The sequence below is a fragment of the Elaeis guineensis genome, chromosome 2 (assembly GCF_000442705.2).
Source record: "Elaeis guineensis isolate ETL-2024a chromosome 2, EG11, whole genome shotgun sequence".
Classification (NCBI taxonomy): Eukaryota; Viridiplantae; Streptophyta; class Magnoliopsida; order Arecales; family Arecaceae; genus Elaeis; species Elaeis guineensis.
The window spans coordinates 102,555,623-102,699,272 of NC_025994.2; the positions used below are offsets into that span (position 1 = coordinate 102,555,623).

Sequence of the window (143,650 nt, forward strand, 5' to 3'; positions counted from 1 at the left end):
AATCCCTAGTGACTTAAACTTAAGCTCTGATACCATTCTGTCATGCTCCGAACCCAACAGTCGGTTCGGATACGTAATGGCCGTACACTCCTTAGAGCAAGCCCTAAAGAATATGCAAGGCAAAAAATAATTTCTTACAACCTCAACATCCATAATATCTAATTTCAATAATAACTAGTAAAACTTGCATAATTATAATTAAAATTCTTTCAATCCTCTGATCAGATATCATAATATTCTATTTATTTATTTCTCACCCGCAATCCAAACTATAGTCAATTATGAGCGTCCTGTAACTCTGAGAAGAAAAAGAAAGATAGAGGGATGTGAGCTTTACAGTCCAGTAAGAATTCTCATATCACATCGATATAATAATATAATCTAAAAATAAGAATAAGTAATAAAATATAAAATCTCATATTCAATATCTGAAATAATTCAAACATCTATAAATTATCTGTCTTGTCAAAAGAGATGCATCATCATATATTAATGGGTGAAATACTTTTGTTCAACAATTATTTCATGTATTATCTTTCATTTCTCTTTTGATTATCATATGATCTTTAACATTTTTCTTTTTGACTCTGGACTAACCAAGTCTATACCTCAGTCATCATCCGAATCAATTTTCACTTAAAAGCCTTTCAAGACTATTCCAAGATGAGCTCCTGACCGGCTGTCCCACATACGAAAGTCCGTAAGAGGCTGTCCCAAGCATAAGTTCCTGACGGACTATCCCAGGCATGAGCTCCTGACCGGCTGATCCATCTATAAGACAGTAGGGACTATCCCAAGTATAAGCTCCTGATGGGCTATCCCAGATATAAGCTCCTAACGGACTGTTCCATATGACAAAGCTAGTCCATACCATATCTTTCTTTTTCATTTAATCATTATGTATTGATTTCATCAAATCAATTCTGACTTACATTATGATCAATTTAGATATGTCATATCCATATAATTATGCCATCAATATCTGATACATATATATTGACATAACATACATATGCTCAAAATTATATAAGCAAATAATGGTGTCTCAGATATAGCAAATTCATCGATCTCAAATTCAACGATGCAAAATCAATGATGCAAGATCAACGATAAAATAGCATATATAATAGTGATCATGTACAAAGATTCTTATCTTTAACGGTGACTGATCCAAACATAGAAATCAATGTTCTTCTTTGATTTATAAATTTTGAAAATAAAATATTCTACTCGACATCTTATGCAAACAATTATATCTCTTCATGATCCTGATCAAATATAAAAATTATATGTGAAAAAATTATTGATAATCGATCCTCATAATACAAATCCAGGACTTCTCCTAGGACTATTCAAAATCGAGATTTGTCTGAGTATCTAGACCCTCCATTGGTCCATAAGACTTCTAGAGAAAGAAAATCTATGAAGAGAGAGAAAATTCTAGAGAAAAAAATTTTAGAAAGAGAAAATAAAGAGAATCTTCATATCCTTCAAATGAGAAAATTATGATTGAGATCATCAGAGGTTATATCAGGATGACTCAATATGAATTAACCATGATCGATAGTATAAATTTCGAATAAAGATCGGATCGGGATCCAATCTACTGCATAAATTTTGAAGCAATCTCAGGTCATCTTATTTTCATCTCAAGTTTATCCTAGGGTCTGTGATGCAATCAGAGAGGGAGAGAAAGACCCTAGAGAGACAAAATTCATAAAGAGAGAGAAAAGGTCTAGAGTGAGAAAATAGAGAGAGAATCTATAGAGAGAAAGTAGAGAGAAGATAGAGAGAGGAGAGAAGAAAGAGAGAAAACTCTCTCTCATTTTCTTTCTTTTTTTTTCTTTCTGTCATACCCCCAACCCAACAGCCAATTCGGAACGTGATGGCCGCACACTCCTTAGAGCAAGCCCTAAAGAATATGCAAGGCCAAAAATAATTCTTTATAATCTCAACATCCATAATATCTAATTTCAATAATAACTAGTAAAACTTGCATAATTACAATTGAAATTTTTTCAATCTTCTGATCAGATATCATAACATTCTATTTATTCATCTGCTCACCCGCAATCCAAACTATAGCCAATCATGAGCATCCTGTAACTCTGAGAAGAAAAAGAAAGATGAAGGGTGTGAGCTTTACAGTGCAGTAAGAATTTTTATATCACACCAATATAATAATATAATCTGAAAATAAGAATAAGCAATAAAATATAAAATTTCATGTTCAATATTCAGAATAATTCAAACATCTATAAATTATCTATCTTGTCAAAAGAGATGCATCATCATATATTAATGGATGAAATATTTTATTCAATAATTGTTTCATATTTTATCTTTCATTTCTCTTTTGATTATCATATGATCTTTAATCTTTTTCTTTTTAGCTCTGGACTAACCAAGTCTATACCTCAGTCATCATCCGAATCAATTTTTACTTAAAAGCCTTTCAAGGCTGTCCCAGGATGAGCTCCTGACCGGTTGTCCCACATACGAAAGCCCGTGAGAGGCTGTCCCAGACATAAGCTCCTTGCGGGCTGTCCCAAGCATGAGCTCCTGACCGACTGATCTACCTATAAGCCAGTGGGGGCTGTCCCAGACATAAGCTCCTAACAGGCTGTTTCATATGACAATGCTAGTCCATACCATATATCTCTTTTTTATTTAATTATTATGTGTTGATTTCATCAAATCAATTCCGACTTATATTATGATCAATTTAGATATGTCATATCCATATAATCATGCTATCAATCTCTGATACATATATATTGACATAACATACTCATGCTCAAAATCATATAAGCAAATAATGGTGTCTCGGATATAGTAAATTCATCAATCTCAAATCCAACGATGCAAAACCAATGATGCAAGATCAACGGTAAAATAGCATGTATAATAGTGATCATATACAGAGATTCTTATCTTTATCGGTGACTGATCCAAGCATAGAAATCAATGTTCTTCTTTGATTTATGAATTTTGAAAATAAGATATTTCACTCGACATCTTATACAAATAATCGTATCTCTTCATGATCCTGATCAAATATAAAAATCATATATGAAAAAATTATCGATAAACGATCCTAATAACACAAATCTAGGACTTCTCCTAGGATTATCCAAAATCAGAATTTGTCTGAGTATCTAGACCCTCCATTGGTCCATAAGACTTTTAGAGAGAGAAAATCCATGAAGAGAGATAAAATTTTAAAGAGAAAAAATTTTAGAAAAAAAAAATAGAGAGAGAATCTTTGTATCCTTCAAATGAGAAAATTATGATTGAGATTATCAGAGGTTATATCAGGATGACTCAATATGAATTAACCATGATCGATATTATAAATTTCGAATAAAGATCGGATCGGAATCCAATCTACTACACGAATGTCGAAGCAATCTCAGATCATCTTATTTTCATCTCAAGTTTATCCTAGGATCTGTGATGCAATCAAAGAGGGAGAGAAAGATCCTAGAAAGACAAAATCCATAAAGAGAGAGAAAAGGTTTAGAGTGAGAAAATAGAGAGAGAATCTATAGAGAAAAAATAGAGAGAAGGTAGGGAGAGGAGAGAGAAAAGAGAGAAAACTCTCTCTCATTTTTTTTCTTTTTTTTTCTTTTCTTGTCTTTTTCGTTTCTTTTTCGTTTCTTTTCTTTTTTTTTTTCTTTTTCTTCTCTTCTTCTTTTCTTCTTTCTTTTCTCTTCTCTCTCTCTTTTTCTGATCGAACAAAGGAGGGACACAAGGGGGAAAGGGGGGTGGCTTGTGCTCCGACGAGGTGCGGCGGCAGCACGACTGGAGGTCCAGCAACAACGATCGACGACAGTGGAGCTGGAGATGGCCGATGGTGAGGTTCGATCGGTGGAAAAATTGGAAAAAATCAAAAAAATAGTAGACCGCCCCCTTTCTTAGAATTTTTTCGATCATTGGCCGATCACCGATGGCCATGACCTCGAAGAAGGGGGCTAGGGAGGTGGGGATCCAAACCTAAGGGTGAGATACCGTAAACGACGATGCCGGTGGCCGAAAAAGAGGAGGAAAGGGCCCGACCGAAACAGAGCAAAATAGAAGTTTAGCTTTTTCATGAATTTTCTGACGATCTCGATAGTCGGTGAGGGTCTAAAGCCATGGGGAGAAAGGAAAGAGGGAGAGGGAGAAAAGTTGGAGCCTTACCTGAGCTCCGGTGGCATCTCCAATCTCCGATTTCCGACGAACACAATAATGGGAGTCCATGGCTTCCATGGAGAAAAGAGGAGAAATCAAGCTTGAAGATCGCCGATGGAGGTTCTTGAGGGAGGAAAAAGACTTATTTATAGAGAGCCCTAAGGCTCCGGTGGTCCTAGGACTCCCATTCCATCCGGGATTCATTGGAAAAGAAGACTCCTATTGGGAGTCTTCTTCCTGTTCTCTCTTTTTTTATTTTTTTTATGGGATTTGGACTTCTAGATTTTGGGCCTAGTCCAAGGCCCAAATGGGCCAGGTGTTACACCACCGCCGCTCTTCTGGCCCACCGTCGGCCACCGACGGTCCTCTATCGCTTTGAACTTCGTGCTGATTTCTCTCGCGCATATCTTCTCCTTCCGAACTCCGTTTGAGATGATCTTAGGCTCGTTGGACTCCATTTTTCATCGCAGACCTCACTGCAGGTTCAATGTGGATTGAATCTTGAGGCATCAAATCTTAACAATCTCCATCTCGATTTGATATTCGACCTCCTCGTAACTTCGAGAGCTTCGGGATCTCCTCACCTCCATGTCCTAGGATAATCGCCTACTGATCATGGATGGACAAACATGAGAGTCGAGCTAGGTCGCTCGATCCCATCTCCATCATATACTGTGCTCTTCCTGATCTGAGACCTGCTCGGGGTATCATCTTGCGGTAATAGAAATCTCACCTTACGATATCGCCTTTCATCCTTCTGAGTCTCTTGTCTCATGCCTGATCCACCTCTACCTGGAGCTTCACCTCGCTCTGAGCTCCTCTTGGCTCCTGAAGCTCCACCTCACATTGGGCTCTCCGTAGGTAATAATGTCCTCTCCTCCTCTTCTTCCCCTCTAGAACAATCCTATCGCCGCGTAGCACCTTTAGGATTCCTCCACCAGCTACCATTCTGTAGCCTCTTGAATCTAGTCTACTCAATGAGATAAGATTCCATCTAAAATTGGATATATATCGGACCTCTCCCAATCTCCTCACTGTACCATCATGTGTCCTCCAGCTGACTATCCTAATACCTCTGATCTCACAGCTTGATCCATCCGACAGATAAACAGTATCCTCGCTGCTCTTCAGAGAGTCAAACTGCTCCTCTCTACAACATATATGATAGGTACATGCAGAATCTAAAATTCACTGCTGGAAAAAAGTAGATACCTCGTCAGATATCTCCAAGATATCTTCCTTTGAATCGCTACTAGCCGTCATTACAGTAGCCATCGTCCGATCCCTGAGTTGAGGGTAATCTCTGGCTAAATACCCCAACTCGTCACACTGGTAACACCTGGTCTTACTTAAGTCCCTCCTAGACTTGGACCAGCCTCGTCGCGATCTCTTATTGCTCTGTTTACCGCCTCCTACTTCTTCAAAAACCACCAAAGCTGAGCTACCGCCACTTGAGCTCGAAGTCAGATTCTCCCTCTTGAGAACCTCATTCTGGAGTATCACTGCGGTGACCTCATCTATCTTGATGGTGCTCTTTTCCACTAGAAGAGCAGTCACCAAGGACTCATACGAAGGGAGAAGCGATGCTAGCAAAATCAGTGCCCTGATCTTCCCTCAACGTTCTCACCAATACTGAGGAGGTCAGTGAGGATCTTCTGGAAGTGGCTGAGATACTCCTGCATACTCTGTCTCTCAGTCATCCGCAGCTGATAGAACTACCTCCAGAGGAAAAGAGTATTGGTGAGAAATTTTGCCATGTACAACTCCTCGAGCTTCGACCACAGCACCATCGGAAAAGTCTCGCTAAGCACAAAGATCACCACCTCATCCGCTAGATACATACGGATAGTACTCACCGTCTGCATTTGGAGCCGCCTCCAATCCTGCACTTTTATAGTGGTCGTCTTCTCTTTGCATATGAGAGCATCGATCCACCCTGGCTGGATGAGCACGTCCTTCACCCTTGCCTGCCACAAGAAAAAATTGCTCTTTCCATCAAACTTGTTGATCTCCATCTTGATTGATCATGTCTTCTCCATCTTCAATCTTGCTCACCACCGCTGCAATCTGCATCTTTGTACCACCTCACTCTGATATCACTTGTTGATGAATGTCTGGTCAGGACACCGCCTCTCAGGATCTTTTCGATATCGTGCAATGTAGTAGGAAAAAAAAAATAAAACAGAAAATAATCAAATACGTAGATCAGCCAAAAAAGGGCTCGCCTCCACGGGGCATGCAAACTTCACTATGAGAAAAAAAATTATTACAAAAGGAGATCTCACCCTCAACCCTCGTATACTCAATTTCTCCCTCACAGGAAGTTCTCCCTCATAAAAGCTCTCTCTCTAGGAAGGCCCCCCTAAACCCCTAAAGCGACTGCTGTTCGCTGTGGTCAGGAGTCTTGCTCCTGCTCCTCTCAGTACAGCATCTGCTCTCTCTCACTGGTTCGGATTTCTTGGGTCTTTGGCCTGACGAAACTGCGTCCGACCACGTCCCACCCCTTTCTGTCCATGATCAGGGCCTTTTTAAAGGCTTAAAACCTAAAAACATCATGAAAAGGAGTCTCACAGCACCCCAAAATCATCCTAGAACCGTCAGATCTCGACCGGCAGCTCCCAGAGCCGTCAGATCACAATCGATCCACAAAACAGTCCCATAGACCACGAAAATCACACGAAAAATACCTCGCGGTCCATGGTGGACCGCAAGAAATCGAGGGGAAATGCCCCCTCGGTCCACGGATCGGGCCATGCACCGCCCGATCCACGGTGGATCGAGCTATGGGCTCCCAAGCGCGGGCTCGCATGGGCTTGGGCCGAGTGCGCGCTCGGGCTTGGGGCGCGCCCGCCGCTGGGCCATGCCCTGCATGCTGTCGTGCCTGGGCAGCGCACTGCTGCACACGGCCACATCGCCGCCGCTTCGCCGGCCAGCCGCTGATCGCCGACGGTCCTCCATCGCTCCGGACTTCGTGCCAACTTCTCACGTGCGTATCTTCTCCGTTCGAACTCCGTTTGAGGTGATCTTGGACTCGTTGGACTCTATTTTTCATCGCGGACCTCGCTATAGGCTCAATATAGATCGAATCTCGAGACATCAAATCTTAACATGCCATGTCGGATGGTCGGGGGACTGAGAAGGAGAGAGGGAGAAGGTGGAAGTGGTAGGAAAGAAACTAAGGAGGGGAACAGGGGACAAGAGATCAGAATAGGAGTGGGCCAAGCTGCTCCCTTGGTTTGTTCTTGGGTCGGAAAGCGGTCTATGAGACCGGACTTGATCGGGCGGTCTTAGCCCTCAATTGGAGTGGTTGATTTGCGTGATTGCATCTAGCAACCAAACCAACCAAATAGCAAAATCCATTCCACCGCTAATTTTTTTGGATCGATTTGAGCCGAATTTTTTCAAATTCAGTCTGATTTTGGTTTAAAAATTTTTGAAATCAAAAAAATATGATTCTATTTTAATTTAAATTTTCAAAAAAATGCATCCTACTAACATGTTGCAGAAAGGCAAGGAAAATATCTTGCCAACTTATTCAACAGAATGGGGGTAAAGCCCACCGTACGTGCCAAAGGAATTTCTCCGGAGATCCTTGTGCATACTGGCACCTAGGAAGCATGGCATTGTGGGGCGCTACGAGGTAACAAGGCATTGGTTGTTCCAAGCCAGAGAAAGCTAATAAATGTTTTGATAATAGAATTTCCTTACATGTACAAATGGTGGACAAGCACGTACCTTCTTTTGTCAAATGTTTTTAATTGACTCAAGCAATGTATCCAGACATCCTGAAGGCGAACAATGTATGTGAACGTGGAATTTAAATAATGTATGTTCTACTGCATTGATCCGACCAACTGAAACCTATGCATATGTTCCTGAAACTACTGATGAATTATTATGTCATTCCCCTTGAAGCAAGTAGCTACCAAGTGAAGGTTTAGGTTAAGATCAGAATCCTGCCCGGGCAAGACCCGGCATGGTTTGTTTTATATAACACCAACTCAATTATAGCACCGTGTGTGCTTAGGTAGCCAAAACTGCAACTCAAACTCATTCCTACATCAACAACTCCAACTTTTTTTTTTTAAAAAAAAGACATATTTAAATCATAGCATTTTTTTTTTTGAAAAAGAATATTTGTTGACATGCATGTTAATCTTGTTATTTTATGCAGAATTTTTTGCTCGAAAATGTAATGGCTAGGACAGATTTATTGAAAATCAGTATGCCGATTTTATCATGAACAAAGTGTCCATATTGCTTTGTGAGATATTGTTTAGATTAGTTGTTTCAGAAAATAAAGATTTTGTGCAGGATTCAAACCCAACAGAAGTTCTTTCTGGTAAGCTTCTCAGGAGCTAGTTCTCTACCATGCATCCATGCAGCCCCTAGAAGATAGAATTTGTTTTCTAAAACCTTCTTTTTCTTTTTCTATCAAAAAAAAAAAAAACCTTCTTTTTCTTCCACTTTACAGGACGCAAAGGACCTTTTAAAAGCTGGTTTTATTAGCTGGCGAACAGGTTCTATGCGGCAACGAACTGGCCACCAATCCCGTAGTTGGCGGGGACAACTCCAGGATTCGTTAACTTCATGTCTTGGATTCACTGAACTGGAAGCTACGTGGCGCAATTCTACTCACGGAAGCACGTTGTCATGCATACTGACAGCTCGGTGTTTCTTCATGTTTACTGATTGTTGCTACCTTTTTAGCTTTGCCATTTGATATTTTCCATCTGCAAACTATACTATCATTTTTTAGGCCATTGAAGAGGTCGTTTCTCATAGAAATGATGCCCATTGCTCATCTCGCCAGATTTGACATTAATTAAACCACCGAGAAGATCTCTCTCCGTCGTTAATTTAAGAGTATCATGATCCAATTCCAAACAGGTGTCCCAGTCATACGTTCTTTCTGCATTCGTACTGAACTAAATTGTTGTCCTTTGTGATTGTATTTGGTAGTTCTGATGATGACTCTTGAGCAAGATTTTGGCCCAGTAAGAATTGGAAAAGCTTTTTTTCTTTTCAAAAAAAAAAAAAATGAAGGCTTCTTTAAATTTTAATCCATGGGAATTAAAGTTCTTAAGATAATTTTGGCATTGTAGAAATCTCAGTTCCATGTATCGGTCTATATGACCCAGTTTCGATTTTTGCTGACTCGACAATATCTATAGTGCTTAGTGCTTATTCCTCCTTTTTTTTTGACGGATGTTAATAAACGCAAAAGCAGGACAGCAGACTGATAATGTTGTGGGGAGATGCAACATTCATGAGAGTTGTTAACATCAAGAAAAGTTGTGGGACGGAAACTCTAGGACCGCAGTATCTTAGTCGGCGCTTTCTATATCAGTGGATGCCAGCTTGGCTTGCAGAGAAATGGGGGCCGGATATCCCATGGGTAGAAGTCGGGATCCCCAATGGTACGTACATATTTTGCTTTGCAAAGAAGGGTATATGCTTGGATGGATGATATATAGCTCATCTTGGAAATGGATCGCTGTTGCTCGTTTATCAACTTGCTACATTTGGCACATCAGATATGTAGATGATAGATGGGCAATGTATCCCCCATTCATACATATACTGATCATAGAAACAAAACATGCATCATGAAACATCCAAACTCTAGCTAATGGCATATGATAAAGACTAGCATCAATTGGGACGCTAGGTAACCCTGTCAAAAGAGTTCGGATTATATTTTTTATGCGAAAGAATAATTGATCTTCTTTGCGGTGCCAATCATTGAATTGTATCCTGCATGGATCTTGAAGCATTCTAAATTCTTCATTTATCTATTTATGCAAATTTTGAAATGATTAATATATGACTTAAAAGTAAATTCATACAAAAAGAAGATGAATCTTTTTTCTCTCGTGAAAGATACATTCCTGTCAAAATTTTATGAAATTCTAATTGCATACGGAGCAAAGTTGGTAAAAATTTGCTGATTTATATGAAGTAGACGGGGGTCTTAAGAAATTTAGGAAACCATGTATCTATATACAGTTTTCCCACAACATATTGTACGTACCAATTATACCAGGGAATTTCTGGATTTGATACTTTAACTGCGGAGTACCACGCACGAAGGTTAGGTTGGCATGCATGCCCTCGCCTTTTGCTTTCATGCAAAAGGAAAATATGCGGGTTGGTGGCCCAATCTCCCAAATAATGTGACCGAGCGAAAAAGCGAAAAGCCGGTTGAATCCAGCAGGGAGGATTTTAGGGAACGGGCTGTTCACTATTGGGTGCTGCGCCCTTTTTTTCTCCCCATTGGACTCGGGCCTTTCTTAAGCTCTTTCCTTTCTCACCCCTCCCAACCGAACGTAGACAAGAAATCTTATGATAACCTTTTCCCCTCTAATCTTTTAACATTTTCTCTTCTTTTCTCACTTCTTAAGATCTGTATACTTGTTCTTCTATGTGGCGTGATCAGCCCTAGAGCTGCAGTTGCTTCTCTATTTTTATTCCTTCGTTTCCTTCTCTACCGAACGTAGAATGAGATGACATTCCTGACAAAAATCAAAACTTCAAAATAATAGGAAGGAAAGACAAGGATGGCGACCATGAAGCTGGGCTCCAAGGCTGAAATCTTCCGTCTGGAAGGACAAACGTGGTACGTTTTTCCATATCCATTCTCCTCTGCTTACTACTAATAATAAAAGTTCACACTCTTTGAATACGGTATTTTTCTTTTGGTGAAAAAAGAGCCAGAGGTAAGCCTAAAAAACCAAATTTTTTATACAGTACTTCAGATGTGCATTTCTTTTACGATGAGATACCTTCAATTTTAATTTTTTTTTGGTTTTTTTTTCTAAAATTATGGTCACATCTCAGTATGAATGCATGCTACATTGTGAGGTTAGAAGGGCGTCCTCCTAGCGGCATTTTTGCCACAGGGAAGATTTGGGGTGTTTTTGAACCAATGTTTCACGTCATCCGACAGAAGCCTGGAGAATTAAGGGAATGGAGAGTCCTCTGAAGATTTCCAAGGAGGATTAGAGGATAAACAGAAATCGAACCAATGTTCTGACCAGTTTCGACAAACATTGAATTGACTCTCTCGAGTTCATGAACAAAACGTTACCAAAATAGCATCTCAAGCATACACGGGAATTGTGACATTTGAAATGCGAGGCTCATAGTTGTGTGGTTCATATGCTTGTCCAGTCAAAGTGGACAAAGCTATGAAATCGAACTAGTGTTGATGTTATACAACATATTATCTTTCCTTCCATACTTCCGAAACATGTTGCCATCTGGTCTTCGCAGCGTGATGTGCCTCGTAATTAAAAGTGCTTGTGGTATTACCTTGGTATAAGTCATCAAGGTGCTCTCTGAAATAGTCTAGAGGATATCAATAATTCTCCAGACAAAGATATCCAGAGGTTTGTCCCAAGAAAGAAGTGAATTGGTTTGGATTAAACCAAAGGCTGAGAAGAAATATTATGTGCATGTCTAATAGTGTGCATAGTGCACACTGCATGCTCCCCAGTCCACATGTTTAATTGTGCAAGTAGTGGTTATCATGAGATTTGAGAGATGATCACATATAAACAATTTTCCAACACCAGAAGGATCCTGTTGGATGATCAATATGTTTGGATGTTGTCAATGTTCTGCCCTGTGGAGGGAACCTCTGATTCAAGGACTGGATTGATGCAAAGCTATTTATCGAACATGAAGAAACATGATGTCCTAAACTATCCTGATAAGTAACCAAGTTAATTGTTATCATATTCTTAGCTTCAATCAGCATGAAAGAAATCAGATTTCTTAGTTTCATGGTTTATGGTTATGGTCCTTGTGAATTCATCCTCACATTGGAGTACTGTTTGTCCTTGCAGGAAATGTACAAATGAGCTTGTAAGTGATGTTGTCGTCGAAGTAGGAGAAATGTCCTTTCATCTCCACAAGGTTTGCTTCTTTGCTTTTCAAACTGCCTTCATATAATGCTTAGCCGTTTCCATTTTCCTACCTATGCAAGTATCGCTGATAGCAGTACAATTACCAAAAGGGGCATGATTTCAAGGAAACTTTGAGTATGGAAAGATCTAGTTTTTACATGTAAGATGGATATGACGAGCTAGTTATTAGCTATCATATCATAATCATCTAGCCTTTTCCCAACTGTTTGGGGCTCACTTTCTGAATCCTTATTTGCCAAGTATTCCTATCAATGATCACCTCTATTACTATTCTGTTTCTCTAAATCCTTTCTCACAACCTCCATTCATATTAATTTAGGTCTTTCTCTTCTTTTCTTATAGGTGCCTCCTCATATCTTTGCTGTACATATCCAAATCATTTGACTCGATTTTCTGTAACTTTATCCTTAATTTATGCGACTCTTGCAGCTCCTCTGATATATTCATTTCTTAGTCTATCCTTTCTAGTTTTGCCATACATCCAACTCAACATTCTCATTTTTCGCTAGTTAATCGCTATAGTGGAAAAATTCTTATCAGTAACTTAGACTGAATACCAGCAAAGGACATACTATTTCAATGAAGACCATAACCAAAAATCTTCCAAATTTTCGTGTATTATCAACATATGTCATTACATATCCATAAATTTGTAATAGCTTTTCTAGCTTTTTGCGGTCTAAAATCATTTTTAGAGTCCATCTTGCAGAACATCATAAACTCTCATGCATATTTAAAAGAATTGATCTGTTCTTTCAGAATTTTATAAAAGATTTTGATGCAATGACATTTCAACTGAGAGGTATCGATTTCTATATAACAGATGGAGATTGCAAATACATAAGCTACACAGATCCAACTTTTGTATCTCATAAAGTTCCTCTATTTTATTAATTCTCTATTTTTTGTATGTGGGGAGGTGGTGCAAGTTCTGCTTTGTTAGAAAGTGCAACTATTTCTTCTTAAGGAAAAATGATCGAAAGCAATCTCATTATAGCTATCATATGCTCAATCTGCATTATATGGAGTCTTTTCATCCTCAAATGAGAACTAGTTATCTCCTTTAAAATTCTTTGGCAGTATATTCATACCTTGTCATGATGTCTATTATTCAACCAGACTATTGCACTTAGAAATGGCCCTTCGTAAAACATTACATGATGTTGTTGTGATTTATCAGCATGCAGATGCTTGTAGGTTTTAAGTGGTAATATATTATGATTTGATTAGCTTGTCAAATTGGAAAAAGAAAATTGCTGCAGGAGGCTTCATTTAGTTCATTATATATGCGTGACCATAAATGTGCCATGGCACATATCAGTGTGTAAAGAACCTGACTTGATAAAGTCTAAAGTAAAGATATACAATTTGTTTTTAATACACTCATCATTTTTGCAAAAAGCGATATAAACTAACAATCTGTTTGCTATCTTTTCTCGATGAATTGTTTGTGTCTATAACAAGCATAATATTTTTCATGAATTCTTGCAGTTCCCATTGATTAATAGGAGTGGGCTACTGCAAAAAATGATTAGTGAATTTCATGGTGAGGATGGAAAAGCCTGTGTTCTGCAGCTTCATGACATTCCTGGTGGTGCCAAGGCTTTTGAGCTTGTAGCAAAATTTTGCTATGATGTAAAGATAGAGCTGCATGCTCTCAATGTGGTCTGTCTGCGCTGCGCTGCTGAGTACCTACTCATGACCGAAGATTATGTAGGTGGAAATCTTATTCTACAGACAGAGCACTTCCTTGATGAAGTCTTTAATGGTTGGAAAGATACAATCAAAGCTCTGGAATCATGCGAGAGTGTTCTTTCCCATGCAGAAGAGCTTCACATCGTCTCAAGATGCCTCAACTCACTGGCATCTAAAGCTTGTGCTGATCCAAATCATTTTGGTTGGTCTGTGGTTGGATGCACTTCCATGAAGAGCCCAGGAAGCAGTTCTTTGTGGAATGGAATAGTTGCTGAAGAGACCCCAAGATCCACTGGTACCAATTGGTGGTATGAGGATGCTTCTTTCCTGAGTCTTCCGCTATTCAAGAGGCTTATCTTGGCTGTGGAAGCTAAAGGCATGAAACCAGATAATGTTGCCAGAGCGCTCATGTTTTATGCAAGGAGGTTCCTTCCATGCCTGAGAAGGAACTCAAGCTTCCGTGATGGCACAACCCGTATAACTCCAGTTGCATCAGTTTCATCACCATCAGAAAGCGATCAGAGGGTCTTCCTTGAAGAGATCATTGGATTGCTGCCCATGAAAAAGGGTGTTACTTCAACAAAGTTTCTGCTCAGCATGCTTCGTACTGCAATGATCTTACATGCAAGTCCTTTGTGCAGGGAAAATCTGGAGAAAAGAATAGGAGCCCAGTTGGATGAAGCTGCATTGGAAGACCTTTTAATACCAAATGTGGGCTACTCAGTTGAAACTATCTATGACATTGATTGTGTCCAGCGAATCCTTGATCACTTCATGTTGATGGACCAATCAATGCTTGCAACTTCTCCTAGCATTTTGAATGAGGGACAATTGATGGCCTCATCCCCTTCATTGACACCAATGACCATTGTAGCAAAACTTGTTGATGGTTATCTTGCCGAAGTTGCACCAGATGTTAATTTGAAGCTGCCCAAGTTCCAGTCACTGGCAGCTGCCATTCCTGATTATGCCAGACCTTTAGATGATGGGATATATCGTGCTATTGATACATATCTTAAGGTGATAATTCTTTATAACCAATTTAAACTTTTACATTCTTCTACTGGAGACTTTATCATTTTTCAGTTCACATGCACTCTTGCACGCCACACACACTTGCATGTATGTTCGTGTGGTTGCATATATACACATACAGACTTCGTAGGAAGAACATGAACATTGTGTTCTTTGACCTCCCAGTAAATTGTCATCCGTTTTCTCTAATGCACATCCATCTTCCTGGCAAACCAGATCATGACCATCAGGGGTGTCAATTAGTGCGGTTGGTAAAAGTCTTTGGAGGTTGGCACCAAAGAATTGGGTTCATTTCCAGGCCTCACCTTGATTTGGCCAGGATTTCTCACATCCTAGTTCTCAAAAAAATAAAAACGTGTCACGGCTATTGAAAACTTGATTACTCTCCTATTTGATTCTTGGAATTTGTTTGTAGCTGGAAAAGACATGCTATTTTTATAGTTAGTATATTGGTTAGAAAATGAAAGTCCTTTGGCATTGTTTAAGGTGCAAATGAAGATTAACAGATGATATATGTCCTAGTTTTCTTCAATTGAAAGGAAGTCTTTTTTATCTGTTAATGTAAGTTTAAAATCATGCCGGAAATCTGGTTTCTGAACTGTGCGAGACTAGCTTTTATGATGAAGTTGAGCTTTGATGTGGCCCGATGGACCCAGCCAAGCCCTTTGATAAATCCCCTGAACTAGCAATCAATCTCATTGAACAAGCATACCTTTTCTTTGTTTTTTTTTTTACCCTTACAATTGATAAGAGTCACTCTGCATGGTATATGATTACCATCTTTTTTGGTTTTGTATGCATGTAGTCCCACCCAGGGCTCACAGAGTCCGAACGCGAGCAGCTCTGCCAGCTCATGAACTGCCAGAAGCTCTCCTTGGAGGCCTGCACCCATGCAGCCCAGAATGAAAGACTACCCCTTCGGGTGGTCGTTCAAGTTCTCTTCTTCGAGCAGCTTCGTCTACGAACCTCGGTTGCCGGCTGGTTCTTCGTCTCCGACAACATGGAGAACTCCCACGCCCCTCATGGGAATACCATGCTCCCAGAGAACAATGATGGAACAATGCAGGCCGAAATCATGCAGGACCAAAAGGAGAATGACCATAAAGTGGGTGTTGAGGATATGAGGCTGCGAGTTTCAGAGCTTGAGAAGGAGTGTCTAAGCATGAAGCAGGAAATTGAGAAGCTTGGGAAGCCAAAAAGTGGATGGAACATTTTCTCCAAGAAGTTTGGATTTGGATTGAAGTCACAACCCACATTGCATGCCAAATAAGTCCCTATGATTACAGCTGGTCATAGAGATAAAAAATTGATGTGTTCTCTTTCTAGGGACTTCTTATATATCTTTGTTGATTTTACTCTAGCTAGATAGCTAGCGATTGTCGATAACGTTCATTGTAACTAAGGCTAGGAAGACAGGTTGTAATTTATTGTGTTGTTGATCAAGTTTTGTGGTCTGGATTTTAATAAGATGTTAGAGAGGATCATGGCATCCCAATGCGTTTAGATTCTATTGTTACATCCCCAGCTTCCCATGCATCAAACAAGAAGATGCTCCTTGCATTGCAGTAGAAGATATGAAGAACTTTGGATAAGATAAAGAATTCCGATATTGGAAAGGGGAGGCTCGATCTCTTTATGCATATATATATATATATGTATCATTTTCTTTTACATCTAACAGCGACTGAATTAACTAACAAAATTTCGCAAAACTAGAAACCGAAATAAATAGCTGGATCTTTCTTAAGGAACCGAGCAAAAAGTATTCTTGTCTCTTTGCAAGCTAGGAAGAGCCACTTGGAGTGACAGGATGAGCGGTTCCCCCTCCCCATCTTTCCAGCGAGAGATTGGCGTTAGGAAGAGGCCCGGGTGAGTCGGGGGACGGGAGCCCGGGCGAACAAAGCGGCGACGGAGTGGGCCAGCCCCACCGCGATGGCCACCTTCACCTGCCCCCGCTTCGGAATCGGACGGCTCGATAGAGTCCGACTCCTCCTCCCGATCACACCCCGCCTCCCCGCTGCTGGTCCCGCCATCTCTTTCTCTCTCTCTCTCTCTCTCTCTCCCCCCGAATGCTGGATGAGTCGTGTGAGTTAGAGACGAGCGAGGGGCAAGCTATATAAAGTGATGGAGTTACCAAAATGCTCGCCATTCGTCTAAAAACTACGACTATGCCATCCATATCAATTTTTTGTGAGCTTGTCTGTGTTCCTATTGAATATTTTCTTTCTTTCCTCTTTTTTTTTTTTTTTCCTTTTCCGAACGTACAACTATTCAGTAGTACAGCAAGAGGAAGCTCAGAGCCGTTGCACTCATGGTGCATTGCCGTTGCGTCTTCCATGCCGCACTTATCTTATAAAACATTTAACATAATAATCATTATATCTGCGTTTCGGTTGCAGGAAGGACATTCTTTTTTTTTTTTTTTCTTAAAAGTAATTTGCAGCTATTACTAGTTGCTTAAACGGAAGTATTTACTGTTTAGGAAAAAGAAGAAGAAGAAGAAGAAGAAGCAAATTACATTGTATATAAATATTTTATAATAAAAAATTATAAATTTATCGTTACATGAGATATTATTTTCCAGGATGGAAGTAGGTTCAGTGCTTAAACGGACTAGCAATGATGGGAGGTTAGAGACGGGGAGCAGATGATAAGCCATGGCCATATCTCATGCATCTCCTACGCCTTAGGACTTAGGAGTGAGACATGCTACCAACACCGATGACAATCAAATATAAACAACCAGAATTTTTCCTATAATATGTGGGGAAAAAGCAGCATAAAAGAGTCAATGAAACCTTGATTTTTGAATTAGTTGCCTGTAATTAATCCCAGGTGCACGAAATGGAACATAGCGTATGAGGGCTTCGGATGCCAAGCTTCCGGGGACGCACAGCGCCTGCCACCCTCTCACGGACAAGGTCCTACGGGATAAGGCAAACCATGTGGTGCGAGTGAGTACGACAATAACACAGACGAGCCTTACAGTGAGGGAATCTCAAAGCGTAGAGGAGGCACAGGGATCCAAGGGTCCGTATAAGACCGCCGCAAGTGGCGATTCGATCTGGCCCGTTTTTATCGTTCATATTCGTGGCAAACCGAAAAAAATGTGCGGCGTTGGATGCGCGCATCGCTTCCGTGGATACAACCGCTTAAGGGCATTTTAGTCGGCAGGATCGAGGGTTCTTAACTGTCATAACACGCATGGAGAGCTTGACAGACACGTGTCGTGTTACCAAATTCGCGCGGTACCCTCTCCACTTTACAGCGCCTGATTGGTGTGTGACCGAGATAGCGAGAGGCCTCAGCATCGACCAGGTAGCGTACCATCACAGCAGACAGCCGAAGTGCAGGCCCGTTTCTGTGGTATCGCGCATATCCAGAAGCATACACACGCAAAAGAAAAGAAACATAAATAAAGAAAATGACGTAATGGCCGTCGGAGAAACTGAAAGGCTATTTTTCCAACAACATTCCCGGCTAACGAACTATTTATTCAGATTGAGCATTAGAGAATGAGTGAACTGTTTTAATGGTAACGATTTGAGAGTTGATGCAATCTGCTGATGATCATTGAAAATGTTGGTCATGCAAGCAGAAGACTTTGATGGTGGGTTTTCAAAGTTGTGAGTTTATCACCTTATTATTATTGCCATTGTACTCTGAGGTCATGCTAAGATTGATAAGATCAAGATGAGATCGATCTTATCCCAACATGCGGCATGGACTCAAAGATGTAGCGGTTATAATTCTTTAATTAGCAAATGGACCTGCAACAAAGTTCTTTTATTGAAATTTTTCAGCAGAGAGCCCCCCAGCACTCGAGTAATTCAGGATTCGAAGAATAGCAGAAAAGGGAAAGAAGGAGAGAATGAGAGCTAAGAAGCCCCTACCGATCCGATAAGAGTAAGATGCTGTTACTGAGGACATACATCAACCATACAACAAGAATTCTCATCATGCCTAAATGCACAATAATAGCTACTCATGTTGACTCATTGTTATTATCGTTTTAAAGGTATGATTATGACCGAGAACACATAACCATCAATGATATTCTTAGAACAAGATCATCTTTTCAGTTTATCCATACGCGAGATAATACGATCAGATATACTGAAATTGCTCAATTGATTACCACTGAGATCAAACAAAAATATCCCCCATATCAATAATCATGATACAAAAAGAAGTCTATGGTACGAACAAAACATTTCTCCACGTCGTCTCTCAGCAGTGCTCGGTAAACATGGTAGCTTCGAAACCAAGCAACTAAAGTCCCCAACAGAGAAAGCAGCAATGGTTAAATGCCCCATCAAAAAGTACCATAAACTCACCATCAAAAAGTACCAAAAAGGGTGCCAGTCTCCGTTCTCTTGAAAAGGATCAGGCCATGAAATACCACACCATGAAATCAATGCAGGCATTGCCATATTGAAGACAACTTATCATTGAGGGTTTATCAATATTATTGACTGATATTACCAACACTGTTTCTGATAGCACAATCGCACAAAAACGAATATAGCTGGGTAAAACACGAGCAGTAAGTAATCCTTCAAAGAAGCTGTACATCTCCCCTGTAAAATACAAAAATGGCAACCAGCGTATGCTGGTGTATATTGGAGGTCAGACACCTAATAAATTCTCAAACCTAATTTCTGAGAAGAAATGAAGCAACAGATCGATCAGTCTGCATCTGCCTTTTTCAATGGTATATCTCATCTTCCACTTAACAGAAGCCCTGGAACCTAGGATCTCAAGTATGTGCATCATATTGCTGCCCTCATAGCACCCCGAGCTGCCTCACGTTTCATTTCTGCAGCTTTTCCACTCCCTCGGAAGTACATGTATACTTGCTGCGAGTTGAATGAGAGAGAAAAAACATAATGAGACGGATAAAAATCCCTTTTCCAATTCAAATATGACATTCTGATGAAAGATTACACCATTTCAGAATACAATATTTAAAAAGTAATATCTCCCCAGTATAATCATTTTATCATAATCTCAATAATAAACAAGGGCAGCAATCAGCATGAAACTAATTGATTTTGAAAAATATTTCAAATACTGGTGAATTCTGCATATATGAGCATGAAAAGAGACCTGAATGACCCAAACGCTGAGAAGTGATTCAACGCAGAACAACCCGAATCCAATAAAGTAGAAGATCTACAGGTAAAATAGTACAAAGTCAGATGAGGCTTTAATAGGATCAGGAGAACTGAAATTAAAAGTGTAACAGGAATCATCACTTTACAAAAATTGCCAACTACACAGGCGATGCTTAGAAGCCCGTCATGCAATATGGAGTAGCATGCTGGGGCATCAGACCCATGGGCAGAAATTAACTGTTTGTGCTAGGTGGAACCTGCAAATACTGTCTGCCCATGCAGCTGATGGTGGAAACCCCCACAATTCACATTAACACAGTGGAAATTTGGCAAGAACCAGACTGTGAAGCTAAGATAGTCAGCAATATCACGTAGCATTCTTTTAGGAGAACAAAAAAACCATTTAGAGTCTAATCCAATAAACACGTTCTTCTAGAATACAATATATTATTGATTCTATGCATATTTCATATAAAACCTCACTTACCCCAACCAAAACATGGTCGCTGATAAGGTCTATCGCTGGTAAAATACCTCTGTAACAGAGAAAAACAAAAACAATAATGAGTTAGCAACCAATAAAAATTGATGGGGAAATTCTGCAACGAGTTTTCTACAGGTGTTGGTGACAGATAGACTTCCCTTTTGAAGGTTGTAAATTAGAAATAGTCATAATCTTCCACATTTAATGAAATATTAACATAAATCAGACTGGTTCAAAATTTATTAACTTTCTTTTTTGTGTCCAAAACAATGAGATGTCAAAGTAAGCCACGCCTTTGCACAAATAACTTTCACTTTCTCTGGAGTATTGTTCCCTTGAGTTTCTGGTCAAGTGAAGGCTGCAAACTCGTGCCTGGATACTTGGAAAACCAATATATAAAGGTCCAAATATGGCAGAAACGCTACTATCAAAACTCGAGCCTGCCCAGCACAAAGCATCTGAACCCCATTGATTTAAGAGTTGGCAACAGTCCTGATCACCCCTCCAACCCATGTTATGAGAACCTTAAAAGACAAGCGAAAAGTTTTGTTTCTGAAAAATCGAAAGATCCATCACACTGAAGAAAATAAGTTTTCTTCCAACCAAATCTCTTACCAAACAGCAGAAACAGATTCCACAGCTCTTTACCTACTGAATCGAGCTTTCAAATGCCTATTGACATAAATTTGCTATTAACTTCCTCCAAAGACTGTTAGACTTTCATCAGCAGATCTCTACAAGCCATCCGAAATGTGCAGTTGAATATTTGAAACTAAGAAACCTTGAACTTACATAAAGACCCATCAATTCAGAATAATACAATAATCTCCATTACCATGTGAAGTCTGACACTTCACATATTGCTATTGTAAGAAGTTAGATTTCTTTACACTTAAACACTCATTTACCTTCATCATTTAATTATTGAACTTCATTCCCATCGTCCACAGAAAGGTTGATCTCTTCCAAGTCTCATTAAAAATAGCCAGTACCACTAAGAAGATCCTCTTTGTGCCAAGCAATGTCACCAGCAAAGCCATTTCATTTATTAAATTGCAAGCACTAAGCAACTTCAGTGCATGCAAACAGCACCATAAATGGTTGTGATTGTACATCTACTGACAGAGTCCACCCTCTCTATTTTGGTTGGAATCTATGTTAACTTTATAGGAAGCCAAAGAGTCCAACTTTTATCAGCATTCCAGCAAGGTCCCAGTTAGTAGCAGTAATCTTGCTCTAAAAGCTCCTTAGCCCTTTCATGTGAGATCAATTTATGCTCATGTAAAATTCACATATTTACACAGGAGATCCGAATATATATTATCAAAACAAATTGGTTTTCTTTGTCATGTGGGACCATGAGGCAGTGCACCGAACATCTGATGGCCAGTCACGCGAATTTGCTTAACACAGCATAATAGATTAATAAAACTCTTCAAACACAAATTTAACAATCATATTCCATGTTTTATCCCTTCTATAATCATATTCCATTTGCCTCATTGATTGCTGTCAAGCCATATACTCTTTCATTTCAAAGTTGCAGCACAGTAGGGGCATAATCTGAAGCAAAAGTCTGTACAGTGTGCCTTGCACAGTGTTTGAGCGAATATAGCAGACATACTTTGCCCAGTTACCTAAACATATGGTAACTATTACGTATTAACAAAAGAATTGAAGTAGCAACTAGACTTTGAGTTAACTATGGTTACAATTCAAGACATTCATTTTTTTCTCGTAGTATTAGGCATCAGAGGAGGAACTTACGTCAAAGATTTCCCCTTGAATATTATTGGAGGAGCCACAGCTGAATAGATGCAGAAACCTATGTGAAGCTGTTGCAAATTAAAGGAACAAGAAGTAAGGCAACTCAGTAATCTTTATCAATGAACATATGATAAATCAGGAAACCCTCTTTATATTGCAATCAAGCATAGAAAACATTTATTACCAGGTAAAACAGGAAAAACCTTCCAAACTTTAGAGCACTCTCGGTCCTACAAGATATGCAAATGCCATGAAAGCATAAAAGTCCACAATCTATAATATCAAAGAAGTTTTGATACATCAAATAAAAGGTTGAAAACTTCTTAAACTGATCTTAAAAAAGGATAATACCTCATGGCACGATACAGAGGCCGATACCATAAAACATATGCTCCTGGGACACCGGAAATAAAGTAGATGATGGCCAGGAACCATATTTTTACACCTAGAAATTACACAAGCTAAATCAGCTTCTTTTGATACGATAACATCCATGGCAAAAGTAATTTAGTCGAGCACATACTGGCCATGGCCAGTCTCATCAAACATACCTTCCCCCTTAATCCAGGCCACTGTAACTGCTACAAAATTCCAAAGAAGACATGCAGTCAATCCTGCACAAGATACAAGTAGAAAGTATTCTCATTTAAATAATCATCATATTCATTTTATGCATATCATGTATGATTCACACCAGTTGGCACTTCCTCATTAGCTCTCCCTTCCTCTCTATCTCTCTGCATTACCCCTCAAAACCACCCCAATCACATTCCCCACCAGCCGCCTTGCACGCTTTGCAAATAACAGAAGATCCAAACCTGCCCAATTCGGTCTAAACGTAAAACTAGACATGGATGAGGATTATCTATCAACAGATCGAGTTACTGAACAACAGCTATGGCCAAGAAGGATGTAAAAGACAATAATTGATGTTTCTAAAAGATCTTTTACAGTAGCTTTGGCAGTGTTGGAAGTTCAATATGTAATTTAGCATACAAAGTTGGCCTTCAGAGTTTCTATTATTTAAGATCACAATGGCACAAAAAAATAATTTCACACCAGTATGATTAACTAGAAGGTCCTCCCTCCCAGTTCTAAGTTTCGGAGCAATGATGAAATACCGAGAGAAAGATGCAATGTCCAACAGTCTTTCGGAAGTAAAGCAAACAGGTGGTCTCAAAGTCCCCCACCCCCTCCCACCAAAAAAACAAAAAAGAAAAAGGGTAAAAATATAAAAATGAGAAAGGATATTATCCATGAAAGAAGAGGAAATGTTACCTAACAACGATGCAAATGCAAAGTACTGCAACCTCTGCAGGTGGATGGGTATCTCATTTGCAATATCATGATGAATAATGGGAAAAAAAGGTGGCCAATTTTTCTCCTCGATAACAATACCAGCTGCAAAAACAGTTAGGCTATAATGACACTCCCTTTACTTTAGCTTCTTAATGATCAAAAGAACTCAACTGCTCAAGTAAAAAGAAGAGGGACTTGCTGAATAAGATACAACAAAGATATCCTCAAATCAGTCTATTTCATAATTAACAACACAATGAAATATTACCTCTGGATGCAGCCTCTTCCAGCCGTTTTAGTTCCTATATACCACAAATAAGATAAAAGAGTAAGCAAAAAAATTCTGGCGCATTGACAGAAAACAATCTGGACAACATGCAGACCAGCAGTTCCGAAAAAATAAAACAAAGAGACAATTCTTCTTCTGAATCTTCTTTCATATATATGCACAACTCAGCCTGCATAATATGCTAGTTCTACAGATAACTTAGCATGACAAGGCAAATAAAAAAAAAAGCACAATGCCTAGATTATCTATGCAAACCTCTATGACTGCATAAAAGAAAGTTGGAAAAAGAGATACGTGGTCCTATCATGCAACAAAAAAAAATATAACTACAATCTCCTCTTTACTATTTAAGAGAAATCACATAAGTATATAATTCAATAATATCCTGACTGTACATGTGCAGGAAGGTTCATCATACAGACACACACATAAACCTATGAAAATAATTTAAATAGACAAAAACATCACCATGTTGCCAGAAATTCAATGTTTGGATTGACATAAGTCAGTTTCATAAATTTCCTGTATCAAACTTTACAAAAATTCAGTGGCAGCTATGTTTTGGATTGAGATAATTCAGTTTTCTACTTTCCCATACAAAGCAGTTCAAGGATTCAAAACAAATCAGTATAGTTATATAGTTCTGTCAATGTAATATCCATCAACAATCCTCACTTGGTTTTCTACTTTTCATACATCAAAGCTTCCAGGGCGGTGGAAAAGCTTAAAAGTTTGAGATGTTTCTCTCACAAAAATAATGTAACCTTCACATGAACAAATTAAAAAAAAGGCATGGGAATTCTGGTAGACTGTGTATAAAGAGATGACAATTAAAATCAAGAATGCCATGGCAGCGAGTGGATTAATTTCATAAAAATTTGCTGAGACTTTGTCAAGGTTTTTATAGCTTAATTACTTCATCGCACTCTGTTATACAGACACATACTAACTAATATCATTTGCTTCAAGAAGTATACAGTTAATTATCACCAAGCATGGAATCGTGTTATAACATATATACACTTAATTATCACCAAGCATGGAACGGTGTTAATGTCACTATATTTCAAACTTTTTCTATTGAAAATTTCTATTTTGCCTTCTTTAGCTTCATATTGTCAATTTAGCTGTTTGACTCTAAGTCAATGCCAAAACATATGGAAGTTTCAAAATAGTATTCATCTAGGAATGCATTTTTACTTCCTCTAGAGTTGCATGAACTGTATATATAAGTCATTAAGAGCAACATATTAAACATGCAGAACTGTTTATAGATCTACAGCAAATGCCTTGTCTTTTGTTTGCAATATAAAAGAAACAATTAAGAGGCGCAAGAGAACCACATACAGGACAGAGCATGACAACAGTTTCAAAACCATGCACAACATTTTTATTTGTCGTAATTCAAGTTGGAATTTACCTTTTCCCTCTTATTTAATTCTGCCTCCTTGGCTTGAAGTTCCCTTTCCTTTTTCTTAAGATCCTACATGAAAAGAAGGAAACATATGATAAACTCAACTCCTTATGTCTGCTAGCATGGAAAATACATACATTCATAAGTATAAATAAAGGTTATTGATGTTTAAGATTTAGAACCAGAATACCAGATGCTATACAAAAGCATGGCTAATAGGTGCCTAGCCACCCTTGTCCACTGTTTGTTTTATTTTTTTTTTTCTTTTCTTTTCTTTTGGATAGAAACCCTTGTCCACTGTTAAGGTACTATTCTTGGCATCATCAATCTGACATGTATCTGTAAATACATATACCACTTACCTTAGCTGTATCAAGAGGAATGTCAACTGTTGCACTGCGATCATTGTAGAAATCAGCAGGTTCTGGAGGAAGTGGCGAAAGCCTGGAATTTAAAGCAGGAGGAACACTTCCTGGGCGCTGGAACATTGACAAATTCATGCATATTGAGTCAGGTTCTGCATTTCCTCATCCAATCAGATAGGTAATACAGGATGAATGATTATGATAAACTTACTGTTGTGTAGAATGGACCACCACCATAACTGGATTGTCCAGCTGCTTTTCCACGACCTGCTGGGTCCTGCAACAGGTAACATCACAAAAAATGAATGCATGTCCAGTATATTTCAACATATTAAATGTTCATACTATATTGCAAGGTTAAAGAGACCAGAACTCTAGATATGATAAAACCAAGTTGAGAATTACATTTCATATTCTACAATTTCCCATTGTTGTTCCTTCAAGACACACTTAACATCTTCATAACTAACAAGCAACTACTTGAAAGCTTCAAGTTTGGTCCGTGTACCAATGCAGCCAAAATGAGCATAAAACCCAACTAACATTGCCTACATGGGTAAAAAAGCCCAACATAATACTAAGATCTATTACCTGGCAATTGCATCCAACTCCAAAAAAATGTATTAGGTATGGTATCCAACTTGAATACATGTTAGACACTTTGACATTTACAGTTTTCTCAAAGTTGCAGGTTTTAAAAATAGGTGGAGAATGGTACTCTTTCAGCAATGATTATGACCTTCCACTTTGACATTATAAAAGAGTGTTTGTTGTTTTCCAAAACTTGGTCAAGATGCAGATGTTGAAAGTAGCTTTGCAAAAAATATTATCTTATATCCTTTAAGTTAATTAAGAAGTTTGGATGATAAACATGCATACTAAAAGACCTTAATAAACAATGTTCTATTTAATGTTTAAATAAATGATGTTTAAATGTATAAATATAAATTTAGAAAAAATTATATGTTGTCCTACATACCTCTGTATTTTTTTTCTTGTCAAGTCAAAAGCATGGATACATGTTTGAGTCTAGATCATTGTATTCGTATCCATGCAACACTTTGAAAAACATCAACTTAATTCTTATAAATAATTACTAATTACTATCTGCCTGATGAAGCTAGAAAAAAAGACTATAACCACAAATGAATGGATATTACACCATGTAAGTCATCAAGTCTTCCCTAGATAAATGAAGTAGGGTAATCAGTTAGTTATTCATGTCATTGCATTTCCTTTCAAGACTTTGAAAGGTACTTTCCTTCTAATGCAACTGCCATACTGTAAAACCTCGTGATCACCAAATTCTATTTTGTCATTATCAAATGGCAAGCTGTGCCAGCACCAAATTACATATTATATCAAATCTCTTCAAAAAAAAAAAAAAAGGAGACCCGAAACTTTCACCTTCTCTTGTGCCCAAGTGACTCTCCACTGCATGGACAACTTGCAAGAAGGCTCCATTTTTCTCACCAGTACATAACAAAATGCTAACATGTTTTACTTCCACATATCTCAAGCGATTTTGTTGCAACTGAAGATTATAATGAAAACTACAAGCTAATGAAAGTTTTGACTTTTGATCACTGTTTAAAAAAAAGCAATGTCTATGTACATGTGGCCTCCTGGCTGCCCTGCAGTCTAGAGCACTCCCATCTGTGGATTAGCTGCAACATAGGTTCCCAAGTGGCCTGCATAAGCCTAAGACCAAGATATGCAGCCCTCCACTTCTCCTCCACTACCGCCCTTGCTATAAGTTTTTTCCTTATTTATCTATTTTTCTTTACTAATAGAAGGACAGTCCCATTGCACGAGGCTCCTACTATTGCAGGGTTTGAAGAGGGTCAAATGTATGCAGTCTTATCCCTGCTTGCGAAAAGACAGTTTCCATATTTCAAACCCATGACCTCCCAGTCATGATAGAACAACCTTGCCCTTGTGCTAATGCTCGCCCTCTATTTTTCTTTACTAAGTTATTTATATTTTAAATATTTCAAATACAAACTACCTAGGCATCTTCTTTAGGTACTATAGTACAAGTTGACCGCTGCAGATTGCAGTTTTGCTTTATCAAGCAAATTAGTGTTCCAATTTCCAAATCAGTTTTTATGGTCCAGAAAAGAACCAATCAACAGTCTTGGAGAGGCAAGGCACCAATAGCACGTATTGTCACACAATCGATATTGAACATACATCATAGATATTCCGTAATGAGAGCACATAAACACAATACAACCAAGAAGGCTAAAATGTGACCACCAATTATCATCTCTATAAACATTGTTGACATCAGTGCATCAAGTGCCCAGAATGGATAAATCATACCTGCAGAATTTTGGGTACCATGAGCTAATACAAGCTTCAAGCCTATGAACCAGCATTTTGAAATGCACATTGTGGGAGGCATTTAGGAAAACACTAATGCACATGTCCTATCAGCTTTCTTTGGGTAATCTCCCTCCTCAGCTTCCAGTTTTCACTAATTTGGTCCTCCGAACACATGGAAGGGGAAGGGGGAAAATCTATATACCGAGGTGCTGAACTTATAAGGCCATGATGATCTTACAGTCTTCTGCATTTACTGTTGCTATTATACTTTTGGCCTCAGGGCTTGTTGCCGCCGCCATCTGCTATCTATTTTACAGTCTTCTGCATGCCTTTGTTATCTACAACTTCAGCCTATGGGATTGATGCTGCTGTCAGTTATCTATATCATAGTTCCCAGGTCGCTTTACTCTCTTTGTATTGATTTCGCTCTGTACATCTCAGGTTCTTTGTATTTTTCTTATGGGTTTATCCTGCATTCTATGCAGGTTTCATGTTGCTTATATAAGGTGTCTCTATCTCTTCTGTGTACTGAGTGGGAGTCTTAAGTTCGGTGTTGGGTGCTAGGGTGTTGACACATGTATTTCTAGTTCTGGGCTGGGTCTGTTCTGCTCATCTGTAACAGGTTTCTTTTATGCAACATATGCCCTGTTTCACCAAAAAAAAAAAGGTCATGATTCATGATGATCTTATAATGTAAACCAAGTGGCTCTTAACAGTTGCCAGGATTTTCCCTCTTTGAGCCAGTAAACTACTAAATACTTCATCGCTTTTACTCAAAACCATGACTTGGAACACTCATAGTAACTTCATGGGGAAAATCATATTTAAACAACTTTATGAAAGAGCAACCAAAATTCCAATGTTATTTTCCAGCATACATGAAAGACCTCAAATGAATCAATAAGGAAATCATAACAAAGTCAAGAAGAATGCCTTCAGAAGTAAATTATGATTAGGATATTTATGATCCAATGTATTAGTTGACAGTAGATAATGCTTTGTCAGATCATAAACAGACTGATGACAACAAGTTAGCAAATGCTCATAGTGCGTTCCGCATGTCAGGCTCCAAACTTTTTGTTTGTACATGTCTTAAGACACCGCCTACAGAAAGAAATTGCCACTGCTTGGCATACACAAGTGCCCTTGTATCCATGGACCCCAATTTAGAACCCAAACACAATAGCCAGACAGTCATCCTCATTGTATTCTCCTAGACATTCATGGTGTTACTTCTTGACTTTTTTCCACCAGGCAACCAATGTTTATTGATCAAATCTTTAAAAGCACTGCAGTTGCTATGCTATCTGCTCGGTTGCTAAAATTAAAAAGGACAAACTATGCTGTCGAAAAATCCCAAGGCCTAACCACAGGAAATCTTATCAAACAAAAATAATACCTGAAAGGAGGAAAAGAAGAAGATATCAATCTTAGTCCCCGCCCATCATACTGCAGATAATCGATTCCGTAGAACCCGATCTAACACAATCTACGTAGAAATTACACCTAGGGTTCCATGAAACCCCGACGTCTAGATCCTCGAAAATCCTACAATCTCTGGAGTAATTTCTTTCCCAGATCCGGTCGGCGAAGCCCTAACTTAGTCGATTCTTCTCTGATCTACAACTCGAAACCGAAACCGAAAGGACAAAGCAAGAAGAGTCCATACGAGACACGAGAGATACAGATCAACGCAACTGGAGTCGAGAATAGAGAAGGGACTCACCGCGAAGGGATTCACCTCCTCCTCGTCGAAAGGGTTGCTGTCGTAACGACCCGCCATGAGATCGTAACCCTCCTACGACCGAAGGGATCGATCTCTCCGGAGACGAAGAAGAAAAAGGAAAAAGATCTAGAGATCCCGCCGGAGAAGGAGAACCGAGATAGAATAAATAAAAGAGAGGGAGGGAAGGAACGAAGAAAGGACGCGAGGGTGGGGGGGGGGGGGGGGGCGGAAGGGTTTAGGTGGGAATTTTCGAAGGCGACTATACCGATTAGTTTTGGTTTGGTAAATAAGTCGAAACTTTTTGAGGGTTGGGGGCGGGGCTTTTCCCCTTTCAGCGGAAACAACCGTCCACGGATGGGAGTTGGCCCTTGGCTTTGCAGCTTGCAAACGGGGGGTTTAATGCAATATTGGGCCTTGCGGCGTTTAGTTACGGCGGTTTGGTAACGGGGATAGAGAAAAAACACTTGACACAGGGACGGACCCGCGCTTGGCGGCAAATATGCGTAGGATATTGGAGAAATATTTTAGATATTGCCCTTTTTTTCTGGTCAATTAAAAAATAACATATAATATTATTTTATTTTAAGAACTTATATAATTGTTGATTCTCATGGTATGCGTAAATGCTAATTCTTGTCGGACGTTGTTTTCTGCTTAAACTGAAAAAATTGAAAGTAAATATCATATTAATATGCTGCAGAATTACTGACATGTTATAGCAATCAAAGTACATCTACAATGAAAAAAAAATATTTTGAAAAAAATTATATTACCATGGCTGCTCCTCAGCTGCCGTTTGCCTCAGAAAAAATAATAATAATAATAAAACCCAATTTTTCCGTTAGATGTATTACCAACAATTCCCTGTAGACTTATTTTTCCTTTTGCAACAGTAATAGGTAGAGAATTAAATTTTTTTTTTAGCAAAAATATAGTACCGAATTTTGTCAAGTTATACTTTTCCTCATTGCATTCTCCTTGACATCATAAATTCAGAAGACTCCACTACCAAGCTGACATTTTGAATTTTTTTCCCCTTTTTTCTCTAGAAATTAATAGACGTCTCAGAATTCTGTAACCTAACGGAATTTTGGTGCCTAATCCAATTCTAGAAATACGAAAGCATGTTATAAGTAGACAACCAGATGCTTATTCAGAATTTTTCTCCTAGTTGTTTCCCATTGGTCGCAACTAGGACTATTCACCTGAAGACCCAAGACCAACGGGCGCTAATTTATTTTATTGCCGTCGAGAACGATATTTTTGACCGAACGTCGGCTGTTAGCATGGACAACCGTATAAATTACAGTTTTCGTCCAAAATTCCGACCATATACACACACACGTAAATAGTACTGATAAAAAATTCAAAGTTCTCCCTGGTGGTCTCAAATTCCAACATTTAATATGGTTGGCATACGAAAACTTGTACACTTTCAAACAGATTTAATTGGTTTTACTTTTTCAAAGGCAAAAAGGTCAATTTACTCCCCAAATTTGGCACCACGAGAATGCATATTTGAGGATCCTACCGTAAGTCAAAGTATTTAAATAATAAAACAGACATCTTGGTAAACAGAAGTAGGCATAAAGCAGGAAATAAGATCCCCCCACTTGTTACACATGGATGCCAAACCAATCTTTTGATGAAACGTTAGGAAAAGCACACATCCTAAGGGGAGATGATTATATCAGCCACTGTGTTCTTTTTTCTTTTTCATTTTTTCTTTTGAGTGCCGATATCAGCAAACTTTTTCACCAACTTTCAAAGAGAGATTGAGAAGCATTCTAGGATAAACAAGATACCATAGCTACTAAATACAGAATGATCATCGTAGCCATTGGTCATGACTCAGCACGCTAACGAGAATGGGCCAAAAACCCAGAGTCCTCCACGTCTTTAACCTTGAGATTTGCACACCTAAACAACACTAAAAACAACATTATCCTAAGCTTCTTCCATACACTGGATAATTGAACACAATTACACCACCAGTCAAACCTGCGGCACTATCAGATCAGATGCAAGCACTTGAGAATCAGCTCATCATCCTGTAACTACATCAGTGAAAGATCGTCTGAAAAATTTTAGTATACGCATCCAATGAGTACATAGATAGATAGCTGCTCTTATGACCTGCAATTTTCTCGATAATCTGAGTGCAAAGCATGTGTATAAGAAAGTTCAACAAATGGGTTGATCCCAGCAAGACAGCTGAGCCCCTCCCACGTTTTATAAACTCAGACTCTCCAATTTTGTGGAAGATGCCTCAGAATATGAGATTGTTCCCTTCTATGCCTGGCTGACTGTCCATTTCAATAGCATACTCTCCAATAACAACTTAAAATAAATATCAAACAAAAATACTGACGAGAAACAATGAAGCGCAAGGAGACAAACCAAGGAAATATTTGACCACGGGGAAATACTTCAAAGTACATCGAGTATATCTTGCATTCATAGTGAGCTGTCCCGAAAAGTTTCTGACCAGCATCCAGCTTCAGTTTTAATTTTGCAGCAACCCATGCAACAGACGTCCATGGTAAACATACAAGTGCCCCATTTCATCTCTCCGACGGTGTCTAAAGGTTCCTGCTCAAGGATGGGGATGGTGACTTCAAAGAACTTGTAGAGAAGATGCATTAACGATAAACAGATCAACTATGGCAAAAGGGCAGTAAGCTGCTTGCTGAAGAGATCTCCCAGAGCTCCACGAACATCCATCTGAAATAAAACGGACAAATCAATTTTATAACTCTCAACCATTACAGTTGAACTGTACATGTTATGTAAGCCAACTTGACTTGCCATTTTATATAAACAACCAAAATTTTGTTTAGATGATATAAACCTATGGCATGAAAGGCAATGAGGGAACGTGTAACCGTATTGGGCAGGCAGCTTTATTCCAGCATACCTCCCAGAAGTTATCATGACTTGCAGTTCATTGCATGCAAGTCCTTTTCAATTGAGAGCTTAGGAGTAGAATATAAGCTAGAGCAAAATATAATTCTATCGCACAAGTAGCTGGTCAGAAATAGCTATTGAGTTTTCCTTTATTTAACAAAGAAAATCTGATTGGAGCTTCTACTAGCTTAAGCAAAAAATATGCCAATGTTTACCTGATCACAGCAAACAAGTCTGGTAATTAATGGATAAAATTCTCTTAGATGTTTCCTGAATATCTGGTTATCCATACGACACATTCCTTTGAGCACCTGAAAGACCAAGGAAAAGTATTTCCTTTGAGAATGCTTGTATACGCAAATACCTTGCAGCTGAGACTAATGTATTATTGTAATTTTATGATTTAATACACAAATGATTTAAGCATTCTGACATGCCAATAAGAGTGACAGAACCACTGCAAAAACTACAAAAGGGGCTAATCAATTACTCACCAGTGTATGATAGCCATAAATACAGGAACTAAAGGCAACCATATGCAGGATTGTGCTTCAAATTAGAGGTGTTTAATCCAGGATGAAACATCACAACATCAGTTTAGACGTAATAAATAATTGCCCCTTCTTTGGCAACGAACATAGTGACAAAAAATAAAGAAATAGAATACAACAATGTCTGGATTAGGCTTGTTGGTTTTTTTTTCTTTTTCCTTCAGGAAAAAAAAAGAATGGCAAAAGAGGCTTGTTGGTTAAAGCATATCTTTAATATATGAAAAACAGATCAGTTTGCACTCCACAAGAAAAAAACCTTCAAAACTTAATTTAGGATTTATCTGTCCCATAAGATGAGCAGAAACATACAAGAACATCACCTAGAAGGAAACACATGATTTCATCAGTGCTGGTTACGGCAATCTATGTACAATCTTAAACCCAAATAATGGAACTAAATGTTCTCTCTCAACAAAGATATTTACAACCCTGCCCTTTCTTGAAGCATTTATAACCACATCAAGTGGCATATATTTACTGAAAAATCAAAACCACTTAAGAATGCAGTAGCAGGTAGCAAGTACTACAAATACACCAACTAGACACCACATAGCAACAAGCACTAACAGGTTTCAAAGAACATTATTACCTTAACAATAACTGGAGCTCTTAAATCAAGTACACGATGTACATCTGCACTAGCAGCCTCCCCTGTACTAGGCTGGAGATCGGAAGCCTCTTTTAGAACCTGTCCACAAAAAGAAACTAATTTCTCTTCTGCAAAGCACCTGAGCTTCTCTTCTGCATTTGCATCTTCACCATGGTTTGCATCATTTGTTGATGTTCTTTCAGTGGGAACACCATTAGAATTTACATATTCGCTGCTTTTGCTATCGGATACTGTGGTTGACTTATGTAAGATTTCTAAATAAATAGAAGTTCCTGCAATTTCCTGGCGAAGAAGATTTAAAGGTGGCCTGTGCAGAATAAAGTGTCAAATGTAAGATCCCGCCATTACATGACCAAAGTTTCAGCGAAGTCTACTAGCTACCTTTCCGGGGGTATATGGTGCATTCGCATTCTAAGGTTTGATGATGAATTATATGAAGCAGCAAACTCCAAAAGAGACAACAAGATGTCCATTATTGCAATCTTCTGAGGGGCTTTTAACTTGCTCCAGTATCTTACCTGACAAGTTCCATGCATACCATCAATAATCAGAAGCTTAGTCAATCTTGCAGGAAATTTGCTAATCTTGCAGGGTTCCCAGTGATTCAGCCAAAATAGAAATAGACCTAATAATTTAAGCATATGTGGAGCGTATTTTTACCTGTATACTATCAATGGCACCTAATAGTAGTAGTTGAGTGACACATTTTCCCCTGACCGTCTCCATCATTGGGTTCTCTTCACCATCATCATTATCAGGAACAGGCTCATCAGCATCAGGGATCTATATGGACACCCAACAAAAAAATCAAGCAGATGTTATCCATAGGTGAACGAAAAATTATGCCGATAGGTCATTTCACATTAAACATAAATGATGAGTACACTATTTCACACTTTGTAATGTGATAGTGGAACTGTGAACAGAAAAGATGTTACCCTCTCTGAGTTATCAGATTGAAATTATAAAACTTGATGGTGATATGTACAGACACATACATAGAAAGAGCACCTATGTAAACTTCTCCCATCCTGAGAGTTGAAAGAGGACTAAACTCAAAATGAAAGGTTCGCATCAATAAGGACAAGCAAGCAAAATTTCCGCATAAGGTTGACTCCTTTCCTTGTAGAGTTGTTTTGCAGACCCTATGCATCACCAATTCAATGAGAGAAAGCAAAAAACATACAGCTAACCACTTTTGCTAGTGATTTGCTGCTTTATGAACTCCACATCAACAGCAGCAGTTCAACTTCACTAAAATACCAGCCTCTGAACCATGTCTTACATGACATACACCATAATCTCTCTCTCTCTCTCTCTCTCTCTCACAGAGCAAACAACACAGGCATGCATGAGAGCTCCACTACCCTCAGTGACCACAAGACAAATACCTGCCCAGACAACTTCATCAAAAAGGTAGAACCAATACAGCAACAAAAAGAAACTTCTTCCATCCGTGACTGGTCAAGATGAAATGATAGAAGGACAGTAGAACTTCATCACACATTACTTGGAACTTAATTGCTCACTGATGTCATACAATCTTCTCCTATAATGTATTGATGCCACTCAGTGTTCACTCAAAATAATCTATGGATCGATACAAGTTTCAATTAACTAAAATTTAGTTGAAAAGATGATTAGCACTAATACTGAGCGTTTACCATTAACAACAGTAACAACCATTTTTATGTCACAAACTAGTAGAAATGTACCTTCAAAGGTGAAGGTGGCAGAGGAACATCTGTACGACTCTTTGATTTGGAAGTGAAACTTCTTATCAAAGGATTGTCCATCATATTCCCCATTATCCTTCGGCCAAATGTTTGACTCCGATGGAAGCTAGCAGCTTCAGCAGGATTTTGCACCCTTCCTGATGGTGATGGAAGACCTACAAAATACAGAATGCATTTTATTTGAGTTTATATCATGAGAAGGACACTCTTGGCCTCATTGCTTCCGATTAGGATGCACTGAAAGGCATCAAGTAGCGGCACTAGTTTACATGCCAGACAGGAGTTCCTAAAGGGAGATCTAATTCCAGAACTTCTCTCTCCAGAAGAAATTCCAACCCATTTAATGCTAGCATACCTTCGGATTCCTCCAAGTTAGCTTGGATATCTGTTTCTTGATAATTGTCCTGCAATTTTGTTGGATAGTTATTCTTTCCAGAAGTCTCACTGTCAGAACTTAAAGATGCTTGATCCAAGGCTTTTCCTCCTCCATTGCTATCATGATGGATGCCCTTAAAAGAGGGACTGCTGCTGCCTCTGTTGTCATCCGAATCTTTTGAAAGTCCTGTTTGGTTCTTTGAGTTCTCAAATCCTAACGAATTGAGAAGCTCAAGGGGTTGAGTCGTGTACGATGCATCTCTGATTAAAAAATCAAATGAGAAAGAATTAAATATATGAATTACAATAGTCTGAAACTTATGAGAAGTTCACAACTGTACCTAACGCTCTTTAGTAAAGTATCCCAATCACTGTCACTGAACTGATGGCCCCCAACTTCTATGAGGTGCACTAAAGCTCCAAGAGAAATTGAAACAACAGTTTGATCTGTCTTCTTGGCACAATCCAGCAGTAAACCCAGCAAAGGTGGAAGCATGAAAGAGACCTCCTACAAAAAAGAAAACGAAAAAAACAAAGATACGAGAGTGAGGAGTATCAGACATGAATATAGATTTGGTGTAGCCTACAATATGGCATGATGATATATGATCTTGCAATATACCACCAAAAACCATAAGATTTTAACCAAAAAAAAAAAAGGTGATGATATTTCCTAACAGAAGAATCTTGCTCCAATTTACAGGAAATGATTTCATTGTGGCTAGAAGAAAAGACAAATAATTGCTACCTTATAGAACGTATTAAACAGGTTGCAGAGCAACTGAAGTGAATGGATGCTAGTTTCACGAAGCCATTCATCTCCGGAAGAAACAAAACCATCCCTTCCAGCATGCCGCACATGATCAAATATAGGAAAAAGTACACGATGAAAAATGCTCTCCCAGAAAGCTGAAGAAAATTTGTGACCTCTCTCATTCAGCAAATCAAATAGCACCTCAAGCGCACAGTTTCGAACTTCTGATCTAGGATCTAGTGTTAAATCAGATAAGCCAGCCAACATTGGAAACCAGTAATGTTCAGTCACATCAAAATTTGTCTCTAGACCAGCATCAACTGGTTTAAGGGCTCCACCAGGAATAAATCCCTGAAAAAACAAGAGCTAGAAGAAGCATTAAAGGTCTAGAACAGATACAAACATCAGCTGTTGTTAGAGTCGACAGTTAAAAAGAAAAGTCCAAGATATTCTTGTATTTACAAAAGCAAAACTATATCTGACCCATCATGACTGTAAAAGCCTTCCAAACAAATCAAAAAATATTATATTTAGAGTGTATATATGTGAAAGGGACTAAGCTTTATAACAAGTTGGCAACCCCTATGACATAACTACCTATTAAAGGCTGGGGTTCTATTTCATTTCTCCTTGTCATTAAATGATTCACGAACGAATAGCTCAATGAATTCTCAAGGGAATGATAAGTTATTAACACGATACGTCAGGCCAGCATTTTCAACACCAACCCATACTGGATGGCACAAGGCATATTGTACCAATCCAATACAGAACTAGTATGGTATCTTCAGATATGGTTTTGTGCCGACTCCAACAACATACCATGTGTAAGTATGGGGGCATATACTGCACTTTATCGGTAAGGCACTTGCATGGGGCTTCATACCAACACTTTGAACATTGCATTAGGTCTTGTTTGAGTGCAAGTTATCATGAAACGAAGAGTGGTAATCCAGATCGTTCCTGGTTATTCTACTAAATGACCTTTTGCAACCTACAATCTCCCAGAGGCAGAAGGGACATCATGAAAATCACAGGTGCATTTTTTCCACCAAACCTGGATAACTATGATAAAGCTACTACTCCCAGCTGGAATAAGTTTACTCTGGATTTTTTTTTAGATTAAGAGTTGCTTATTCTGTGCTAACCTGCTTTATCAATGTTCGTTATTGCAAGCCTCACCTAATCATTGGAGGGTATTGCAAACAACAGATCTTTTTGAAGTTCCATTAGTAATTCTTAAGGTAATGATTAATGTTGATAGAAGTTTCAAAGTTACAAATGAACAAGTTTTTTCTTTTCTTTTATTTTTCTTTTTTTTTTTAAACTGCTAACAGCAAGGAGTGGCCTCCTAAAACTACAGTCTAAAATTAGAAACTCCCAAAGCAACAGCACTAATCAAATTACAAATCAAAGGAAGGAAATCCAGTGTTCATAACTTGGTGGACTGAACAAGCTTGTTCACCAAAATGTTGTAATCAAATTTTAAGATTAAAGATGGCTGGCCATCAAATGCTTCTGCAAACGGAAAAGAAAAGAGCTCAAAATCAGCCAAATCATGAATACAGGGATAGTCTGGATTTGGAAATAAAAATGAATTGTTGCTATTGGAAAAAGAACAGTGAGGATTGCTTCTAATCAAGTGGACTGCAGCCTATGCTAACTGGCATTTGGCAGAACTTAGATATCACTTAATGCTGCAGAAATGAATTAACTTTCATGAAAGTAAAGCAAGACTTCTTAAACATCTGTCACCAAAAAGTGACTTTGATGGGTACAAGGTTTGAGTCAAGATAATCCTACTCCTTACTCTAGTCTAATATAGGCATAATTAATACATTTCTCTTCAGCTAGACTAGAAGAATAAATTACAAGGACGTATACTAAGCTGATTACAACCTTGAAACGATCATGGGTATATTCATGTTTTTTCTGTTAAGTTGCTGATGACTCGAGGATACATTAGAGACAACCCTGAAGTTACAGAGTCGTTTCCAGTCTGTTCCAGTCTAAGGATCCGCGTGCTAAGCAACATTTATGTCAGGAAATTCTTCCAAGGTTTTCAAGATTGGCCAATACATATGTTCAGTTTACGAGCAAAAGAAAACATTTAACTTGGTGATACTATATAGCAGGTTTCCTTAATAAATATACGAAGGGATTCACGATGCGTCAAACTTTAAACTCCATGAAACTTCATGATAACAACGAATGATATGAAGATGCCACCATGTCAAGTTACTTGCCTTAAAGATTGTCATGCCATATTCTTCTATGAATGTGGAATGACAATACTTTGATCCCTAATGTGATCTTAAAGGATAATGTTAGTATGATTTGAAGAACATGGTTTAATGCAATTATACCATAATGATCAATCGGACATACTGACAAGCCCGAGACAATGCATCTTTGAGGGAGACAATTTAATGCATATTGACCTAGTAAAGGTCAGCTCTGCATAATTTACATCACATAACTTTTGTAAATTAAAACCTAATGTTATAAACAGAATAGTAACTGTCAAGACTCAAGAATCAGAATTAAACATCTTAATGTTCATTTTCTTGTCTTGTCCTCATAACTGTTATTTTAACATTAGTTTGTAATTTGGAATTCTAAAATGGTTTCTTATGTGTTGCTTCAATGATGTTTACCAATTAGATACAGTTATACTAAAGAGGATTTGTTCACATATTTATGTATTCAAAACTTTCTAAACTTGATCATAAACTATAAGAGTAGTCTGTTAAAAACAATTCAATTTTCAGCATTCTCACAAAGACTAGGAGAACCATCCATCAGCGCACATGACACTATGGCACAATTACTATTATATTGAAATATATTGGCATGATATAAGACTCCATGAAGCAAAACAGCATTTCAGATACACAAGGGCAATTGAGTGCAAGATGATTGCATGTTAAAGAGCACAGGGAACAAAAATTCTTGGGCAGCAATAGCTTCATGACAATAATCACTAGTTCTGGCATCATCTATATTATATTTTGCTTTCAAGAAACAACCTACAGCAAATAAGTAGATGATGTCTAAATAGAGGAAACATCTTGCAGCATGCTAATCATGACCAACAAAACATATCCTTTAAATCTGAACCTTAAAAAGGTATTTGGTTAAAATTGATTGACACTTCAAGGATCGCACATAAAGTGGTAGGATTAACTGACTGATACATAAGCAAACATGCAAACATGGTAATTAGCAAGAACTTTTCAGACAGAAGAAAATCATCTGGATTAGGAAGAGAAATATGATAAGAAATCAGCAAAGTTAATCTAGATGTGCTGCTGATGGTTTGACCCAGGATTTGAAATCTCAACCATAGTATACCATCTCGACCCCATACAATGCACCCTCTCCACGCATACCAACATGGGAGTTTTGTCTGATTTGGCAAACCATGATAGAGAAAGGGGGTATACCACATCTTGTACCATACTGATATGTGAACAATTTGGGGCTGATACATGAGATTCCAAACCTTGGTTGAACAAAAAGTCAGACATGTATAATAATCATAACATCATCATTTTCTCGAGATGTGTTGCTGATGATCTAACAAAAGTCAAACATGTATAAAGTCATTATGCCAACCTCTGCAAGGCGATCTTCACAAATACGGAGAAGAGCAATAGCCTTCAAGCTTATCCGGGGAGAGCTTTTGTTATTGGCGAAACCAATGAGACAATTGACACAATCCATAAAGCAGTCGCCAACAACCTGATCAAAGTGTTCCAAGATAACTGCAAAACTCCCTGCATTAGCTTCACTGGAAAGTCGTATAAAACTTTAAAATGACAGTAGATATGATAAACAAGACTTGAATTATGTAAATAATCCAATTGCATTAACTAAAATCTTGGAGCATGGGAAATTTCAGGCACCCACCCTGTTCAACATTTTCGAATGCACTTTCAACAATTAATTCAAGATCATCATCAGCAGCTGCAGTGAAGATCATGAAAACACTTCGCCAACCTGATTTTATACTACCTACCTTTGATTTGATCATCTGAAAGTTCATTGACAGCAGTTAATGTTTTAAATGTTGGGGTATCAAATAAGAGTTAAAAAGAAAAAGATTGTGCAACCAACTAGGAAGCAGTTAGGGTGAACTTCACGCAAGTCAGAATTACCTGAACAATGCAATCAACAATCAGGCTGCGAATTTTCTCGTTGCGACTATTACGCATAAGAATAACAAATGGTTTCAGAATATCATTCTGGAAGGTGAAGTTGGTGAGTTCAGCTCGCTCCAAATACTTCATACCAAGCTGCCTCAATGAATCAATAGCATACATAGCAATCTTTTCCTCGTGGTGACTCCCAGCTGCAATGAAATGCTGAGCCAAAACAGACCATATTCTGGCCCACACCTAAAAAGGTGCAGCCAGACATATTAAAATACGAAATCAAACATAGTTTGAGATTTGTGTGGATGGAACAATACAATTCAAATCACATAACGATGAAAAAGGTGTCGAGTTTCTGAAAACATTTACTACTGTTGTATAGTAAAAATAACACCATCAATATGCAATGCACTAATTTTTGCTATTTCACATGGAAGCACCAACATGTATTAGCAGAATGTTAGCACTCAAGAATAAGGATTAATGGTTCTCAAAAAAGGAAAACATGTTTTTATGCAAGTGTGACATTTCGTAACAAAATGGACTCACCAACATTAAAAAAAATGCTTTATTTTTTTCAGAATATAATAGAAACCTTTGCATTATAACATCTGTTATAACTTCCCATTTCACAGCTACGATTAGGCTGTGCAATTTACTATAACATAGACATGAGCACCTGGGCTCTTAGGTTTACAAACCTTAAAATATGAATGCAGGTATATAAAAAGGAAGCTGGGTGAACAGCATACAAATATACAATAAAGAATAGAGCATACCAGGCGTATGCGAGCCATATTGTAGTAGCTTATCTCAACAAGCTTCTGTAAGCTAAAGACACGGGCAGGTGTTTGTTTCAATTCTTCAGCAGACACACCACAGAGAGCAGTGAAGAACTCTACAATGGAATCACTAGGCAACTTCACGCTATTTACAAACACTTGCTCAGCAGGTTTTCCAGTTAACTCTCTGAGAGATTGAAGAACTGAATCCCTTGATATTTGATTCGAACCCTGCATCACTGTTGCAGCAATTGCTGGGGTTGAAGTGATAAATTCTAGCCTTGAAACACATTCCAAGACAGCATTCCAAGTATCCTGTAAGGCATCAGTTTCCATGTCACATAGAACAAGCAGGGTTCGTAATGCTTCCACATTTTTACTACGCATTTCCTTCGGAGCATGTAAAAATGTAAATCTGCACAGAGATATCAGGACTTGATTAAAAAAAAATTCATCACAAACATGGTATTCCAACATTTTGCTAATTAATGCTTATTAAAATGGAAAAAGAAATCAGATGCTCGTGGACGAAGATAACTGAATCTAAGAACACAAATGCATAGAAGAATCTGACAGAAAAGAAACATACCGAACTAGGGATGTCAAAAAAGCATAACGCATGGTATCCATCCCAAGAACACGTGTGATATGTATACCAGCTCTGAATCCTTCCATGCAAAGAAGAATCCTTGGCTTATTGTCACCTTCCTCCATGGTGACCGAAAATGTTGCTAGCAAAGGCCATCCTACAGCCTCCACCATTGGCCTGACAAGTTCAACCTGCTGAGCTGTGTGGAAAACACCCCTTTTTGCCCCTTGATTTTTGAAAAGGGCCTGTGTTTGCTTGATAATTTTTTCACTCTCTGTCTTTGTATCAGTCACTGACTTTCTTCTAGGAAGAGCTAAATTAAGAATATTAACAAGACGGCCTCTTTCTTCTGTTTCTGGCCTCTGCCTGCTTTTGGCTGCATTAGATATATCATCTTTCATTTTTATCTCTTCCTTGACAATAGAATCATATATCTCCTCTAGCAGCTCCTTCGGGGCACACTCTTCCGCATCACTTACAGTATTCATACGTATGAAATCGGATTTCGACATTTTAGGCCACACCATTGGATTGTGTGCATCAGTATTCAACATTATAACCGCATATGCAAGAACATATGCAGTATCTGCATTCTTAAAAAGCCCTGGATTATCAGCACAATAACTGCAAAAACCATATTATTCCAGCACAATCATCAGAATTATTGAAGATAAATCGAAAACAGAATTCAGTATCCCAATGAACGTACCGCTCAGCAAACTTCTCCATAATGCGATCAATCTTCTGTGCTTCTCCAGGAAGCCTGAACCCTTTAAGAAATTCGCGAATTGCAGTATCAAACTTCAAACCCGAAAACTTCATGGAATCTACAAAAGCATGCATGACAGCAAGAGGGAATTCCTCATGCTGACCCAAATATTCACCAATCATGGCCTGCAAAATTTGAGAATTAGACAGGTCCTTTTTGTTAAAAACAGAGTACCACTCCATAAGACACCACCTTATCCAAGCTAGGAGTATTCTTCAGGAATTGGGCTACTGAAGAAGGCGTATTTTCGACCAACTTATTTGACAACAAATATTCTATCCCCTTGGCTGGTTTACGATTGAACTGGATGAACAGTAAAACAGGTTATTCTATTGACAGTTAGAAGATATTTTTGTTTTTTATTTTTTTAAAAAAAAAAGCTTCTACAAACAAGAAAAAACTGTCTTTTTCTTAAAAAAAAAAAAAAAATTGCTTGATACAAGCAATTCCCTCCTTACCTCTGAAATTGCAGCTTCCAAAGTCGATTTATGAGCTTTTGCTTTCTCAAACTGATTGAGTCCATCTTCCCGGCTCTTTGACTCATCAGCAGTAAGGCGATCCCTACTCAAAACCTCTTCCTCAAGTGACTGGATAATGCTTCCATGCTTTTGAGATTGCTTTCGTAGTTTCTCCCAATCAACCAATGACTTCAGCACACTCACCAGGCACTGGACAAAAAATAGAGCATTAATTTTAAAATTTAAAAAAAAAAAAAACATGTCTGAAGAATCAGGGACAGAATTTAAAATAAAAAGAAAAAGAAAAAGAAAACCTGAAGAGATGAGCCTTTAGTAGAAGCAGTTTGAGATGCGGTAACTGAGTTGGGATCTGTACTCAGAGTTCCCTGAGCTATTCTTGACAGGGCATTGACCTGTTTGGGCCAGTAGTCAGAAGTAGATTTGTCAGCAAAATGTCACAATCAGATGAGAAACTGCAGTGCATAACCTTCACATGTTGGTTGTATTTACCATGCGCTCAAAAAGGTTTGGGGCCTCAAGGTCACAATCATAGTTAACAAATAAGTCTGCAAGCATTTGTGGATCCTTACACACTTTCTCAAGCATCCTGCAAGATAATCCAATTGAAAGTTGAGAGGGAAGGAATGCCGGGGCAGTAAGAGTTAAAAAACTAGTATAAGGCCAAAACCAAACTTAGTTATCTTCCACGATGCCAAATATTAGTAAATGGAAGCTGAGAACGATGCCATAAAAAGGAAAAAGAAAGTTTTACCGGAGAACACTTGTTCTTTGACTGATAGGACCATCAGAGCTATCCAAGGACCTCAGGATTATCAAGGGAAAGAAGACACCAATTTCTCCCTACAAATAAATTTAAGAACAACTTAATTTCAGGCAAGATAGAAAGAGAAAAAGGATTACCTGCTTACTAGTGACATGTACCTTAAGACTTTCTCTGAAACGCAGCAAAAGCACTGAGAAGATTCCAGTTGCATACTGCACAACAAAGAACAAATTAAAAAACTGAAATATATGTAACATCATCGATTAGCTAAAAGCCTTTGTTGCAAATTCAATAAGGCCAATTAAGCAGTATCAACAATGATGTCGCAAAAGCAATCTGAACCATGGGCAAAGAGGAACAATAGATAGGAATAAGTCAATTACCTGAAATACAACTGCAGAAGAAGAAACAGCAGCCCTCAATAAAGCATAAGAAAGATATGCTTTGACTGAGTCGATAAAGTGGAAGTTTTTGGTAAAAGATTGGCTCACTCCTTCCAGTAAACCCTGCAAATAAGAGAATCATGAAACAAATTCTGAAAGTAACATGGAGCACCGCTTCAATACTCAGGAGAAAAGCAGATTATATTCCTACTGTAACTCATTGGAACATAATGGGAAAGGTAGGTCTTTTGATTTCCTTCAGTTCTACCCTTTTTAACTTAGCAAACGTGTTACTAAGCCCAGAACATGTATACACTTAGAAGATGAAGAATTAACCTGCAAAAGCTCAAGAGATAAAAGTCTAGTCTTCGTCGTAACCTCATCACTCTCTTCCTTCATGCCCATCTGCAGATATGGACTTTCACAAATTATTAAGATGAAGCATTGTGGTAAATTATAGAATGAAACACTGTTGTAAAATGTCAGACCTTGCAGAGGGTTCGAAACAACAAAAGGGCATCACGTTGTCCGACATTCATGCTCTCAAGATCAATACCACTGAAAGGAGAATAAAAACTAGTTATAGCTTGCCGTATGCAACCAAGACAACCTAAAAAGGGAGCGGTGACCTAGTTTGCAACTCATAAATTTAAGCAACCTTCCCATACCGTGATATTTTTTTCCCTTCCTCCATTTGGACCGCCTTGTCAAGTACAGCCTCTAGTCCCTGTAAAAAAAATTATCATGCTGCTAGAGATAACTTATAAGAAAATGTCTACCACAGGTAATTCCAGAATGGTATGAATAAATAATCAACAACCCTTGTATAAGACATGGTTTTATTAAATGGAACACCTTGATATCAGCACCACCAGCCAGGTTTTGTAGCTCATCAAAAGATGCAGGAGATGCCTCATTTGTGCGGGTCATGGATAACGCATCTCCTAGAGTGATTTTTTTCTCATCTTGGTCATCTGGAGAAATTTCTCCATGATCTGAGTTTGCACAGCTAGCTGAAGCAACATTGGTATGCACAACACTACTGGATGACATGGAGACCTGAGTACCCAATAAAAAATTACTGAAATTTATAAAGGCATGAATCATAGGAAATCCTTTACTCTCTCTTTCATATCCTGCTAAGAACAATCATTTGCAAATGTTTATGCTTACTGGATCAGATTCCATTCTCCTAAATATAATGCTGATCATTTGGGTCAACATAGCCTTCGAGGTTGCCTGATTTATAGGACTCTTGCTGCAACATTCAAATAAAAATAAAGAAGAATTAATTGGGAGCATAACAGTGTATGTTGAAGAATGCCAATGTAAACTACCTGTTGAGGGCAATGTTATAGCAAACTCTGATCACCCCCAGCAGCGGTTCTCCATGCACTGTGTTTAAGACAAACAGAGTTCTCCTAGTTAGAAAATGACAAGCAGCAGGCCACCTAAATGTAGCATTACATTTCAACATATAAAATGTACAATCAGCTAACACACTCATCTGTATTCTCAAAGCAGCACAATGGATAAGCTTAACTTCTCTGTGAAAAGTCACTTTTCACAGATTGCAAGCTGGAGGAGACGAAGAATTGACACCGTTAAGAAAAAAAATATGGTCATAATGGCTAAAAAAAATGGAGAGAGAGATTGCCATGCCAGTTAGTACATCCATATTAGCATGCCAGACCCACAGTACATCCAGCTTTAGACTCTCTTGTTCCTTATCTGTTGTAGACTATGCATGGATAATTGTCATGTCATTTCGCAGGAAATATCAAAACACTGTTCTGCAATATGATGTCGAGAGACTCTTCTAGAACATCCACGAGATGCAATCCAAACAACTCAGAGGGATCATCCACCTAATCAGACAGAATGATTGCCTTCCACTTCAAAATTTCTAGTTTCCAGCTCCCACACAACATTCAAAATTTACTTCCTCTCAATTGTGTCCTTTAAGATTAAACTGGCCTGAAATTCACTTTCAAAATATTACTAACTGAACCACAAATAGAGGATAGTATTTCGAGTTTCTCCCTCTAGCTCACAATTAGAGCCTTTGACTCCACGTATCATACATTGCCTTGTTCCCTCTTCATCTACAAGATCAAAGCCATGGATGTCTGGTTCTTCATTAGAAAAGCTTAAACATCATTCTGAAATTTTAATGAACCTCCATTAATTATAATCTCCCTTGCAATATATCACATACATCCGAACTGCTCAAAATCCTACTAGAACCACTTGGAAATCTTATCCAACTCTCATACAACTCATCGAAATCGTAATCCTAGATTCCATCCTCACTAGCACCGAACAAGTCAAGTTTGCATGCTTTGTATACAAGCAAGGAAGTACCATGGATATTGGGCCTAAGCCTGTCAAGTTGGCCCATAATCTGGTTGAGAATGGTCCAACCGAACTCAGAACTTACTTCAAGCTAGGTTTGGATGCCAAGGCCAAATATACTTTTAGGGCTATTGTGGGGCCATAGGTACCCCTAGGCTGAGTTAGAGCATGGATCACTATAATACAAGCATAAAACCAAACTCCTGAACACCATCACAGGATACTCTTCAAAAACAGGGGGGAAAAGCCTCTAAGCCCCGAAATCAAACATTACCAAGAGCAAACCCAAAAATAATCATCCAAGTAAATTTAGATAGATCACTCTATGACTTGTTCATGTAAGAAAGGCCCAAATTATCCTTTGATGATCATAACAATATACTGCATCAGACAACAAAATACTATAAACAAGGACAAAGTACAGACATCCTAATGAACCCCAGCCTCCAAGTTATGGATCAGAGGACCACCATACTCAATAGTTCATTTGACCTACAGAGACACAACTTACATGTGATTGACCAGTTGCGTCAAAATCAAAAAGTTGGAGGACATGGCTTGCGCTGGAGAAATTCTTGTAAAAACTCTAAAACAATTGCAAAAATATCAATTAAAAAATTAATGCAATTCCAGTCTTATTTCCTGGCAAATAATTTTCTTTACGTCTTTAACAGAAGACTCAAACGACTGTCAAAGAAGGAATTTCAAAAGAGATCTTTAGGCCTCACTCAAGAACTGAGGAGAAATGGCAAGGAGATGGAACACACCTCTGAATCTTGTTGATGACACGGCAGTAAGAAGCACTTTTAAGACTTGGAGAATAGTACTGCAAAACCAATATGCATTAATAACAATCATAAGCATGATTAGTCAAACTACAACAGCGAAAAGGCATACCTGTCTGATGAAGAATTATCAACAGAACCACAGACCATGTTAAGAATATCGGTAAACAGTGGGGCATTTTTACCACCTTCTAGACCAGGATCACCTTCTAAATGATCATAAGCAATGAGTTTCTGGAAATACAGCAACCAAATCAGAAAAAAATCACCAGAATATAATTAGTTAATACACCAGAAGATCCAGTCTCCTGTAAACCTTACAGGATGGAGAAATCATATAGTAGTAAGACAAAGAAAAAGAAAACAGGAAAGCAAAATCCAACAGTTCCAACATCTTATGTTATGAATGAGGACTGGAAACAAACAGTTTTATCCAACAAGAGTCCGCATGCATAAAAAATTGAATAAGAAGCCTACATTCTTAATAGAGAATATGGATTGAAAGACATGGTAGCACAACCAACGAGAAAGAATTGAAAAAGGTAGGAATTCATTTAGTGCAGAATTTTAAGAGCAACCAATACAGTTTTCAGCAGTCCAAACCAATTCCTGGTCCAGCAATATCACACATTTACATATTTAAAAACCAGAAATGGAAGGCCTAGGCCCTTGCAATATCAGAACATATATTATTTTTTTTTCTTGAACAAGAGCAGGATAACAAGGAAAAAAATGAAATAGCAAGCCAGATTATTGTAAGCTTGGGCATTGAAGGAAATGAAAGGATCCAATCAGATACCTCCATTCTTTATAATTACATTAGACTGTCAACATACCTTAGCATGCAAGATCATGTTGATTTATATTTATGAGCCATTTGAGCAAAGAACCTTAAATTTATAACATAAGAAAGCGCTTAGTTTTAACCATACCACAGTCAACTCAGCAGTCTATAAGTCAAGATAGTCTTTGTTTAGAACCATATACTTCTTAAAAACAGCAAAAGTCATATAACTTCAGACGGCACTGCACTTTTATAAAACAGGAAATCAAATAGTTTCCTCTCATCTTAGATACATGCAACAAAAAGCACTAGGAAGACAAAAAACTTGTACATTATAGTTTGTTACCCACAAGTACATATAAAAAAGGCAACATTTAGTTCCATACATTAGTTATAAGTTAATTTACCTTTCAGAATAAAAACTTTGAGAAAAGAAAATATAATAGAGATACCAGAGCAACAAGAGCAACATACATGAAGACAATCAAGTGCAGGCTCCACGAGTTTGATGTTCTTTGTCTCAAATGCAAGCCTAAGTGGTTGTAAGACAAGTTCAGCTTGCCTCCCTTCTAAAACATGCCCAGCACATGCTAAAGCTGTTGTAAGAGATTCACTATTCTCCATGGGCTTGATAGTGGCCTCTTCAATAGCTGAATCTGATGGTGGACCTCCCATAGCATTTTCCTCATGCATGATTTCATCCCCATCAGCCCTGGTACCACAGGACAGTAGTTTAGTCAGTCAAAATTCACAAAATGTTCTCCAGCATGAGGGGCAAGGAGATATAGTTAAATGTCTAAGGTACAGCATATGATAGCTGTATAATCATAGTTACGAGAAGGATCTTGACTGGAGTCAACTACCTAACATCTAAGAAGAAAATCAAAAAACAGCAGCTCAAAACCTGGTATATAAAAGCTTAAAAAATGATGATTTTACAAAAGGTGAGATGCATATGAGATAGTCAAAAGAAAAGGAGGAGGGGGGGGGGGGAGAGAGAGAGAATAATAAGTTGGAGAACAACCTCTCATCCCCTGCTGAAGTCACTGCATGATTTTTTTCATCCGGAGCAGGCTCCCGATTTATCTCCTTCATATTATCTGTAAGAAATTAATGGAAAAGCAGTTTGTGAAAATACACGAAATCTCACCTTTATGTCTAATTTTTTTGTTATTAAAGACATACCACAGGTCAACAGTTTATTCCTGTCTGCATATATATCCACTCAGGGAATTTCAAGAATTTAGGACAACAAAATCTAGGGAATGTTATACTCATATGCAAAGCATCACCAATGGGCTTATACTGCCTTGTGATGTAACCCAAAAAAAAGGTACCATAATTTGTGTCATTATGAATATGACAAATGAATAGAAGAATGCACTGATCATTAGAAAGATATTAGAAAAGTTTAATAAGCTAGCTAAGCTTTTGTAAATACAATAGTTCTTGATAAAGAGAGTTTGTGCATATAGGATAAGCATGGCAAGGACAAAATTGAGCCTGACGTGGAGCACAAAAGCCAACAAGTCCCCATGGAAAAATAGAGTTGATTTTCACGACAAGTTATCAACACCACAATAACCTTCTAAATTTGGTGCCATATTCGGGCCAAGGCAACTTAGGATATAGAGATGCAACATGCAACCTAAGACTCCATTTGGTAAATATGGAAATTTACCTTACTGGTGGTAATATGTCCTTATGCAACCAAGGCACAGCCTCAGAACTCTCCCTAAACTTGGAAGTGTCTAGGTGAATAGGGAAGGTGAAAAGGCTTGATCTTGGGAATTTGTCCATCTCTAGGACAAAAATTATAAACCAAAAGTTGAGAATGAAACATAATCCCATCCAACCTAGGAAGTTAGGAGTTTACCTCCAAAATGTTGGCATGTCTAAGAAGGATCACTGTGATCACATTGATAAGTACAATAGAGAAAACTAAAGAGTTGCATCACTAAAGAATAAAATGAATAGATGATCAGTATTGGTTATAAGAACAAAAACCAAAGAAGGATGACATAATGACGGCAATGTGATTCAGAGTTAAAGAATTCATTCATATAGGAGATGGGAAGAAAGGTTGCAAAATGATAACAAAGAAGGAAAGAAATAATAAAAGAAAGAATAGAAGCCAAATTATGATGGGTTTTCTTTCCACTGCTTGATTGTCTCATGAAGAAACAAGTGAAAGTGAACTACCAAATTTTTGACTTTTTCTTTTAAATGATAGCCAGATTCCTTTCAAAGAGTAGATTTCAAACAAAGAAGGGAGGTGACCCGCCTCCAAATCTCAACCTCTCTCTACCTCCATCAACCTTGCTTCCTTCATTCATCACACACAAACCACTGGCCCACCATCATTGCCCATGAATAAAACCACTTTCATCCCCTTAAACAAACAGTAGAAATTCCCATCTTGCTATCGTTTTCCTTTCCTTTTCTCTTGTAAAATAGCATTACTCCCACATTTTCCGCACCTAAATTATCAAGCAGAATACAAATAAAATCAAATAGGTCCATGATAAGCTAATAATGTATCAGGGTTGCACTTTCAGAAAAGCAAAATGCACTCTAAGGAAAAAAGGAATACTGATCATTTTGCACTTTTTTTTTTTTGACACCTCCATCTCCGGTATTTAGGAGGAAGAGGAAAAGAAATGAGAAGATACAAGGAAGGAAGAAAGGGAAGAAAGAGAGAAGCAAAGATTATTAATTTCAAAACAAAACTACATGATAACTGCCAGTTGAATAATTAATTTTGCCAATTCTACCTATCAGAAATTATTTAAAAACTTGCAGTTGTAAGTGAGACTTCTTTCAACTCAAATAACCATGATCCACAATAGGTAAGTTAACACCCTTTAATAGTTTTACCGTACCAGCCACCTTTAAGAGGTTTAGTATACCAGCCACAATTCTCTAAAGGCCATCCAGTTTTTCCCTCAAAAGGTTCCATAATGCAAACAGTATAAGCTAAAATTATATATTTACATTAAGACTGATAAAGCCTTCATTATAATCCTCAACATGGACAGGACATCGCCCTTAAGGTAAACATGCTTCAACTCATGGGTGTATCAGGTACATATTCTAGCTATTATGCTACTCATGAATACAAGCTGCAGTTATTAGTATTTGTCTTTAAGACTGAACTGCAGTATCACACTGGAAAGTTGAATGGATTTTATTAACTTTGGAAAGCCCTATAAATCCATGTCAACTAACTTAAAGGCCATAACTGCAAGCTAAAATAAACTAGATACAATTTTTGTCTCCTGGATGATCCCACATACAAAAGGTAAGGATGTAAATATAGATGCATAAACTTTAAGACTACCTCAGTGCTCATTGTTTTGATGAAGATGGATGAAACCTGTTCTTAAGTCAAAAGTGCTTCAACCCATTGGTAATCCTTGTACAAGTCATGTGACTATACTATTCAGCACTGCAAGCAGTCCTTATAACCATAGAATATTTGCAACCAAACTGCACTAAAAAAAATTTTACACCAACAAAAAAAAAAAAAATCTCACTAAATGATCATAAACTTGCTTCAGCAAAATATCTAAATCTTCAAAATTAAGTGTGATAAAATCTTGGAAACTGTGTTTTCTGCATTAAGCGTATCAAAGCATTTAACCCTATTGCACTAGCTGTAACCAACAAGATCCACATCCTAATCCAATGATGGATGCATTAGCAACACACTCCCTAGCAGCCAGAATAAAGCCTTGCACAGTAAAAGGACAGGCCAGAACTGGCCTCATAACCACTATATACTTCATGGTTTATAATTCGATAGCATTGTGCAGAGAGTATCACCAATGACCAATCTACTCATCATCCTCAAGTGAAGAAATTTGTTATCCCACTTGAATATGTTACATTGATAATGGTTGAGCCTCATCCTTTCCCCTATAACTGGACCAAGTTTATCCTCCATTCATTGCTGGATCCTCCAACGAGTGGTCGAATACAATCTTCCAAGAACATGCAGGAAAAACCACATGGACTGAACATAATTATAAGAGATCCATAGGTCATCCACACGAGCTCTTTTAAGAGCTCCCTAACCAAGAACCAGTGGTCTCACGTTCACATGTGTTTAAAGTTAATTCCACTAAAGAAAGAAAACTGTAGTAGGTCTGAAGTGTGACAATTGTAAATGCCTAATCTATTCGCACATGAAATTCAAAGAATGCGTTAAGTTTAGATTGAACCAGATATCATGCATTCCATGGCAAGCAAATCAGGACAAGAGATCTTCTGGTCAATGCGTAACCTAAAGAACGCTACGCATAAAACAAGAAACTGAGAAGATCTTCTGTGTAAGGTATACCGACCAAGATAAGTCTGAATGGCCGTCTGAAGCGTCGCATACTTCTTCCCGGAGCACTCCTTGAGCATGGACTCGAAGGACCGGGTGACGAAACCACCGGCCGCGCCGGCCATGGTGAGATCTTCACGAGATCCGCCGCCTCCTCTCCTTCACGATGCTTCTTGAAGTCGATCACCACAAGAAGAACACAATTAGTAAAGATCTTGGGCACGAACAACCCAAGAAAGACAAGATCTTGCAACCAAAAGAAAATCTCATCAGATTGGAAGTATGGGGGCAGCGAGAAGGGCCGCCGGAAGGGTTTCCGGCGGCTTATCTGGGAGCGTGGCGGGCGATCCGCGACGATCGGAGGAGAGGAGATGGGGGCGAAGGAAGACGGAAGGGAATGGAGAAAAGAGGGATCGCGTACCTCGGTCACGGAGACGGACAAGAGGGAGAAATCTTGGACGGACGGGGAGTTGGAAGGCGGAGGAGCGAAGGAGGGGAGAGAGCAGAAGGAGATCTGAGCGGCTTCCGCCTTCTAGAACGAGAAGACGGTCCGGAGCATCCTGTGCGGTGGCTACAATGACACCTAATTCCGATTAGAGATCGATTCATCCAATTTCCCAGCCGCAATTGATCTTGAGGTGCGCCCACGGTCCAGGCGGCCGGGCCGATCCATTTCCCTATTATAGACTCATCTCATCTTGGGCTGGGGCTGAAACATTCTAATAGCAACCAGAGACTATACTCCAGATATTTAAAACTTCAGTTTGTTTAAAAAAAAATAATTATGTGTGGGACACTCCAGTAGTTTATGATATTGTTTGCCCATTCATACCATCAATTTATGCTGCCACGATCATTATAGGTCGACATTTAACACTTTCATGTAAAAATTTTGTTTCTAACACGACGATGAGCGACCATTTTATCAAACTTTTAGATATAAAGTATATATATTTTATTTATTATTCAATATGTGCATATATTAATACTTATTCAGATACATGTTTATAAGATGCAGACATATTTCCGTAACTAATTTTTAGATCCTTGTGTATTGTTACAGATACTTGGATACTTAATCCTGTACTTGACACAAATGTATATTGATGGTGCATCCCAAAATAGTTGAGTTTCGATAAGAAAGAAAAGAGGTGAAGGTGACCATCGTTGCTAGAATATACCGGTGTGCAAGGTACTTGTACCACACGAGTCCGCACATAAACTTCTATCCCCTAACGTTACCTAATATTAGTTTGACATGTGGTGCTGTCCTTGCAAAAATCTCCAATTTGAGCTCTTTCTTATTCTTCCTTTTTTTTTTTTCTTTTTTTTTCTTTTCTTTTTACATTCTTCCCTCCCCTTGCATTATAATGAAACTTTTTTTCCTTCCCTTTTTTTTTTTTCATTTTCCTTTTTAACTCTCTTCCCTGACCTCAGATTATGATTGAACTAAAATCAGCTGTACGTACAATACCATGTACAGAACTTCCACATGCAAGACTCCATATTAAGGGAATGTCTCGATCATTTAGAGCCTATTTGTATATTTCTATAGAATTAGACAAAAATTTTGTAGAAACAGAATTTATTAGCCGATTTATCTTGTATTTTCTAAAGACATGTCCAAATCCAAGCTAGATCTTATTATCCTTTGGACTGCAAAAATATGAAGACCCATGATGGTTTTTCTTTCAACAAGATTTAAGCTGAATAATATTTAATCATTACAAGCCCTTGTTTAAATGAATGGCCCAATCTACGAATCTATAAGATTTTCAGCTCAATCCATTAAAAATATACAAACAAGCCCTTAAGGGCCCAAATTATTAGAAGATGCACAAGACATCCTAAGGTGTTCTCTCATATATTAACAAGAAAAAGAATGTTAAACGCATCATGCCTATCGAGCAACCGTTCCATCAAAAATCTATCGCATGACATTCCCATCCTGATCCTCCCAAGGTATACCCGAAGCACGTACAAGATAGCACGTCAAGCCGGAAACCATGGTGCAGTCCTTGGAAGCAATGTCAATGTGAGAGTGGACAAGGAACCAACCAGCCCATGGTCACGTACTTGATCAAGTTTACGTGGAGATACCAATGGTCTGGTTGGAAATACACTGTCAAGTGTCTGTCAGTTCTTGGGCAGATAAGCTTCACAAATCACATGGGACATTTTGCATTTGTCCTCCATTGAATTCATATTTTAAAAAAAAATTCTAACAATGGAAAATTCTTCGATACACTGATCTGAAACTTCACTACACCGATCTGAAAGGATTCAAAAAAAAAAAAAAAAAAAAAGACTCGCTAAAAAATGAACAAATATTTTTATACATCTAAAGAACTTTAGAATGTATGATCTAATTAAAACACGGAGAAAAAAATGTCCTAACGGCCGTGGTTCAGGGATCTTCTAATGAGTCCGAAAGGGATCGACCCAATCCTTGTCTTCTTTTGCAGCCTGATCCCAGCGTTCCTGGAAATTTTGGAGCTCTGATTTTGCCTGTCTCCTAATCTGATAAACAAAAAGAGCCAGCAGAAATGATCAAGGCGATTCAGAATCAGAAATGGTAGTAAACACATATGAAAGAATGAATGATTGCTCTGAAGCAATATGTCATCGAGATGACTGCACCATGAGGTATCAAGGAGGTTGTGCCGTAGGCAAAATAATTTCAAGGGAAAAAGGGCAGTTTTGATGCCTTTGAACAGTCTCATCAAACAGCCATATTTTTGATTGCTGCTAGGTAATGTTGGGTCATGATAAAGCTGACCTCTGCTTTCTATGTGGGTAGGGGAAGGGGGTGCATAGTTTGAGCAAAGAGGAATAAGTAGTATATACATTAAACAGAGAATTCACTGCACTTACCTCAATCCGAGCATCAAATGGGGTCCTTCCCCGCATCTGCAGAGTACAAAGAAATTCTGAAAATGACTTGCAAACCAGAGGAACAGATATAAGAGAGATTTACAGCTACTGCCAATGCTATACCTGCAAAGTAGCCTTAGGAAGCAACCGTTTAGATCGGCCAGAAGTCCGGCGAACAGCTTTCTGACATTGAGAAGCAAACATATGCTAAGATGTTGAAATATGGACAAAGGATAAAGTGTAAAGACGAGCAGAGAGAGAGAGAGAGAGAGACCAAGGCACAAGTATCGACAAATTAATCAGTCACTGGATAATGATTTATTTGAAGAGAATGCAAGATAGACATAATTAGAATTGCAGAAGTTTAGTCAGTAAACAAAGTAATGTTGCTGGACTGGAACATACATAGCCAGTGATCTGAGAAGCTCAACAACCATTTACAGAAGGGGAAAGATTCAATTTTACTCATATCCAGAACTAAGTTACATAATATACGAATCTGAACCAGGATGACATAAAGCCCCTTGATAAGAATCTTCTCCAGATATATGTTGATTGTGACGATACATTTAGCCAATAGGGAGATCATATGTTGCATCAAAATGACTTATAATCTTCTAGACTACAATCATAAAGAAATCTTGATACGGACATCTAAGATGTATCATTTGGTTTCACGCTGCATTTCATTCTCACAATAAGCATGCTTCCAATTTTTATGGCATGTTGGCAAAGTAATGAACCTTTCAGTTGAAAACCTCCATCAATCAGTCCAACTTAAGACCTACATATTCATTCTTTACCATACACCCTGTAAATCTCCATGCCATCAAAAATCTAAATTCACGCCTAATCATAATAATTTGAGTTAGCTTCTCCCACAGCCTTAAAAAGTGGAATCATGCCATTTTGTAGCCTAAGGATTTTCACACTTATGGTTTTACAAAAACTGTTTAAAGCCAAACATTTGTAGCTAAGCATCATATTCATATGCTCTAGTAATATAATTTCATGATTATGCCCATGCAATGAATGTAAACTTACACTATAGCAGTCAAAAAAAGAGCTTTAGTATTAGAGCTATATTCTAATCAGGATATGATTTGATTGAACCAAATATGAACGTTATAATTTTACATTGTAACAGTCTTTAGAAGCTTGACTATTACAGCTATATTCTGACCAGAACATGATTTGATTGAATCAAATGTAGCCATCCCCCCCCCCCTCCCTCTCTCTCTCTCTCTCTCTCTCTCTCTCTCTCTCTGTCTACTCAAGTTGTCAAGCCAAAGATGGAATATATTATAAAACATTGATTTCAATGAAAAAATGAAGCAGATATCCACTGACCTTTTCATTTGAGGACCCTCCCAATGTCTCTACACCTTGATGGACAATATATTCACTATCTATCACTCCCACCTTCTTAGTTCGGTCACCCTACAAAAACATAGAAGAATTTTAAATTCAAATATAGACAAGATGATGATGCATTTGTATAAGTATTGAAACATAACTTGTAGCAATTCCAAAAAAGTTTTTCTAAACACAAAGAAATGCCTTTAGTTGATCATTTGCAGAAAACGGAATATAAAAATGTTGATCTTTTTTTTTTGGATCTATTGAAATAGTGTATAAAGTACTTGCATGGTGGATTTAAACTTGAACTAAATTGTCCTGGAGTCACAAAAGTGTTGTCAAGAAATGAAGACAAGACAATGAGGAAAGACTGGATATTCTGTACTCCCTGGGTATATGAGATACAACATATTAACTCAGAAGAAAGCTAGGCCTAGGCTATCCCAGACAAGGATATCATAGTCAGCCTGATATCTTAGAACAGTATATAATTTGATAGAAAGTCATATCGCATATTATTGGACAATTTTCAGTAATTACTACATAAAACTCTCAAACAAATTTTAAATCTTGTAATATGAGAAAATAAACTTTAAGAAATAGCTGGCACTACCGCATGCAAATCTGCACTTCCTGGAGGTCAGTCTTTCTATTATACCCTTATTAAGCATGTGAGTAAGAAATCATCATTCACCACAAAGCAGAAGCAAACATGGCCACTAACTCATCAAAAAAAGTTTAGAACTCTAACCTGAGCACAATACCCGAGTTTCATATCCATGCCCCATCCATGAATCAGATCATTCTGTCCAATAAAAAGTACCAATATCAGTTACCACCCTAATAAAATCAAAATTAATTGGTAGCATAATCGATTATTTCTGCTTTTAATATTTCCCAATTAATGTAATGCCTCCCCAAAGGCATCCAAATTTTCATTTCACACTGTTAACTAACCACCAGACTTAAAAGCTTAAGCTGTTAGGTAAGGGGGCAACAGCATACATCATGCCTTAACACTCCCACCTCACAGGCAGCCCAGATGATGCATGTGAAGGTATGAAAGAGTCAAGAATGACTCAACCAGGAATGAGTCAAGAGAAAAAAGGACTCAAGAAAATAAACAGGTAAAATTGGCCTATACAGGGATTTGAACCCATGATCTTTAGCTCTGATATCATGTTAACTTACCATTAGATCTCAAAAGCATAAACTATTAGGGAAAGGGTCAACAATGTATGTCATGCCTATGCATCAAGTAAGCCTAAACATGGAAGGCAAGGATAATGCTGCTATATGAATATCTATACTAACACAAAATCTGAAAATCTACTTTGATCATGATCTATGTATCTTAAAAGATGCGTGAATCAGAATTCAATAGGTTTAGATGATTCTTAACCATGTACATTAACAGAATATGTAACATATCATTAAAAGTCAAATTGCATTCAAACAATTCACAAATAGGATGCTGAAAACACATTTTTTTGCTATTAAGGTTTTAAGGCCTGTAGATCAAGCTCATCAAGATGAATCTTCAATCTGAATGGCCTGTTATTGATTTTATGCCTGTTAACTTCAATGCTAAATATTTAAGAAGTAGTTAGCAAAATACCTGAAGCTCCATTTCAAAAAAAACCACGAGCACAAATCATTTGTGCAAAATGGAAGAAAATATCGAATGACCAATAATGACTACAAAGTAATTTTCTTGCAAGCCTTGAGGCAGACCAAGAACATTAAACCTTACCTGGATGAGATACCATGCACAACGCCAGGCAGCTCTTGAAAATACTGGTGCCATGCCCTCTACCCATCTGAAAAACATGTTAGAAATCATGAAAAGAGGTAGTCTTTTGATGAAAACATTAAATTTCACTTCAACTCCTTCCAAATATACAGATATTGGGAGATTTATCCATGTTGCAGAAGCATGTACCAAAAAGCTTATAGGTTGATCTTCCTACCCGCCAATAGGCATTTAAGGTTTTACAGCAGGCTCTGTCTTGTCCTCAATGCCAAATCTAGGATTTTGATATTGATTAATTATCTCAAACTTTTATGGATCATACATCATCTATATAGTTGACCACATTTATATAAGGCTTATTATGAAGGGTTCACAATTTCCTTCTAGAACAGTAACTATAGCAACCCTAGCCTATGAGTGGTGCTTCTAAATAACTTGTCATTCATGACAATGGACCGCTCAGCAAAGACAGATAATAGACTGAACAAGATATTACTTAAGTACATTACTAAAACAAGCATACCCAGTACATGGGGGGCCCTCACTAGCATTTGAACAATATCCACTGCCTCGAGTACCATGAACTCTCCTACAAAAACATAACAATTAATTTCAGTGCTAGAAATGATTATATTGACCATCACACACCAAAAGCCTTACAGCCCTTTACCTGTGGACCTTCCCTTTCTTTCGACGAATGGTTATTCGGTGATGTATTTCAGACAGCTTGGGGTCTAATGCTGGTTGTGAGATCTCCAGTCCTTCTGATTTCATAATTTGTAGGTACCTAGAAGGGAAACCATCTTAAGAAACAACAATATTTAATAAAGCAAAAAAAATCAGATTCGCACAAGCACACATATTATGTGCAGACATGGAGCTTTTTCTTGCTTCCTATACTGACATAATCATTTGGTTAGGATTAGGTCTTGGGCATCCAAATGGCACAACATTATGAGTCTCTCACATGTAAGCCAACTCCCAACCATGGCTGCAATCATGATCACCTCAAACTGTTGACGACTCATGCTAGCACCCATGACCTAACCCTCATTCTTGTTCCTTGACACAACATCCATGCAAAATAGATTAGAAGACAGACAAAACAGGAACACCAAGATTCAGTACTTTTGTCACTTGAATCCTTCCACTTTCCTCACAGATTTTAATATAATTAGAACAGAAAGGAGGGGGAGGGGGGGTGCTCTTTGAATATATCATGTTCCCGCTGGATCAGAAAATCTAAATTTTTATGTTCATGCAATAAAACATACCTTCCAGGGTGGAAATTTTCTACACCAAGATCTTCATCCCAAAGAAATATATAATCATATATGGAGACAACATCTGGGTGCAAGAAGCGTTTTGCGAACCACCTGAAATGCAGCTGAAAAGTTGCGTTAAATCACAGTAGTATTGATGTTGAGCAAAAAAATTCTGGCACAGATAAACTAAAAAGTTGTATTCAAACTTATGATATATAAATTTTTTCGCATTTTGTAATGAATAGAATCCTAGCACCTTGAAACCTCACCATTTTGTTTGGTTAGGAGCAGCTATATGGATAAGGCTATTACTCCAATGGAGATCATGCCATCCATCAACATTCCCATCATAGTGGAACAGTATAACTGTAAAATTCTCTGGAAGAAACTGCATGCCCTGAAATTAGAAGATGAATTGAACATGCAAAAACACACACAACAAAAGTGTGATAATACCTTCGAGACAATGGCATCCACGTTTTTCTTCTGCTTTATGCCAACAGGAATTCCAAGTAAGTTCTGATGACTCTGATCAGGCTCCTGCAAACATTACCCCAAGGATCATAAAAATTATGACTTACCAAACCAATAGCACTATGGAAGAAAACTGTTCTCATATAAATACCGCCTAAGGATCATAAAAATTATAACTTACCAAACCAATTGTGCTATTGAAGAAAAATGTTCTTACATAAATACTGCCATTGTGAAGGATATGTGAAATCTTGTACTTAATTAGTCTGTATCAAAGAGAGCTAGAATTTCACACTTATAGGAGGTTAATCTAATAAAACACTACCAAGGTCATGGCACCAATTTAGAAATTGAGTGTGCTGCGAATTGAAAAACTTGGTATAAGATGATGAAAAAAGAAGTATCACCTAGAGTTTAAGGATGTCCTTTAATTGGAGGTCTAAAAGTAATAAAGATATCTCAAAATGCTCCATATGATGGAGAGAATCCCCATGCATAGGAGCAAAGCAGTTTTTATGGCCAACAGCAGATAGCTGGGTAGGAGTAATTTATTTTCTTTATTGTTTCGCTGCCTTAAAGTAACAACTTTATACCAGAGGATAGATAATGATTTGTAAACCGGAAAGGCAATAAACTAAATCATCCTTAAGACTAAAGAAAGAACAAATGGAATTAGGAACAGGCAGAAAGGTGGACAGAATCAAGTAGCAATGAATCATTGCAGCCAGTACTAACCTTGCTCTCTGAATTTTTTGTGACCCACAGGGGCTTTAATTCCATGTCAGAATTTGAGTGCACTATACCACGGGGTAAGTAGCCAATCCTTGAGGTGGTCATGTAGGATTCCTGAATTAGAGAAATATAGAATACTTAGTAACAAAGTGTTTGGTTTGCAAGACAATTAAATTTTCAAAAGAATGCAGCTTTATGATACACAACATATATTTGTATATGCCTGTAAGTGTCAATTCGGATAGCTTAAGTGAGCATTAATTTGCATTTATTGGCATGCTTAGATATTTAAGAATGAAAAAACACGAGTTAACAGAGACCATGACCAAAGGGTCATTGCCTGCTCTTGCCCATAAAGACAGCAGTGAATTTAAAATGGCAAGGAACTGTTGATACCGTCATTAAATCAGAATCAAAAGGGCGTGATCTTGCTTCAAACTGCACATTTAACAAAATATGTTCAGCAACCATATAAAAATATACAAAAAGGAGCAAAAAAATGTTCACAAAAAAGTACCTCGGTCTGTTGATATTGAAAGTTTGTCGTCGTATAGAAGATGCATAACATAACTACACACAGAACCGACAGGTATAGTTTCTGTTTCATCTTCCTCTGGCATTTCCTGAATTTAGCATACTGTAAAAATTAAATCTTCGATACCCCATACTAAACTTATGCCTGATGGTTATGCTTTCACATTGACATCATTTAGAAACTAACCTTATCCCATAAGATTCTTATAAATCGACCATATACCGCAACCTTCAAAAGGCAAAACCATGCCGGCTAAAAAATCAATAGTTGATATTAGTTCTCAAGAAAATAGTATGATGCAGACATAACAGACATTTATAAGAGAACATGGGGTGAAAATAAATAATTAGTTCCATTTGAGTAGTTTATGCCATCCTTACAAGAAGAACCATCCACTAGAAATCAAATCCAAATGCAATGAGCATGAAACGTGCCTTACATGGAAGTTGAAATAGGTGCAATCCCCTCAAACTGGCAAATATATATTGCCAAAAATTTTAATATAACTAAAGATTACCATTATGAGTCTATGACACTTAATAACGACACAAGAAACATGGTAACTGAACTCGTATAACAAAAAGAATTGATGGCCCATGCTTGGAATTGTGAAAAGTGTCCATCAGGAAAACATATGAGAAAGAAAAGGGAAAAGAAGCGAAAAGGTCATTTTCAACATAGGCGCCCAGAGAAGACACCAAGTGACTCATAGAGAAATAAAATCCAAAGTACTTCAGGTTTACTAAGGATCTACGGGGAAAAGCCAACTGTTGAATAGAACCACCGGCCTCCACTGACAAAAGGACCACTTTTTATAAACACATCGCCACTTGTTTCGTTTCCAGATTTACCGGCAATTTCAGTATCCACTTGAAGCAACGAATCTGCTAACAAATCTGTACTTCTCTCCACAGAAACAAACCAAAACGGGAATTAAAGAAACGGAATTTAACAACGTCTCCAAACCCATTAATCCGAATACATCAATCATGAAAGCGAACTTATGAAGCAAATAAAAAGATCCCAATTTTTTCTAACCAAAGAGAAAAAACGGATCCACATATATAAGGTAGTAAAAGAAACATACATTAAATTAAAAAAAAAAAAAAAAAAAAAAACAACTCTTCTTTGAAAAGGGAAACCTGACAATGTCGTGGTGGTAGAATCCCAAAGCATATATTTTGCTGCCACTATGCAGATAAAATCCAAAAAAGCAAAGTTCCAACTGCGTGCTTTCGCTAACACGAAACCAGACCGATGAAATGGAGCCCAATGGACGTCCGTGCAAAAAAACGAAAATAGATTTTGTCACCCAAAACCGAATCTTTCCAACGGTTCCGTGTCCTTTCCAGGCCAAGAAATCCCCACAATCTCGACTCCGGTCGAAATAACAAAAAAGGGGGCATTGCTCAGTTTGGCAGCGTAAATATTAATCCAACCATGACCGTCATTCTCGAATAGCAACCCGAATCAGAAAGACCAAACGACACGATCCCCGTGAAACTAAAAACAACCTAAATCCACTTAAAAGGGCTCAAACTTAACTGAAATAGATCCCAAAAAGTCCGGAAATTACCTAAAATTTAAAAAAAAAAAAAGAGGAGAAATAGTTGAAACTTGAGCTCCCGACAAGAGATTCGAAAAGCTACGGCGGAAATCCGGCGGCCCGCGTCATCCTCCGGCGTACGAGCTGCTCTCCCTAGCCAACGGCTCCCGATCTCCGACGGATCCGGGCGGTCGGGCGACAACTTGAAACGCAAAAGAGAAAGGAAGGAAGGAGGGTTTTTTTTTTTTTTTTTTGGTTTCTCGATTTCCCTGTTCCTTTGTTTTTTTCTTGGTTTGCTGCTCTTGGTTTTAGCGTTGTCTGCCGAGGGCGTTTTGCGAGAGCTCGCGCTGCGGACGGGTGGCGCTCTGCCGATTATTTTAAAGTCCTCTTGTTCATTTAGGCACCGTGGGCCCCGCATCGAGATCTCGGTCGCCTAAGCATTCGGGCTGATAGATCCTGAAATATCGGCCGCCCGATACACTCGATTGGACATGTTTCCTTTTCTTAATAAATGTTTCAAATATCCCTCCCTTGGTTTCAAATTGATGCATTAAAAAATAAGTAGGCAACCGATCGCTACCACCCCAGTCGGGAAGCCAGTTGGCATTTTGCTTCAAAGAAAGAGAAAAAAATTTGAAACTGTTCAGCGGCCGACACGATAACAGGGACAAGTGGAACCACTTTGGATCTTGCAGCGGTGGAGGGAAAAGGGTCCTGCCGTTGGTGTCACGTATGGTGGAAATATTAACTTTATGTCCAGACGTGATTTGAGGTCAAACCAAGAGATTAACTCAACAGGACATTGGGAATCCCACCAAGGCAAATTGAATCTTAGTATATCAAAATATTTATGGACCTGTCTGGAGCACAATTTCATATATTTGCAACAAGCTAATGCTGCTTATCGGCGATATAGATTTTGTAGGGGGTTATAATAACTTATTATAGATCCAAATGCAAATAGATAAATCTAAATTTGCTTATAAGATTAATTAATCTGATGTAAAAGATGGTAAGAAGTAATTACAATTCAGTAATAATATGAATCGATCATATCAAAAAGACCCTCGCAGAAGAGAGGATAGAACGAAGAAAAAAATAAATAAAACGTGCACTAAGAATGAAGGACAAGAAATTAAGTGAAAGAGGGGGTTGTGAATTGGCTACTTATAAAATCATCTAACATATCTTAGGGAAAAAACTATGATATGCTAATAAATCCTGATTTGGCAAGTTCACTGTCAGCCAATCAGCCGCGGGTGCAATAAATTCGTGAGTTACACCGATCCTCCCTTGCCACCTGAAAAGGGAATTGTTCATGTACGTTCTGTGGGAGTCCCGTTGCGATAGATATTCTAGACACAATCACCACTAAAGGCACACGGCTACGGTACCTGCTTAGGGGGGCGCTTTTTTTTTTTTTTGGTAAAGTAAGGGGGCCGTTATTTCATGGGTCATCCAATATTTGCTCCGTAAACCAATTGAGTCTTTGTACCCCTAAATCCTTCCAAGAAACAATTTGACCATGCATGTTGCTGAAATTGGAAGGAAAAAACAACCATGATATTATGTATTAACTCACAACTGAAAAAATGGTTGGCTTTTCTCTTTTTCCTTTTTACTCTGAGTGGTGGTGGCATTGGATCAAGATCATTCTTAAAGAATTTTAAATTTATGAAAATTAAAAAAATTATTAAAATAGTAATAAAATTATGCTAAAATAGATGAAGCAAAGAGGACCGCCTAGAGCTTTACTTTTTTTTTTTTGCAAAATTTTGTATCTAGATATTTTGATATTATATATATATATATATATAAGAACTGAAAGATAGACTCCTAAGATATATATTTAATTGAAAATTGCATAAAACATGGGATGGTTTGGCCTATGCTATTGCTATTTTACAGAAGGATTATATTCTCTCTCAGAGGGGGACTCAAAGACAATCATCTCTTAGATTCCTATAGATTCACAAAATCAGAGATCAAATCATCCTCTAATAATAGATATTTAGAGATTTGGATCGGGCATCATTTCATCACCGTTTGACACATCCTTTGGGTGGTCAATAAGATGTATGATGGGGGGGCATCAAACGTGGCAGAACATATGGCATTAGAAATGTGAGAGACTGTTTATTTACCAGGCCAAATTCCAAGACATTTTTATTGACTAATGCGGGTGGTTGTATTTAGACGAGAGCTTCGTAAAGCAGCTGATCCAACCAAAAAAAAAAATCTATATAAATATGGTCACGAGTAAAACACAACTCCATTGATATGCACATATTCCATAAGCATGCTAAGTTTAAGTAAAGCGCTTCTCCTCCCATTTTTAATACCATATCTATCATACTCAGAATCCAATATTTAGATTGGATATGCAATGACCATATATTTTTTAGAGTAAGAACTTTTAAAAAAATATTCAGAACTTTAAAATTCATTATAATCTCAAAATCTAAGAAACTTTATTGATCTCAACTCATAATAAATATTCATATTAATTAATATCGAATTTTATACTATTTATAAAATTCGATCATCCAATTATTATTGATGATACTCTATCTAATCAATCATTTTAAATCATGATTCTAATCTTAGTTAAGTACAAGTCTACTGTAAATCTAACAAAAATAAAAGAAGAGAGATGATAAGCTTTACAGTCTAGTAAAAATTTTCATACATTCATAGTAATATAATAATAATTAAAAAATAATATATAAACAGTATCACAAAAAAATGTAAGATACAATCTTATGTTGAGTATCCAATATAACTCAATATTGATATATAATAACATGCATAATATACCATCAAATATCCATCTTTTTTAAAAATAATATTCATACATATATCATTAAATAAAACTCTTTGTATTTAATTGTGATTTTACATCTTATCGTCTTTGTCCTATTAACATGATTTAGATCAATCAATAGTGATTTTTAAAATTTTGGACTAATCAGGGTCACACTTCAACTTGTAATTAGTAAATCATAAACAATGCTTCAGTCTGTTATGACAGTCTATAATAACCACGCTTCAACCAATGATGGCAAATCAGAATATCTGTGCTTTAGTCCGTGATGGCAAACTAAGAATAACTGCACTTCAGCTTGCGGTGGCAAACTCAAATATTATGTATTTACCCATAGCAAGATTATTCTTGGTACTATGTTTTTGAACATGGTGGGCTATTCTCCGTACCATATTTCTGCCCATGATGGATTATTCTCAGTATCACGTTCCTATCCATGGCATATTATTTTCAATATCATGTTCCTCTCCATGACGAGGCTCTTCTAAGTTTAATATGGCTAATTCGAATATTTTTTTTAATTATCAATTTATTAAATTTTAATTATGTCAGAAAAAATATTTTGTTCTTTCAAAATTTCTGATAGTTGGCATCACAATCTAAATCATCCGAAAAACCATCAATAACAATAAATAATACAAAAAGTAAAAATAGTAATATCGATAATCATATATATATCAAAATCGATCATCAGAAATTAAAATTATGTAATACAAAAATAAATATATATACAGGTACATGTGCACAACAATTTTTATCTTTATTAATGGTTGACTTAAATATAGTAATCGATGAACTCCTTGATCTACGAACTCAGAATTAAAATATTCTATTTGGCACCTTCTTGCGCAAACAGTTGCATCTTTATATAATCATGATCAAATATAAAAATTATATATAATTATTATAAAAAAATACCTAAACATCCTAGATTTATGATCCTATTAGGGTCAGCCAATTGATTCAGAATATTTGAATTTTTTATTGATCCATAAGATTTATAAAGAAAAAAATCGGTGATGAGAGAGAATTTAAATAAATAAAATAGAGAGAGAAAATGGAGAGAGAGAAGAGAAAGGGAGGAGAGTGGGAAGAGAGAGAAATTATTATTTTATTTTTCTTCTTGTTTTTCTCGCTTCTTTCTTCTTTTTCTTCGTGGAAACAGGGGAGGGGAAAAAGGCTCGGCCTCGTCCCCACGGCGGCGACGCCAGACGGCAACAACCTCCCTCGGCGGCTTTGGCCTTCGGACACCCGAGCACGGCAGAAGAAAAGAGGAAAAAAGAAAGAAAAAACAAGGGAAGACCTTATTCACGGAATTCGGCGACCACCCAGCCGGCGAGGGTATCAAAGAAACTAGGAGGCCGTACCTTGTCTCCGGCGAGGCATTTGGTCCTCTTTCCCGACGAGAAGCCGCGGTGGCTCTCGGAAATACTCGACGGAAATCCTGTGGATTTCACCGGCAATCGATCGAGGTTTGAGAGACGATGCACAGGAGAAGGATTCGAGGGCCTTTTACAGGTCGAGTCCAAGGGTTTTCGTCGGAGTCCGACGAGCCCTATACTCCTTTTCCCGGTGGAAAACGGAGAAGGAAGCAGACTCCCAACGGAGTCTGCCTCCTTGGCTCACGTGCCTGTCATGTCATGTGAGGTTTCCAAGAATTTTCTTTTTTGTTTTGGTTTTTGCTTTAAAATTCATTCAGGAAAAAATATGGACCCGGAAGAACAATATCACATATCGTCTCTACTCTGAGATGTACAAAAGCTCCATCAAAGAACGTGGAAGATAACTTACAGATCACATGGATATTGAAATGATTTTACTGAATACAATCAACGTGCCTGCAGGCATGCCAAGTTTAAGCAAAGCACATCTCTTCCCCTTTCTAGCACCATATTTCCTTTCCTGTGATATCTGCCGACGCTTCATTATAGAACTTACAGATCATATGTGAATGCTGAAATGGCTTTCGTGGATGCCATCAACATGCCACGCTCTTGTGGCTTTCAGAACTCAAAGAAAACGTGAACGACAGAAACCCGACCATCATCTAATTAATGCAACACCAACGTCCTCCGTTTTCATGAGTTTGGATATGGATATGGTTATATGTCACCACTCTTAACCCTTTTTCTTTGCGAGTCCAGATAAGAATCCGAAGCGATATGTTAGCATCAGGAATTTCAATGAGAAACGAGAATCAAATAGATATCTTCCAGTAGAACCAATATTTTTATGAGATTGTTGTCTATACAAGTGTGGTTAAACTCTCAGCAACAAAATGTAAGAAATTAAGCATCCACAAACTTCCTTCCATAGAAGAAAGAAAAAAAAAAAATCATTAGCAAACTTGCTTAAGGATGTAACAACGTTAAAGCAGCTTAAATGGTAGTATGTGTGCCCATGACATGCCATCTGCATCCTTGAGAAACATTGCACAGATGCACGATAACACAACCATGAATCAGTTACATTTTTGAGGAAAGATGAATTAGAAAGTTTTAACTGAAAAGGCAAAGCTTGCATCACATCTGGGGAACAAGTATGGTATATTTTAATAAGCTTTCCTTGTAAACAAGAGACATCAGTGTCTTCTTTTTTTTTGGTACAACATCAGCGTCTTCTTCACCATATGGTTACACTATACAATTTGCCAGCTGGATCCAAAGAGCCAAAGAAACTTTTGACAGTAAATTTTTAAAAGGTATACTTCAGAAAATCCCTTTGAGGGAACCAAAAAAACCAAAAACATCCTGCCCACATTGATATCTATCACCTTTTTCTAGCTCTTTTCCTTCCTTTGGCAGAGCTCTCCTGTCGTCTCCTGCCACTTCTTTGGCCACCCTTCACTGGTGACCCGATACTTCTCTTCCTAGCCAGGGTCTCCTCTGGCTTTTCCACATGAGACTCTTTCTTGTCATTCTCGGTTGTTGGAGTTCCAGCTCCTTCCCCAGAAACCACCGAATTACCCTTGGTGTTGCGCTTGCATGGTTGCATGCTTAGAAGTTTTCCTGATTTCCCCAACACAACAGAACGTGCAACACCACGATCACCAGAGACCTGAGAAAGATATTTAGCACTCTTTTTTAGTGATTCACTCACAAGATCCCGAAGGGCGAGTGCAGATTTGTGCTCCAGTGAGTTCTTTTGATAGAAGACACGAGCATTATTTGAGAGCAGTAGCAAGTCTCTATACAGCTCCTTGGCTGAAGAGATTGAGCCATTGTTGACCCTTGAGCTTATGGTTTGGAAATCAACATGTTGGCGGATCATCTTCTTGTATCTGGCTCTCTTCTGTAAAATTCAAAAATCAAAACGTAGATATCACTAACAAGACATGAAGGCTTTTGGAGTGGTTATAGGACTACGAAATGGCTATTGCATGTATGATGGCAGAAAATAGAAACTCGCATGAAAGTTTATATCAAACACTATTACATACACCTAGTTATTGCTTGATCATATTGTTTTAACCATCTATTATTCATGAATTCAGAGAATTTGGCCAAGCCAGAGCCAAAGCTAATCTTCTTAGCATATATATATATATATGTATGTATGTATGTATGTATGTATGTATACATATATACATATACATATGTATATATGTATATATGTATGTATACATATATACATATACATATGTATATATGTATATATATGTAGGTATGTATATATACACATATATACGTACCTATATTATATATATATATATATATATATATATATATATATATATATATATATATATATATATATATATATATATATATATATATATATATATATATCTACACATATTCTTCTTAACAAAGCAAACAGCTTCATCCATTAAAGAAGGGACATGATAACCGTGATCATTTCTGGTGTTAAAAATACTAAAATGAGCTTTATATATCCTTGCCACCTTACCTGGCTTTCAAGTCGAGAGTGAAAGATTGAAACATCCTTGTGCTCCATAATTGAGTTCATAATTTCTGTGAGATCAATGTTGGAATTTTCACCTCTTGCACAGGCAGCAGATTCCTCATGCAAGGGTAGAACATCCCGCTTAAAACCTTCAGATGACTCTTCTTTATCTATATATGCTGCTGAACACACTGTCTCACTATCCCCCATACTCACTTCTTTGACTATAGTACAATACCTTCTCTTCCTCTTTCCCCTTTTCTTTTTTAAGATTCCAAGGCCAGTCTCAAAGTTTCTGATCCCAGCTTTGTCCTTTCCAGAGTCTGCAGACAATTCCATCTTCGAATCATTCTCTTGAGATGAAACCGAAGCTAAGATCTGGCATCCCGATGACCAATTTCTGCCTGTTTTATGAGTAAAACTACCAGCAGATGATCCATCTTTGGATATATCCTTGCTGGAAGAATCAATATCACCAGCATTTTCAATGGGCAAGGGTGACTCCGTCTGGCTGGTATCATATTCAAAATTACAGTCACTTTGTCTCTCTGCACTAAGGCTCTCAAGCTTGGATTGCAAAGACCTATTTCGATTTTTTTTTAAGAAAAACCCCAATTAAGTGCTGGACTATAAAAATATTCTTAAAAAACATGTTTCAAAATTTGCCCAAAGAACACATTCTCTAAAATCCTGCTATCTGTTCCAAATCAAAGCCATATGTAAAATAAAGAATAAAAGCACCCAGTAGATAACTAATGCAATCAAATCCAACAAGTTATTGCAATTGTATGCTACTTACTAATAGAATATTAGAAGCTTTTACAAAAGCAAAGATTTAAAGCATAACTAGATAACAGAAAGAGTCAAAAGAGAAACATGCAAAAATATCTATAGATGTATCCATCATTAAATGATATCATTTAACCATTGGTAAATAGTTTCTTCCATGTTACTTTTTCTATCTCTAATCATCTCTGGGTCTTATTGCATCAAAGATTTCAAGAACCAAATCATTTAATTAAACTGCAATAATAGAAGTACATGTCTTTGATAGCCACCGAATACAGACTAGATAATATCTGTTCTTATTTCAACAGTACTCTTAATTCCAACTGGGTATTTCCAATACATGCAATTAGATTTCAACATCATTAACAAGAAAAAATAATGCATCAACTCCTTAATTATAGGGATGAGCCACAGAAATTACTAGATTTAGACATATGAATAGGCAATACACAGCTAGAAAGGCATATATTAAGGCTTGCGGACATCTGATGGCAGGCACCTTCATTTGCTCACATAAATAAGAACTCAATACCAACCCAATAGAGTCTTCTGATTTTTCCAACTCTCGTTTTAGTTCAGCAACTCTCTGCTTCCGTAGTTCTTCAAACCAAGCACTGAAAAATGAAATGAAAAAAAAAAAATGAAGACATTAAAATAGAAGTGAAATGTTTTGAAAAGAAGCATGAACATGTGATCACTATCTGTTTCCTGGAAAAAAGTGAATATTCCAGTAATGAAGCTGAACCCTCTAAAACGATCTCTTTGAATAAACAATCTCAATCATCTGAAGTGTCCAGTGAGTTAGAATGATTATAGCATTCCTTATCATCCAGTTGTTCGCATCTTAAACTCAAAAATATGCACTTCTATTACAGGGCCTTTCACGACTCATGTATGCACCAGAACAAGGGGCTTACAATATCCATAGATAAGCATAGAAAAGAATTTTTCTCAAATAGGAATTTAAAACCCATGTATATCCTCCATTACATTGATAGTTATGTTGAAATTCTTCAGTTTTCCAGGTTTTTGTTTCAGACTATAAAAAGCTACTACAATACGATGAGGCTTCTTGTTTCACTTCTGTATTTGTCTACTAATGCTCATTTGTTGCCTTGTCCTGTTTGCATTCATTTGATTATTGTGGTTTAGAAAACTAACCTAAAACCAACATTTTATGCACACTTCTGTTTTGCAGGAGATATTTTATTTTTTAACCACCTATGTATTAAATAAAATCAAAATAACATGTGCCACTTATTCATCCTTTAAGGAAAGTTAGATTCCTTCTGCATGAAACTAAGATACTCCTTGAGGTTAGATTCCATGTGCATGAAACTAAGATAGTCATTGAGGATTGATCCATAGATTTATTGGAATTTGAATGAGTTAAATGTATGGATATCATTTCAAAGAAAAAAGAACATGTTTAAACGTGCAAGATAGGACAAAGATTAAAAAGGAACTTCCAAGAAGACAACAAAAAGAATAAACATAACCACTCTCATGATAAAGATTCATCTTCTTGAATATCAAAATTAAATATAAGCAATGAAGACGTATATGAGGAAGCTCTCTTCAAACAGAGCAGCAAATCAGCAATGATATCAAAAGGAAACTAAACACTTATAGTAAACCAGCTTATATAGTAGGATTTATTCTTAGCATTATTAAGACTCAACACCAAACCTTACTATCACCTATATTGTTCATTGACTTTGTTCATTTGTAAGCAATGATAGGTACCGGTGCTCTTGCAAAAGCACAGCAACTCTCATAGGGGGCATTCTGTAATGCACCACTTAAAATGGCAATTCCTCGAAAGAGTTTTGATTAGGCCAGTCAGAACAATGCTACCAAGAACATCAATTGTTTGCTTCATTTGATTAAGTCTGAAACACTTCTGTCTTTCATCCTGGTATTGGTAATGTCGGTAGTTCATCTTTGGTTATCAATAATGCAATTGAATATTGCACATGAATTCATTGATCTTCCAACTGCATGCTAAGAAATTTAGCATGATGCACTAGAATGTTGGACTAAAGAAATACCAACACAAGCAAATTGTACGTTATGGTCAAACATACAGATTGAAAAATTATCGAAACAATTGACATTTTTCAGGAGTTGCAAATTAAACGATCCTTTTTCCTTCGTTTGTGCTGTGTAGTTAGCATTTCTTCCTTTTTTTTTTTTGATTAAATTAGCATTTCTTGTACGAGAAAGTTTTCCACTCAAAAAGGTTTAAAGTCTGTAGTAAGGTACATATAATAAATGTTCGGGTTGTATCAAACCTCGCACATATCTCGAAACGAGCATTGCGCAATCCCTGGATCCTTCTACAGCAATAGCAAGGTTAATTTCATATTTCGAGTTTAGCATAGCTTTTCCAATACAAGGTTTCAAGAAAGCATTTCGTTGGTTTTCAAAGATCTAAAATGAATAAAGAAGATTTGAATTTTTTTTCTTTTTGGGGTAAACCGCCTCGGATTCTTCTGTGAAACCATAAATTTGCTGGATTTGGTACAGAAACGTCAATCCCGAGACAAGTGGATGCACGCATACAACTGGCACCGCCTTCTTCCTCGAAACTCTTTCATACCATATTTAGAAATCCGTATCCGAACGGTGTTTATACCGGAGAAGATAAGGTATGTCCTTCAACATATATTTAGAAATCCGTAACGGCATTTACAGCGAAGAAGATATATATATATATATATATATATATATGGCAAATAACTGAACACTTACTCGCATCCGGAGTAACGCTCTCGTAATTCCTCGTACTTGGCCTCACATTCCTGCAAGAGACCACCGCGGCCAATTTTAGGTTAATCAGAACCATCTGTGCAAGATCAGACGGTATCCCACAGAATGCAAAATATATACACCTTCTTAGTTTGGTACGACAATCTCTCAAACGAATAAAAGAAAATACGACTGTAGCTATCGAGATTTACATAATTTCAAAAGAAAGTCCTCAATATCTTTCGGTACACCCAGAAACATCCTCGCGACGATTAGTTTCCGAGGAATACAGAAAAGGTCAATAGAATAAAGCTTCAAGGAAAAGACCACGACTTCCGCAATGACGAAAATGCCCTTAAGTATCAGAAAACTTGCCCTTGTCCTAAACCAAGGGCCACCCTCGCGACGATTAGTTTCCGATGAATAAAGAAAAGGTCAATAGAGCTTCAAGGAAAAGGCAACGACTTCCGCAATGACGAAAATGCCCTTAAAGGATCAGAAAACTCGCCCTTGTTTTAAACAAGGGCCTTTTCGTTAAAATATATATATATATATGATTAATATAATATATATATATATATATATATTTATTTATTTATTTATTTTTTTAAGAATAGAAAAAGGAAAATGCAGGTTGAAGAGATTCGGTCGCAAAATGCTTCGAAAAAAGAGAGGAAATAATTCAGTTAATAACAAATAAAAAAAAAAGAGAAAATTGATATGAATGGTTGTTTTCGAAGAGCAAAAAGGAAAAAGAAACGGGAGAGATTTAAATGAGGAAGAAGGCAAGAATCGGATGGACGGTATGAGGATGATAATTTTTTTTAATCAAAAAAAAGTTGGCGAGGAGAAGAGCGAAGAGGTGGGATAGGAAAGGGTTAGCGGGGAATCAATCGATCACCTGAGGGGTAAAGAGGTGGGGGAAGGGGGTACGGGCCTGGACCTCGGCGGCGACGGCGTCCCAGGCCGCGTCCCCGTGGCGGAGCACGGCGCCGCCTAAGACCAGCTCCTCCCACGTACCCCATCGCATCGCCTCCGCCATCGCCAGCCGTCCGACCACCTGGGCGCCCGATCCGATAGATTGCACGTGTCTTTGATCAAGGGCTGGGAGGAGAGAGCGATAAAAAGGGCGTCCGTTATCGTCGTAGAGGAGGGGATTCAGGTGATGGTGTGTTTGGGGGGGGTGGGGGAGGAGGAAGGCAGTTCCCAAAGGTGGTGGTGGTTTCCTTTCGTCTTTTTATTTCCTTGGTTTTTTTTTCGTTTCTTTCCTTTTTTTTTTTTTTTTTTTTCTGATCGAGGAATTGATGGATGGTGGTGGCTTCAGTTTTCCACCGTTTAGCCGACGAGCGGAAGAGACGGACGTGTTGCCGTTGGGTACAAATAGCGGAATATAGATATCCCGTCACCGTTGCTTTAGCTTACCGTATCCCACCCTATTTGCTAATTCTATCACCCGGTATGCTCAGCAAATTTGTTTATTTGCTAATTCTATCCGGACAGGAACTCTGGTCAGCGTTGTAATACGATTAGGTAACAAATAAAAACTCTTATATTAGATATATTATTAATTAAATGAGGTCCATCAGCCCAGTGGTGGATTAAAACAACGTCACCAAATACAAATCAAAAAAAAAAAAAAAAAAATTATATCCTACACCATTTGCATAATATGATCATACACCACTCAATTATCTTATATTCTATCTATCAATATCATTCATCATGCGCTCATCTCGATAATCGACCTATGGAAAAAGATAAGTTAATTAATATGGTACATATAGTATAAAGTATAATATGTCGAGATGAAGGATAGTCGAAATCTCTTTGTTCGTATTGTTTTTTGATTAGATTTATTCGTCACTGAGCTGTAGATCTAATTTAGCCATTAATTTCTTCTTATATTGGCCTTTTCTTAATGTCCACTTAGCTATTGAGTCTCAGCAACATTAATTTTGATGGCCAAGTACTTTAACACCTTTATGATATGCTTTCATATATAATTATGTATATCATCACAATACTATTTATGTATATTTATAAATAGAATTAAAAGTTAAACTTCTAGCATGATAAATAATTGCATATAAAGTTTCTGGTCAACTAGCTGCAAATGTTAATAATCAATTATATCCAGAGATAGAGTCAAATTTTTTAAGATTTGCGAAAGTTTTGTTTTCATCAATAGAATATTTATAATGGTATGGTTTTGTTTTCACTAACAGGATAGATGAGTTGGAGTTGGTTGAATGTAAATTTGATTTTCACTAAATTTAGGTTCATAATTTAGATATAAATATAAGTCATTTGTGTTTGACAAAATTGGATGGAGTTATGTTTAAATTTAGTCCAGGATAAAGGGTTTGAATTGAATGTTTCAACTATATCAGAAATTTTTATTAAGTTTACTGAGGTCATATCAAGTCAAATAGAATATAGCAAAATATATTAACCATTGATGGAGATGGCAAATAAGTTAAGTGGGGTTATGTTAAATATTTGTAGAATTAAAGATTCGTCAATATAAATCCAATCTATTTATTAAATAAGGTCAAAATTCAAAATCAAACTCCATCTCTTTGTTAAATTGGTAATCAAACATGACTCATGCAATCCATATAATAAATAGATCAAATCAAGTTAAATAAGTTTTAAATGAGTTAAATATATCCTAGTTTAAATGTATTAAACAGGTTTTGTTTTAAATAGACCCTTGCATTTTCGAGCCAACCTAATCCAATATTAAATAGGTTAAAAGGATCAATACTTTCAACATGGATTGAACTTATTTAAAAAATGAGTCAAGTCAGACCAATTTATTTACTACCAAAATCTATTTATACTAAACTTCAATTTATTGAATTTAGTTTGGTTGCAGGTCTAATTGCCAAAACAAGTAATCTTTTTCCACTCTAGAATGTCTCGTAGGATCTTGACCTCGATTACACTATTCCACACAATAATTTTGAATATTGATTGTTAAGGATAATTCACTAATTTTAAATCTTAATTTTAAATAAAATAAAATATTTTCATGTTAGGCTGCAAAGGAGGAAGTAAAAATAATAGCTGCTATATTATTTGGCTATAACATAGAAAAACTAACAATTGGCTAAATTATTGCTTAGGCCGTTAAATAAGATATCATGGTATTTAATTGGTTTCGAGGTCGAGGTTATTCTCACCGGTGCGTGAGGCTAACCGGTCAGCCCATCCTTTTTTCGGCGAGCCGAGGAAGTCTCTCGCCCTTCTCGCAGTTTTCCCTCCGAATAAAATGATAGAAAATAGAAACAAGGTTACGCTAATCTTTACCTTTACCCTTGTCCTGGCACGAAATTACGGTCTCGCTCCTTTCTAAATAAAATGACATCCATGTCCCCGGCCAAATCCCAAATCCCGAAAATCTCGTTGGCCATTTTCCGGTGGTATGGAATTTTCCTTGCATATTAATTCTTCAAAAAAAAAAACTCGATGCGCCAAAAAAAAAACACAGAATTTGGATTTTTATTCTCCAGAATTCTTTTTCCTCGTGAAAGCCATCTGCCAAGATCTTCATCGATTTAATGAACTGGCACTTTTTGGGACTTGGATGTTAAGATAAAGTAAGCCATTGACTATGACTGTCAACACATCTAAATTTAGATGGAACCATCATTGGAGGTGGACCATCATCAAGCACAATATAAATTAATTAATCTTTCAGATAGATAAAATGTCATAAACTTTTGGGTAATGAATTACGTTAGGTTGATCTAGTTTGCATTTAAAACAGGAAAGTATCATCAAAGGCAAGCGCGAGAACTAAAATAGTACAAAGTAAAAGAGGATCTTATAAGCAAAATTACATCATTTAGGAGTTTGCACGTCAAAGCTGAGCATGAGAGCTAAAAAGTTACAAAATAAAAAATAAGTAAAATTACATCATTTAGGAGTTGCATGCAGAACCAAAAAAGCATCTTATAAGCAGGATTACATCGTTTAGGAATACGCATGAGTGCATGCAAAAGGGATGTTTTGAGCATGAGAATGCTTATGATTTGATGAATGTCTAGGTGTTTGAAGCACATATCAATTACAATTCCTCCTAGGATTAAGTGCAATAGTGCAAGCTGAAATAAACCAATTCCATCGTCGAGCGCACGAGAATAAGCCCTTTTGCGTTAGGTCATATTAGATATAATGCATAAATTTTCTTTAAAAAAAAAATTATTAAATTCCATTTATATTGATCAATAGCATATCGCTGTAATGACCCGGCAGCAATCATGGATAGGCAACTTAATTGCCAAGCTTATACTAAAACATAAAGCGCACATGGCCTTTAGTACTCAATTTTGTCTTTGTACATCAAAAAATACCATACAGCAAAGAACATCCAGGTAATAACATTTTATGCCTATCAATAAAAAATAACAAAAAGGAGAAGAAATGAATAACAAAGTTTTATGTGGAACAATTGTTCAATATACGGAGGTGTTCAGAGAATACCGTAGCAAACAATTAACATCCTGATCCAAAGAATATTATCTAATCTGAACGTTATTATACAGCATCATAATACAACATATACCCAGAAGCTGGCACAATTGATAAGTAGCACGACATCAGATTATGCAGCACACACTGGAGAACAATGAATCTGGCAGCTTGGTGAGGACTCAGGCTGCCAGGCCCAAATAGATTGTCGTCTGGAACAATTGGCTATCAATGCTGGGTTTGGTTACTTGGATGCTATATGAGGGAGTATTCTATATCGGAAGGGATGTAAAGTTAAATCAGAAGAAACTTTGGACTGCTTTAATCAGTCATAAGTCAAGCAAGAATAGATTCAATTCCTAAGCATGTGTTGCAAGCAGCCCTCCTCTTCTGCACCAGGACAACGGAAACATCAGAAAGACATAAGTTGAATTCACATTTAATAATGAAGACTACATTATGTAATTATAATTTATCAAATTAGATAGAAAATTTTATCAAATTAGATAGAAAACCCATGCAACTTTAACTTAAATCATGACATGAACAACAGTATGAACAGCTTGTCAGGCTGCGAACATGAGAACCACTAACTGGTGTCACTTGGAAGTAAAAGTTGTTTAACAGGAAATATTAATTGTATTCTTAACTTAAATTTACGAGTGAAATCTAGGTTGGTATAATTATTGGTTGCAGAAGAACAAAAACTAACTTGACCACCTCAATATAATTTATCGAGTAATGAAGGATTTGACTGGCCATCTCTAACCACTTGTAAAACTTACGCCCAATCAAGGAAAGTCATATCAGTTTTTCTGCCAAACAGCACAAATAAAGAAGTCATATCAGTTTTTCTGTCGAACAGCACAAATACAACAGCTTACCTGCTCAGTGAATGGAGAATTTGTTTTATCCAAATGGTTGAAGCAGTGATTGCAATGCTCCAACATGTGTTCACCATTCAAACAGCGATGACCAGCAGACTAAAAAAAGAGAATCTATAAGCAGACAGGTAAAAAAGAAAGCATATGTAGTAATTATGTACCTTTGCTCTGCCTGAAGATCAACCACTACTAGTGAAGATGCCGACAATGTTGAATGGATAATTGGTCCACAGATCTTCACAAGCTCCAATAGCACTTCCAGGGAGATAATAATGTGCCTGTATTAAAGCATGAATAAAATTTAAGCAACGTTACCCTTTGACAGTATTAAACACAATTAATGTACAAGAAAACATTGCCAATGAGAGCAAGTATCACATAAATGGCAAAATAGCAGCTCAAATAAGAAAAAAAGTGTGTGAGGGAGGGCGGGTATTTCTTTTTTCTGTATATGAAAACACATCTCTCTGCTGACATAAGCTTAAATTTATCTTTCCATATATGCTTGCTGGTAGAGAGTGACAAGTAAGATAACAGGTAAGTTCCAGTTCTACAATAACTAAGGAAATATTTTGTACAGAAAAATAATTGTACTTGTTTATCTCCCAATCTTCTTATATGAAACTTGCAATATATGAATAGCCAATATTCTCTCTCTCTCTTTTTGAATAACAGAAAAAGACTTCGTAATTTTGCTGTTTAATTTCTAAAACAAAAATGCCAGCAAATGGCATGAAAAAAAAAGAAAGAAAAGAAAAAGCAGCTAGGCCATTTTATCATTGAAAATCATCAAGAAACTAAATTTGCAGTTCAAATTTGAAATTACATGCACAAAAGAAAAACATAGCAAAGGAGATAACTGAAAACTTAGAATACCCTATGATCCAAAACAAGCATCTTGTGACTCATAAGCAATTAGCAGATGAATTCATATTTGTATCCTGTGGTCATCCATTATGAGCCATCACTGAAGCCAATTTCCTCCATCCTACCTTTCAGTCTTGTTGTTTAATAAGCCCACAAGAAGTGCAAGCAAGCATGAGAAATTCCAGAGTGAAAAGGTCCATTTGCATCCTGAGAATGCTGATCAGATCTACCTGAACCTGCAACTTGCATATTCAAAATAATTAGTTACTGAAAATAAAAGAATGAAACAAGACAGCTGATTCCTCCAGAAACCAAGAAAGTTAAACACGGGTTGCAAATGTACGGCCTGAAAGGAATACTTACAGAATGGTCAGGCAACTTTGTCACTGCATTGATTGCACCATTAACCCCATTTCGTTCCCAAAAGTGCCTCACTGCCTGTAAGTCTAAGTCAGTACCTGCTTTCTGCTATTATAAATGCTAATGCTTGCAGCTGAAATATTGTGTATCTGCATGCACTCTTGACTGAACTCCAAATGACAAGGTTCTGCTTCTTAAAGAATGGACAGCAACACAGGAAAATTTGGATCACATAACCCATCCATACTACTCTGTATGATAGAGTATGTACCAAACTTCGCCGTCTCAATATGGATCCCGTTCTGGTAACATTATATTACTGTGTTGGTATGCAGTATGGTACAAGATGGCAAGACATACCAAATGTCAGTATAGTACCAGAGTGCATATTGGCTAGGTACCAGTACAGTACGATATGTTTTGTACATCATGGTACCAACCAGTATGGTAAACCTTGGTATGTAGTTATGTACCATGCTAGGAAGATATGGGTAGAGAGCAAAAGCATGTACCTCTATATTTTGCATGCTGGTCTATATTGGTACAGGCTGGTGCACTGTGGTCTAGACACACCAGCACAGACTTGCCCAGACCCATTGACTTTACCATGTGCCTTGGCATACGAGCGAGTGGTATCATGCCAGCCTGTGAGTGGCAAAAGCATGCCATGTGATACCATAATCCTTGAATTTGAGTGCATAGAATAAAGATTTCATATGACCCAATGTCGTTATGCACATTACTTAAGCATCAAGAGATCAATTTAGTCACAGGAAGCTACCTGTAACTTTGTTAGCCGAGATTTTACTGCATCAATGAACACATTGTGGTTTTGCAATAGCATATCTGGAACAAAATCATCACTCACTGGCGCCATGTCCCTTTCAGAAGTTTTCCCTGGTGCTTTCCGTGCATCATAAAGCACCATGAAGATAGTAATCGCTTGACAGAAGCATCATACTAACATTATGTGAAAAGTGCATACTAAGTAAAGGAATACCAATGAACCCTTTGATTTTAAGGAACATTGAAAGCATTTATCAATATATGCACAATAAGCTTCTATACTATAATGGTACCTGACTATTTCTTGATAACTTTCAGTTGTCCATAAAATCATATGCGAACAGTTTGTTAACATTTTATAAGTGCGAAAGGGCTGTTTTGAGATTGCAAATTTGTTAACTGCGCCAAATGGACTTTTCTCGTACATTTATGGATGCCAAAAACAAGTTACTTGAATGCATATAATCAGCATCCACAGGTGCTTCTTGAAGAATGGATCCATGAATAACAGGTTATAATCAAGCACAGAGATTTACATGACCATGCTTCCTTGGTAATAACCAATGAAGCTTATCATCTATTTACAATCAGCTTAAAAAATTCCAGAAGTTATTAACCTAAGATATAGATTAACCTTGTCACTCGGACACAGATACTGAAAAGTAAGGTTTTATGTATAGATATAGCTCAAGTGCCAAAACCATCCTGTATGTGGGTTGACGATGATGTACAGATTATATAAAACAAGTTCGAATTGAAAGCATACTGGGAACGATGCTGAATTGTTGGATCTGATGGCTGGGTCAGAGGAAGAACTAACTGTCGCTGAATAACTGCTGTTACTTCTTTCTCTTCTTTCCCAGCTTTCAACTAGAGATCGTGTCTAATTGTTGCTGAATAACTGCTGTTACTTCTTTCTCTTCTTTCCCAGCTTTCAACTAGAGATCATGTCCTTCCAAACTAATTGTTGCTGAATAACTGCTGTTACTTCTTTCTCTTCTTTCCCAACTTTCAACTAGAGATCGTGACGTTCCAAGTTGAACAGCCACTGCCAACAGAAACGGAAACCTTATCAAAGATGCATAGCAATCACAGAGACTGAAGACAGATATCTCCAGATATCCCATTTTTTTCAGGAACCTCCTCTGACATATTTGACTGAATTCGTTTCACTGTTCGAGCATGGTGATTCAGCATCTGCAGGAGAACAAGTTGTGCTTCAGAAAATAATCTCCAAATATAACAGAAATATTGTTGACTCATAATTTCGTGATTAGGTGCAAAAAAAAAAAAAACCAACATATACAAGCCAGCCTCTCAGGAGATACAATTAGAGATTGGAAATTTTCAGATGAAGCTTCAACAACCACAAAAGTACAGGGCAAATTTTTGCATTTGTCACTGTGTACTTGCAAAGGCTGCTCCAATGACATTATTCTTTCAATTTTTTCTGCAATACTTCTCATACTTGTATGGTTTCTTTCATCAGCTTCTGCAGCTTCATGGCTACAGCTGTCTTGGAGCATAAATTTGGGTCCAAAATGGGTAAATTGGGTAAATTATTACTCATTCCATTCAGAGGTCCAGATCCAGTTGCAATCAATTCGCTTTCATTACAACCACCAAGAAAAGATGGCTTCCACATGTGGTTTGCCAAGCATTGAACCCTGAGTGGTTGCTTCTGCATCTGCAGTTACATTTCTAGAGCTGCCAGCAGTATCCTGGTTTAAACTATCTCTAGGTACAATAACAGGCATGGAAACAGGATTAGCAATTGCTGGGACATCCCCTATTGCATTTGCCTCCATCATGGAGCCTTTCCTCAACGAATTATTTGCACTGATTTTAGTTGAACATAATGAGATCACCCTTGATGCAAAACCTGGTTCTCTTCTGTTTGGAGTATTAGAAGCGCTCTCTGTAGCTTTAACAACTCTGGATGGGGTAGAATTCACAGCAGATGCTTTGGAAGAAGATTGCGAATCAAATCTCTGCACGGTACTATGGCTGCTTATGGTGCTTTTATTCCTTCTGGCTTCAGTTGAATTCATAGGAGCCATGTTTGAAACATTAGAATTGATCCCTTGAAGGGCACTTTCTTTAAGTTTATTTTCACAGTCATAATGTCCTGTAATCAGTGGTGAACTAGATTTTGTGCTGCTTTCAATTAGCTTGGTAGAATGATCTTCCCCATTACTAGATATAGGCTCCATAAGAGCATTTGTCCTGGACACCACATCAACAGCATATGGACCAATCAGATGAAATAGAAAAGCTATTTACTTCAATAGAGATAGACAAGAAAAGGAATTATTCAAAATAAGGTTAGGTAATTACTGATATATCCACAGCCCAAACTCCAACACGACTTTCATGATAAGAGCATTCCAAAAGTTTTCCTTCATGAATACTGAGATCAGCCAAAGCAGACCACCCCATATCAACAATATCATGACATCTAATAGGCTCCCAGGAGAAAACCTAGCACGCAAACGAATAAATTGAGCAACAACAGTTCCTAAAGATGAATATCACAAATTAAAACTGTCATGCCCCCAACCAGAAATCATGAGCTAAGGGTCATCACAACCACCGCATACTCATAGGGAACTCTCTCCATAAGCATGCAAGGCATCTCATCATGATATCAATGCATTACAGTGGAATAAAATTCAAATAATTATTATTCAATTTTAATTCAAATAACTAAATCAAATATCTTTCATCGAATAAAGTTTCACTAAACATAACACAAAAAGAAATCTAAGTTCAACGAAGTTAATAGTGCCAAATCTCGCCTCTAAAAGCTCTCTTTCAAAATTATTGCCCACGCTCAAAATAAATTTTCTGAATCAGAAAAATAAAACAGAGATAATGAGCTAGACAACCCAGTAAGCAATGAATATCTCAACTAGACATTCCAGATATTATCATATGATATGATGTTCAAAAACAATACTATAAATAAACAAAAAGACATATTTCATGCATAATAAAATAAATATTTTCAAATATTTATATATATATATATATATATAATCATAAATCCGATACAAGTCAAAACACGCATAACTTAACAGCCTGAACTACAACCACACTTATCCCTGTGGCAGGGCCCAGAACAGAGTGCCAACACATAACCTCCATTGGCAGGGTCCAAAAACCAATGCACAACCCCCATTGGCAGGTCCAAAACATAGTTAGGCTGAGAGCATAAATCGGATCCATATCAAAATACTTTGTATCATAACATATCATAATTTTCACGAAACATATGCATAATCAATAACCATAGTATTTTTCGAAATATCAATTTTTCAAATCACTTGCTATTCAAAATATAATTTCATAAATCATGCATAATTATTTGCTTTCAAAATAAATTATAAAATATCTCGAGAAGATGATTCATTACTTATTTTTTTCGCAGAACACTGAACGAACAGATTGATTAATCCTGAAGAGATTCTTCAGAACCTAATATTCATAATTATATTTTTATATTAATTTTAATTCATAACTAAATCGAAATAAATCCTAAATCAAAATCCCACTTAGGATTAGATCCTTCATTAAACTCGATCAAAATCGTCAAAAGAAAGTCCTTCACTGAGCTAATCTTAGAAAGATAACTTCAAAAGAAAGATCCATCAAGAGAGAGAAACCATCTAGAGAAAAAAATCTAGAGAGAGAGTAGAGAGAGAAAATTGAAACTTTTAGAGAGAGAAAATAGGGGTTCAGACACAGAGCAGAGAGAGGGAAGAGAGAGAAATTCTCTCTTTTTTTTTCTTTTTTTCATGGGAGAAGAGGACTACCGTCCTCTTCTTCTTCTTCTTTTCTGAACAGAATAGGGGAGCTCTTGCTCCCCTCGTTCCCGGGCTAGGGAGGCTTCCTCCCCTGCTGGTGAAGCCCCTAACCAAAATAGGAAGCTCTGGTGGCTACCGAAGGCCAGGTCCGGTGACCGACAATGGCCCACAACGCCAAAAATCAAAGATGGATCACAAAAACAGAGTATTTTGAAAAACAGTGATTTTTCAAGGAAACTTTAGCAGAAAACTCAGCAAAAATTCAAGATTTAAACCCTTGAAAGATTGAAGGGAGACAATGGAAGAGATTTACCTATTTTTGGATGAGATTTGATCTGATATCTAGCATCCAAAATAGGATTAAATGGCCAGTTAAACAGGGCAAGAAAACAGCAATTTAAACAATGATTTTTGGTGCTTTTTCGGTGAGAAGAAATCAAGGGGTTGGGGCCTTTAAATAGATCTCAAATAGGGAGGAAGTCTGGGTTGATTTGATCTGAAACCCTAGGGCATTAGAAATTTCAATCTGAGAAGAACTCCTTCGGGAGTTCTTCCACGCGTTTTCCCATTCCACGGTGATTTCCAGTGCGTGCATTGCTGGTCCAAAATCTTTTTTTTTTTTTGTTCCTCCTTTAAGATCTGTGCTATATTTTGGATTGGGGTATCACAATGACAATGGGGAAAACATACCTTAAAGGTACCATCAAACCCGCGTTCTTCCATCAGGATGAAAGATCATGGAGGGTACCCCAGTAGCCTGAAGGGGTAAAAACCCAATATTTTGCAGATTCCAAAGAAAATTTTACATGAAAATCTTTTCCGTTTGACTAATTTCAGATTTTCTTATTATAAATTTAATTCTAGCAACTAATTTAGTATGAAACTACCAATGCATGAACAGAAAATAGAAACCCACGAGTACATATAAGTATGAGCATATGACATCTAAGAAAGAATTGATGGATTTTCTTCTCCAGAACAGATGCAACTAGAACATCAAATATTTTGTTGATAACTTGAAGAAGGAAATGTGTATAAAGTATATATACCTCTCATATGAACTATGACTGAAGATATTAGGAAAATAAGGACATCCGGTACAAAAATCTCATACAGAGATAAATGTGAAAAAAATCAAATTAGAAAAAATAGAGTTATGACACTTCTTGACCTACTAGTAACATAGAATACTGTAATGGTAGTCATGGAAGGCCATGTGTTTATCCTATTAAGTGGGCTCAAGTGTAAGATGCAAAATCTGATTTGGAACTTACAGGAACCATGAGCTCTGCCCAACTAGTTATTTTTGGAAAGCTCCTTATCCATGCAAAATCTCATATAGTGAGCCTGGGCACTGAATTGAAGGTGAAGAAAAAGAAAACTATTAATTATTTACTCAAACACTTCTGTTTCACCACATAGGCGTGCAGGGAGGATCAGGGACAGCCTTGGTAGTTAGCAAGCCAATACAGGAGGTCGGAAAAAACACATCCAATTTCCTTGCAGAATGAAACTGATGTTAATTGGGTTGAAGGGTTCAGATTTCAGGGATTTCTAAAAAGTTGGCAGTCCTTTTGATGAGGCTCTATTTAGCATCCATGGAAATTTTTCTGGGCCCAGCTCCTAGTTACTTTCTTCCTTATTAATACAACTTTTGATATCAAAAGAATATTTGCTCCCCAAATTCATCTTCATCTTGCATGTCATGTGTTAGTTCTAATTGTTGGTTCTTGATTTTTATGTAGGATGCTCAGAAACTGCTTAGTGCTAACTTTAGAATGCTACCAACAACAAATCCATTGTTTCACCAAATTCCACTATGACAATTTTAGCAGGTCTATTTCTGATTTTCATCTCAATAAATCTTTAAGAATTATGAAAATAAAATAAAGAAATAAGAGAGAAATACTATGGTGAAGATATACCTAAGGTGCAAACCAAATAGGAGAAGAATCATGAAAATATGCCACAAAAGGTAATGTTTCAGAGAATAATCAAATATACTTATTATGACTTAAACAAGGAATCTTCGATAGATTTCAATAAAAGCTAGAAGCAAAGTTATAAATGCCAGTACTGAACCCCATACCATTTTTCCATTGGAATGGTATGGTATCGGTATAGTAATCCTGATGATACGTACCAAAATTGACAGCTTCCAAAAAGCTGAAAACTTATTGGTACTAAGTGGTAGGGTCGATATGGTACTGCCAGTACACACCAGTAAGGATTGATACATACTGGTATGGCTGTTTCGACATCCTAGCACCTAGACTAGTGTCGCCAGAATGGCATGGTACTGATTGTTTCATTTTGTTTCGGCAGTTTTTGAAACGCCAGTTTTTGAAACTATGGCAGGAAGTTTCACATATACATGTCTTAGAATCTCTAGACCTTACAAAATATTTGAAATTAAACTTTCTTTTATGAGTACTGAACCATAGGCTATTTTGTGAATTTAGGGAAGTGCTTTAGTTATGCAGGGCTAGACATGCAAGCCAAGAACTTTATTAATTGTTTGTTGCCATAGCTGCTGCTTGGCCAGTTAGTGTAAGAAGACAAGTTCATGCTAAAGATAAGGTTTGCATCTATCGAATATTTAGCCATGATAATGTAATACATCTTGTGAAGCTGTGAGTTCAGTGAATGGTTATAGTGCAAGAAGGAAGCTTTGTTTTGTTAATACACTTTACCATATCCAGATGCATGATACAAGTGTCAAGCCAAAATATTCACAAGAATCTCAACCTTCAAAGACACTGATATGGAACCATGTCCACACATGCTAAATATAACACACACAAGCATCAAATTGGCTGGCCACGGCTCAAAAATAGCAATAAGAGCTAGAGGTACAAAATACTGGCAGGAAAAATTGATATCGTAATCTTTGATAATACAAAATCCTATGAAGTGCCATTGTCCATGTCATAGTGCCACACAAAAAAAAACTTAAGTTGGAGAATCCTGATGACAATGATGTGCTTGTGAGTACAGCATTAATCTCAAAGCTTTGCATTAATGTTGTCTCTGCATTTGCTTTCTCAATGCAATGAAGCTCGTTATAAGTCAAAGCAATCTTGTTATATACTTGTGCAATTGAAGTTATCAGAATACATCCAAAGAAATATGCCAAGCATTAATAGCTGGCATTAGATATTTTGCTTATGTACTTCAAAATTAAATAGGAGACTTTAACAAACGATAGCATTAAAGTTACTTGAACTTTAGACTCTTGGCAAGAAGTTGAAAGAATGTCCAAGCAACTATTCAAATCCATGCACTTGTGACTTGTGAAAGAGGTAATGCTGCATCAGCTGCACTCCCAAAAAGGAAAACTGAAAAAGCCATAATATTAAGCTCAAACCCTCATAAGCTGAATGAAAGTTCCAAAGGGAACCTCCTCCAAGGCTCAAGCCATAGAAATTTAGTACTGAATGCTCCATTAAAAGAAAAGAATATTATCGGTTCACAAGATTTTAAGTATTTGAACAAGTATAATAAAGTCTATGTTTCTTCTTCCAACAGGAGACAACTTGCATACCTCTGGCCCTGCAGAACCAATTAGTTCAAATGCTTCTAGTTCCCAAAACTTTACAGTTTGATCAGCTGAACCTGCAAATTATTTACATGTTAGCCTCATTATCAGGAACAAAACTCAATTCAAGCAGGAAGTGCTTGCTCAAATAAATTATTTACATGTCACAAGATGCAGAAAGTGCACATCAACTTTAGACTCAATTCAAGCAGAGATGTATGAGGATTTTGTTTCTTAGTCAGATGGAATACAGGCTATGCAGATCTTCATAAGCTTAGCATGACTTACAAAATTATGGGTCATACATCAAGAGTTTGGCTTAGTTCAGCAGTAACTGTTGGACAACAATACATGACGTTTTGAGATTTCCACTAAAGTTGTCTCTTTGGCCCATAATTTATCTTGGAGATAGACACAGTTCCCTACAACAAATGTTGCCATCTCCTCATTGTCTGAACTTATTCCAAGGCTAGGAAACTTTAGAAGGTCATTTCCTAATTTTATGAGCTAAACCCATATAACTAAGACAGCAAGCCTCCTACCTGTAAACAGGTATTTACATTTAATATCCAAGCACCTCTCTTGCCAACAAATGCCTTTGCCATGGATTCAGTACTATCTCAAGGAGTTGATGCTAGGTCAAAAGCCAGTCACAATATGACCTTCAATTTAAATGGATAATACTTGGTCCTCAGAGTAGACCCATTACAGATGAAAAAAAGCCTTGTTGGCAACATATGGTCTATATAATAATAATAAGGCATTGCCACAAAAGAACTAGCATGAGGTCACAAGAGTATAACATACAAGATACAAGTCAAGTATCTCAACTCCAATAGGCACAAAAAGTAAATGCAGATATATATTGCCAAGCAAATATGAAATTAGAAAACGAAAAAAATACCTGTTGCAAGTAGAAACTCATAAGGATGAAAATTTATGCACCAAGTTTGTCCATTATGGAACTTAAAATCATGTAGAAGTTTCCCTGCAGTCAAATCCCATAGCCATCCAGGTCATTCAAAAAGGGTTTTAGTTGTTCTTCCCTTTGTAAAGAAGACAAGTATTAATAGTTCAAGTAGCATTACATCAGGCATCACCTTCGCTACATTATCTTCTCCACTAGTAACCACTCACCACCCATTGGAGTAAATTTGATAGTTCGGATTCCGCACGTGTGGCTCTTGTAGGTGTGGATACATCCCTTTTTTCTAATACCCCAGATCTTAAGATCGGCATCCAAAGAACCAGATGCAAAGAACTCACCAAATGGATTGAATTCAACAGAGATACAATTGAACTTGTGCCTGCTCTGAATGCGTACAACTGCACTTCAACATCAAGAACAACCAAATAAGCAGCTATATGCCTTCTTATCTCCCAACATTAGTGTGATAACTAGGAAGGGCTAGTTCAATGTATAAAAGACTTAAGTTCTGAAACTGGAACCTATTGGACACTACAAACAAGTCAAAGTTTGGGATCTTTAGAAGTTCAGCATAATGGTCCATATTAAAATGCTTGATATCATGCAATATTAGTCTGAGGACCCATGCAGGAGTGTATTTAGTCCCACATTGATATTCACTAGCAAGATCTTGAGTACTTATACAGGATCAAGAAACCCAAATAATAACTTCCAGCTAGCTTTTTTGGATAAGATCCTGGATCGTCATAAATGGCATTAGAGCCGACCCAGCCTATAGCCTATATAGACTATGAGACATTGTAGCGTAGGTTCATTTGGGCTGACTATGGACCGATCATGGTATTTACAAATGGATGCATAGATTTCAACCCCTAGCCTAGTGAGGACGCCAAGACTTAAATATGAGGAGTATGGGAGAACCTATGTGGGTGTGTATTTAGTCCCATCGGTTATTGGCTGGAAAGATTTTGGATACTTATATAAGGCCAAGAAACCTAAATAATATCTTTCAACTAGCCCTTTTAGTAGAGGTCCTGATTCGTTACAAGTAAAGTCATTTTTGATATTTTAACGTCCCACATTGAAAAAAGTCGAAAAAGGCAACTTATGAAGTTCCAAACCACAATTTCCCATCAATGCATAAGCCTTAAGCTATAGTTGATTGTTTATAGTAAATTAGGTGAATTTCACAGTTCACTTTTTGCCTCTTCCAAATCCCAAAGCTTAATTGTCCCATTAGAAGATCCTGAAAGAACCAAGACCTCTGCTGAATCAATTGCAACAGATTCAACTGCACATGTGTGACCACACATGCTGTGCATTTTTACAAAAGATGGTTGGCAATGAAACATGTACTCAAGATTTCTGAATCAAAGCAGGGTATCATAGCCTCAAGCTATTATACACATAACAACAGCAGCAGCAGCAGCAACGAAGTCATGAAGCAGTTTTATTATATAAAATTTCTACTGCAAGTAACATATACAACCGTGGTATTTCCAACAAAATGCAGCAGCCTGTGAAGATTCAGGTGCAAATACCAGGGATTGAAAAGAATATGGACGCATGCATATGTATGCATTTGCTTATATGTAAATGCAGACGTACATTTTATTTTCATCTTGATAGCATGCCTGAGCTAACAACTTCAAAGTTCTACAGCAACTAAGTAGTGGAGGTTGGCTTTCACAAGACAAAGTGATAGCAAGAACTAAAGCACAAAAAGGAGAATAGAAATTGGGACTTGGGGCTAACCAGTAATGGAGTTGGTTTGCCAATTGCCCATAGATTCACCTTGCGATCTTCACCACCAGTAACAAAAACTCTGCTTGATTTCTTTCCAATATTTAAGCACTTGATGCCAGATGCATGTGCTATGAATTCCTCTAAGCCTCCAGGTCAAGAAAAATCAAGAAACAACAGAAAATAATGTGTAGTGCTTGCATCTCCCTAATCATGGACCAGTTTTGGATAGACAGACTAAACATACACCTGCGTCTAAGACTCTTTCTCTTCATCAGTAAAGAAAATGCATTAATTGCTGAAGGGAAGCAAACACAAACTTAAGGAATCTGAAAGCACGTCTTGTTCAAAAGATTGTGTAGCCATCTTATTTGGGGAACCCTCACAAGGAGTTGTCCTCATGCAAACTATAGACAAGCACTAAACTTTGCATGGCGGAAAAAGAGCACCTGAGGTTTTGCTTAAAATTGAATATTGCATGAGTAGCATGTGCTCAATCGCTGAAATTGCTGGATTAAGCAGCAAAGAGCAGTGCAAGAATGGCATATAATCATCTACTAATTAGAAATTATAAGAAAAAACAGCAGTCTATTTATTCCTGATTTCCCTTTTGAGTCCTTCATAAGTTAATCCTGTCAAGGAATCATGCCATGGAACAAGAAATCTCAACTTCAAATAAACAAATTCAAGAAATTTTATGAGGACTTAAGAAATTATTTTCTGCTAAGAACCCTCCAGGACTAAGTTAAGGAGATAAACAGACCCCTCCGAATCATCTGCTGATAGGACTAGAGCTTTTGCACATCTAAACGTCTAAGCCGATCAATTTTTTCAAGAAAATCTCAACATCTTTTACGGAGTTCTGCACTTACAATAAAAATTCCTTGGAACAACTCAGCCTGGTTATTCGATCACATAACGAAATAAGGTGAGATCAAAGTCGAAATGCAAACAGAAACTAAACACAAAATTGAAAATATACAAATCAGTACTGGAAAGATCAGACAACTGCCTCCCAGAAAGACTGGATTTTATCTTTCCAAATCTACTCCAAGTCTCCAACCAGAATGAAGCTCCAGACAAAAGAAATCACGAGCCCTCGAGTGATAAACATCACTGGACATCAAAATCAATATCTTTCTAAATAGTCAGTTGCTAGTGAACCAGCCACTGAGGGCCAAAGTCTCAGTTCGTTGATAGGTGAGAGAGCTCTAGCCGTCACCCGCAGTCTTGCCATTCATAACACCTAAAAAAAATCTAGCTTGAGCCCACAACTCAAATGCCCTTCAACATCTAGACTCAAACAAAAAGGCCAATCCTTCAGTCCTATTTAATCACTCTTCTAATCCAATCTAGGCCTTTAAATCCTATCCAAGTCAAGCTGGTACCAAGCGCCTTAACTAAATCCACAGCTCGCTCTCCCTAAAGAAGCCTCTAAACTCACCGGCTCCAACAAAGCTTAAAAAGTTCCAGAAGGAATCAAGAAGACGGGACCGGCCAGGAGGAAACATTTGAGTCTCAAGTAAAGGATACGGAGTTTGTAGCCGCGCTTCGACATTTCCGGCGGAACCAACGGAAATCGCCGCCGGGTCTTCGCATCAACCTCCCAATAAGAGGCAGATAGGAGCGATGCAACACGCGGGGACGTATAGGGAGCTTGGCGTTCATTGGAGCTCTCACTCTCCGAGCTCCGCCATGGAAGAGAGAGAGAGAGAGAGACTGATCGGGAGCGGAGAAAGGGCTAGGGAGAGAGCCAGGGGTGCAGGTGGAGGGTACGCGTATCGTGGCCACGGTTGGTTCGACGACTTCTTTGACCAGAAAACCGAGGCCGATTAGGGCCAGACATTTGTCCCGGAGTTTTTTATCCAAATAATATTAAAAAAAATTATAAAATTAATATATTTTTTAATATATTTATAAAAATAATAAAAAAAATTATAAAATATTATTTGTAATAGTATTTATTTGATAGAAAATATTATTTTAAATGATATTTTTTTTGCTTCACGTCCCCATCCTCCATGAAATCAAAAATCAAATTTCACTCCACGTCATCTCCTCTCCGTCTCCTGATGGAATGAAAATTCAAAAAAAAAATTAAAAACATCATTTTAAATGACGTTTCAAATTTTTCATTTTCAAAAGCACCTTTTGAAATGGCATTTACGAAAATAATATTTATTATTAATTTTAAAATAAATTATGAAAATAATCTACCACCGTTCTAATTAAATTTAATTTTTTATTGATTTACTGTTAATTTTAAAATAATTTATAAAAATAATATTTGATTTTTTATTGATTTATTGTTAATTTTAAAATAATTTACAAAAATAATGTTCTTCAAAAAAATATTTATAAAGATCGAAAGAAAATTGCCCGGGTGACTTTAGGCGCCCTCACGCCATATGAGAGTGCTGAATCACCTAGAAAAATCAGATCATCCAGGAAAATGGTGGTGCGGAAGGAGAGTCGCCATATCAAAGGATGACTCATAAAGCCTTATGAATGCCGTCCCACTTTTTATCCTCCAGTCGGATCCAGTTATCCTCCAGTCTGATCCTCCTAGCTCTCATCCTCTGGTCAGATCCGGATCCTTCCAGGTCTCATCCTCCGATCGGATCTTCCCAACTCTCATCCTCCGGTCGAATCGGGATCCTCTTAGCTCTCATCCTTCGATCGTCCTCTGGTCGAATCCTCTCAGCTCTTATCCTTCGATTGGATCCGATCGTCCTTCGATCGAATCCTCTCAGCTCTTATCCTCCGGTCGGATCTGGATCCTCCTAACTCTCATCCTCCGATCGAATCTGATCGTCCTTTGATTGGATCCTCCCAACTCTTATCCTCCAGTCAAATTCGGATCCTCCCAGCTCTCATCCTTCGATTGGATCCGAATCCTCCCAGCTCTCATCCTCCGATTGGATCCGATCGTCCTGCTCCGGTCAGATCCTCCCAGCTCTTATCCTCCTCTGGTCGGATATGATCGGAGGTCGTGGTTCAATGATTAGACATGATCAGATAGAGCCGCCCTACTATAGTAGGGAGGAGATAATCTCCAGGCCATCATCATAGATGTGCACTAATGGGAATGGATGCCAGTGACCTAATTCGACCTCTAAACCTTGTGATCAAATAGAGCCGCCCTACTATATTAGCGAGGAGATGATCTCCAGGCCATTATCATGGATGTGCACTAATGTGAATGAATGCTTGTGACCTAATTCGACCTCTAAACCCTAAACCCTAAATTGGACCGGAGGTCGCTAAGGATGTCACTAATGTCCAACCAGCACTATTCTGATGTACATTTATGCTTCTGATGTGCACTTACGCTTGCATGTTACAGGCACCTAGCACTCGGATACTGTGACCTGACCTAAAGTTCCCGTGATCTACCCATTACTTGCTTGGCACCCGGATATTGTGACCTGACTTACAGTTCCCGTGATCTGACCTAAAATTCTCGTGACCCACCCGTGACCCAACAGGAGTAAGCCACCTGTGACCCAACAGGAGAGCCAGGATATAGGCACCTTGCATTTGGGATGTAGGCGCCTTGCATCTGGGATTTAGGCGCCTACATCTGAAGATGTAGGCGCCTACATTGGGTTGTTCCGATTCTATTTTAAGGCGGCCTGTTCCACGACTTTTATATATTTTCAAATCGAATTAGTTTGGATCCACTCCTTCATCTGCTTTTCCTTTCGTTCCTCTTAGAATCCTAGCTCTCATCTTCACAATCATCTCCACTCAAAAAATCTCCTTCTGCTAAAAACCTCCTTCCATCTCCTTCTCAGAGCAACCTCCTTCCATCTCCTTCTTGACCAATGGCTCCGAAGATGCATCTTCTCCAATGCCAAAGAGCAAGCAGAAGTGAAGAAGAATGTAGAAGGAAGAAGAAAGCAGAAAGGGAAGAGGAAGAGAAGCAAGCGAAGCACCATCATCTCCTCCTTCAAGATCTCCTCCTCCGAGAACTCCTCACCTCCTTCAAGATCACCTCCTGCGAGATCACCTCCTACGAGAACTCCAGTAAGTGATAAAAATATTCTTTCCAGCCATATTGTTGAACTTTTTAGATTCAGATTTGAGATTGCAAACTTAATTTTGTGGATTGTTCATCCTGAATTCTTCCTCCATAATGTTTAAAGACATGGCTCTAATTAAGTTTGTAATCTCAAATCCCTTCGAATCTAAAAAGTTTATATCAACAATACGGTTAGAGAGAACATTTTTATCACTTACTGGAGTTCTCGGAAGAGGTGATCTTGAAGGAGTTCTCAGAGGAGGTGATCTTGAAAGAGGAGGTGATGGTGCTTCGCTTGCTTCTCTTCCTCTTCCCCTTCTATTTTCTTCTCCCCTTCTGCTTTCTTCACTTCTACTTACTCTTTGGCGTTAAGAAGATATGATATCCATATCTAGAGCAAAGATATCCATATTCATATCAGCCTGCCAGGTTTATGTATATGATGTATGGCAGTGCAAGGCATCTTATAGAAAGACATAGATAGCTAAACAAATTTCATCATCAAAATAAATTTTCTTTCCTTTCACTGAAGATGATACGGTATCTTCTTCAAATGAAATATTCTCATAAAATTCTCTGACTAACTTCATAAATATTGGGACTTCAGCTGTGTAGATGAATTTTTACCCCATAGCTCTAATCAAGTTTACAATCTTGAATCCCTCTGAATCCAAGAAATTTATATCAACAATACGAGTTGAGAGAATATTTTTATCATTTACTGGAGTTTTTAGAGGAGATCATACTTACTGAAGTTTTTGGAGGAGGTAATCTCAAAGGAGGTGATGAAGCTGGTGCTTCGCTTGCTCCTCTTCTTCTTCTACTTTCACTTCTGGTAGGTGATCTCGAAGGAGGTGATGAAGTTGGTGCTTCGCTTGCTCCTCTTCTTCTTTTTGCTTTCACTTCTGGTTGCTCTTTGGCATTGGAGAAGATGCATCTTTGGAGCCATCTTTCGACCGAAGACGGAAAGAAAATTTTTTGTTTGAGATTTAAGATGTGAGTGGAGATGGTATGATGGTTATGGAGATGAGAGCTAGAGATTTTGAGAGGAATGAAAGGGAAAGGGAAAGGGAAAGAAGATGAAGTCAATATTCTGAACTAGTTCGGTGCTTGGGTCCAATGAATATAAAAATGGTGGAACAAAGATGCCTAAACTCGAAACCAATAGAATGGATGTAGGCACCTACATCGAAACCAATAGAATAGATGTAGACGCCTACATCAAGGTCTGTGTGTCCTTGATGTAGGTGCCTTCATCTCTGTGTCCCTGATGTAGGTGCCTTCTGTATCCCTTTCTGTGTCTACATTTATGTCCTCATTTATTTTATTCTTCATTAATTTTAAAATATAAATATAAAATAAGCAAATACCTCTTATTTGGAATCAATAAAAATATCAAAAAAATTAAAATCTTTAAGAATAAGAAGGCAAAACTTGGATTTTAGTTCAATTTTTTTCCAAACTCGAAACTTTGAAAACTTTCCTTCTTCAGAACGAATAGGTTAAAGGATCTCAAAATTTATTAAAAATTATTTTGTGACTCACTAACATCCAAAGATCAATTATCATTAATATTAATTTAAAAAAAATATATATTTTATATAACCCTCCATATAGGTGCTAGTTTTCTGATTTAAAAAATTTTCAGGATCCATAACGACAGATAGTCATAAATTATGCCTAACTAGCTTCAACAAGCTAAGTTTAATTCAAACTACTTTAGTTGAATTATAACTACTTTGAATTAAACTTGCCAAAATTTGTTGAAGTCAGTTGGGCACAATTTGTACCGTTACGGATCCTTAAAATTTTCTAAATCAGAAAACTAGTACTTATATGGAGGGCTATATAAAATATGTATTTTTTTGAAACTAAAATTGGTGGTAATTATGTTAGTGAGTTATAAAATAATTTTTAATAAATTTTGAGGTCCTTTAATCTATTCGTTCGAAAGTTTTAAATGTTTCGGATGTGAAAAAAATTTGAACTAAAATCCATGACTTGGATCTTAATTTTTCTGATATTTTATTGATTCTAAATAGGGGTATTTGCTTATTTATATTTATATTTTATAGTTAATGAAGAGTAAAATAAATGAGCATATAGAAAAGAAGAGAATTTGAACTAAAATCCATGACTTAGATTTTAATTTTTTTGATATTTTTATTAATTCTAAATAAAAATATTTACTTATTTATATTTATATTTTAAAGTTAATGAAGAGTATATAGAAAAGAGGAGAGTCATCCTATGAAAGGACGACTTATAAAGCCGCTTTGACTCATTTCTCTCGTCCACCTAGCTCCCAACTGACAGTTAGGTTGGTGAGGTGGCAAAGAAAAGAGAAGAGTCCTGTCTTATCAAAGGACGACTCATTTCTTTCATCCACCTGCCTCCAGCTGGCGATTCAGTTGGTGAGTTGGCAAAAAAAATCGTCCTTTCAAAAGAGGTCTTTTTTTTAGCAATATTTTCGTAAATAGTTTGAGTTTGGTATTATTTTGATAATTTTTTTTAATTTAACCGTAAATAGGTAAAAAAATTGATTTTTTTTTAAATGGAGGTGGGGTGTAACCATCTTTGAAAATGTCATTTGAAATGATGCTTTTGAAAATACTATTTGAAATGGTGCTTTCAAATTGCTCTATCGATTCCATGGAGGAGGAGATGATGTGGAGCGAAGAAATACCATTTGAAATGATATTTTTTATCAAAAAAATATCATTTAAAATGATGTTTTATGATTTTACATTATTTCTGTAAATAAATTGAATTGTGTATTAGTTTTGTAAAAAAAAAAATTAATATTATTTGGGTAAAGAACTCTTTGTCCTGCTCCGGACCATTTTTTTGTGGTTATCCGTGATACTGTCGATTCTAAGAAACTCTCCTGCAATTCTTCTCAACGACAAACACGTGCCAAGGTTTACTTGCACCGCCCTTTTAGTTGGGGGTTACAATATAAAGATCTAACATTAAATTTTTGAAGGTGGGTCCGGTGGCCGGAACTACTTCAAACTTTATTTGATGCCAGTCTTTTTACAGATAGCTTCCCTTCGAGCATGAAATTTACAGATAGGTTCCCGGACTAATTTTTAAAACCAGTCCTGCCACACCGAGCGTTGGGACTGGTTCAAATTTGATATAAGAAAACTAGCTTGATTTGAAATATTGCAGGCGATCAGGTCTCTCTCCAGAAATAACTCCCCACATCATAGATATAATACTGTCCAAATTATGAAAAAATGAAATTATTTTTTATTTTTCTTGATAAATAATTTGGAGAATTGTTCTCCATAAATGCGTAAGTCCAAGACTATTCGATTTTGAATAAATTTTACTATTTATCCATAATTTATTTTTGATCAATTTAAGAAATTTTTATATATTACTAGCACCCAAGTGCATGTATGATGCTCCATTTACAAAAAATGTTTCAAAATTTTGAACTAAAATATATATCACTTATGAAGAATATATTAATAACTAATTAGAACTTTCCTTTGGTGTTGGCAAAATTTTTATATTTTTCATATTTATCTACTCAAGATTAAACATTTCATTGACTATCTATATATATCTCGCATTTTTAATTTTTTTATTTATTTACTATCATATTTTCTATTAGGATATCTTCTTTATTTAATTATGAAATAATTTATTTTTCATTCATTTATTTCAAGAAAATATGTTGGGACAGTAACAATGAGAAAGATTCTTTAATATGGACTCACCACAAAAAAATATTTATTATTTTATTTATTAATTTAAAATATTTTTAAATCTTTTTAGAATAAACCAATGAGAAATATCCAATTGAGTTGAAACTTAAAAGTAGCTATCCATTTAAATTTTAAGTAAAAAATCCTCTCTATTTGAAACATAATTTAAAAGTAGCTATCCAAATAAGATGAAATGATTCAATTATCCTTGTAATTATAAAGAAATACTGTACTACTATAAAACAAAACTGCACTATTATAAAATAATATTATACTATTATTACATAATACCGTACTATTATAAAGTTATATTATATTATAATAAAGCAACACTGAATTATTGTAAAGTAATACTATATTATCATAATGTAATACTACCTTATTGTAAAGGAATACTGTACTAATATAATACAATAAAGTAATATTATATTATTATAAAAAAAACTATATTAATATAATATAATATTACTTTATTATAAAAGAATACTGTACTAATATAATATAATAAAGCAACACTGCATTATTGTAAAAGAATATTATACTATTATAATATAATACTATTTTATTATAAAAGAATATTGCACTATAATAATGTAATACTGCAGTATTTTAAAGGATATAAGGATATAAGGATAATTTCAGTCAAAAATAGATAGTTGCTTTTAATTTATATTTGGAATAGGTAGCTATTTTTACATAAAATTTATCTGAAGAGCCGCTTTTGAGTTGAAAATAGAGCTAGGGATTTATTTCTAGTTCTCTAATTTTTTTATTTGTTACTATTATTTTTTTTTATGTAAAACCTTCCTAATATGTTTATGACATATTTTTAATTTTATTTTTATTTTGCTGAAAATCAAGATTTTTTTTATCTTTTATTATTTTTTACAAGGATTGTAATTAAGTGATTTTTTTACCTAAATGCAGGATTTTATTTTTTTTTATTCGTTTACAACAAGAATTGCATGCATAATTTAGAAAAGTGAAAGAAAGGGTATGTTCAAGATAAAAAATGGCAAATATAATCTGCAAGAAATCTTTTCAGCTTTCAAAACTTGGATTGATAACAATGATATTTTTTTATGATCATTTATTATTATCACCTCTATTGTACTTGACTATATTGAATAAATATGTAAACAATTTGATAATACTTTTTTTTATTCATTATTTTCTCCAGTTTTCAGTTATCCAAATATTTGAACAAAATTTTTAAATTCCAAATCTTTACCTCTAGCTAAATCGCCCTTGGGTGCTTAAGTTGCGATTTCACTTTTAATTTTGACCCAGGCACGACAATTTGGAAGGATAGAAAAGAATACTCACATGCACACTATAATTATTTATACCTAAATTCTTGAAAATGCCCCGTAATCCAAAACCTTGAGCTGAGATGGGCCCCTATGTGTGGATGCCGACTGCCACATGCATTTATGGCCTAGAAGACTACTGTCTGATCTATTACTCACAGGCTCCCATCCATTCTTACTCCTGAGAATCCATAGGGCATGCAAGCTTCACTATAAGAAAAGAAAAAATTTATAAGAGGAGATCACACCCTCAATCCTCGTATACCAATCTTTCTCTCTCAACAAGAAGTACTCCCTCACAAAGCTCTCTCTTTAGATGACCCCCTATAACTATGACCGCTATCCCTTGTTGCTTGGCAGTCTACCCGAAGCTCCTACTTCTGCTCTCTACCGATGCCTCTCCAGGATCTCTACTTTGTTACAAGTCTTCTAGTGTTCTGCTGTGTCACAGCTACCACAATCTCTATTTGCTGCCCACAAGGCCTTTTAAAGGCCCCCAACCGAGTCCAATTCGAGTTCAAAACGAAGATCGGACTCTGATTACAAGTCAAACTAATCTTTGGCCATCCTATCAAATGTGAGATGAAGCATATCAAGACCACAATCATTATTGTCCATCGGATAATGCGTTGTCGCATGTTTCTACACCTGTGCACTGCCCGTAGACTGCATCTACGGTGAACCCAGGCCAACCACCATGCGCCACATCACAAAACTCCATGTGAGCCACATTTTCATGTGCTGAGATGCTAAGCAGTCCATGCGCCTGCATGTACCACGTGGGAGGGCTAACACGGCGGTGGACCATCATAAGCCATGTGATCTGGGCCATGCATGCGTGCTGCAGGCCATAGCCTGCTGTAGACTCCTCCTGCGAGCCGTTTCTTCACATGGGCTTCTTTCCTGGACTTCTCCTTACTGTGGTTTCATAGGTGGGCTCCTTGTGAGTCGAATTCGGGGTATTTTTCTCAACAATTATCTATCTCGATTCGACATTCGGCCTTCACCTAATCTTGAGAGCTTTTTGGATGATTTTGCCTCTCCCCAATGCCCTGGGGTATACATCTGCTAGTCATGGATAGACAAACATGGGAGTCGGGCCAGGCCGTTCGATCCCATCTCCATCATGTGCTTTGCTCCACTTGTCTGAGACCTGCTCGGGGTAGCTTCCTACGGTAATAGAAAGTTCATCCTACGACGTCGTTTGTCGTCCTCCTGAGTCTCATATCTCGTGTCCATTCCACCTGCACCTGGAGCTCCACCTCACACTAGGCTCTCACTAACTTTTGAAGCTCCACCTCATGCTGAGCTTCCTGCCAAAAGGTAATGTCCTCTATACTTTCTTTCCCTCATCACAATCCTACTGCTGTGCAAAATTTTTAGGATTCCATCATCAGTTCTCCATCTGTAGCCGCTTGAATCCAGTCTGCTCAGTGAAATTAGATTTCTTCTGAAGCTAGGTATATATCGAATCTCATCCAACTTCTTCACTATTCCATCATATATCTATAAGCTGATCATTCTACTATCCTTGATCTCACAGCTCGATCTATCTGGCAGATAAACAGTGCCCTCACTGCTTTCTAAGGTGTCGAATAGCTTCTCTTTGCAACACACATGATGCGAACATACAGAATCTAATAATCATTATGGGGAAGAAATAAATACCTCATCTGAGACAATATATACATCATCAGTCTCATCAGTGTTGCTACCATTGATCACTGCTTTAGTAGCCTTCATCTGATCTATGAGTTGTAGGCGATCTCTGATACGATGCCCCAACTCATCATATCTGTAGCATCTAATTTTGCTCGAATCCCTCATCCTAGATTTAAATCGCCCATCTTGCGATCCTCTACCGCTTCCTCCTCTGCCACCACCACCTCCAGTCATTACCAAAGTTGAGTTGCCATCTGAACTCGAAGTTCGGTTCTTCCGTCTAAAAATCTCATTCTGAAGTGGTGCAGAAGTAATCTTTTCCATCTTGATGGTGCTCTTTCTCACTAAAAGAGCAGTCATCAAAGACTTAAAAGAAGGGAGAAGCGATGAAAGCAAGACTAATACCCTAGTTTTCTCCTTAATTTTTTTGCCAACGCTGAGGAGATCGATGAGGATCTTCTAAAAATTGCTGAGATGCTCCTACACGTTCTGTCCCTCGATCAACAGCAACTGGTAGAACTACTTCCAGAGGAAGAAAGCATTGGTAAGTGACTTCGTCATGTACATCTCCTCAAACTTCGACCACATCACCATCGGAGAAGTCTCGCCAAGCACATGGATCACTACATCATCCGCCAAGTATAAGCGGATCATACTCACTGCCTACATCTGAAGCTGTCTCCAATTCGTCATCTCCATAGTAGCCGACTTCTCCTCGCACAAGATAGTATCGATCAACTTCTGTTGGATAAGCATATCCTTCACTCTTGCTTGCCATAAGAAGAAATTACTCTTCTCATTATATCATTTGATCTCCACCTTAATTAAGCCTAATTTCTCCATCTTCTTCAATCTTAATCTCTACTACCATAACCTGCACTCTGGTACCATCTTGCTTTGATACCACTTATTGGGGATCCGGTACTAATTGTTATGACAGAAAAAATAAATAAAAATAGGACACAATCAATTATGTGGATCAGACAAATGCTCGCCTCCACAGGGCATGCAAGCTTCACTATGAGAAAAGAGAAAATTTATAAGAGAAGATCGCACTCTCAACTCTCGTATATCAATCCCTCTCTCTCAACAAGAAGCACTTCCTCACAAAGCTCTCTCTTTAGGAGACCCCTCTGTAACTATGACCGTTGTCTCTTGTTGCCTGGCAGTCTGCCCGAAAATCCTACTTTTGCTCTTTGCCGGTGCCTCTCCAGGGTCTCTGCTTTGCTACAGGTCTTCTGGTGTTCTGCCATGCCACAGCTACCACGATCCCTGTTTGCTGTCCATAGGGCCTTTTAAAGGCCTTGAACAGAGTCCAAAATGAAGATCAAATTCCAATTACAAGTCAAACTAACCTCGACCATCCGATCAAATGTGAGATGAAGCACATCAAGATCATAATCATTACTGGCCGTCAGATCATGCGTCACTGCCTATTTCTGCACTTATGTACCGCCCGTAGACCACGTCTACGGTGAACCCGAGCCAACCACCATGCGTCACATTGTAAAACTCCTTGTGAGCCACTTTTTCACTCGGTGAGCTGCTAAGCGGTCCACGTGCCTGCGTGGATGCATGGGAGGGCTGATGCGGTGGTGGACCACCGTGCGCTGTGCGGTCTGGGCCACGCTTGCACGTGAGGTACACATGCGCTCGCACACTAGGCCGTGCACTCAGCTGGGCCGCGTGCTGCGGACTATGGCCTGCTGTAGACTCCTCCTGCAGGCCATTTCTTCGCGTAGGTTCTTTCTTGGATTTCTCCTTGCTATGATTTCACCTGTGGGCTCTTTGTGGGTCGAATTCAAGACATTTTTGTCAACAACTAGCACCCAAATGCAAGTGTGATGCTCCACTTAGAAAAAATGTTTCAAAATTTTGAACTAAAATATATATCACTTATGAAGAATATATTAATAACTAATTAGAATTTTCCTTTGGTGTTGGCAAAAGTTTCATATTTTTCATATTTGTCCGCTCAAGATTAAACATTTCATTGCCTATCTATCTATACCTGACATTTGTATTTTATTTATTTATTTATTATCATATTTTCTATTATGATATCTTCTTTATTTAATTGCGAAACAATTTATTTTTCATTCATTTATTTCAAAAAAAATGTGTTGGGACAGTAATAATGGGAAAGATTCTTTAACTTAGACTCGCCACAAAAAAATATTTTATTATTTTATTTATTATTTGAAATATTTCTAAATTTTTTTATTTGTTTTCTATTATATTTTTTTATATAAAACCTTCTTAATATATTTATGACATATTTTTAATTTTATTTTTATTTTGCTGAAAACCAAGATTTTTTTATCTTCTATTGTTTTGTACAAGGATTGTTATTAAGTGATTTTTTTTGTCTAAATGCAAGATTTTTTTTTTTATTCATTTACAATAAGAATTGCATGCACAATTTAGAAGAGTGAAAGAAAAGGTATGTTCAAGATCAAAAAATGATAAATATAATATACAAAAAATATTTTCAGCTTTCAAAACTTGAATGGACGACAACGATAACTTTATGATCATTTATTATTATCATCGATATTGTACTTGACTATATTGAATAAATATGCAAATAATTTGATAATACTTTTTTTTATTCATTGATTTCTCTTGTTTAAATTCTAAATCTTTACCTCTAGCTGATCCGTTCTTGAGTGCTTAAATGGTGATTTCACTTTCAATTTTGACCCAGGCATGATAATTTGGAAGGATAGAAAAGAATACTCACATGCACGTTATGGTGTGGCTTGGTTTGCAATCGGAATGACTTGAGATTAAAATCGAAATGGTCAAATTCTCCTAAGCACTTGATTCATGATCGAAATTGGAATCGAAATTGAAATAAAAATTTGAATCCAAAAATACGGATTGAGTTCGTTCAGTGTAGATGGAATAATTCTCATTCCATCCTGAAATCAAAATGAAACTCCTTCCAATCAAATAATTGAAATAAAAATCATCAATTTTCATTCCAATTCTAAACCCCCACTCCCTTCAACTAAATATTTCCTATAATTATTTAAACCTAAGAAAATGTACCGTCACCCAAAGCGTTAAGCTGAGATGGGCCCCATGTGTGGACGCCCGCGCCCCCCAACCCCCCCCCCACCCCAACCCCCCCACGGCAACAGGCGTTTATGGCCCAGGAGACCGCAGGCCGACCTACCACTCCCAGGCTCGCACCCATTCTCACTCCTGACAATCCAACAAATGTGGCCAGTCCTGCCATGGCACCTCTACCAGCCTCACGGACGTGCCGCCAAGCTTGATGTATTGCGGAGAAATGCTTGATCGAAGTAACCGTGCAGTGGGGTAATTTCCACCAGCAGTGACTTGATTGCCATAAGAGTTTGGCGAAAACTAATTCAACTAGTATCAGGAAAAAATAATCACCATCACAAGTAGTGGGAGCCTGGGACCTCTGGAATCTCTGTTGCAAGCTCCATCCAAGTTAATCATCACTGCAATCGGTCAAAAATAATTAGTATCACAAATTAGGTTGCATGTATAAATCCAATCCGTCCAAATCATCCAACCCAGCACCGGGCACATGCAAATGGCGCATGTTGCTTTTAGATAGTCATACTCCATTATTATGGCCACACTTTCTACTGTTCGACAGGGTAACCAAAAAGAGGAAAAAAAAAAAAAGGAATGCATATAATAAATAGATGAGGAATGCATCGCACCAATCCTACAGCCAGTCAGCCAATATTTTATTAAGGATGGAACGGATGGCAATTTCCAAGAGACCAGCAAATCTTGAAGTTAAAGTAGTGCCAAGGACGACCACCACATTCGCTGACCCTGCATGAGAACCGGGTGCCCAAAAATCATGGAAAAAAAATAGCAGATTCAGACACGCCCCTTCCAAGATACAAAGCACCTTCCCGATTCCATAACCATATACCATGAAGAAGATGATTACCCTTTATCCCTCAACTCTTTAGAATGACAGCGGAGATGAATAAATTACACAAAAAAAGTATAATGAATTAAGTTATGGTTGGATACAAATTAAAAAATGGAACATCACTTCAGCAAGCATACAAGAACCACACGCATCACGAAGGAGAGTATGAATGCAGCGATGCTAAGGTCGCTTTGACCGGACCATCATTGGTTACCATGTTAATAGGGAAGCCACATGCCCACAAATAATTACATTTGGCGAGCATGTTTTTGGCAGGGACCTAAGTAATTCACCTTCAGCAATCGCATCAGCTTACGGCTAACGACCTTTTAAGTCTCAATCTGCAGCCGCCTCCGCAACCTTTACCATGCGAGTTAGATCTTGAACAACCTCAGACATCGGGGGCCTGAATTCTGGCCCTTGCTGCATGGCAATCCCAAACATTAGAACCTAAATTATCACATAATATGCTGATAGCATGTAGAAGATGAAATGTTCGAATTGAATGTTAAACTATTTCCAACATTTACATGGTTTCCCTGCTCATTCATCTTCCTCTTCACTGAAATCATACACTATGATGCTCATATCAATGCTTTTCATCAAGACCACGATGTTTAAACTTTTTGTATTGTATACGCTTTAAATAGTTAAAGGGTTTATCCATGCTTGCGGATTACATAAATTAACATGAAGCTCAGCCATGTCTAAAAGTAATGAGAATTAAAAATCCATCAGGAACATTGCATCTACTTTTTTTGGTGATCTTTGGAAAGAGAGGTCGATCATAAATATACTTGCAAACTTGCAGTTGTTAAATCCAAAATTCAGATTACCAAACACCCATTAAGAGATGTAATAAAATGACCAGGCATAGGAGATGATGAAAGATTCTTATGTTTAATTATTATATTATACAATTGCAGTAATGTCAAGAGAAGGATCTCAAGTCAAGATCACATGTCGATGTGCACACGCTAGCACAAGCACTTGTGTGTTTCGATTATCATACATGTTAACGAAGAAATTAATAAGAAATACCCAAATGATTAATAATATACCAGTTTTACCCTCCCCTATAATGAGATTACAGGGATAAAAAAAATCATAAGGCTGAAATAAGTGATTCCCACCTCTTACACCTTCAACCCGAAGGAAATCCAGTAGCATGCATGATACAAAACTAAAATGCAGCAGAAAGTAAAGAACATTAAAACTATTTAATTTAGCATGCATGAGATCGCATCTCTTAAACACCAAGATCCCTTAATAAACACTTAATTTAAGTCATTTAAAGCAAAAAATTATAGTTAATTTATTTTATTTATTAAGAATTTGATGCTTCTTTTTATGTTTTACAGGAAAAGTGATCGTCGATACAAAGAGTCCGATTCATAGATCAAAAAGACTCAAGTTTGAAGAAAATTGGATTTAAAATAAAATTAAAATAAAAAAAGGATGCATACGGTATTATAGAAAATGAAGATACTATGTAAGGAACCCAAAAGGATATAGACGTAATTATAAAGAAGACAGGCAGGTTCGCGGGAAATTTGATGCTGACGGATACAGTGACGAACAAATGCTTATTAAAAAGAAAAAAATATGATATTTGAAAATACTTCAAAAGAAAGAATTTGTATTTTCTTTATCTGCTTGTGATCTTTCCATCTCATCCATCCATCTTTTAATCCTTAGTATTTTCTTTAGTCCCACATCGAAAAACCTTGTAAAACTCCTCCCTCCTAACACCTATAAAAAGGCTTTTGTACTCCCATTAGAAAAGGAGCCCAGAAATTCTTCTAGAGCCTTGCATAGAGGAATAGAAAGGGACTACTTCATGAGCAGCTAGGCTAGTAGTCTCGGAAGTGGAGAAGAAATTTTGTAACGACACAGAAATGGTTTATTGTTCTAAACTTTCTTGTATTTCTTTATATGCAATAAAGATTATGCTTTTTATTTAAATCGTCATGAGTTCTCTATTTGCTTTCTTTCATATGCTTTTATTTATACTTTCCTGTTAGATTAATATTAGGAACTTTTACTTTTCGGAGATGCGCCGTGATCTACGGGTACGGGGCGTACCGAGGAAAGAACAGTTGTTTACCAAGTAATTTTCGGAGACATACCGTGATCTACGGGTACGGAGTGTGCCGAGGAAAGACAGATATTTTTCCTAAGATTAATCATATCTATTTAATTAAAAAAAGAGATACAACTCTACTAGTGCAAAATTAATTCAAAACTCTCGAGCTCTTTATTTTCTAATTACATCAATTTTAAGATAATTTATTTTCTAAATCAAAAACAACGCTTCTTTCTTTTATTTTGTAATCTCAACTTAGCCCAAAATCCCTGAAGATACGATTTCGACTCATCCTACCTATGTAGTGAGTAGAGTTATTTTTAGTACTATCAACGACTACGCACCAAATTTTGACGCCGTTGCCGGGGACCTTGGCACGGTTGAAAAAAAAAAAAGCCATTGACATTTCATAACACTTAACTAAAATAGCGTAACCCCAAATATAAAAATTTCTAACTTGATTGGACACCTTGTTTCTTTGCATCTCATCTCCATAATTAACTTTAAGGGCGCAACCTATTAACTAAGATAAGGTGGGGATTTGATCACCCTTCCTTGGCCCATAAATCACTACCTTGCATTTGCATAACCTAGACTTTAATCTAAAATTAATTAGACGTTGACCCCTAAGGATTTCGAGCTCAATAGGATAAGAAAGCTCTAGAGTTGAACCGAATGCAGATTGGTTAATTGCTCGGTGTCTAAGGCAAGTGGTTAAAGAAAGTGGTTTTCAATTGGTTCCGTTGACTGACCTGGCCAACTCAGTTGGTGTCTAAGGAAAGCAACGAGCAGGGAACCTCCCACATCTTACGCTTACCTGGCCGAGTCAGTTACTCAGTCTTGAGCTTGGAGTGCTCAAAGGCGGTCTTGGAAGTTAGGAGCTGTCTAGATCTAAGTTAACCTTAGGATAGAGAGTCTATACTTGTTTAAGTTGATTGCAATTAACATCTAAACATTAACTAATTTCTCCCTTTTCATAGATTCAAGATTCTTAGGTTCTTCTCTTTAGATTTTCTTCATTCTTTTCTCACTTTATTATAAATATATATATATATATATATATATTATAAAAACTAAAATTTTCTGTGTTTGCTCTAAAGTATAATTATAAGGTGTATGCTTGGCCGTAGATCGTTACGACCAGAAATCCAACCTTTTGATCCAAAAATAGAAAGAACCTTTAGAGCCAACAGACGTAAAAATATGGACCGAAATCAGGAGAATGATCCACCCAGGCAATTGAAGGAGTACTTTACTCCTTCCACATATACCTACTCTCCTTGTATTCAAGTGCCCCCTGTAGAGGCCACTCAATATGAAATTAAGTCCAGTATAATCCAAATGTTACCTTCATTTTATGGACTTAGTAATGAGGACCCTTATAAACATCTTAAAGAATTTCTTGAGATATGCTCAACTGTCAAAATTCACAACTTCTCCGATGATGCTCTTAGGTTAAAATTATTCCCTTTCTCATTTAAAGACAAAGCCAAATACTGGCTACATACTTTGGATTCCATGACTATATCAACCTGGGACCAGCTGCAAGGAGAGTTTCTCAAGAAATATTTTTCTATAGGAAAAACTAATCAAATAAGGAAAGCCATAACTAGTTTTTCCCAATTAGATGGAGAAATGTTTCATGAAACATGGGAGAGATTAAAGGACCTTATTAGAAAATATCCCCACCATGTTGTACCCAAGTGGCAGTTAATCCAATATTTTTATGATGGGCTATCTGAAAGACATCGATAAATGGTCGATGCATCATGCGGTGGGACATTCATGCTGAAAAGTGAGGATGAGGCATGGCAACTGTTTGAAATTTTAAGTGAAAATTCATTACATCATATGTCTGCCTCTATTAGAGATAAACACATGTTAAACCCAAAGAGAGGTGGAATATATGAAGTAGGAAATGCCATAGATATTCATCATAAGGTAGATGAACTGTCCCAAAAATTAGATCGTCTTCTAAATACTGGACAATCTCCGATTCCACCTAACCCAATCCAAGAAGTTTGTGCATTGTGTGCAAGTCCGAACCATTTTGTTAGTGAATGCCCAGCCGCACCTCAATTTTCTGAGTTTGTGCACGAGCAGGTTCAACAAGCTCAAGTCCAACAAGCTCGCAGACCAGAAAACGATCCATATTCGAACACTTATAACCCCGACTGGAGAAACCATCCAAATTTCTCCTGGAGACCACAACCAGTGGTTGGTCCTGCCACACTTCGACCTCAATATCAGGACCCAACATATAGGCATGGACCATACCATCAATTTCAAAATGTTCCTCAACCGTCTACTACTGGTCACAGTTCAGCTTTTGAGGAAAAAGTTCTGAAAGCACTAGAACGATTAGAAGTCAACACTCAGACTCTTAACTCCCACACACAATCCATTGCTAAGCTAGAGACCCAAATAGGTCAACTAGCGACTGCATTCAGTAGGAGGGAAGGAGGAAAATTACCCAGCCAACCCGAGAGCAACCCAAGAGGGCAATTTGTGATTGAGAGCTCTAATACCCCAGAAGTTTTTTCTGAACATGCCAAATCAATCATAACTCTGAGAAGTGGGAAGATCATTGAACACACTAGTAAAACCAATGAGACCGACCCTAAACCTCTAACCGAAGCCAAATCACCCAAGAACAAAGAGGACCTGAAAATAGAGAAGGAACCAACTGCATCGGAATCATCTTACTTGCCTAAAGCCCCATTTTCGGATGCCCTGAAAGCCCCTATTCCTGCAGATAAGAAAGGAGAAAAACTCGATGAGATGTTGGAATTGTTTAAGCAAGTCCAAATTAATCTTCCCCTTCTAGACGCAATCAAACAGGTCCCTGCTTATGCCAAACTTTTGAAGGATTTGTGCACCCAAAAACGTAAATCTAGATCACAAATCCCAAAGAAAGTACGCTTCACTGAACAGGCTAGTTCTGTCTCCAGCATGCCACTCCTCCAAAGCTTAAGGACCCAGGAGCCCCCATCATTTTCTGTGTTATAGGAGATTATCACATTGAAAAAGCTCTTCTGGATTTAGGGGCAAGTGTGAATCTTTTACCTAGTTCGGTGTATGAACTTTTTGGATTTGGAGAACTGAAACCCACATCAGTCACACTGCAATTAACCGACAGATCAATTAAGGAACCACGTGGAATGCTTGAGGATGTCTTGATCAAAGTAGATGAATTTTACTTTCCAGTTGATTTTCTGGTTCTCGACATGGAACTAAGTGGCAATCCCAGACAAATTTTCATTATCTTAGGACGACCCTTCCTAGCTACGGCAAATGCATACATTAATTGTAGGATAGGAGTCATGGACGTATCGTTTGGGAATAAGAAACTAAGACTGAATGTGTTTGGTGCTTCCCAAGATCCATCAATGGATAGTTGCTTCGAAGTAGATACACTAGAAGACATTATAGAAGATGCAACACCCACAATTCTAGCACCAGACCCCTTAGATACTTGCTTGGCTCACTTTGGGGTGTATGACTTTGAGGAATATATAAAGAAGTTAACATCTTGTTGGATACACCACACGATAAAACCATTCCTCCATGGATAATCAAGTATGAGCCATTGCCCACATTAGCCAGTACACCAATAGTCCCATCTTTAGAATCACTAACGTTAGAATTGAAACCCCTTCCTGCTACGCTCAAGTATGTATTTCTAGGACTCAATGACACCCTTCCGGCAATCATTGCATTAGACTTGACCCCTAATCAGGAAGCACAATTGGTTGGTATTCTGAAGGAACACAAAGAGGCTATCGGTTGGTCCATTGCCGATTTAAAAGGAATTGACCCCTCCATTTGCATGCACCATATTCATTTTGAGGCAAATGCCAAACCCTATCGAGATATGCAGAGGAGATTGAACCCAAACATGCGTGAAGTAGTAAAGAAAGAGGTGGTAAAGTGGTTACATGCTCGAATCATCTACCCCATATCCGATAGTAAATGGGTCAGTTCCACTCAAGTAGTACCTAAGAAATCAGGTATTACTGTGGTTGAGAACGAAGAAGGTGAACTGCTTCCCATTCGCATATCATCTGGATGGCGAGTATGCATAGATTATAGAAAACTAAATGCCGTTGCTAGGAAGGACCATTTTCCATTGCCCTTCATCGACCAAATTTTAGAACGGTTAGCAGGACAAAGTTTCTTCTGTTTTCTTGATGGTTATTCAGGATACAATCAAGTACCTGTATTTCCAGATGATCAAGAAAAGACTGCTTCACCTACCCCTATGGCACCTTCGCTTTTCGGCGTATGCCATTCGGGCTCTGCAATGTACCTGCTACATTTCAACGGTGCATACTGGCCATTTTTTCGGATATGGTGGACAAATGTCTTGAAATTTTTATGGATGATTTTTCTGTGTTTGGAACCACCTTTGAGGATTGTCTCCATAATCTTTTCAAAGTTCTTAAACGGTGTATGGAGACAAATCTTGTCCTAAGTTGGGAAAAGAGCCATTTCATGGTGCGGAAAAGAATTGTATTAGGACATATTATTTCTGAAAGAGGGATCGAGGTAGATAAAGCCAAAGTTGAGATCATTTCAAAACTACCACCCTCTACTTCGGTCCGACAAATACGATCCTTCTTAGGTCACGCCGGATTTTATAGACGCTTCATCAAAACTTTAGCAAGATTTCAAGACCCTTGTGCAATCTGTTGGCCAAGGATACACCATTTGTCTTTGACGAAGACTGTTTGAAAGCGTTCAACACATTACGAACAGCCCTGACAACAGCACCTATAATAAAACCCCCTGACTGGTCCATTCCATTTGAATTATGTGTGATGCCTCTGACTTTGCAATAGGTGCACGTCTTAGGCCAAAAAATCAATAAGGAGCCATATGTGATCTATTATGCTAGCAAGACTCTTTCCGATGCCCAATTAAACTACACTACAACAGAAAAAGAGCTACTAGCAGTAATGTTCACCCTTGAAAAATTTGCTCATATCTGTTAGGATCTAAGGTTTAGTTTACTCTATCATGCGGCTCTGAAACATCTCTCCAAAGAAAGATACTAAACCGCATTTGATCAGATGGATACTTCTTTTACAAGAATTTGATCTGAAATCCGAGATAAGAAGGGTTCGAGAATGTGGTAGCTGATCACATCTCCAGGATCTTAGTTGAACACACGATAGGCATAGATGAGGTCAAAGAGAAATTTTCTGACGAACAACTTTTCGCAATCTCTAGCCGTCCTCCATGATTTGCCCATATTGTCAATTACTTGTCAACAGGACAAGTACCTTCTCACTGGACAAAACAAGAAAATGATCGATTTTTCTCGTAAATTAAACATTATTTCTGTGAAGAACCTGAACTATTCAAATACTGTCCTGACAAGTTATTCGCCGTTGTGTCCCGAGAGTGAATTCCAAAGCATTCTCACTTTTTGCCATTCTCCGGCATGTGGGGGACATTTTAATGGAAGAAAAACTGCAGCAAAGGTGTTGCAGAGTGATTTTATTGGCCGACACTATTCAAAATGCACATGAATTCAGTCGTAATTTTGCGATGCCAGCAAACAGAAATATTTCAGAAAAGATATGATGCCCCTTCCCCTATACTTGTAGTAGAAATTTTTGATGTTTGGGGAATTGATTTCATGAGACCCTTTCCCTCCTCATTTGGATTCGAGTATATTTTGGTAGCATGGACTACGTATCAAAATGGGTAGAGGCTATGGCAACCCAACCAACGATCACAAAATCGTGATCAAGTTCATTCAACATAACATCTTTAGTCGATTTGGATGCCCAAGAGCCATAATTAGCGATGGGGGTACACACTTCACAAATAAGCACTTCGACATGCTAATGAAAAAATAGGAATAATCATAAAGTTGCCACACCTTATCACCCCCAGACAAGTGGCCAAGTTGAGGTCTCCAATAGGGAGATCAAGCATATTCTTGAAAAAATGGTAAGACCCGATAGAAAAGACTGGTCAGCACGCTTAGATGATGCATTATGGACTTACCGTACCACTTTTAAAACACCCATAGGAATGTCTCCTTATCGACTTGTATTCGAAAAGCTTGTCATCTGCCGGTGGAATTGGAACATCGTGCATTTTGGGCCATACGACAATTTAACTTTGATATGAAAAATGCAGGTTCCAATAGGAGACTTCAACTAAATGAACTTGAAGAGATACGCAATGAAGCGTATGAGAGTGCCAGAATTTATAAGGCTCAAACTAAAGCTACCATAATAAATTCATTGCACGAAAAACATTCGAGCCCAATCAAAAAGTTTGGCTCTTCAATTCAAGGTTGCGTCTGTTTCCTGAAAAACTTCGCTCACGTTGGGACGGACCTTTCATTGTAACTCAGGTATTTCCTCATGGAGCTATAGAACTCAAAAATCTAAAAGGGGAACACCTTTAAAGTGAATGGTCAGCGATTGAAACCTTACATAGATGGAATTAGTGATGGAGAATTAATTGAATCTATTGATTTAGTGGATCCAATACCACCATAATACTCAATTCAGTCTGGCTGAAGACGTAAAACTTAGCGCTTGTTGGGAGGCAACCCAATGATTTCATATTTTTTTTACTTTACTGCAGCTACAAAATTTAGAACAAGAGCCTATTAATCAATGAAGCTATCTTCACCTTCGAAGCAAAATTATCCCAGGTGCACTCTCTCCTTTTATTTTCTTTGCTTTCCTACTCCATTGAGGACAATGTAGATTAAGTTGGGGGGAGAAAAAATTAATCAAATCCTCGAGTATGGTCAGAAATAATTAGTTTTGTGTATCCAAATTTTATTTTGATTAAGAGTCAATTAGGCATCCTAATCAATGAATGATTAACGATCAAGATAATTTTAGAAATACTGAGGAATAAACTATTAAGAAAACCTAATGAATGGTAGGGTTTAGACTAGACCAAAGTTTAGGAGTGATTCTACAATCTCTTCTTACTGATCTCAATAAAGAATCTACTTCATGAGAGATTAGGTGGAAAGGTCGAGGTATGCAAAAATTTTCCTTAAAATATATATATATATATATATATATATATATATATAAATATTAGTTTCTTACTAAGTAACCGGGCCCTTTCACCTAAGTAAGTATTGTGGTTCGCGTAAAAAGGTAGGCAATGTTAAAAAAAAAAAATAGTGGATAATAAGGGGACTAAATTGCAAGAAGATAATAAACCTCTCTCACATTAAATTAGAAGATTTAAAGAGTAAAGTGAGAGTTGGTGAAAGAAAAGCTCTTGAAATTTCTTTAGTTAATACTCAACCACTAATTGGGTCAAATTGATAATCCAATGAAGTATCTCTTTAATGGTTGACCAGATATCATTTACCTTTTGGGATGCCTAACCTAACTTTTGATTCAAGATCGAGTCGGTACATAATTCTGATATATCTATTTTACTCGAGGATGAGCAAAATTCAAGTTGGGGGTGTGATAAACACTTAATTTAAGTCATTTAAAGTAGAAAATTATAGTTAATTTATTTTATTTATTAAGAATTTGATGCTTTTTTTTATGTTTTACAGGAAAGGTGATCACTGATACAAAGAGTCCGATTGTAGATCAAAAAGACTCAAGTTTGAAAAAAATTAGACTTAAAATAAAATTTAAATAAAAGAAATATGCATACGATATTATAGAAAATGAAGATACTATGCAAGAATCCAAAAAGGATATAAGCGTCATTGTAAAGAAACAAAATTTTTTTTTGGAATAAAAAAATAAAGAGGAGTGTTCACGTATGGTTCACCGATTGGACGCGCGCGCAGGCGCCGGGCGGATGCAAGCACGGGTGCGGGCGGATGCGAGCATGGGCGCGAGGCGAGCGCGGCACGGCAAGCAGGTGGGAGCGGGGAGTTTTTGCTAGCAGACGCGTTCGAACAGATGCTCATTAAAAGGAAAAAAATATGATATTTGGAAATTTGTATTTTCTTTATCTATTTGTGATCTTTCCATCTCATCCATCCATCTTTTAGTCTTTAGTATTTTTTTTAGTCCCACATCGAAAAATATGTAAAACTCCTCCCTCCTAACACCTATAAAAAGGCTTTTGTACTCCCATTGGAGGGAAAGCCCAAAAATTCTTCTAGAGTCTTGCATAGAGGAATAGAAAGGGACTACTTCATGAGCAGCTAGGCTAGCAGTCTCGGGAGTGGAGAAGAAATTTTGTAACGACACAGAGATGGTTTATTGTTCTAAACTTTCTTGTATTTCTTTATATGCAATAAAGATTATGCTTTTTATTTAAATCATCATGAATTCTTTATTTGCTCTCTTTCATATACTTTTATTTATGCTTTTCTGTTAATTAATATTAGGAATAACTTTTACTTTCCGAAGACGCGCCGTGATCTACGGATAAGGGGCGTGCCGAGGAAAAAAAAAGTTGTTTACCTAGTACTTTCGGAGACACGCCGTGATCTACGGGTATGGGGTGTGCCGAGGAAAGATAGATATTTTTTTAAGATTAATCGCATCTATTTAATTAAAAAAAGAGATACAACTCTACTAGTGCAAATTAATTCAAAACTCCCGAGCTCTTTATTTTCTAATTACATCAATTTTAAGATAACTTATTTTCTAAATCAAAACAATACTTCTTTCTTTTATTTTGCAATCTCAACTTAGCCCAAGATCTCTGAGGATACGATCTCGACTCATCCTACCTACATAGTGAGTAGAGTTATTTTTGGTGCTATCAATGATTACGCATCAAATTTTGGCACCATTGTCGGGGACCTTGGCACAGTTGAATTAAAAAAAAAAAAGCCACTGACATTTCATAACACTTAACTAAAATAGCATAACCTCAAATATAAAAATTTTTAAATTGATTGGACACCCTGTTTCTTTGCATCTCATCTTCATAATTAATCTTAAGGGCAATAACCCATTAATCAGATAAGGTGGGGATTTGATCACCCTTCCTTGGCCCAAAAATCATAACCTTCATTCTGCATTAAACCAAGCCTTAATTTTAAAATCAACTAGATATCAGCCTTAGGAATTTCGAGCTCAATAGGATAAGAAAGCTCTAGAGTTGAACCGAGTGTGGATTGGTTAATTGCTCGGTGTCTAAGGCAAGTGGTTAAAGAAAGTGGTTTTTAATTGGTTCCGTTGATTGACCTGGCCAACTCAGTTGGTGTCTAAGAAAAGCAACGAGCAGGAAACCTCCCATATCTTACGCTTACCTGGCTGAGTCAGTTAGTCAGTCTTGAGCTTGGAGTGCTCAAAGGCGGTCTTGAAAGTTAGGAGCTGTCTAGATCTAAGTTAACCTTAGGATAGAGAGTCTATGCTTGTTTAAGTTGATTGCAATTAACATCTAAATATTAACTAATTTCTTCCTTTTCATAGATTTAAGATTCTTAGGTTCTTCTCTTTAGATTTTCTTCATTCTTTTCTCACTTTATTATAAAAAATATATATATATATATTATAAAAATTAAAATTTTTTGTGTTTGCTTGGCCGTAGATCATTATGACCAGAAATCCAATCTTTTGATCCAGAAATAGAAAGAACTTTTAGAGCCAACAGACGTAAAAATATGGACCGAAATCAGGAGAATGATCCACCCAGGCAATTGAAGGAGTACTCTACTCCTTCCACATATACCTACTCTCCTTGTATTCAAGTGCCCCCTGTGGAGGCCACTCAATATGAAATTAAGTCCAGTATAATCCAAATGTTACCTTCATTTTATGGACTTAGTAACGAGGACCCTTATAAATATCTTGAAGAATTTCTTGAGATATGCTCAACTGTCAAAATTCATAACTTCTCTGATGATGCTCTTAGGTTAAAATTATTTCCTTTCTCACTTAGGACAAAGCCAAATACTGCCTACATACTTTGGATTCCATGACTATATCAACCTGGGACTAGCTGCAAGGAGAGTTTCTCAAGAAATATTTTCCATAGGAAAAACTAATCAAATAAGGAAAGCCATAACTAGTTTTTCCAATTAGATGGAGAAATATTTCATGAAACATGGGAGAGATTAAAGGACCTTATTAGAAAATATTCCCACCATGCTGTACCCAAGTGGCAGTTAATCCAATATTTTTATGATGGGCTATCTGAAAGACATCGACAAATGGTCGATGCATCATGCGGTGGGACATTCATGCTGAAAAGTGAGGATGAGGCATGACAACTGTTTGAAATTTTAAGTAAAAATTTATTACATCATATGTCTGCCTCTATTAGAGATAAACCCATGTTAAACCCAAGAGAGGTGGAATATATGAAGTAGGAAATGCCATAGATATCCATCATAAGGTAGATGAACTGTCCCAAAAATTAGATCGTCTTCTAAATACTGGATAATCCCCGATTCCACCTAACCCAATCCAAGAAGTTTGTGCATTGTGTGCAAGTCCGAACCATTTTGTTTGTGAATACCCAGTCGCACCTCAATTTTCTGAGTTTGTGCACGAGCAGGTTCAGCAAGCTCAAGTCCAAAAGCTCGCAGACCAGGAAACGATCCTTATTCGAACACTTATAATCCCAACTAGAGAAACCATCCAAATTTCTCCTGGAGACCACAACCAGTGGTTGGTCCTGCCACACCTCGACTTCAATATCAGGACCCAACATATAGGCATGGACCATACCATCAATTTCAAAATGTTCCTCAACCGTCTACTACTGGTCATAATTCAGCTTTTGATGAAAAAGTTCTGAAAGTACTAGAACGATTAGAAGTCAACACTCAGACCGTTAACTCCCACACACAATCCATTGCTAAGCTAGAGATCCAAATAGGTCAACTAGCGACTGCATTCAGTAGGAGGGAAGGAGGAAAATTACCTAGCCAACCGAGAGCACCCCAAGAGGGCAATTTGTGATTGAGAGCTCTAATACCCCAGAAGTTTTTTTTGAATATGCCAAATCAATCATGACTCTGAGAAGTGGGAAGGTCATTGAACACACTAGTAAAACCAATGAGACCGACCCTAAACCTCTAACCGAAGCCAAATCACCCAAGAATAAGGAGGACCTGAAAATAGAGAAGGAACCAACTGCACCGGAATCATCTTACTTGCCTAAAGCCCCATTTTGGATGCCCTGAAAGCCCCTATTCCTACAGATAAGAAGGGAGGAAAACTCGATGAGATGTTGAAATTGTTTAAGCAAGTCCAAATTAATCTTCCCCTTTTAGATGCAATCAAACAGATCCCTGCTTATGCCAAATTTTTGAAAGATTTGTGCACCCAAAGACATAAATCTAGATCCCAAATCCTAAAGAAAGTATGCCTCACTGAACAGGCTAGTTCTGTCTTCCAGCATGCCACTCCTCCAAAGCTTAAGGACCCAGGAGCCTCCATCATTTCCTGTGTTATAGGAGATTATCATATTGAAAAAGCTCTTTGGATTTAGAGGCAAGTGTGAATCTTTTACCTAGTTCGGTGTATGAACTTTTTGAATTTGGAGAACTGAAACCCACATCAGTCACACTGCAATTAGCCGACAGATCAATTAAGGAACCATGTGGAATACTTGAGGATGTCTTGGTCAAGGTAGATGAATTTTACTTTTCAGTTGATTTTCTGGTTGTCGACATGGAACTAAGTGGCAACCCCAGACAAATTCCCATTATCTTAGGACGACCCTTCCTAGTTATGGCAAATGCATGCATTAATTGTAGGACAAGAGTCATGGACGTATCGTTTGGGAATAAGAAACTAAGATTGAATAAGTTTGGTGCTTCCCAAGGTCCATCAATGGATAGTTGCTTCGAAGTAGATATACTAGAAGACATTATAGAAGATGCAACACCCACAATTCTAGCACCAGACCCCTTAGATACTTGCTTGGCTCACTTTGGAGTGTATGACTTTGAGAATATATGAAAGAAGTTAACATCTTGTTGGATGCACCATACGATAAAACCACTCCTCCATGGACAATCAAGTATGAGCCATTGCCCATATTAGCCAGTACACCAATAGTCCCATCTTTAGAATCACCACCTATGTTAGAATTGAAACTCCTTCTTGCTACACTCAAGTATGTATTTCTAGGACTCAATGATATCCTCCCGGCAATCATTGCATCAGACTTGACCCCTAATCAGGAAGCACAATTGGTTGGTATTCTGAAAGAACACAAAGAGGCTATCAGTTGGTTCATTGCCGATTTAAAAGGAATTGACCCCTCCATTTGCATGCACCATATTCATTTTGAGGCAAATGCCAAACCCCATCGAGATATGTAGAGGAGATTGAACCCAAACATGCGTGAAGTAGTAAAGAAAGAGGTGGTAAAGTAGTTAGATGCTGGAATCATCTACCCCATATCCAATAGTAAATAGGTCAGTCCCACTCAAGTAGTACCTAAGAAATCAGGTATTACTGTGGTTGAGAACGAAGAAGGTGAACTGCTTCCCACTCGCATATCATCTGGATGGTGAGTATGCATAGATTATAGAAAACTAAATGCCGTTACTAGGAAGGACCATTTTTCATTGCCCTTCATCGACCAAATCTTAGAACGGTTAACAGGACAAAGTTTTTTCTACTTTCTTGATGGTTATTCAGGGTACAATCAAGTACCTGTATTTTCGGATGACCAAGAAAAGACTACCTTCACCTGCCCCTATGGCACCTTCGCTTTTCGGCGTATGCCATTCGGGCTCTGCAATGCACCCGCTACATTTCAATGGTGCATACTGGCCATTTTTTCGGATATGGTGGACAAATGTATTGAAATTTTTATGGATGATTTTTTGTGTTTGGAACCACCTTTGAGGATTATCTCCATAATCTTTTCAAAGTTCTTAAACGGTGTATGGAGACAAATCTTATCCTAAGTTGGGAAAAGAGCCATTTCATGGTGCGGAAAGGAATTGTATTAGGACATATTATTTCTGAAAGAGGGATAGAGGTAGATAAAGCCAAAGTTGAGGTCATTTCAAAACTACCATCCCCTACTTCGGTCCGACAAATACGATCCATCTTAGGTCATGTCGGATTTTATATATGCTTCATCAAAGACTTTAGCAAGATTTCAAGACCCTTGTGCAATCTGTTGGCAAAGGATACACCATTTGTCTTTGACGAAGACTGTTTGAAAGTATTCAACACATTACGAACAGCTCTGACAACAGCACCTATAATAAAATCCCCTGACTAGTCCATTCCATTTGAGATTATGTGTGATGCCTCTGACTTTGCAATAGGTGCCGTCTTAGGCCAAAAAATCAATAAGGAGCCACATGTGATCTATTATGCTAGCAAGACTCTTTTCGATGCCCAATTAAACTACACTACAACAGAAAAAGAGCTACTAGCAGTAGTGTTCGCCCTTGAAAAATTTTGCTCATATCTGTTAGGGTCTAAGATTCTAGTTTACTCTGATCATGCGGCTCTGAAATATCTCCTCTCAAACAAAGATACTAAACCGCATTTGATCAGATGGATCATTCTTTTACAAGAATTTGATCTAGAAATCCGAGATAAGAAGGGTTCCAAGAATGTGGTAGCTGATCACATCTCCAGGATCTTAGTTGAACACACGATAGGCATAGATGAGGTCAAAGAGAAATTTTCTGACGAACAACTTTTCGCAATCTCCTCTAGCCGTCCTCCATGGTTTGCCCATATTGTTAATTACTTATCAATAGGACAAGTACCTTCTCACTGGACAAAATAAGAAAAGGATCGATTTTTCTCGCAAATTAAATATTATTTCTGGGAAGAACCTGAACTATTCAAACACTATCCTGACCAAGTTATTTGCTGTTGTGTCCCGAGAGTGAATTCCAAAGCATTCTCACTTTTTGCCATTCTTCGGCATGTGGGGGATATTTTAGTGGAAGAAAAACTGCAGCAAAGGTATTGCAGAGTTGATTTTATTGGCCGATACTATTCAAAGATGCACATGAATTCAGTCGTAATTGCTTGCGATGCCAGCAAACAGAAAATATTTCGAGAAAAAGATATGATGCCCCTGTCCCCTATACTTGTGGTAGAAATTTTTGATGTTTGGGGAATTGATTTCATGGGACCCTTTCCCTCCTCATTTGGATTCGAGTATATTTTGGTAGCAGTGGATTACGTATCAAAATGGGTAGAGGCTATGGCAACCCGAACCAATGATCATAAAATCATGATCAAGTTTATTCAACATAACATCTTTAGTCGATTTGGATGCCCAAGAGCCATAATTAGTGATGGGGGTACACACTTCACAAATAAGCAATTTGACATGCTAATGAAAAAATATGAAATAACTCATAAAGTTGCCACACCTTATCACCCCCAGACAAGTGGCCAAGTTGAGGTCTCCAATAGGGAGATCAAGCATATTCTTGAAAAAATGGTAAGACCCGATAGAAAGGACTGGTCAGCATGCTTAGATGATGCATTATAGGCTTACCGTACAGCTTTTAAAACACCCATAGGATGTCTCCTTATCGACTTGTATTCGAAAAAGCTTGTCATCTGCCGGTGGAATTGGAACATCATGCATTTTGGGCCATACGGCAATTTAACTTTGATATGAAAAATGCAGGTTCCAATAGGAGACTTCAACTAAATGGACTTGAAGAGCTACGCAATGAAGCGTATGAGAGTGCCAGAATTTATAAGGCTCGAACTAAAGCATACCATGATAAATTCATTGCACAAAAAATATTCGAGCCCAATCAAAAAGTTTGGCTCTTCAATTTTAGGTTGCGTCTATTTCCTGGAAAACTTTGCTCACGTTGGGACGGACCTTTCATTGTAACTCAGGTATTTTCTCAAGGAGCTATAGAACTCAAAAATCCTAAACAGGGGAACACCTTTAAAGTGAATGGTCAGCGATTGAAACCTTACATAGATGGAATTAGTGATGGAGAATTAATTGAATCTATTGATTTAGTGGATCCAATACCACCATAATACTCAATTCAGTCTGGCTGAAGACGTAAAACTTAGCGCTTATTGGGAGGCAACCCAATGATTTTATTTTTTTTTTTACTTTACTACAGCTACAGAAATTTAGAACAAGAGCCTATTAATCAATGAAGCTATCTTCACCTTCCGAAGCAAAATTATCCCAGGTGCACTCTCTCCTTTTATTTTTTTTGCTTTCCTACTTCATTGAGGACAATGTAGATTAAGTTAGGGGGGGAAGGAAATTAATCAAATCCTCGAGTATGGTCAGAAATAATTAGTTTTGTGTATCTAAATTTTATTTTGATTAAGAGTCAATTAGGCATCCTAATCAATGAATGATTAACGGTCAAGATAATTTTAGAAATACTGAGGAATAAATTATTAAGAAAATTCAATGAATGGTAGGGTTTAGACTAGACCAAATTTTAGGAGTGATTCTACAATTCTCTTCTTACTGATCTCAATAAAGAATCTACTTCATGAGAGATTGGGTGAAAAGGTCGAGGTATGCAAAAATTCTCCTTAAAATTTATATATATATATATATATTTATATATATATATATATATATATATAATATTGGTTTTCTACTGAGTAACCAGGCCCCTTCGCCTAAGTGTTGTGGTTCGTGTGAAAAGGTAAGCAATGTTAAAAAAAAAAAATAGTGGATAATAAGGAGACTAAATTGCAAGAAGATAATAAACCTCTCTCACATTAAGTTAGAGGATTTAAAGAGTAAAGTGGGAGTTGGTGAAAGAAAAGCTCTTGAAATTTCTTTAGTTAATACTCAACCACAAATTGGGTCAAATTGATAATCCAATGAAGTATCTCTTTAATGGTCTGACCAGATATCATTTACCTTTTGGGATGCCTAACCTAACTTTTGATTCAAGACCGAGTCGGTACATAATTCTGATATATCTATTTTACTCGAGGATGAGCAAAATTCAAGTTGAGGGGTGTGATAAACACTTAATTTAAGTCATTTAAAGCAGAAAATTATAGTTAATTTATTTTATTTATTAAGAATTTGATACTTCTTTTTATGTTTTACAGGAAAGGTGATCGTCGATACAAAGAGTCTGATTCGTAGATCAAAAAGACTCAAGTTTGAAAAAAATTAGACTTAAAAAAATAAAATTTAAATAAAAGAAGGATGCATACGGTATTATAGAAAATGAAGATACTATACAAAGAATCCAAAAAGGATATAAGCGTCATTGTAAAGAAACAAAAATTTTTTTTTGGAATAAAAAACAAAGAGGAGTGTTCACGTATGGTTCACGCGATTGGATGCGCACGCAGGCACGCGGGCGGATGCGAGCACGGGTGCAGGCGGATGCGAGCACGGGTGCGAGGCGAGCGCGGCACGACAAGCAGGCGGGAGCGGGGAGTTTTTGCTGGCAGACGCATTCGAACAGATGCTCATTAAAAGGAAAAAAAAATATGATATTTGAAAATTTATATTTTCTTTATTTGTTTGTGATCTTTCCATCTCATCCATCCATCTTTTAGTCTTTAGTATTTTTTTTAGTCCCACATCAGAAAAACATGTAAAACTCCTCCCTCCTAACACTTATAAAAAGGCTTTTGTACTCCCATTGGAGTAAAAGCCCAAAAATTCTTCTAGAGCCTTGCATAGAGGAATAGAAAGGGACTACTTCATGAGCAGCTAGGCTAGCAGTCTCGGGAGTGGAGAAGAAATTTTGTAATGACACAGAGATGGTTTATTGTTCTAAACTTTCTTGTATTTCTTTATATGCAATAAAGATTATACTTTTTATTTAAATCATCATGAGTTCTTTATTTGCTCTCTTTCATATGCTTTTATTTATGCTTTTCTGTTAGATTAATATTAGGAATAACTTTTACTTTTCGGAGATGCGCCGTGATCTACGGATACGGAGCGTGCCGAGGAAAAAAAAGTTATTTACCTAGTACTTTCTGGAGACACGCCGTGATCTACGGGTACGGGGTGTGTCGAGAAAAGATAGGTATTTTTCTTAAGATTAATCGTATCTATTTAATTAAAAAAAAGATACAACTCTGTTAGTGCAAATTAATTCAAAACTTCCAAGCTCTTTATTTTCTAATTACATCAATTTTAAGATAATTTATTTTTTAAATCAAAACAATACTTCTTTCTTTTATTTTACAATCTCAACTTAGCCCAAGGTCCCTGAGGATACGATCTCGACTCATCCTACCTACATAGTGAGTAGAGTTATTTTTGGTGCTATCAACGACTACACATCACTACACCACCATGCAGGGTAAACACAAACTCAGATATAGATTTACTATCATCTAGATCAGATTAAAAACTAGAATCAATAAAGCCTTTCAATTTAAAATCAAATCCACCATATATAAGAAAAATATCTCTAATCCTTCTCAAGCACTTGAGAATATTTTTCATAGCTTTTCAACTATCCTTCCATAGATCTATCTGAAATTTGCTTACAATGCCCAAGGTACAAGCCACATCAGGACTGGTATACAATATAGCATACATAATCGATCCTACAGCCAAAGTATAAGGAATAGAACTCATTCTATTTCTCTCTTTAGGTGTCTTAGGAGACATCTTCTTAAAGAGTTGTATGCCATGACTCATGGGTAAGTAACCTCTTTTACTTTTTTTCATATTGAAACTCTTCAACACAAGATTTATGTACCTAGATTGGGACAAGCCAAGCATCTTTTTCGATCTGTTCCTATAGATCTTTATACCAAGTATATAGGATGCTTCACCCAAGTCTTTCATGAAAAATATTTGTGATAGCCATATTTTGACCGATTGCAACATAAGAATATCATTCTCAATGAGCAGTATATCATCCACATACAAGATCAAGAAGATAATGGCACTCTCACTAGTCTTCTTATATACACATAGTTCATCCATATTTTTTATAAAAATAAATAATTTGACTATCTCATCAAAATAGATATTCCAACTCCTCGATGCCTGTTTTAATCCATAAATAGATTTCTTTAGCTTGCATACTTGATTTTTCCTCTCACTAAAAATAAATCTCTTTGGTTGAGTCGTATAGATTTTTTCCTCAAGGTTTTTATTAAGGAAAGCAGTCTTGAGATCCATCTATCAGATCTCATAATCATGATATACAACTATAGCAAGTATAATCCGAATAGACTTGAGCATGGCTACAGATGAAAAGATTTCTTCATAGTCAATACTTTTTCTTTGTCTAAAACCTTTTGCCACTAGTCTGACTTTATAGGTCTCTATTTGGCCATCTGCTCCAATCTTTTTCTTGAAGACTCATTTGCAGTCTATTGAGGTTACACCCTCAGGCGCATCAACCAAAGTCCAAACTCGATTGGCATATATGGAGTCTTTTTCGAATTTCATGGCCTCAAGCCATCTATCAGAGTCACTACTCATGACTGCTTCTGAATAGATCGTAGGATCATCATTCTCAATATTGTGCAATGAATTATCATTCTCAATAACAAACCCATACTTGAGGGGTATATTACACACTCTACCTAACCTTCGAGGAGGACATGTGTGTTGTGGCTGTGTCTTAACAATAGGCGCATCAGGTTGAGGATCAACTTATGGACTCTCGATATATTGCTTCTGGATAGATAGTAGGTCTTGAACTTTCTCAAGTTCAACGATCCTCCCACTGCCTCTCCTTGGATGAACTCTTTCTCCAAGAAAGTAGCATGCCTACTAACAAACATCTTTTGTTGAGAAGGATGGTAGAAGTAGAATCCTATACTCTTCTAATGATAACCTACAAACCTGTATTTATCCTATTTAGCACTTAGCTTATGTCCTTCAGTATTCTTGACATAAGCAGAACATCTCCAAATCTTAAGATACTTAAGATTAGGCTTCCTACCTCTTAATATCTCATATAGAGTACTAGGAACAAATTTACTAGGTACCCTATTTAAAACATGTGCGGCAATCTCCAGGGCATGACCTCAGAAAGAGATCGAAAGATCTGTGAAGCACATCATGGACCATACCATATCTAACAAGATACAATTCTTCTTTTCGTAATACCGTTTAATTATGGAGTGTAGGTAGCAGTCCATTGAGAGAGAATTTTATTTTTTTTTAAATGATCAAGAAACTCACTAATTAAGTATTTGCCTCCTCATCAGATTGAAGAGCCTTGATACTTTTATTAGTTTATTTCTTAACCATTCTTTGATACTCTTTAAACTTATCAAAGATTTTAGATTTATATTTCATTAAATATACATATCCAAACTTAGATAAATTATCAATAAATATGATGAAGTAGGAGTAACCACCTCTGATCTGAGTCAACATTGGATCACAAACATCAGTATGTACTAGATCCAAAATATCACTCGTCCTATCTTCATATCCAGTAAATGGAGTCTTGGTCATTTTACCTATGAGACAAGATTCACAGGTTCTATATGATTCAAAATTATAAGGATCAAAGAATTTTTCTTTGTATAACTTGTTAATCCTTGACTTATTGATATGACCAAGTCGGTAGTGCCAGAGGTATGTAACATTCATATATTCTCTCTTTCTTTTCTTCATTTGATTAACATGAAGAATATTATCATTAAGTAACAAGAATAAAAGAGTATCATTAATAGAAATATTTTCATAATATTCATTAAAAGAATAAATAGAGCAATTATTGTCTTTTCCTCTTACTTCAAAACTTTGTTCCAATAACATAGGTATAGAAATAATATTTCTAACAATGTTAGGGATATAATAACAGTCCTTCAACTCCAAAACTTTATCCAAAGGCAATTTCAACAACTTAGTTCCTATAGCTTTGGCCTGGATGGACTCTCCATTAGCACTGAATAGCACAAAGTCACCTTCATTCATAATCTTTTTGTCCTTCAAATCCTGCAATGATTTGCAAAAGTGTAAACCACAGGTGATATCTAATACCCAAGAATCTAAAATTAAAGTACTTAATGATAAATTTATTTGTATCATATACAAACCTTTAGCAATACTTGCTTTCTTGTACTTCAAACTTGCAAGGTAGTCCTTGCAGTTCCTCTTCCAATGCCCTTCTTTGCCACACTGATAACAGGTATCCTTGGCAGAGACTTTCTTCACCTTCTTCTTCGAGATGCTAGCCTTAGGATTTAACTTTTTCTTAGAACCCTTCTTGCCTTTTTTCTTGAAGATCTTATCTACAAGAAGAATAGGAGCCTTTTCACCCTTGAAATAGCTCTCTGCTGGCTTCAACATATTAAGTAGCTCAGGCAGGCTAGAGTTTAGTTTGTTCATATGATAGTTTATGACAAACTATGAGAAGGAATTAGGAAGTGATTGCAGGATCAGATCCTGACTAAGCTCACCATCTTTTGCAAAATCTAACTATTCCAAATAAATGATCAGATCAATCATCTTAAGGACATGAGTCTGCACGGACATGCCTTCACTCATCCTGGTATGGAATAACTTTTTAGATATCTCATATCTAGCGATCCGATTTTGTTCTCCATATAACTCCTTTAGATTAAGTAGTATAGAAGGAACATCCATACCTTTATGTTGCCTCTAAAGCTTATTGCTAGTAGAGGCAAGAGTCATATTATCATCTTGCCACATCTTGTATGTGGCCCTTTCCTCCTCAGTTGTATCTTTACCGATCAAATCGGGTGTAGGGATATCCAAAATGTAGGAGACTTTTTTCTATATGAGAATAGTTCTTAGGTTCCTCAACCAATCCACATAATTGGGTCTGATCAACTTGTTGGCATCAAGTATGCCATGCAGTGAAAGTAAGGATACCATTATGCAGATTAATCTACAAGTACAAGAACACAATATAAGCGAATAACTCATGATGACATGCACAACTAAATTAGGATTTTTATCTAATTATTACTTCCACTATTTTATCGAATACCATAGCCCTCTCCTATGATAAATGAGAAACCCTATTGGTTTTCTTAGTAAGGTTGAGATCTTAATTCTTCACAAAAGGTCTTATGGTTGCACAACAAACCTTCATGAGTTTATAGATAGGAAACTCCTTTCTAATTGCATCTTTTGCAATTCTCAACATCTTTCTACCTTTAAAATATTCATAGTCTTGTGGTTACATGATAAATTATAATGTTTTAGTTAAGTTAGACCCTTCATTTCCATACAGTCATATCTAAATGACACTGTCCTTGTGGTTGCACAATAAAGCAACATATCCAAAACATCGTAAGCATCAAATATACACTAAGATAATCCTACATTAATTTTTATAGTAAGCCTTGTGGTTGCACAACAAACTCATTATAGTTTTTGATATGATATTGGCTTAGCATGAAGGAAGGCACATGTAGTGTCTACATCACTAAGCAATCCAAACTCGAAACTCAATAGACCAGATTGGCTAGGTAAGTAGATGGAAGGCTCTCCGATGCTTTTCTTAGATATCAATAACTTGATCAGATAAACAAACAAAGCTAATTAAATAACCATCTTTGATACTTTTCTAGACACCAACTGATCAATAAATCCGATATTCGATTAGTAAGTGAATCCCGATACTACAACTTAATAAAATTATTGATAAGGATTTTAAACTAGTCTCTAATACATCCTAACACTTATGGTGGTGCAAAAATCTGCTTGCGTCGGAGAAGCTGGAGTCGCGGTCGCCGTCGGGACCTGCAAAAGAAGTCTAAACCGGAGGTGGGGTTGCTCCGGCAAGACCCTCTGACGCTCAAGTCAGTTCTCTGCCTCAACAAGAATGGAGTGCTCGAACAAAAATTTTAGCAGAGTTTCTAGATAAAAATGAGATCTTATAGAATAACGTATCTGGGGTCCCCTTTTATAGGCGTAGGGGGCTGCAAGCTGATAGCGACATCTGTAACCATCTGGTCATGGGCTGCCCAGGGTCAGGCAGAGTTTGTTGCGAAGAGTAGTGGAGTAGACCCGTGGCTATCACCGGAGTGCGCCACGTGGAGTCTGCCGCAGGGAGTGGAGCAGCGTCCATTATCGCGACTTGCCAGGGGGTGGAAGAATCGTGCGGTATCCATCGTAAGAAGTGGAGCAGCGCTGTGGCCGTTACTGCGGCCTGCCAGGGAGTAATGGAGCCATGTAGGATCCGCCGTAGGGAGTAATGGAGCCGTGTAGGATCCGTCGTAGGGAGTGGAACAGAATCGCAGCCATTTCTACGGCCTGCCAAGGAGTCTAGACTCATCGACTGAAGTTCGGTTGAAGTCTGTAGCTGGAGAGAGGTGGCTAACTATCCGTCTGAGAGGAGCCTGGAGTCTGACTTTCGCAGGAGCCCGGATGGAGTCTTCTTTCAGTTGAAGTCGGGGATGAAGTCTGGCCCCCACAGGAGCCCGGACGGAGTCTTCCTGTAGCTGGGGCTGGAGATGAGGTCTGGCTCCCGTAAGAGTTCGGGCGAAGTCTACCTGCAATTGGAATTGGTAGTGAAGTCCGGCTCCCGTGGGAGTCCGGATGAAGTCTACCCGTAATTGGAGTCAGAGACGGAGTCCGGCTCCCGTAGGAGTCCAGACGAAGTTTACCTACAGTTGGAGTCGTGGGCGGAGTCTGGCTCCCATAGGAGCCCGGGAGGAGCCTGCGGGTGAAGCCGCAGGTGAGGTCCGGCTCCCGTAGGAGTCTGGACGAAGTTTACCTGCAATTAGAGTCAGGGATGAAGTCCGACTCCCGTAGGAGTCCGGATGAAGTTTACCTGCAGCTGGAGTCGTGGGCAGAGTCTGGCTCCCGTAGGAGCCCGGGAGGAGCCTGCGGGTGAAGTCACGGGTGAGGTCCGGCTCCCGTAGGAGTCCGGACAAAGTTTACCTGCAATTAGAGTCAGGGATGAAGTCCGGCTCCCATAGGAGTCCGGACGAAGTTTACCTGTAGCTGGAGTCGTGGGTGGAGTCCGACTCCCGTAGGGGCCCGGGAGGAGCCTGCGGGCGAAGTCGTGGGCGAGGTCCGGCTCCCGTAGGAGTCCGAGCGAAGTTTACCTGCAATTAGAGTCAGGGATGAAGTTCGGCTCCCGTAGGAGTTCAGACGAAGTTTACCTGTAGCTGGAGTCATGGGCGGAGTCCGGCTCCCATAGGAGCCTGGGAGGAGCCTGCGGGTGAAGTCATGGGCGAGGTCCGGCTCCCGTAGGAGTCCAGACGTCACGAAGAATTCAGTCGACGCTGGCGGGGTCCTGTCCGTCGGCAAAACTTGAGAGTGTGGCAGAGGCTCGACCGCCTAGGAGGTTTGAAGAGATGTTGCTGGAGGTCGAGAGTCAGTTGGGTCCCCGGAGGGTCACTCCCATCACGAACTTCGGCTGGGGGGGTATCTTATACCCAACACCAGTCTCCCTACTTTCGAGTTCGAATTTCGAATGAAGGAAGTATAGAAAGATTGTCACGGCCGAAGTTCTTCCCTCGTTGTCTGCACGCGATCGTTCTCAGATATTTTGGCACTTAATGCGCGTGTGCTGAAGCCTTTTATCGATTAAGGTGACCCGAAGAGTCTTTTCGAAACCCCCACCAGGGCGTGATCCCAAGCGTCACACCATGAAAGTCTGTGAATGGTCAACCCTAGGTCGCGGTGAGTGGGACATGCGGTGAGCATTGGTTGGCCTAGGGACACCTGCCACCATAATTGCGCCAGGCTCCGTCGCCTATTTAAGCCCCCACCCCTCCTCCAGAGGCTTCACTCCGCTTGAGGGACGACAACTTTCCTTCGCCTGAGAGCTTAGCCACTCCCTCAGTGCCCCTTCCGGTTTCGAGCGTCCCTCGCGCTGGTCCTTGCCATTTCCATCGGCTCTCCGCTGCTTCCAGTCCCCCGAATCTCTCCACGGGGTTCCCCTGCATGGGCCTCCACTCCGGAGGCCAATCTCCAGATGATGCCGCAGGCTAAGAAGGGTACAAGGAGTAGAACGGCAGTCTGTGAATTCTCCGATCGTCAAACTGCCGCTGAGGGTTCCCGCCTCCTTAAAAGGGGTTCAAGGGAGAATTCCTTCAACAACAGGGGTTTAATAATGGGGACAACCGGTGAGGACATTCCGCCCGAGAACCTCGAAGTAGCCGAATGGGGCGACACCGGTCAAGGGGGCATAGTTTTCATCACAAGCCGTGGCGGGATCCTTGATGCCGTCGGGGCCGAGGGACCAGAAGCGGTCGGTGCCGACAGCGGGGCAGCAGAACTTGTTGCGGGGATGGTGGAAATAGCGCATGCCGACCTTGTCGGAACACCTAGGATGGTGGTTGTCATGGAGCATCCGGTGATGGCGCATATCTCTGGCGCCATTGCTGCCTCCGGGGTAACCCCGGTTCTTCTTGAAACAGGTCATCGTCGCCGCTGCTGTTGCCCTTGCTGCCCCCTGGAATCTATCCCATCCTTTTCCCCCTAGGGTTGGGATTTCGGAGGTGGAGCGAAACAAGGCGGGGGGCGAGAGCCGAGAGGCTTGTCACATGTGCTCGAAAATGCTGCTGGGAAGGATAGAACCGGGAAGAGAAGTCTACATCTCGAAGTAGCCTCTGATGTGTCCCTTTCAAGTCTTGTAATAATATTTTATTTTATTTTTTTTTTTGGCCCTCCGGGTCTTGTAACGTACATCAAGGAATGAGAAGGAGATTTTGTTACCTCGTTTGTGCATTGCGTCGAATTGTTGTCTGTCGAACTTCCTTTCTTTACCATTGTTGCGGTTGTATTCCCTTCTCTTTACCCTTCTTTTTCCTCTCTTTCCTCTTCTCTTCTTTTCTTTTTTTTTTTTTTGAATTTTTCCCTCCGCTCTTGGTGGGGCTACGGGAGTTCGGCTCCCATGAGCGAAGTCGGGGCGAAGTCCGGCTCCCGTAGGAGTTTGGACAAAGTTTACCCGTAGGTGAAGTTGCGGGCGAAGCACGACTCCCGTAGGAACCCGGGCGAAGCCTTTCTGCAGTCGGGGTCGAGGATGGAGCCCGGCTCCCATAGGAGTCCGGGCGAAGCCTGCCTGTGGCTGGAGTCGGGGACAAGATCTGGCCTCCATAGGAGTCCGATCGAAATCCACCTGCAATCAAGGTCAGGGATGAAGTCTGACTCCCGTAGGAGTCCGGACGAAGCTTACCAGCAGTTGAAGTTGGTGATGGAGCCCGACTCCCGTAGGAGTCCAGGTAGAGTCTGCTTGCGATCGAAGTTGTGGGCGGAGTCCGACTTCCGTAGGAGTCCGGATGGAGTCTTCTTATGATCAGAGTCGAGAGCGAAGTCCGGCTCCCGCAGGAGTCCGGACGGAGTTTTATCACGAAGGGGCCGCTGGGGAAGGTCCCCCTTTTTCTCATCTGGTCTTGAATGACCAGACCTTAATTGATGTCGGGGCAAGGTTCTTTCCCTACTTTTGTCACAATGAGGTTCAGCTCTGGTTAGGATGAGGTTCGCCTCTTGTCCTTAACACGGCTGTAGGGGCACACATGGGCGTCGCTGGGCCCCTCCCCCCATCCGGTCTAAAGGGAACCGGACCTTCGACTTTGCTCAAGTTAGGGCGAGGCTCTCCTCTTGTCCCTAACAGAGCTGTGGGGGCGCATATGGGCGTTGCAGGGCCTCTCCCCCATCCGGTCTAAAGAGAACCGGACCTTCGACTTTTCTCAAGTTAGGGCGAGGCTCTACTCCTGTCCCTAACAGGGCTGTGGGGGTGCATATGGACGTTGCAGGGCCTCTCCCCCCATTCGATCTAAAGAGAATCGGACCTTCGACTTTGCTCAAGTTAGGGTGAGGTTCTCCTCCTGTCCCTAATAGGACTGTGGGGGTGCGTATGGGCGTTGCAGGGCCTCTCCTCCCATCCGGTCTAAAGGAAACCGGACCTTCGACTTTGCTCAAGTTAGGGCGAGGTTCTCCTCCTGTCCCTAACAGGGCTGTGGGGGTGCATATGGGCGTTGCAGGGCCTCTCCCCCCATCCAGTCTAAAGGGAATCGGGCCTTCGACTTTGCTCAAGTTAGGGCGAGGTTCTCCTCCTGTCCCTAATAGGGCTGTGGGGGCGCATATGGGCGTTGCAGGGCCTCTTACCCCATTCGGTCTAAAGAGAACCGGGCCTTCGACTTTGCTCAAGTTAGGGCGAGGTTCTCCTCCTGTCCCTAACAGGGCTGTGGGGGCGCATATGGGCATTGCAGGGCCTCTCCCCCCATCCGGTCTAAAGGGAACCGAGCCTTCAACTTTGCTCAAGTTAGGGCGAGGTTCTCCTCCTATCCCTAATAGGGCTGTGGGGGCGCATATGGGCGTTGCAGGGCCTCTCCCCCATCTGATCTAAAGGGAACCGGGTCTTCGACTTTGTCGAGATGAGGTTCCCCTCTTACTTCTGATACAATTCGTTTGGATTGTCCTGTAGATGTAGGATAGTGCCAAAGACATATAGATATACAACTTTTAATTAAAATGAAGTTATTGGTAGTACATCCGTAAGTTCTCTGAGCTCCATGGTCGCGGGAGGTCGGCTCCTCCGAGCTCCTTAAGATAATAAGTTCCGGGCCGGACTACTTTCTTGACCTCATACGGGCCTTCCTAGTTTGGGGCGAGTTTTCCTCGATCCTGAGGTTGCGAGACAGCGGCTCGTCGAAGCACTAGATCTCCTACTCTAAAGACTTTGTTCCTGACCCGGGAGTTGTAATAGCGAGCGACTTTCTGTCTATAGGCTGCCATTCGAACCTGAGCTATCTCCCGCCTTTCTTCCAGCAGGTCGAGGTTGGCTTTAGGACCTTGCGAATTTTGATGTTCGTCGAATGCCACAACTCATGCCGACGGGAGTTTAAGCTCAATTGGGATGACGGCCTCCGTACCGAAGGCTAAAGAAAAGGGATCTCCCCTGTGGGCAGTCTTTGAGTAGTTTGATACGTCCACAGCACATGATAAAGTTCGTCCGCCCAAGTTTCCTTTGCCTTCTCGAGCCTTGTCTTAATCCTCTGCAGAAGGGTTCTATTAGTCACTTCAGCTTCGCCGTTCGCCTAAGGATGGGCTACTGATGTGAAGTTGTGGGAGATGTTTAGATCTTCACAAAATTCGATGAATCTTGCTCCCGCGAATTGCCGCCCATTATCAGTGATTAGGATCCTAGGCAGACCGAACCTGCATACGATCGACTTCCAGATGAAATCTTGCACTTTTGCTTCTGTGATTTTTGCTAGTGGTTCGGCTTCAACCCATTTGGTGAAGTAGTCGATCGCTACAAGGAGGAACTTCCTCTGCCCCGACGTCATGGGAAAGGGGCCAAGAATGTCCATCCCCCATTGTGCAAAAGGCCATGGGGCACTCAAGGGTGTAAGCTCAGTGGCGGGCTGTCTCTGGATATTGGCATATCTCTGGCATCGATCACACTTTCTGACATATTCAATCGAATCATGATGCATTGTCGGCCAGTAATATCCTTGGCGGAGCAACTTGTGGGATAAAGATCTAGCCCCCAAATGGTTTCCACAGATTCCTTCATGCACCTCCCACAAGGCGTAGTCAGCTTCTGAAGGTCGGAGACATTTTAAGAGGAGATCATGTCTACCACTTCTAGGGAAGAATAGCTTTGTTACCATTTGATGTAGTATCCTCATCTCAATAGAAAGGATCTTGGCCTCTAATTTATTTAGGCTTCCCGAGAAGGTTCTTCCTAGAATCACATTAATTTCCTCCTCCTTAACTGGTTGTTCCATATTTGTGTATCCCTCACAGGGTAAATAAAGAATCTCTCCCAAAAGTATAGGATCTAGACTGATTTCTATACCTTTAACAGTGGATCTTATTGTTTCATTGCCATAGCTCAAGTTCAGATAAAATTCTCTAACTAGATCCACATAGGTAATTTCTTTGAGTGAGCAGTAGAATTCTCAACCTTGATCCTTGATTTTTGAACCGATAGAGAACCCTTCCTTTTCAAAAAATCTGAAATCTATGTTTTTCCCAGATTCTACCTTCCTATCAGATAAGGAAATCTTACTGGGGCTTAATGGAGACCGAGAGGAAGCTGGAGTAGATGCCAGAGCAGGGATTGAAGCTGACATTGTCTCGGTTGCCTGTCTCTTCCGGTGCACATCTTCTTCCAACACACGGACCGATTTCCTTCTTTGTGGGAGCTTCATTTTTGGAGCCATTTCCACAACCAGAGCAAGCAAGGATCTTAGGAAATCAAATGTGTGAGGAGATAGAGGGTTTTTAGGGGAAGGATAGAGATTTTTAGAGGAGTGATACCCCTATTTGGAAGAGATGGGTGGAAGCTAGGGCACGCTCAAACCGCTTCAAATAAGGGATGAGATGGGGAAGAACTCGATTCCTAAGAGTCGATTTAAGGTGTAAGGGGTGATGGGAGAAGAGTCTAGAGGGAAAGCTTGGGTTTGGAGAAGAAGAGGAGGGGACCTATGGCTTGGAGGAAGGAAGAAGACAATGAGTCGGGTCGGCTCAAGGAGGGGTTTTCAACAAAAAGAAAAGAGCCCGTGGGATTTTGCCAGAAATTGCAAGTTTGCCCTTGGGTCAACCCTGGGGGTCAACTCATGGCTCACAGAAATTCAAAAAAATGATGAAATAATTTTCAAAAAATTTAAAACTTTAGGAGAAGGATATTTACTCAATGATCAATTATGAGAATGATAATTTTGAGCTTTTAAGCCCAAGAGAAATTATGAGAATTGAGTTCAAAGGGTTTTTGGCATTGATCCCTTGGGATCAGAGAGACATTTATGCAGATGGATCAAGGATTCCTAGTTCTCTCCTAATTTCATAAAATCTATCTTCACTTAGGGCCTTTGTAAAGATATCGGCTAATTATTTTTCAGTACAAACATAGTCAAGAATTATATCTTTATTTTGAACATGTTCTCTTATGAAATGATGCCTGATTTCAATATGTTTAGACCTAGAATGCTGAATTGAATTTTTAGTAAGATTTATAGCACTAGTGTTATCACATCTTATGGGAGTTTCATTAAGTTTGATACCAAAATCTTCGAGTTGTTGCTTAATCCACAAGATTTGAGCACAACAACTTCCAGCTGCAATGTATTCGGCCTCGACGTAGACAGTGCTATCGAATTTTATTTCTTGCTAAATTAGGAGATTAGGTTAACTCCAAGAAATTGGCAAGTTCCACTAGTACTTTTTCTATCTAATCTACATCCAGCAAAATCAGCATCTAAATATCCTATTAAGTCAATTAATGAGTCCTTAGAGTACCATAATCCTAGAGTTTGTGTACCATTTAAATATCTAAGAATTCTTTTAACTGCATTTAAGTGTGATTCTTTTGATTTGATTAAATCGAGCACAAAGACAAACACTAAACATAATATCAAGTCTACTAGCAGTTAAATATAGTAGAAAGCCAATCATACCTCTATAAAATTTTAAATCTACACTTTTACCTTCCTCATCCTTGTCAAGCTTACATGAAGGGCTCATGGGTGTGCCAATTACTTTGGAGTTCTCCATTCCAAATCTTTTGAGTAATTACCTTGTGTACTAGCTTTGGGTGATGAAAATTTCTTCCTTTGTTTGTTTGATTTGGAGTCCGAGGAAGAATGTAAGTTCTCCCATCATGCTCATCTCGAACTCCCCCTGCATGAGCTTTGTAAAATCTTGACAAAGAGTTTCATTAGTAGACCCAAAAATAATGTCATCAACATATATTTGTATAATTAATATATCATCTTGATTTCTTTTAATGAAAAGGTTGTGTCTACATTACCTCTTGAAAAATCATTATTTAATAAAAATTTGCTTAGCCTTTCATACCAAGCACTGGGTGCTTGTTTCAAGCCATATAGAGCTTTATTTAATTTAAAAACATGATTAGGAAAAGCATGATTTTCAAAACCAGGGGTTGTTCTACATAGACTTCTTCAGCAATATATCCATTTAAAAAAATACTTTTGACATCCATTTGAAATAATTTAAATTTCATAAAGCAAGCATATGCAAGTAGAAGTCTAATTGCCTCTAATCTAACAACAGGTGCAAAGGTCTCATCAAAATCAATTCTTTCTTCTTGATTATAACCTTTAGCAACCAATCTTGCTTTATTTCTTATTACATTTCATGTTTATCTAATTTATTCTTAAAAACCATTTTGTGCCAATTATTGAATAATTTTTAGGTCTTGATACTAAAGTCCATACATTATTTCTTTCAAATTGATTAAGTTCTTCTTGCATTGCATTAATCCAATTATAATCTTTTTCAGCTTCTTTAATAGTTTTAGGTTCAAGATGAGAGACAAAGCAAAATGATTGAATGCATCTTTAAGTGAAGAACGAGTTCTTACACCCTATGAAGGATCACCAATAATTAGCTCTTTGGGGTGATTGTGAACATACCTCCATTCTTTGGGTAGATCGTTTGTACCTTGAGGTTGTTCTTGTTGTTCTTCACCTCCCTCATCCTGTTTGTCTTCATGTTCCTCATCATCTTGAATTGTTGAAACTTTCAGAGTGATCTCCTTCATCCCTTCTATAAGAGGATCTGCATCATCAACACCTTCATTCTTTCTTGAAGGAAGATCGTTAGTTTCATCAAAGACAACATGAATTGACTCCTCTACTACTAAGGTTCTTTTGTTAAAAACTCTAAAAGCTTTACTAGAGGAGGAGTAACCAAGAAAAATTACTTCATCGGATTTTGCATCAAATTTTTCAAGTCTTTCTTTACCATTGTTTAACACAAAAATCAGCAACCAAAAATATAAAAATATGTAATATTAGGTTTTCTTCCTTTCCAAAGATCATAGGGGGTTTTCTTTAAAATTTGTCTAATCAAAGCATGATTTAAAATGTAACATGCTGTGTTAATAGCTTCCGCCCAAAAGTATCTTGGAAGATTGCTTTCACATAGCATGGTATGAGCCATTTCTTCTAGAGTTCTATTTTTTCTTTCTACTACCCCATTTTGTTGGGGTGTCCTAGGTGCTGAAAAATTATGGCCTATTCTTTTTTCATCACAAAACTTTTTAAAGACTTGATTTTCAAATTCGGTTCCATGATCACTTGAATATTTTGAATTGAAAATTCTTTCTCATTTGTGACTTTTCGATAAAATTTAGAGAAAACTTGAAAAGTTTCATCCTTGTGTGCCAAAAAGAAAACCCATGTAAAACGGGAGAAATCATCAATAATTACAAAACCATAATATTTTCCTCCTAGACTAGTAGTTCTAGTAGGTCCAAATAAATCATGTGCAATAGCTCTAATGGTCTAGAAGTTGAAACAATGTTCTTAGATTTGAATGAAACTCTTGTTTGTTTACCTAGTTAGTATGCATCACAGATTCTATCCTTTTCAAAGTTCAATTTTGGCAAACCAAGAACCAATTCCTTCTTAATGAGTTTTGAAAGTGAATGCATGCTAATATGTACAAGCCTACGATGCCAAAGCCAACTAGTCTCATTAATCTTGGCATTCAAGGATACTAGGCATTGCATGTTTATCTTGGATAGATCATTCAAATCTACCATATAAACATTACCATGTCTATGTCCAACAAATTTAATGCCTTCATTAATAGGACTAGTTACAATGCAAACAGAAGATTCAAAATAACTTTATATTCTTTATCACAAAATTGACTAATACTTAGTAAATTATGCTTTAAACCATCTACTAACAAAATATTTTCAATGTACTTGGAGGGAGTGATACCAATGTTACCTATACCGATGATCTTTCCTTTACCATTATCTCCAAAGGTGACCATCCCTCCATTCCTAGCATCAAGTGTGATGAATTGGGATTCATCACCAGTCATGTATCTCGAGCATCCCTATCAAGATACCATTTCTGTTTGCTCCTTGGGATGCTAGACACACCTGCAGGCAAAAGTCAAGTTTTTGCTTTAGGTACCCAAGCTTTCTTGGGTCCTTTTAGATTAGTCATAATGGTTCCTTTTGGAACCCATATTTTCTTACATTTGAGTTTACAGATTTGTTAGAGAAACAAGTGTATGACTTGTATCCTACTCTACCACATTTGAAGCAAGTAATATTAGAAAATTTGTTACTTGAAGAGTTTACATAGATATTTTTCAGATACTTTTGTTTCTTCAAGGGGTTATATCCAAGTCCAGCCTTATCATACACGGCCTTTTGATTTTCAAGAATCATATTAAGTTTATTAGAACTCAAGGTGAATTTTTCAACTATCAATTTTAGCTTGGCAGTTTCATTCTTTAAATTTTATTTTCTTGAAGCAAGGTGGATTTTTCAATTGAAATGCTCTCATTTTGTTTTAGTAAAAATTAGTTTTTTGATTTTAGATCTTTGTTCTTTACCCCTAGTTTTTTAGTTCATCAATTAAATCATACAAAGCTTCATGAAGTTCTTCAAAGGTAAAATCACTAGGAGTTTCGGAAATTACCTCATTTTCATGTGCCATAAGGCACAAATTGGCTTGTTCAGTTGAGTCTTCCTCTTCGGAGCTTGAGTCATCACTTCCACTCCAAGTGGCCATCATGGCTTCTTCTTGTACTTCTTGGGATCCTTCTTCAGTTGTGGACATTCAGACTTGAAATATCCCAATTTCTTGCATTCATAGCAGATAAGGGGTTGGTCTTTATCATTTTCTTTACTATGTTTCCTTTTGTGAGTGGCTCTTCCTCTTCCTTGTTTTCTTTTCCTCAAAAACTTCTTGAACCTTCTGGTAATGAGAGCCATCTCTTCATCCTGCTCTTCATTTTCGGTGTCATCAGTTTCTTCATCTGGTTGAGCTGTTGATTTGAGGATGATTGTTCTGCTTCTTTTTGACTTCTTCCTCTTGATGTTTGTTGGGTATAAAATACCCACAACCGAAGTCCTCAGCAGAATCAACCCAAGGGGGACTTCGCCCGGACTCCTACGAGAGCCGGACTTCGCCTTTAACTTCAATTGCAGGAAGACTCGCCCGACTCCTACGGGAGTCGGGCTTCATCCTCGACTCCAACGGCTGCAAACAGACTTCGTCCGGACTCCTACGGGAGCCAGACTCCACCGACAACTTCAACCGTGAATAGACTCCGCCGAACTCCTACGGGAGCCGGGCTCCGTCCTCAATATCAACTGCCGATAAGCCTTGTCCGGACTCCTACGGGAGCCGACTTCGCCTTTAACTTCAATTACAGGAAGACTCCGCCCGGACTCCTACGGGAGCGGGCTTCGTCCTCGACTCCAACGGCTGCAGACAGACTTCGTCGGACTCCTACGGGAGCTGGACTCCACCGACAACTTCAACTGCGAGTAGACTCCCACCCGAACTCCTACGGGAGTCGGCTCCGTCCTCAACATCAACTGCCGGTAAGCCTGTCCGGACTCCTACGGAGTCAGACTTCACCTTTAACTTCAATTACAGGAAGACTCCGCCCGGACTCCTACGGGAGCCGGGCTTCATCCTCGACTCCAACGGCTGCAGACAGACTTCGTCCGGATCCTATGGGAGTCGGACTCCACCGACAACTTCAACCGCGAGTAGACTCTGCCTGAACTCCTACGGGAACCGGGCTCCGTCCTCAACATCAACTGCCGGTAAGCCTTGTCCGGACTCCTACGGGAAACGGACTTCGCCTTTAACTTCAATTGCAGGAAGACTCCGCCCGAACTCCTACGGGAGCCGGGCTTCGTCCTCGACTCCAACGGCTGCAGACAGACTTCGTCCAGACTCCTACGGGAGCCGGACTCCGCCGACAACTTCAACCGCGAGTAGACTCCCCCGAACTCCTACGGGAGCCAGGCCCGTCCTCAACATCAACTGCCGGTAAGCCTTGTCCGGACTCCTATGGGAGCCGGACTTCGCCTTTAACTTCAATTGCAGGAAGACTCCGCCGACTCCTACGGGAGCCGGGCTTCGTCCTCGACTCCAACGGCTGCAGACAGACTTCGTCCGGACTCCTACGGGAGCGACTCTCGACAACTTCAACCGCGAGTAGACTCCGCCCGAACTCCTAGGGAGCGGGCTCCATCCTCAACATCAACTGCCGGTAAGCCTTGTCCGGACTCCTACGGAGCCAAAGTTCCCTTTAACTTCAATTGTAGAAGACTCCGCCCGGACTCCTACGGAGCCGGGCTTCGTCCTCGACTCCAACGGCTGCAGACAGACTTCGTCCGACTCCTACGGGAGTCGACTCGCCGACAACTTCAACCGCGAGTAGACTCCGCCCGAACTCCTACGGGAGCCGGCTCCATCCTCAACATAATGCCGGTAAGCCTTGTCCGGACTCCTACGGGAGCCGAACTTCGCCTTTAACTTCAATTGCAGGAAGACTCCGCCCGGACTCCTACGGGAGCCAGGCTTCATCCTCGACTCCAACGGCTGCAGACAGACTTCGTTCGGACTCCTACGGGAGCCGGACTCCATGACAACTTCAATCGCGAGTAGACTCCCCCGACTCCTACGGGAGCAGGCTCCGTCCTCAACATCAACTGCCGGTAAGCCTTGTCCGGACTCCTACGGGAGCTGGACTTCGCCTTTAACTTCAATTGCAGGAAGACTCCGCCCGGACTCCTACGGGAGCCGGGCTTCGTCCTCGACTCCAACGGCTGCAGACAGACTTCGTCCGGACTCCTAAGGGAGCCGGACTCCACCGACAACTTCAACTGCGAGTAGACTCCACCCGAACACCTACGGGAGCCGGGCTCCGTCCTCAACATCAACTGCGGTAAGCCTTGTCCGGACTCCTACGGGAGCCGGACTTCGCCTTTAACTTCAATTGCAGGAAGACTCCGCCCGAACTCCTACGGGAGCCGGGCTTCATCCTCGACTCCAACGGCTGCAGACAGACTTCGTCCGGACTCCTACGGGAGCCGGACTCCGCCGACAATTTCAACCATGAGTAGACTCCGCCCGAACTCCTACGGGAGCCAGGCTCCATCCTCAACATCAACTGCCGGTAAGCCTTGTCCGGACTCCTATAGGGAGCTGACTTCGCCTTTAACTTCAATTGCAGGAAGACTCCGCCCGGACTCCTACGAGAGTCGGGCTTCGTCCTCGACTCCAACGACTGCAGACAGACTTCATCCGGACTCCTACGGGAGCTGGACTCCGCCGACAACTTCAACCGCGAGTAGACTCCGCCTGAACTCCTACGGGAGCCAGGCTCCATCTTCAACATCAACTGCCGGTAAGCCTTGTCCGGACTCCTACGGGAGCCGGACTTCACCTTTAACTTTAATTGCAGGAAGACTCCGCCCGGACTCCTACGGGAGTCGGGCTTCATCCTCGACTCCAACGGCTGCAGACAGACTTCGTCCGGACTCCTACGGGAGTCGGACTCCATCGAAAACTTCAACTGCAAGTAGACTCTGCCCGAACTCCTGTGGGAGCCGGGCTCCGTCGCCAACTCCGACTGCCGGTAAGATCCGTCCGGACTCCTACGAGAGCCGGACTTCGCACCTGACTTTAGTTGCAGGGGACTCCGCCTGGGCTCCCACGGGAGCCGGGCTCCGCCCACGACTCCAACCGCAAGGAGGACTCCGCCCGGACTCCTACGGGAGCCAGACTTCATCATCAGCTCCGACCGCTGTCGAACTTCAGTCGACGGATCTGCACTTTAGGCAGGCCACAATAACGGCCACGATCCTGCTCCACTTCCTGCGTGGATTCCATGCAGCTCCATCACTCCCTGACAGGCCGCAGTAACGGTCACAGCACTGCCCCACTTCCTACGACGGATCTCGCGCAGCTCCACTACTCCCTGGCAGGCCACAATAACGGTCACGATCTTGCTTCACTTTCTGCGATGGATACCGGCGATTCTCCCATCTGCTGGCGAGTCACGACAACAGATGCCGCTCTACTCCCCGCGGCAGACTCCACGTGGCACACCCCGGTGATAGCCACGGGTCCACTCCACTACTCTTCGCAGCAAACTCCGCCTGACCCTGGGCAGCCCACTGCCAGACGGTTACAGATGTCGCTATCAAGCTACTACCCCCTCCGCCTATAAAAGGGGCTCCAGATATGTTATTCGATAAGCTTTCATCTTTCATCTAAAAACTCTGCTAAATTCTCCGTTCGAGCACTCCATTCTTATTGAGACAGAGAACTGACTTGAGCGTCGGAGGGTCTTGCCGGAGCAACCCCACCTCCGTTTAGACTTCCTTTGCGGGTCCCGACGTGCCGCGACTTCCGCGACTCCAGCTTCTCCGACGCAAGCAAATTTTTGCACCAACAGGA

The 143,650-nt window shown here is 38.4% G+C and overlaps 6 protein-coding genes, 2 non-coding genes and 1 pseudogene across 26 annotated transcripts in view; 1 reads left to right on the forward strand and 8 right to left on the reverse strand.

Annotated features, from left to right (window-relative positions):
* Positions 1-10,454: 10,454 nt before the first annotated feature.
* LOC105032513 (BTB/POZ domain-containing protein At5g03250) lies at positions 10,455-16,347 on the forward strand. Its single transcript, XM_010906974.4, has 4 exons — positions 10,455-10,792; positions 12,024-12,093; positions 13,596-14,819; positions 15,640-16,347. The coding sequence occupies exons 1-4, from the start codon at positions 10,734-10,736 to the stop codon at positions 16,102-16,104; spliced, it is 1,818 nt and encodes a 605-aa protein (XP_010905276.1). The 5' UTR covers positions 10,455-10,733; the 3' UTR covers positions 16,105-16,347.
* Positions 16,348-19,260: 2,913 nt separating this feature from the next.
* On the reverse strand, positions 19,261-29,983 carry LOC105032521 (secretory carrier-associated membrane protein 1). Of its 2 annotated transcripts, XM_073252412.1 has the most exons (13): positions 29,624-29,868; positions 25,781-25,846; positions 25,567-25,683; positions 25,211-25,273; positions 23,770-23,803; positions 23,481-23,603; positions 22,754-22,816; positions 22,554-22,647; positions 22,387-22,432; positions 22,203-22,270; positions 20,439-20,487; positions 19,944-20,009; positions 19,261-19,693 (listed from the first exon to the last, which is right to left on the reverse strand). In XM_073252412.1, exons 1-13 carry the CDS (start codon positions 29,678-29,680, stop codon positions 19,607-19,609), a joined length of 933 nt encoding a protein of 310 aa, XP_073108513.1. In that variant the 5' UTR covers positions 29,681-29,868; the 3' UTR covers positions 19,261-19,606. The 2 variants fall into 2 exon arrangements, with proteins under 2 accessions (XP_073108513.1, XP_073108514.1); XM_073252413.1 differs by lacking the exons at positions 19,261-19,693; positions 19,944-20,009; positions 20,439-20,487 and adding an exon at positions 21,084-22,072 and having other exon boundaries at positions 29,624-29,983.
* Positions 29,984-31,689: 1,706 nt separating this feature from the next.
* Positions 31,690-53,323, reverse strand: LOC105032531 (brefeldin A-inhibited guanine nucleotide-exchange protein 5). Of its 4 annotated transcripts, none has more exons than XM_010907008.4 (34): positions 53,154-53,294; positions 52,749-52,901; positions 49,427-49,502; positions 48,877-49,114; positions 47,731-47,852; positions 47,601-47,659; positions 45,816-45,873; positions 45,652-45,736; positions 45,334-45,537; positions 45,147-45,205; positions 44,967-45,036; positions 44,815-44,883; positions 44,479-44,601; positions 44,254-44,307; positions 44,084-44,172; positions 43,822-43,918; positions 43,626-43,724; positions 43,312-43,521; positions 43,046-43,156; positions 42,794-42,978; positions 42,085-42,708; positions 41,493-41,910; positions 40,717-40,956; positions 40,469-40,592; positions 40,175-40,323; positions 36,551-36,907; positions 36,144-36,310; positions 35,783-36,063; positions 35,407-35,582; positions 34,352-34,474; positions 34,073-34,209; positions 33,671-33,998; positions 32,746-32,841; positions 31,690-32,347 (listed from the first exon to the last, which is right to left on the reverse strand). In XM_010907008.4, the coding sequence occupies exons 2-34, from the start codon at positions 52,855-52,857 to the stop codon at positions 32,285-32,287; spliced, it is 5,400 nt and encodes a 1,799-aa protein (XP_010905310.1). In that variant the 5' UTR covers positions 52,858-52,901; positions 53,154-53,294; the 3' UTR covers positions 31,690-32,284. The 4 variants fall into 4 exon arrangements, with proteins under 4 accessions (XP_010905310.1, XP_073108516.1, XP_073108515.1 ...); XM_073252415.1 differs by having other exon boundaries at positions 32,034-32,347; positions 52,749-52,904; positions 53,154-53,323; XM_073252414.1 differs by having other exon boundaries at positions 32,034-32,347; positions 36,551-36,922; positions 52,749-52,904; positions 53,154-53,323.
* A 1,615-nt stretch (positions 53,324-54,938) lies between these two features.
* Positions 54,939-67,572, reverse strand: LOC105032557 (uncharacterized). Of its 4 annotated transcripts, XM_010907050.3 has the most exons (16): positions 67,462-67,572; positions 61,911-61,952; positions 61,707-61,812; positions 61,586-61,627; positions 61,193-61,303; positions 60,440-60,523; positions 60,253-60,371; positions 59,993-60,094; positions 59,389-59,505; positions 59,242-59,307; positions 58,719-58,785; positions 57,717-57,770; positions 56,957-57,046; positions 55,730-55,789; positions 55,607-55,642; positions 54,939-55,252 (listed from the first exon to the last, which is right to left on the reverse strand). In XM_010907050.3, exons 3-16 carry the CDS (start codon positions 61,794-61,796, stop codon positions 55,151-55,153), a joined length of 1,140 nt encoding a protein of 379 aa, XP_010905352.1. In that variant the 5' UTR covers positions 61,797-61,812; positions 61,911-61,952; positions 67,462-67,572; the 3' UTR covers positions 54,939-55,150. The 4 variants fall into 4 exon arrangements, with proteins under 4 accessions (XP_010905352.1, XP_073108520.1, XP_073108518.1 ...); XM_073252419.1 differs by lacking the exon at positions 67,462-67,572 and having other exon boundaries at positions 61,911-62,803; XM_073252417.1 differs by lacking the exon at positions 67,462-67,572 and having other exon boundaries at positions 60,253-60,380; positions 61,911-62,073.
* A 1,051-nt stretch (positions 67,573-68,623) lies between these two features.
* On the reverse strand, positions 68,624-74,865 carry LOC105032590 (uncharacterized). Its single transcript, XM_010907072.4, has 5 exons — positions 74,442-74,865; positions 73,544-73,593; positions 71,326-71,403; positions 70,004-70,583; positions 68,624-69,385 (listed from the first exon to the last, which is right to left on the reverse strand). Exons 1-5 carry the CDS (start codon positions 74,580-74,582, stop codon positions 68,864-68,866), a joined length of 1,371 nt encoding a protein of 456 aa, XP_010905374.1. The 5' UTR covers positions 74,583-74,865; the 3' UTR covers positions 68,624-68,863.
* Positions 74,866-77,981: 3,116 nt separating this feature from the next.
* On the reverse strand, positions 77,982-92,729 carry LOC105032595 (uncharacterized; annotated as a pseudogene).
* A 12,836-nt stretch (positions 92,730-105,565) lies between these two features.
* Positions 105,566-143,650, reverse strand: part of LOC105032602 (protein STRUBBELIG-RECEPTOR FAMILY 3) — a 76,834-nt gene continuing 38,749 nt past the window's right edge. For all 12 annotated transcript variants that reach the window (XM_010907103.4, XM_010907088.4, XM_010907137.4 and 9 more), the window contains one exon: positions 105,566-105,994. In XM_010907103.4, coding sequence (XP_010905405.1) covers positions 105,908-105,994 — 87 coding nt within the window. In that variant the 3' untranslated portion in view covers positions 105,566-105,907. The remainder of the gene's footprint in view (positions 105,995-143,650) is intronic.
* LOC140855995 (small nucleolar RNA R71) lies at positions 109,248-109,353 on the reverse strand. Its single transcript, XR_012139434.1, has one exon. It is a non-coding gene; the product is annotated as a small nucleolar RNA R71 (small nucleolar RNA).
* Positions 117,620-117,724, reverse strand: LOC140855956 (small nucleolar RNA R71). Its single transcript, XR_012139398.1, has one exon. It is a non-coding gene; the product is annotated as a small nucleolar RNA R71 (small nucleolar RNA).

What these genes read in the sequence shown, in the direction of transcription:
- LOC105032531 (XM_073252414.1), bottom strand. Translation starts at nt 52,857, where the DNA reads ATGGCCGGCGCGGCCGGTGGTTTCGTCACCCGGTCCTTCGAGTCCATG. An exon ending in GTCATCAACAAGATTCAGAG is followed by an intron (nt 45,874 to 47,600) that starts GTGTGTTCCATC and finishes TCTTAAACACAG; the next exon opens with TGCATGGAGAACCGCTGCTG. An exon ending in TGTTTCGAACCCTCTGCAAG is followed by an intron (nt 44,884 to 44,966) that starts GTCTGACATTTT and finishes CCATATCTGCAG; the next exon opens with ATGGGCATGAAGGAAGAGAG.
- LOC105032513 (XM_010906974.4), top strand. Translation starts at nt 10,734, where the DNA reads ATGGCGACCATGAAGCTGGGCTCCAAGGCTGAAATCTTCCGTCTGGAA. An exon ending in CGTCTGGAAGGACAAACGTG is followed by an intron (nt 10,793 to 12,023) that starts GTACGTTTTTCC and finishes TTGTCCTTGCAG; the next exon opens with GAAATGTACAAATGAGCTTG. An exon ending in TGTCCTTTCATCTCCACAAG is followed by an intron (nt 12,094 to 13,595) that starts GTTTGCTTCTTT and finishes GAATTCTTGCAG; the next exon opens with TTCCCATTGATTAATAGGAG.
- LOC105032521 (XM_073252412.1), bottom strand. Translation starts at nt 29,680, where the DNA reads ATGGCGGGTCGTTACGACAGCAACCCTTTCGACGAGGAGGAGGTGAAT. An exon ending in GTGGTCCATTCTACACAACA is followed by an intron (nt 25,684 to 25,780) that starts GTAAGTTTATCA and finishes TCAATGTTCCAG; the next exon opens with CGCCCAGGAAGTGTTCCTCC. An exon ending in TCAGCGTTTGGGTCATTCAG is followed by an intron (nt 19,694 to 19,943) that starts GTCTCTTTTCAT and finishes TTCAACTCGCAG; the next exon opens with CAAGTATACATGTACTTCCG.
- LOC105032557 (XM_073252417.1), bottom strand. Translation starts at nt 61,796, where the DNA reads ATGAAACAGAAACTATACCTGTCGGTTCTGTGTGTAGTTATGTTATGC. An exon ending in TTGATTCTGATTTAATGACG is followed by an intron (nt 61,304 to 61,585) that starts GTATCAACAGTT and finishes TCTCTAATTCAG; the next exon opens with GAATCCTACATGACCACCTC. An exon ending in TGGATGCCATTGTCTCGAAG is followed by an intron (nt 60,381 to 60,439) that starts GTATTATCACAC and finishes TTCTAATTTCAG; the next exon opens with GGCATGCAGTTTCTTCCAGA.
- LOC105032590 (XM_010907072.4), bottom strand. Translation starts at nt 74,582, where the DNA reads ATGGCGGAGGCGATGCGATGGGGTACGTGGGAGGAGCTGGTCTTAGGC. An exon ending in AAATCAGAAGACTCTATTGG is followed by an intron (nt 70,584 to 71,325) that starts GTTGGTATTGAG and finishes AAATCGAAATAG; the next exon opens with GTCTTTGCAATCCAAGCTTG. An exon ending in ACTCTCGACTTGAAAGCCAG is followed by an intron (nt 69,386 to 70,003) that starts GTAAGGTGGCAA and finishes TGAATTTTACAG; the next exon opens with AAGAGAGCCAGATACAAGAA.